The sequence below is a fragment of the Mercenaria mercenaria genome, chromosome 17 (genome assembly GCF_021730395.1).
Source record: "Mercenaria mercenaria strain notata chromosome 17, MADL_Memer_1, whole genome shotgun sequence".
NCBI lineage: Eukaryota > Metazoa > Mollusca > Bivalvia > Venerida > Veneridae > Mercenaria > Mercenaria mercenaria.
The window spans coordinates 6,532,261-6,641,986 of NC_069377.1; the positions used below are offsets into that span (position 1 = coordinate 6,532,261).

A 109,726-nucleotide genomic window follows, 5' to 3' on the forward strand; every position below is an offset into this window, starting at 1 on the left:
GTCGAAAAGGGCCATAATTCAGCCAAAATCCCTGATTGAGTTATATACTCTTGCCTATAACTGGCCATGGTGATGGTAAACAAGTGTTGAAAGTTTCAAAGCTTTATCTTAAAACACTTTGTCAAAATATGAACTGGTACGAAAAACTTAACCATGATTTCTAAGTCAAAAGGGGCCATAATTCAGCCAAAATCCTTGATGGAGTTATGTGCTCTTGCCTATAACTTGCCATGATGATGGTAAACAAGTGTTGAAAGTTTCAAAGCTTTATCTCAAAAGACTTTGTAAAAATGTGAACTGGTACGAAAAACTTAACCAAGGTGTGACGCCGACACCGACGTGAGTAGGATAGCTCTACTTATTTTTCGAATAGTCGAGCTAACAAATCACAACTCAGAGATAAGATACGCGACCAATCACAGCTCAGAGATCAATCTGTCAAATAAAGCAAAATATAAAACACAGTATATTCTCAGCATCAAAATGATGCAAATCTATTTTAATAATCATAGCTTTCAAAAATGTTGTAGTACATATAAAATTTATAGCACTTATGATTATATGAATGTACAGTATGTACAAGATGTATAAAATCTACTAATGACATAGATAACTATCAAAACATTTTTTCAGTATATAATCACAGACATTCTGGGATAAACAAACAACCACTCTTGTTGAAAACTGATAATTTTTCGACGTCTGACAATTCTTTTATACATAACAACCTTCAATATGTAAAAAAGTCACGTCAAATTTGCTGTTCTAAAATTCTGGTGATAAATCATATTTTCCAATGTATTCAAAATTTGAAATTCATAAACTTGTAGTAGTTGTAACATGGCCGCTCAAAAAAATAAAATACAACAAAAACTGTGAAATGTTTTTTTCATTACAACTTGCAACTGTTTTTCATTACAACTTGCAACCCGAGAAACATAAAAATTAAAACAAATCATTAACAAAAATCTGTACTTAGACTACCCTAAACAACAGAAACTTTAAATAAACTAAAATGTGTCATAAAACAACAATTCTGTGAAGAAGAACAATCAATTAAAAAACTAAGAAAACTTAAAGTCCCACTCAGTGATTTGTATTTCTTGAATCTTTAACATTACAACCATATATTCTTTACTTTATGCCTTCCTCCTAATGAATGCAAACGGACCCCATTTTCAATAACAATAGATATATTTGTTTAAACAATTTTGGTCATAAAGGAATACCAGCGGTATGGTAATGCTTCTTTCAGGATAAGTTGTATTATAGTGTATATTTCCTTAATTATTTATGAAGATCCCAGTTATTAGCCAATATACACCCCAATCCTTTGCAAAATGTAGTGCACAAGGGGCATTAATAAAGAGATTATTTTGTAAAACAAACAAAACAATGTGCCCTTCCTTGTTTTGCTAAATAATGAACTTATTATCTTCTAAATTTCTTCCAGTCATCTCTTAATTGAAGTATAGACAACCACTGAAGCAATGAAAGAAATATTAAATGAACTTTCAAAGTAGAGTACTCAATACATAGATCGGGCATAGTACTTTTTTGAATTGGTGGTCTCTGACCTGCAGGCACATAAATTAGGAGGATGCCAGGGTAAGATTCCTCTGGTAAAATTTGAATTATAGAACAGCTCTTAAACATTTTGTCATCTATTTGAAGACATAATCTATTTCTTTTTAAAAATAATTAACAAACCATGCTTGTGAAAATCATATACAGGTCAGCATGGGCGTTCGCGCCTAACAGGTTGCTAAGCTACTGCACAGACAACTGTAAGAAATATTTATAAACAAATATTTCAGTTTGTTAATGAAACCACATATTTACCCTTTCTCATTAAAGCTTCTTTCTTGCATAACTAGTATTTTCAGATTTTAATGACCATATGCCAGACTTAAAACTGGTAAGGTCTCACTGAAACCAAAAGTACCTTTTAAACACGAACTTATACAGTCATACAAACAACAGATCTACATGTAATATTCACACCATAGACCTCAAACAAGTCATTACAGGCAAATAATTACTTTGCAATCATACAAATACATTGTAAAACAAAATTGCAACTAAACTGCCAAATTGCTTGCATTTTAACTGCCAGAACTGCAATCAGAACAGCTGATATGTAATTTGATAGGTATAAAACTTATCCAGGATTATTTTTGTTTTCCATACACATTGTATTGCTGATTATCTTTTTTAATAATCTGAACTCTGATAAAGACGGTAATTATTTTCTTTGACAATTTACTGCAGTGGTAAAAAATACTCATTAACAATAACATGAAAAATGCCCATAACATATCAAATCATTGAAATTATTCATGTATATTAAAAACAGCTTTTATATTACAACAAAGAACGAAAGTGTGAAAAAAATACTTTCAGAATGAAAAAAATCACACTTTTATACAAAACTGCCTGGTTTACAGTAGGTAACCATAGTAACATTTTGATACAAATGCTCACACAACAACACTAGTATATCTTTGGTTTATAATAATCATATCTCCTAAATTTTGACTCAACTATCTATCTCAAATCATACATTTTGCAAGTTGCAAAGTGATTTTCTGCTTTTCGTCATAAAAATTAAACTTCAATGAACTTCACTCATTGGGTATAGCAGTGCCACCTTGTTTGTTTTGGGCTTAGCACCGATTTACAACTGCATTTCAATGATATCATGGCAGGCAAGTAGCCTTACCACTGTCCCCGGCTTCTGCACCAGTACTAACCTGTTCTCCTCTTGAATCTGTGATGCAGTAAGTTTTCATCTTATAACGATTTATACCCAGGTAGCACCAAAAGATGAACTAAACTTTGTTATAATTAAGAGTTGATGACTTTGAATGTTTTCATTACTGGCCAAGATACTGACATTTTTTAGAACGGAGATCTGATATGACAAGCAAAGCTTGTCAAAAAGAAATTGTTCCAATCAAACAGGCAATGAAAATGGAAGGCTGAATGAAATTATGCAACATGAATGCTAACCTCATTTTTTCCGGTATTAGATTTATATAAGTTCAAGACAAGAGCTACTGGCCTGTTTTGTTAGATTATCAGTCATGCTGACACAATTTAGGTCATCTGGTGACATTCCAGGTTCAATTGTGGACCAGGAACCAAAGCTCCCCAAGGAATATTATTTCAGGCACCGGCTGGTACCAGGGTTGATTTATTTATTTATTTGGATTTTACGGCACACCAACACAGTATAGGTTATATGGCGCCAAACAGGACTACAAATTTTGGTTCAACATCTCATTTACATCGAAATAAAAACATGAGGTATGGAATCAAAATTTGCATACCCGCTGGAATCACAGAGTTACAGCAAAACCAAGTATAAAGACCCTATTAGTCACCTCTTACGATCATACAAGGGTAAGGCAGTGGTTCCAATTCTTTTCACACACAGATCATCCCAGAACTACATGGGGCAACAGGGTAGAATCACCAATTCTCTATTGGCTTGGCAGAGACATTTGAATCAAAATCTAGCATTACTTATTTCTCACCAAAATATATAGTCAACTAAAAATATCTACATCTACTCTCCATACATAATTTATAAGGTATATCTGACATCACAAAAACGTTATATTATAAAAGCACATGTATGTATTTTCACCAAAAAATGGTGACAAAATAATCACGTTCTAGTACCATGAATAGTAACAAACATTGTATAAAAGTATGTACACAAATCAAATGATGAGGTAGCAAATTATTGAAAACTTTCAATTCACTACAGTCTAAATAAGCCTTGTGCAAAAGATGATTTATAAATACAATGAAAATTGCCTGAAAAATGCTTTAACACTACACACTGCAATGCAGGAGATTTTCACGTAAGCTTAATTTGTGAAATTCAAAAAAACAGTCTCTTAAAGGTTTAATTTTCAATTAAATTGTTAATGTGCCCAAGGACTTACTTTTACAAAACAATAAAAATCCTGAAATAAGTGCAAAACTTAATTTCTCCCAAATATTTTTGATTTTACATTATCAGATTAAATATCTGCTTATAAAAGCTTCGTACAAACATTTATCAAGCTATTTATTTAGTTATCCTCTAAAATTCAAGTCTGATGAGCTTAGGCACTACAATTCACTGAACTAGTGTGAAATAACACACATCGTTCTAAGGCAAAATGAAACAATCTATGCAACATATGAGATATATATAATAAATGTATCAGTAAATGAAATAAATGAAAATCAAGGTGCCCTATTACAAAAGCAAGGTCAATCTGCATGGGTTTTTCTCGTTCAAAACCTTGTTGACTATTCAATAGTGTGATTTGTGTTAATGTTTCAAACAAAAATTTGTTTATTTTTTTCCAAGCATAAATCATCTATAGAAAGATGTAATTTCAGTGGAGCACTGGAGCATTGTTGAGTGAAAGATACAACCAGAATTCATGTTAATTCATTATCCATATTTCTCCGGAATACCTCTACTTTTGACTCTTTTGCTCTCAGACTGCAAAAAATACTTTTACACCAGATATATTTTCAACTATCACAAAGACGTGTTTAACACTACTCAATAATGCCGTCCAGATTTCAAGACAGATGCATGTACATCTATATGTATAAACAAAAAAAAAACAAGTAATTAATATCAGATGTACATTGTCAGCAAAATTAAATGAAGTCTCTTTCTTTGCCAAAAGTTGCATGTTTATAACTACAGATTTATGTTCTTCAGGTATATATTTTTACTAGGGAAGGCAACAGGTACTGAATTAGGTACCCGAGTACTCACCGATTTTTCTATCAAGTACTCGGTTACTTGTTATAAGTGGCTTCCGTAAGGCGAGAATCGGCCGTATTTAGCATTTGTTCACTATTAAAAGGAGATAATTCAAAATCATTAGATGTTTCACCACGGCTCCCATAAGCAGTGGATAGATTGTTTAAAAAACTTTTTTGTCATTGGATACAGTTGTAAATAATTACTTTGTGCTTTTAAAATTTAATAGCTCATTTAATATCTCAACTAACAAAATGCTAAGCCAAACTTCTGGAGCAAATTGCGAAGTCGGCTAAAATTGGACCGGTTTATTGTTTAAATTATAAAGGATTATGTTGTTTATGATGTACCGCTAATTTTAAAGTTTGCCTACAGGTGTGGTGTGATTTTCTAATTGTTTATGATACAAGCAGTACTGCAATAAGCAGCAAAATTACAATTTACAGCAATCATGATTTTGCAAACAAATGTTACCTGTCAGGGGTCATTACTGACCATTGCGCATCAATTCACACCTATGTGTTTGTATAACCTGGGTAACTGCTCGAAAAGATGACAGGTAGACACTTTGGTGTCGTTTAAACGGCTGCATTGAAATTGATGTGTTTCTAGACTTTTTTCTTTTATTTATTTTTTTCCAAGTACTCGATTACTAAATTTCGTAATCGGTACTAGGAACACCGAATGAGTACTAGGTTAACCGTTGCCATCCCTAATTTTTACATAAACAGCAAACATTGTGATAAAAAGTATGTGAAGCTTGCCATATTCTGGTTTTTGACACCTCTGACATACACATACCAGTACACACATATCAAATCTCAACTTCTTAATTATCACACACTAAAAATGAAAATTCATAATTCAGCAGTATCTAACATTCTAATTTCGCTTCCGTTGAAAACATGTAGTAAAATCCATGTACCTTATTGACAACATGATACATACCAACTGCCAGCAAATGAGCATTGTGACTTCTAAAATGTTCAACCTTTTTGTGACATCACAGCCATGCGAGTTCTTTAGAAATTGTAAATATAAAGGTCGATATGAGCCACGCCATTAGAAAACCAACTAAGTGGCTTTGTGACCAGCATGGATCCAGACCAGCTTGCGCATCTGCGCAGTCTGATCAAAATCCATGCAGGTCGCTAACAGTTTCTCTAACTGCAATAGGTTTTGAAGGCGAACAGCATGGATCCTGATGCGCGGATGCGCAGGCTTGTCTGGATTCATGCTGGTCGCTAACGCAGTGTGTTTGTTTTCTCATGGCGCGGCTCATATATAGATGCAAAAGCAATGTAAATGCATAGTAAATTTAGATCATTATTATTACAAGCTTAAAAACAGAAAAATATTACCTGCAGCCTAACAATGAGCTAAAACATTGCAGAAGTATGTATAGATTCACAGTTAGAGAGATCACTTTATTCATCATTTAAGAAAATCTTTAAATTGCTCTCAATTTTCTTGGCATTATAAATGGAGTTTTCACTGAAAGAAGTCAAAGAAAAGCGCTGTATAGTAGTCATTTACAGATATAGGAGAACCTATCAAGAAAAAAAAAAGTTAAATAAAATCCTGTTTCAGCAGTCAAAAAAAAAAGGAAAAACAAAAAGAAAAAGAAAAAATAGTCGAAAAATTGCTTAATAATATCACAAAGTGGCACTGAAAAACATGCTCATGTAGTCGAAAGTCTCCAGATGATGGGTGACTGACGACACTTGCCAGGTACTGACAAAAGCATTGTTAAATAATGAAAATTAAGGCAGCAAGCTTCCTTATGCAGGTAAACTTTCAAAACAAATCTTTAGTAATGTTTTAGATCTATGAATAATTTGAATCCGACATCATTTCAGATGGTGTTTTTTCTATGTAAATAACAGATGAACTGCAATAACATTAAATCATAATTTAACCTATATGGTAAAAAACCTTTTCAATGCAAATTACAGCCTGCATATAATACAAATTCTCCTTAAATCTTGGGTCTGTTTTTTAAATATATTACTTATATAAGTGTATAACTTAATTTAAAAAGTGATTTAAATCTGATGACGAGCTACAGTTAGAGCTCATGGCTTAACATGTATCAGCAGTCCGAATTAGCAACTGGTGATGGGGGAGGTGGGTATGGGTTGAAATAACTCCGCTCAGTAGTAGGCGAGTCCGGACAACTCGTCACATCAATGTCTGAAAAATAATGACTGCGAGGTGTAGGGGGTGGGGGATATGGATCCGAGTCATAGTTCAACTCCACCCTTGAATTGTTAAAATATTTATTCCGGAAATATGGTTCACTGTCTTCACACACATCCGTACTGCAAGGCGTTGTGGGTGGGGGTGGTACGTGTCTTCTCCGATGTTTATGTTTAAATGAACGAATAGTTGATGGGCTATTTGTTGTATAGTCAAAGAAATTTTCCGCACACACAGACCTGTCCGTAACAGGACTTGGCGGAGGATTTAACGTTTCTTTGGGATATTGTGTAACAGCAGAGCTGCTCGATGAGGCACCAGTTACATGACTACGATCATACACATTAGCACTTTCAGATCCTAGCGATAATGTTGTCATTATCAAAGGTTTACGTTCATGCTTTTTACTTCTCTTTCCAAGAGTATTATTGGGCGTTTCACTAGAGTTAGAATGTTTCGTTAATGCTATCATAACGTGATCGTCGTAATGAGCGTCTGGAGTTTTACGTCTGCACGCAAAAACGACAGCAATAACAACAATTATAAAAAACACTCCAACTACTATGGCAACAATAACATGAGCAGAGAGAGACTGCGTAGTAGTTTCACTAACAATATCCGGACAACTCTCCTCGTCCGAATGATCCACACAATCGTATTTGCCATCACAGCGGTTACTTTTCTCATAGCACTTTGATCCATCAGCACATTTGATTTGCGACTCCTTTTCACAACAACCGTCTTCATCTTCTTTTGTTCTACACTGAAATTTCCCGTCACAAACCTGTGACTCAAGAATACATTCACGATCTTTACACATATATTTACCTATGTCACAAACAGGACAATCCGCTTCATCCGATTTATCTCCGCAGTCAGCTGACCCATCACAGTACCACTGTTTTGGAATACATTCCTTATTTCCCGTTTTACACGTGAACTGATCGGGAGAACATGTAGTTTTTTCCGCACACGAGCGTTCATCATTCCTAAGAACTAAATTACTCGGACACGAACACTGAGCTTTTTCAGACTCTTTAGTAAAACACAGATGCGAGCAGTTACCATTATCTTTCCCACATGGATGCTTCAAAACATCCACTTGATCAAGATTGATTACTGCATGAATATCACTTAAGTTTGGTACACGACCTTGAACAAATTTTAACTCTCTACCCGTTCTTTTATTGACTCGACCAATCAGTCTCTTATCATTATCCACCCAATACAAATAGTCTCTGAAAACAGCGAGTCCAACCACTGTCTGTATATTATTATCTGCCTTTCCGCTGAACAACTGTTTTCTATTTCCCCCATGGAAATCCCCACACTCGATGACCTGATCTTCAAGGTCGACCCAAAACAGCACGTTGGTTTCTGGGTCGACCGTTATTGGACCCAGCTTTGATAATTTGGACACGAAGATATCCACGTGCTCTGTGCCATCAAATAAAGTCCTTGTGATCACATCATTGTTTGTCCAGAACAAATACCTGCAATTTATCCACATACAATCAGCGTGCAAAAGTGTCATATCACAATCTAATTTTCATGGTTAGGGTTAAAACAGGTAGTTAGTGCGAATATGAGTTGTAGATTTCAAAACTCACAGCTAAATTTAATGGAAATTTATTTGTTCAAATAGAAATTTTATGAATAAATATGCAGCCATGAAATCCACATAAATGTATCCCACAAGAAGTACTGAGCATTTTTCTTACCGTGAAATCATTAATATTCATGAGGAGTAATTTTTCGTGTAATTTTGCAATTATCGCTTTAAATCGCAAAATTAAATCAAAATGAACACACACAGCTCCCATTCATTTGATCAAAAGCGGAAATTCAGAAATCTATGTGCCAATGAAACAGACATTTTTGGCAAAACCGTAAGATACTATGCCACCAATTAAATCATTTTTTATTTATTTTTGTTTTTTTTTGGATTTAACGTCACACCGACACATGATAGGTCATACGGCAACTTTCCAGCTTTAATGGTGGAGGAAGACCCCAGGTGCCCCTCCGTGCATTACTTCATCACGAGCGGGCACCTGGGTAGAACCACCGACCTTCTGTAAGCCAGCTGGATGGCTTCCTCACATGAAGAATTCAACGCCCCGAGTGAGGCTCGAACCCACATCGATGAGGGGCAAGTGATTTGATGTCAGCGACCTTAACCACTAGGCCTCTGAGGCCCCCCTCAGAGTATTTAATTTGATAAAATGTACTCTGTGTACTAATGGAACATAGAAGTACTAAATGTATGAGAGTTTCAGTTTCTTTCATTAACTGTCCATTAAGAGTCAGACACAAAATTCAGGAAATGCAAATACTGTGAAAATCATTAATATTCATGGGTGACTAATTTTCGTGGATTTCGTGGTTGCGTCAATCCACAAAATTTAATCCCAATGAACATGCAAAATTCCCATTCATTTCATGTTTAAAAGTTGAAATCCACAAATTCATATACCTTTGAAATTGCCGTTTTAACCAAAACCACAAAATTTCATGCCCATGAAATTAAATGACTTTACAGTACCTAAATGTTAAGTATATGTTTGACATGGATCAAACTTAAATCATTCAAATACTTCAGTAGATTGCAATGTTTTATTTACTATTTTTACAAAGTCAAAGCAATATAGTCTGTGTACTTGACCTGGACTACAGTACCAGTAATCATACATAATGTTTTTGTACAGGGTAGTCTTAAACAAGGGCCAAATGTCAATTTTTCTTCCCAACTTAATCCATTTCTGATAATCTTTCTTTAAGTACAGTCATGTAACATGCGATTAAATGTAAACATACCCATTTTCTAGGTTCATAACTAGTTATTTAAATAAGGTCATATTCCCCTTGACCTTGTAAAACTACCTTTTTTTCTTTTTTCTTGATTCAATGCTAGTTATCGAGGCATGAAATTTCACTTGACCTGGTTAACTTACCTTTTTTCTGGCTTCAATGCTAAGTATCTAGGCATAAAATTCAACCTGACCTTGTTAACTTACCTTTTTTCTGGCTTCAATGCTAGGTATCTAGACATAAAATTCCACTTGACCTGGTTAACTTACCCTTTTTCTGGATTCAATGCTAGGTATCTAGGCATAAAATTCCACCTGACCTTTTTCTGGATTCAATGCTAGGTATCTAGGCATGAAATTCCACTTTACTGGTTAACTTACCCTTTTTCTGGATTCAATGCTAGGTATCTAGGCATAAAATTCCACTTGACCTTTATTAACTTACCCTTTACTTGGATTCAATGCTAGGTATCTAGGCATAGAATTCAACTTGACCTGGTTAACTTACCCTTTTTCTGGATTCAATGCTAGGTATCTAGACATAAAATTCCACTGACCTGGTTAACTTACCCTTTTCCTGGATTCAATGCTAGGTATCTAGGCATAGAATTCAACTTGACCTGGTTAACTTACCCTTTTTTCTGGATTCAATGCTAGGTATCTAGGCATAAAATTCCACTTGACTGGTTAACTTACCCTTTTTCTGGATTCAATGCTAGGTATCTAGGTTCAAAATTTCCCTTGACCACTGTTCCTCTTGTCTCAGAATCAATATGTGTAAAATTTATCACATTATTCAAAGAACATGAGTAGAACAGCACACGAGAGTAGGGGTCAATGGCTAGGTCAAAAGGTCGTATCCCTGGGAGATTGATGACATTTTTTTCAGGCTGAAAAAGCACAAACATTTACATTGTTAATTGCTTACAACAATTTGTTCACAGATTCTCTGGTTAAATTTATTTCAACTTGATCAAAAAGAACAAAATAGAATTATTCTGTAGGTTGTTAAATGTGCCACGCCACGAAAAACCCAACACAGTGCATTTGCGACCAGCATGGATCCAGACCAGCCTGCGCATCCGCCCAGTCTAGTCAGGATCCATACTGTTCGCTTTCAAAGCCTCTTGCAATTAGAGAAACCGTTAGCGAACAGCATGGGTCCTGACCAGACTGAGCGGATGCGCAGGCTGGTCTGGATCCATGCTGGTCACAAATGCACTATTCATCATGGTGCGGCTCAAAAATGCATTTTAGTACAAATTTTCTACATCTTTTAATGAACTTATCATTCTACACTGTATTATCCAGAACAGCGAAAGTTTTCCCTCCTGTAATTTAATTCCTTTAAAAAACAAGAGCGCTGCCAAGTGGGGCAATATACGCCCAACGGGTTACATCAGTGGATGGGTGCAAAATTTAAAGAACTTCACTGTTGAAGCCCAAAGGACAGGAAAACAAAGGGAAGAAATTCTAAAAAAAATTCTAAGTCCACAAAAAAGTCCTTACCAGGTACAGATGGCAGATATGTCAAAAAAACACCTAAAAACTTTTCTAGGCAAGTCAAAAAGAAATACTACAGACTGTACCAGTATAAAACTACAACCAAACATGTCTGGTTTGTAATTTGCATGAATTCGCACATTTTGTGGAAGTTTACAAATGCATGTTTTTGTCCATTACTTTGGAAGAAGCTGACTGTAAGAAGATTCTGTATCTATAACATCCTAGACTCAAACTATTTTTTCTGTTTTGTTTTTGTATGGTTTAATGTCACACCGACCAAATTATAGTGACTTTCCAGCTTTTAGTGGTGAAAGAAGACCCAAAGTGCTCCTTCTTGCATTATTTCCTCACGGGCAGCACCTGGGAAGAACCATCAACCACGTGTAAGCTAGCCAGATGTTTCCCTCACAAGAAGAATTCAATACCCCTAAGCAAGGCTCGACAGCAACAGTTTTGTGTTCAACCCTCCATATAAAACATGCAAACAAATATAAACTTACTTCAGATCCATCGATCTTTGCACGCTTTATTGACTTTGACTTTCCGCTGATCCAGTACACGTGACCATTCTTTTGATCATAATCAATAGCTTTCAATCTGTTTAAACTTTGAATGGGCAGAACAACATCAGGAGCTGTGTCCGATTTTCCATCGTCTACGATTAGCCGACTTATCTCCGTCTTCTGGCTGAACAATATGAAAGACTTGGGTGGTGAACATGTTCGGTTGTTTGAATCCAGCGTGTAATGAGTGGGACAGGCACATTTATGTCTGTCAGTGTTATTGACAGCGTCTGGTAGGGCAAGACAGAGATGGGAGCACTTTCCATTGTTTCCTAGACAACTATTCCAACCTGCAATTAATCAAATATGCAATAAAATCTGATCAAATCTGTAAACGAGAACAAGTTTGAACATTATTAAAAACGGAATATATGCATACTGTCAAACCTGTATTATGCAGACAGCTGATAGAGCAACATACTCTGCTGGTGGTTGCTTCAAACAAACTGGACACAGTGCAGAAAGTCTTATTGAGAAGTCGGCTGACTGGCTGCTTGAGGCAAGAACCTGATTAATGCAGGTGGTCACTAAGGCAGGTTAAGCTGTATTCTACAGAATGTTTATCTAGTCAGATATGAACAGAAATTTCCCTCCCTGAATGACCCCCGTTTTGACCTTTCACATTCAAAAGATGCCACATCTGCCTTGTACATTAGCCCTCTATTTCCTTCTTCAACATTATACATGGCAAAATGAGGATAAATTTCTAAAAAATATTTTCGCATAACATTGAAACCTGAAATTAACTGTATAAAATCTAAGCAAAAAAGATTCTGAAGAAGAAAACATGAGCTGTCAGGGAAAACCAAACGCTCAGCTTTTTTGATGCTTGTATTTAAGAAGAAGGAAAGAGAAGATTTCCTCATTTATGTTAATAAATTGTCACTATTTTATTTCACTAAGCCTGACTTTACCTGACTGTCGAGAGCCATGAAAGATAAGTAGATCCATTACACTATCCACATATTCTAGAACTACAGTCCGATTGTTTCCTGTTGTTTTGTTTGCCTTCTCTATAGTCTTTTTCTCCAAGTTTGTCCAGTATAAGTAATCCTGATATTGGGTCAAGGCCATTGGCTTCTCGATATCTGATTGGACAATTTTTTTGCGATCCTCACCTTTGAAAATAAATAAAAATAAAAAGTTAAGTTGACTATCATGTATTATTTACTTTTATATGTACATAACAAGAGCTGTCACAGGAGACAGCGCGCTCGACTATTTCGATGCTGGATAGTGAAACTGGGCACATCTGAGGAAACTAGCGCTGTCACTGGAGTGTTTAATGACTCCAATTGTGGATGAAGATATTGCACAATAGCCTGAGTCTATGTCAAAAATATCAACTTAAAGTAATAAGAGAGGTAAAGATAAAATGTATCAAAACACTATATAAGTATATCCTAAGTAAAAGGGGCATAATTCATTAAATATTGGTGCCAGAGTTATGCACCTTGTGTCATATGGTATGGGTGATGATGTTGAACAACTATTTTAAGTTTGGATCAAATCCATTCAGTAATAACAGAGACAGAGTGGAAGTGCATCAAAACTTTAACATAAAATTCTAAGTAAGAAGTGGGAATAATTAATGAAAAATTGGTGCCAGAGTTATGCACCTTGCGTCATATGGTGTGGGTGATGATGTTGAACAACTATTTTAAGTTTGAATCAAATCCATTCAGTAATAACAGAGGTAGAATGAAAGTGCATCAAAACTTTAACCTAAAATTCTAAGTAAAAAGGGGAAATAATTCATGAAAAATTGGCCCCAGAGTTATGCACCTTGTGTCATATGATAAGGGTAATGATGTTAAACAATTGTTTAAGTTTGAATCAGATCCATTCAGTAATAACAGAGATAGAGTGCAAGTGCATAAAACTTTAACCTGAAATTCTAAGTAAAAAGGGGAATAATTCATGAAAAATTGTGCCAGAGTTATGCATCTTGTGTCATATGATGTGGGTGATGATGCTGAACAACCATTTTAAGTTTGAATCAATTCCATTCAGTAATACAGAGGTAGAGTGCAAGTGCACCAAAACTTTAACCTGGAATTCTAAGTAAAAAGGGGGAATAATTCATGAAAAAATGGTGCCAGAGTTATGCACCTTGTGTCATATGATGTGGGTGATGATGTTGAACAACTATTTTAAGTTCGAATCAAATCCATTCAGTAATAACAGAGATAGAGTGAAAGTGCATCAAAACTTTAACCTGAAAATCTATGTGATAAGGGGGGATAATTCATGAAATATTGGTGCCAGAGTTATGGCCCTTATGTCAGATGATGTGGATGATGATGAGGAATAAGTATTTCAAGTTTGAATCAAATCCATCAAGTAATTACAGAGATAAGTTGAAACAAGAAACGCGGCAATGCCACGAAACCAGGTTTTCAACACTTTTCATAAGAATAAAAAAGTATACTGAATCACAGTGCACCACTTTAAAGCACAACCCTAACCCTAACCCTAACCCCTAACCCTAACCTAACCCTAACCCTATTTTTAGTAACAATGACCTTGACCTTGATCCCAGAAACCCCAAAATCAATCCCAAGCTACAACTTTATATAAGTTTTCTATACACCAAGTTTCATCATCATAGCTCATTCCTAAGTTAAGTTATTGACCGGAAACCCTTTTTCTATTTTAAGTAACAGTGACCTTGACCTTGACCTCAGAAACCCCAAAATCAATCCCAGCCTTTGTCTTGATATAAGCTACAAACATACCAAGTTTTATTCAAATATCTTTACCGAAACAAAAGTTATTGACCGGAAACACCAGTTTGACGCCGCCGCCCGCCCGCCCACCCGACCAATGACATACCCCAATCTAATAACTGGTTAAAAAGAGAAAGTGCACCAAAACTTTAACCAAGGTGGGGACACGGAAAGACGCCGACGCCGGGGCGAGTAGGATAGCTCTCCTTATACTTCGTATAGTCGAGCTAAAAAACAAACTTTCATGTACATTTGTATTATTAACTATATGTGTACATTGAAAAACCAAAACAAATGAAAAGTGCAATGCAAAATATGCAAGTAACTGGCACCTTTTTCATAAATGAAAGACAAATGGCTTTTTCGAAAGATTTTCCAAAAACCAACTTGTGACCTCTCACTTCATAGTGCTAACTGAGACAAGCATAGCCTGCAGATGTAAGCCTTATTCTACTTGCAGCCTCTACAACCAAGGCTATTTATTTTTAATCACATGTCTATGACCTCATAATTAAGGGTTTGACTCCTACTGAGGCCATCATGTGCAGAAACCGTCCAACAAATAAATATAACTGTAACAGGCTGAAAATACTTCAGGCCTGATCGGGAATCGAACCCGGGACCTCTCACACCTAAGGCGGACACTCTACCACGTCGCTATAAAAGCTAGCTCAATAGCAAGGAAGTATAAGTGCACCCTTATACTCTACCCTACTACATACACCCCCTCCATTTTAGAATTCGTCCTCGAATTCCAGGAGTTTGAACCTCTGTGGGACGTTCCAAGGTGTCCATTCATATCTACTTGTGAGTTATTTACGTTGGGCGCCAAATGTAACAGGCTGAAAATACTTCAGCCCTGACCGGGAATCGAACCCGGGACCTCTCACACCTAAGGCGGACACTCTACCACGTCGCTATAAAAGCTAGCTCAATAGCAAGGAAGTATAAGTGCACCCTTATACTCTACCCTACTACATACACCCCCTCCATTTTAGAATTCGTCCTCGAATTCCAGGAGTTTGAACCTCTGTGGGACGTTCCAAGGTGTCCATTCATATCTACTTGTGAGTTATTTACGTTGGGCGCCAAATGTAACAGGCTGAAAATACTTCAGGCCTGATCGGGAATCGAACCCGGGACCTCTCACACCTAAGGCGGACACTCTACCACGTCGCTATAAAAGCTAGCTCAATAGCAAGGAAGTATAAGTGCACCCTTATGCTCTACCCTACTACATAACCTTACCTAACATATTAGCTGATTCTATACATTTATTGTCAATATCAGTCCAGTAAAGACGCTTCTCTGTGTAGTCTATCGTCAGACCATACACACGGCCGAACTGGACGGGCAGAATTTCCCGGTTAGTTCCATCGAGCCAGGCACGCTCTAACTTCGGAGGTTGAGACCAGTCTATCCAGTACATGTATCTGTGAAAAAAAGAAAGATCTACTCTTTCAAAAAATAGCTATAGTAGGGAAAGCACATACATATATATCCTGATGCAGAAACTTCATTCGAAACAGCACAAGTACAATGTACTGATTTTTCTTCTAAAATGACACCATAAAATTTTTTATCTCTTTTTTTTTTTTTAATAAAGTTAAACAATTACTGTTGAAAACTTTACACAAATATTCAACACCATTAGAAACTTTGTCAGTACCCTCTAAAATCACTACATAAATTAAACATACCCATTTGGTGGATCCAGCGCAATAGCTTTTGGGTGACTCAGACCTTCCCACACCAACACTCTCCTTGAAGCCCCACTAAGTCTAGCAACTTCTATACGATTTGTTTTAGAATCAGCCCAATAAATATTGCGTGCGACCCAGTCCACGGCCATTCCTTCAGGTCCTTCGATCCCAAAATCTATAATCTTCTCTATAGAACTACCATTCATGAAAGCTCGGCTTATAGACTGAAACAATAAATAACTTGTTTTTGAAAGAAAGGTCATTGGAACTCTTTTCACTTCAAATTACTATAAGTCATTAATCGGCCTTATATCTGTGGAATTTGTGGTTGTGTCAATTAATTAATGAAACACAGTCAAATGAAAAAGGAACAAAATGGCAACTACTGTAGAACCATTAATATTCGTGGGTTACTAATTTGTGTGTATTTCAAAACTGAGTCGATCCAAAAATCTAATCCAGCAGACTTAGTGAAATTCCCGTACATTTCATGTTAACATACTCATATCCGCATGAAGTACTTCTTCTGGCCATAAACCATTCCTTATTTCACCTCTTGGTTCAACCTTTAAATACTGAGTGTCAAACATGAGAATTTTACCATTATCTTTTTTTTTTCATTTTTGGCATGAAGTGAGCATTGAACAATCGCTGACCTCTCACACATCCGAGTTAAGCATACACTGACAAACTTCCTACTACCAACCTCAATTACAATCTACAGTAATGGGCAATATTTATAACGGAAATTAGTTTCTCACCGGCAAATCTCCACCATCCGTCCAGTAGATTCTATTGTCTCCGATATCAAAATCTATAGACATGGCTTTCTTGATATCTTTAAGTGGTATAGGAACAACTCTATGGGATTCCGACAGAGACACACGTTTAATATCCTGCTCCCTCGTGAAGAGAAGAAAGGCTTCCGGCACAATACACTTTTTGCCTTTACTGATGAGTTCCAGTCCCATTGGGCAGGCACACTGGGCACCTTTTGGCGTATACAGGCACAGGTGACTACACCAGCCATTACTGTTTGCACATTCATTCGTACCTGAAAAAGAACAATGTTATCATCATATCATCATCATGTTATCATCTGGATTTTTTTCGTAGTAAGTTAAGTAAATTCAACTTAGGTTTTAAAGGAGCAATTCCTCCAGACAAACTTTATCAACATTATAGGACAATATTTTCTAAGTTGTTATCTTGAGAAGGAGATAAATAACGTCAAATTTCAATTGTATAATTTAGTGATTACCAAGTAAGAGAATTTTGTAAATAAAAATGCCTAAAACATCCTGAATTGATTTGTTTTACTTTGTAAATTTTACTTACATTTTCCAATTAATTTGTTTTGCTTACATTTTCCAATTAATTTGTTTTGCTTTCTGTTTCCAACTTATTGATTTAGTATTTCCAATTAATTGGTTTACTTATCATTTCCAATTAACTGGTTTACTTTTTATTTCCAATTAACTGGTTTACTTACTATTTCCAATTAATTGGTTTACTTACTATTTCCAATTAATTGGTTTTAGTTATTAATTTGTTTTACTTATTTAGTTACTATTTCCAAAAACTATCTCGTAAAACCGTTTTCTAAATTTTGAAATAAGCGTGCCCCTTTAAAACACAAAACTATAACTGTACATGGCTTTCTTGATATCATGAAATGGTATAGGAACAACTCTATGGGATTTCTTCTCAGTTAGTGTTAACCCTTATCATGCTGGACATGACTGATTCTGCCTTTGCGACCAGTGCAGATCATGATCAGCCTGCACATACTTGTAGTCTGATCATGACCTGCACTGTTTGCCATTCAGTCAGTATCTTTTTTTGGTATGCACCTCTTTTAATAATCAGTCACATTCAGTGGTAATGTTCAAACAGAAAGATGGACAAGGGTTAATTTTTCTGTCAGTTATCTACATCCTTAAGAATTTGTTGTACTTTACAAGTTATGCTTTTGCACACATGTTGGTCAAATTTACACCTGTTTCAAATTGCTTAGTTCCCTAATAAAAGCGGAAGTAAAAATACTACAAATGAGCCGCGCCATGAGAAAACCAACATAGTGGGTTTGCGACCAGAATGTATCCAGACCTTGCAGTCTGGTCAGGATCCATGCTGTTCGCCAACGGTTTCTCTAATTGCAGTAGGCTTTAAAAGCGAACAGCATGGATCCTGACCAGACTGCGCAGATGCACAGGCTGGTCTGGATACATTCTGGTCGCAAACCCACTATGTTGGTTTTCACATGGCACGGCTCAAATATATTTCAGAGTAACTGTATGTTCTTTAAAGTTTATATCCAAGATCTTTTGTTACCCACATTTGCTATAAGTAAGGAAGTTGTAAAACTGACCAGTATTACATAACTGATATTGTGTAGAATAGTCTCTCACATTTTTTTTTTCAAATCAGATTCAAATTCTATGCAAACCCATTTGCTTTGTAGGTTTTCAAAATATTACATAAAGCTGGGATGATTTTTTCACTATGTACTGAGATACGATGGGAAGATTATTTTGCCACTTAAAAATTTGTCTAACACTCATTTTAGTAAGACTTCATTCTCCAAAGATCTGTTTCTCAGATATGACTCAATGGGTTGATTACAATTTCAAGTACTTCAATACTTCTATTAATGAACTATAATCCACTTAGAAACAGCTTAAAGATAGACATGCAGTTTTAAACAATCGACTATAGAAAACCACATAATGCACAAACACTTATAAATGGCCTGGAACGCAATTGTCATACCGGAATACATCTGACACTAATTACCTTATGTTGCTTAATTGTTCTCTTGAATTGGGCGGATCTGTTTATCGAAAATTTCAAAGTACACTTATTCAACCTTATTCTTTGCCTTGTAAAATCAGCTTTTCTTCAGAAACCTTTTTTAAGAATTATGATTTACATTTTTCGGGGTTCGGAATCAACTCGGGCACTTAGGTCATCCAAGGTCATACTGGGGATATTTCAGCTGCCTTCAGTTACAATGAAGCAGACCTAAGTTTTGTCTTATCTTTCATTATATATCTATATAAATTCAGCCATGATTTCTATTCTCAGATGATTTTAACTAAAGTATTTTCCATCAACAAGAAATCATGTTGCTGTATACATACTTCTAACTTTGACCTAAAATAATAACCTGCCCATTTGTCAAAAATTGAATACTGGAATGAAATTTATTTGCTTTAATGGCTTCATATAATTATAATATAGGTGCTGAATTTTCTTCTCTCTTTTTTTTCACATAAAATCTATCAATTTCTTACTATTTCAGATTTTCGTTAGTTATTATCTCAGGTATTCGTCCTAAGTTAGAATATTCGTTTTCTGATGTAGAAATATTATAAAATCCAGTGTTTCTGTTCTGATTACTTCCCTTTATGCATTCATTTGCAACATTGAAAGTATTCATTTTCTGACACTCATATTCTCTATTTCAATAAATGCTTTATCTGTTTTTAAAATAATAACTGAGCCGCGCCATGAGAAAATCAACATAGTGGGTCTGCGACCAGCATGGATCCAGACCAGCCTGCGCATCCGCGCAGTCTGGTCAGGATCCATGCTGTTCGCTAACAGTTTCTCTAATTAAAATAGGCTTTGAAAGCGAACAGCATGGATCCTGACCAGACTGCACGGATGCGCAGGCTGGTCTGGATCCATGCTGGTCGCAAAGCCACTATGTTGGTTTTCCCATGGCACAGCTCATATTAAAAGCTTTATAGAATTTTAATAATTACCTTTGTTACAAGTACAATATTTCACAAATTTAGGGCTTAAAATGAAATACAGTACATTACCTTCAGCTTTCTTTACTTTGACTGCTTTAAGCCCCATGAGATCTGGTAACTGATCTATAATGAGTGTCCTGTTTCCACCACTCTTCTTGTTTACTCTCTCTACTGACCGTCTCTGCCATTCCGTCCAATACAGATAATCACCTGAATAACAGCACAAATATTTATAATTATAACAACATCGTTAAGTTTTTAACACCATAGATATTCCATTTAATAACATGTTCAACATTCATCTTTATAACAAGACAGGTATTCCATTTAATAACACTGTAGACAGTTATAATTGTAACAATATAGATATTCCATTTAATAACATTTTCTACACTCATCTTTCTGAAAAAAAAAACAACAACAGATATTCAATTTAACAAGAGCTCGTCGAACACGAAATGCCCCCCTTGATGCATTTAGTAAATGCACAAGGAACAGAAATTATATGCTCACTGTAAACAAAAGTTCTACCATTCTGGTTTAATCTGACACAAAACTATGCATGTGGTCCAAATTTGAAGCCTGCACCTTCAAAAACGTGAAAGTAGGTCACTAGGTCAATGTCCAGGTCAAAATTTTTTTCGGTGCACAAAACTATGCATGTGGTCCAAATTTGAAGGCTGTAGGTACAGAAATGTGAAAGTAGGTCACTAGGTGAAGGTCAAGGTCAACTCATGTCAAGGTTCATCTTGCAACTCAAAACCATACATGTGGTCAAAATTTAAATGTTGTAGGTTATTGACAAGAAGACTTTAAAAACTTTTCCCTATATAAGTCTATATGAACCATGTGACCCCCAGGGCGGGGCCATATTTGACCCTAGGGGGATAATTTGAACAAACTTGGTAGAGAATCACTAGATGATGCTACATTACAAATATCAAAGCCCTAGTCTTTGTGATTTGAACAAGAAGATTTTCAAAGTTTATCCCTATAAAAGTCTATGTAAACCATGTGACCCCCAGGGCGGGGCCATATTTGACCCTAGGGGGATAATTTGAACAATCTTAGTAGAAGCCCACTAGATGATGTCACAAACAAATATCAAAGCCCTAGGCCCTGTGGTTTTGGACAAGAGGTTTTTCAAAGTTTTTCCCTATATAAGTCTATATAAACCATGTGACCCCCGGGGCGGGGCCATATTAGACCTCAGGGCAATAATTTGAATCAGCTTGGTAGAGCACTACTAGATGATGCTTCACACTAAATATCAAAGCCCTAGGCTCTGTGGTTTTAGACAAGAAGATCAGAAACCATTTTAACTGTTACTGGCCAATGTGACCTTGACCTTTGACCTAATGACCTCAAAATCAATAGGGGTCACCTGCTGATCATGATCAACCTAATTATCAATTTTCCTGATACTAGGCCCAAGCGTTCTTGAGTTATTGCCCGGAAACCATTTTACTGTTCCTGGTCAATGTGACCTTGACCATTGACATACTGACCTCAAAATCAATAGGGTCATCTACTGGTCATGACCAACCTCCCTATCAACTTTCGTGACCCTAGGCCTTTGCGTTCTTGAGTTATCATCCGGAAACCGTTTAACTGTTCAGGGTCACTGTGACCTTGACCTTTAACATATTGACCTCAAAATCAATAGGGGTCATCTGCTGGTCATGACCAACCTCCCTATCAACTTTCATGATCGTAGGCCCAAGCGTTCTTGAGTTATCATCTGGAAACCGTTTTATTATTCAGGGTCACTGTGACCTTGACCTTTGACATACAGACCTCAAAATCAATAGGGGTCATCTGCTGGTGATGACCAACCTCCCTATCAACTTTCATGATCCTAGGCCCAAGCATTCTTGAGTTATCATCCGGAAATGGATTGGTCTACATTCCGTCCGACCGACCGACTGACAGACCGACCGACCATCTGCAAAACAATATACCCCACTTCTTCGAAGGGGGGCATAATAACATGGTAGACAGTCATAACAGTATAGATATTCTATTTAATAACACTGTAGAACAATACAGACATTCCATTTAATAACATAGTAGATAGTTATCTTAATAACAATACAGATAGTAGGTTGACGTTCTCAAGTCCGTGTCGAGGACAGTGTGTCTATGGTCATTTATTCTCTGTTTAATAAGGGGACTTTGTCAGCTACTTTTTGTAAAAGTAAGCAATCGTGCTGGGTGATTGGAATCAAGCTGAAAAGTTTATAAATATACTTTAACAATTACAAACATACCCAGTAAACTAAATCCAAAGAGATGAGGTAGATTGTCTTTGACTAGAACACGTCGTCCTGTACCATTCATATTGGCCACTTCAATTTTGTCCAGTTTTGCATCACACCAGTAAATCTTGTTTTCAGCATAGTCGACAACAATACCATTGGGCCAGCCCAGGTCTCGATCAATCACAGTTTTACGATTGGTTCCGTCAAGGTAGGCTGTCTCTATTTTCGGAACAGCACCCCAGTCAGTCCACCACATCGTCCTGAAAATGTAAGAAATACACATGAAGTTTAAAGACAGAACAATTAAATTCTTTTACAGAAAATGACAAACTGTTACCAAAAACAAGGTCTAACAAATGCTTTCTAAATGTGACAAAGAAAATCCATAAATATCATGCATATTAATAGCACTAAAACCTAATTTATCATTTCATTTAATTCTGAAGAATATTGGAAGTGATCAAGTATTTTTCTTGACCATCATGAACTTATCTTTCCAAATCAACATCACTGACCTGAAGAAGACATTATTCCTGTAACAACTAAACTATGTGCTTATATAGTAATCATTTTTTTCTTCATTCTGTCAATTCAGGAAAAATATGTAAAATAACTATCACTTCTTTTTTATTCTTCTCATCCAATACATACCCTCTTTCCGGATCCAAACATAATGCTCTTGGCTCGTCCAAATTTTCTGAGATCAGTATTTTCCTCGATGTTCCATTTAATCGAGCAACTTCAATGCGATCGGTGCCTGTATCAGTCCAGTAAAGGTTACGTCCAATCCAGTCGACGGCAATTCCATCTGGATGATCAACTTCTGTGTCAATCAACACCATCTGACCTGCACCAAAAATACGCATCTTTCAATGTCATGAATCATATAGTACTTTTAAATCAAATCGGCTATTTACAAAATTGCAATTGGTTCATAGGCAAAATAAACATGATAAACAGAAGCTTCATTAAAGGGCCAAGGTAGTAAAGGCAGGTATTTTCCCTGTAACGGTAGTCTGAAGCCCTAAATACTTTTCTTAAGAAATAAAGTTATAAATGGAATGACCCCCCACCCCCCTTGAAAATTGTCAATAATTTTCCTATGCCGACCATGTGTTCCTTCTTTGTACAAGATTCTGACACATGAACTCTGCTCTTATATAATCATCTAGATGACTCTTGATATGATATCAACTAAATTATTATGCAATAAGCAAATATTTTATCAGTCCATATTGAATTAGTTCCCAGACAAATTACTAGTTTTAAAACATTTATCTGGAGAATCATGTACAAGTAAATTGGGTCTACTTCTTATATCAGTCAATCAGTCGATGTATCAGTCAATCAACAGACAATTTCCATTAAAAAGGATCCAGTTTTAGCTGCTGTGTGGCCACCCACAATTAAGGATACCCCAGCCATTTCACCATTTTTATGACATAAATTGCTATATCACCCTGAAATAATGTGCGGACATTCCACCTCAGAAAATAAGACTGCAAGTAACATGTTCTTTGCCACACTGTTTATCCCAATTTCTTGAAAATCTCATCTGGTACTACTCTCAATTTAACTTTAATTTGTATTATCTATAATAAGGTATATAATAAAATTTAACCAGTATTTCAATACACAGTGTTGCTGGATTTCATTCCAGTACTACCTTTTTCAATACACTTACTCATGCCAAAGCAAATGTTCGAAGGAACTGACCAAAACACCTCTCAAAGTGATTATTTTTCCACCTTTAGGAACATGGGCTAAAGTTTTCATTGACAGCTTTACAGTATGAGAATAAAATAAAACACACATGAAAGAATAGACAATCTATATAAAATTTACTGATTTTGCTATTGGAAAATAGTGATAATTGATATAAAATGAGTGTTAACTTTATAAAACTGCAAAAGCTTGGTCTGAGATTTATATTACTTAATTTGGAGACGAGTCTCACAATGGAACATTGCCATCGGTTAAATCTAAATTTGAAATTCAATATTAATCTTTCAGCTCTTGAAGATTTCAGACTGGACTCTAAATCTATAATTATTAGGATGAAATACCTGTGCCATTGAGGAAGGCCCTTCTTATAGCTCTAACTTCATCATCAGTCCAGTACACATAACCTTCCACTGGATCATAATCTATGGCAATAGAGTGTTTGATATTGTCCAGCTGTAGCACTACGTCTGTGAAATCTGGGGTGTCCAGTGAGATCCTCCTCAGGTCAGTCCTACGAGCCAGCAGCAACATCTCCTCTACACCTGTAGGAAAAGATTAAACAATAAGTTCAACAGAATAGTAAGAATTCCAGTGATTTACAGACTGTTTAAATCATAGAAACTGTCCAAATACTGTCTGAGGCATAACCTTACTAAATATTTCAAGGTGATGTGTTTGTTTTGCATTACAAGAGCTTAATATTGTGTTCTCTTAGTGACATTGTCTCTGCTCTTACACTAACCATGTGTAAAGCCGGAAAACGGGGTGGCAATGCGCCAGACCACAATGGCAAAGTGTGAGATTATGAAGAGCAAAATTAGCTGCAGTATTGCTATTATGATCTTGCACTCTGCAATCGTGGTCTGGCGCATTGTACTTAGATTATCACAATGTACTCTAATGGAACACCATACCTTGACACTCTGCAACACTAGCCACCTATATTGAGCAAAGGACTTCAACTTAAACAACTTGCCAATAACAAACAGTTCTTAGCAGCCATTGTCTATTTCAGTGCTTACATTAGACAAAGTCATGCTATATTAACCCTAACCCTGCTAAATTTCTAAAATAAACTTGTCCATATTTCAATTTTGACAGTACCATTAACTGTTAAAAGGGGTGTTTGACTGAATGGCAAACAGTGCAGATCTTGATCAGACTGCACAGATGTGCAGGCTGATCGTGATCTACACTGGACGCAAAGGCAGAATCAGTCCTGTTCAGTATGATAAGGATTAAGGGGTTAATTTATATAGATTTCCAGTGGTTGGTTCTGAAGTTGACCATTCTAAGCAGGGGCAAATTTTATACTGGTGATGTCCTAAAGGAGGTTTGACTGTATTTAAATGGTGAACTTCTCATAATTTGTGTATAACCTTCCAAAACTGAAGGATAATAAAAATTTGTAAAGTTCAAAACTGAGGTGAATTTTTCTCTTTCTGTATTTCATCAATATTTTACTGGAAAAATCTCTTAAAATTGAATTTGGAAACTTAATATAACCCCCGAGATAGGAAAATATGATATGAAATATGTTCACCCCAAATGATATGGCTTCAAAGGCAATAAAGCCAAGAATGTTTGATCTTTCCATCAATATCTACTGTCTGTTAATGACGTTTTACGACTCCCAATTACATAAACTCTGGATGTTGTCTATCAATATTTTACTAGTCGCTTGTTCCATTTTAAGTGCACATGCTTTCTTCTCCAGAAACTCTGAGACTAAATTTGTAAACAGGTTTTGATCTATTGTGTGAACAATAATGCCCGCAGACAGTGCATTTCTCCCAAATACTATATTTAAAAGACCTCTGAAGAAAATTCTGTCATAACATCTTGCAGATAAAAAAAATCGCTAATCAGCCTGCTTTATTTACATGGACGGTCCGACCCCTAAATAAATTAGCTAGAGTATGTTCTTCAACTGAAAATCTTTCAGAAGACGATGGGCTGGAAGTGATGTGGAGAAGCCGACAGTTACTTGCAGAAGAACATAGTACTGGTACAGAATCAAGGAACACTGGTCAGGTTGACTGACCACCAATGTGTAATTATTGTTTGTTTTTGTTGGGTTTGGTGGTCAACGTCACATTAACACAATTATAGGTCATATGGTGACTTCCAAGCTTTTTGGTGGTGGAGACAGTTCTCAGGTGCTCCTCCATGTATTATTTCATCACAGGCTGGCACCTGGGCAGTTAGAACCTTGACCTTCCATAGGCCAGCTGGGTGGCATATCAATGCTAAGAATGAGGCTCCAACCAACATCGTTATGGGCAAGTGATTCAAAGTCAGTGACCTTAAACACTCGGCCATGGAGACCCCTTCATGTGTTATTACATACTGTTGAAAAGCCCTGGCGATACAAAAATAAATAGTTTACAAGCATAATCAAGAGTCCCAAATGGAAACAATTAACTCTTATCATGCTTGACACGATTTATTCTGCTTTTGCGACCAGTGTAGATCATGATCAGTCTGCACATCCATGCTGTCTAATCACGATCTGCACTGTTCGCCATTCAGTTGGTATCTTTTTGGTAAGCACCCCTTCTAACAGTTAATGGTAATGTTCAAACTGAAAGATGGATAAGTTCATTATAGAAATATTTAAATGTCCCCATAGCCTACTGATACAGGTAGGCACCACTATGGCTGCACTATATTGTGTATATCAGTTTGAAATATGAAATACAAATTGTCAAAAGTGAATCTGCTTTGAAAACTTCAGATGTAACGGAATGATAAAGTCATGAATTAATGTATTTTGTCTATCAAGATTTTATCTTAACAGCAAACATTCAAAGTTTTTATTCAATTTCAACACAGCAAGATAACAGAAATACACACACACTCAAAGACACTTGTAAAATGAGTTCTTAAGTTTCTGCTGATAACTTTGAACGCATGCAAGAGACAATTGATCTCAAGCAGTGCTTCTAAATGACTAATTTTAGAAAAAATATTAATAGCTCTACATTTCCTACTTAATTTAGACTCCAGCCAACTGTTATGACAAGCCTCATCCTCCTACCCTGAAACCAAGGGATTGCATAAAACCCACTCTCTGGGCCCTATCTTGCTGGAGCAGTTCTGGTCATACATGGAAAATATCTGTGAAACCATTTTCTACAGACAGATCCATCTTTAACAGAAGTGTGTGAGATTTTATTTTGTTGAAATGTATAGTTACCGAGATCCTTACTAAATGACAATCACAAGATGTATAGTTTAGAAAAAAATGGCTAAGTACAAAAAGGGACATAATTTGATCAAAATGAAAGCAAGCACTACGGGATATATGTCATTCAGTTGGTATTACTATTGCAAAGAATTGTGTGAAGTTTATCAAGTTCTGATGCATAGTTACTGAGATACTTACTGATAATCACAAACTGTATATCAGTGGGAAAGAAAGACTAAGTCAATACTGGGCATAATTTCATCAAAATGAAAGCATGCGATATGGAAATTATCAAGAGAAAGGCATGCATGAAGTTTCATTGTGTTGAGATGAGTAATAATAGAGATATGAGCTTACTGAGAACTGTTAACTAGGTGTCTTACACAATCATGACACCGATGCTGATTTTGGGGGTATGCAATTATTCCAGTGACTTTCATCACAGCGAGATAAAAAAGTAGGAACTAAGATCAATTCTGACTGATTAAATTCTTTACCTAAAAATTTACACAAATCTTTTCTTCCATCTCTCAAGATTTTCATAAGAAAAAATGCTTCTATTTTTTTTTTTTTTTGATAACTTGCTAATGACACCATCCAAAAATACATTTTCACAAAAAGTGCAATTACATAAAAATCAAGAGCTCTTCAACCTGAAGATATGTTAAGCCCAGGTGTGTGTCAGTCTGCAAAACAGTGGATTTTATCAGGGATAAAATGTTGTAAAGTTTTGCTATTATATCATCAATCATATTTTACATTCCAAGATCAAATCTCGGCTATCATAAAATATCAATATACATATGAGAAAAATATTGTTTACGGCTTTTGTTCAATTGTATACATTTCACATTGAAAATGTTGCACTTTGTGCAAGTCTTGTGGCAAGTTCACAAATCCCGCTAAGTTTATTTCACAGTTTATTAAAATATTGAGAAACACAAAAGCAAACCTGGAATTTTAACTAAAAACCATGATCAGTAAATTCAAACTATTTATGTATTACAATCTATATATGAGCCGCGCCATGAGAAAACCAACATTGTGCGTTTGCAACCAGCATGGATTCAGATCAGCCTGCGCATCCACGCAGTCTGGTCAGGAACCTTGGTGTTCGCTTTCAAAGCCTATTGCAATTAGAGAAACTGTTAGCGAACAGAATGGATCCTGACCAGACTGCACAGATGCGCCAACTGGTCTGGATCCATGTTGATCGCAAACGCACTATGTTAGTTTTCTTATGGCGCAGCTCATATATAACAGATAGTAATAGATTACCTCTACTATCCATTACTATTCCAACAGCTGAAAAAGCTTTTGTTTGTAATTAATTAGGACCACACATTGCCTAAGTTTTCTAAGTGATCAAAACATCTCAGTACATTTTCAAAATGCAAGGAAAATTTCAAATTAAGTGATTAACCACAAAATGGTACAAAACATTAAGAACGCTAGCCTACAGTTATGAAACAGTCTAAAATTTCCTGCACCCCAGTGGCTGAATCTGAACCCAGTTTTGAAACTGATGAATGGCAAGGTAGAACATGGAACCAGGTTTGGTGAAGATAAATCAAGCGGTTTGTGAGAAGAAACGGTTTTAAAGAGTAATTCTTTAATCAACCCTTATCATGCTGGACACGACTGATTCTACCTTTGCAACCAGTGTAAATCTTGATCAGCCTGCACATCCATGATGTCTGATCAAGATTTGCACTGTTCACCATTCAGTCAGTATCTTTTTGGTATGCACCCCTTTTAACAGTTAATGGCACTGTCCAAATTGAAAGATGGCTAAGTTCATTGTAGAAATTTAGCAGAGTAAAGCTTAACAGTAGTGCTCTCTTACTGCTGTGAAGTAGAACAGACTCAGCTAGGTGGGAGTTTATCAGCCGTGCTGCAAGGATACTGAATACCAAATTTGGTAAAATTTTAAGTATCAGCTGTAACTTTAGGTGTATAAGTTTCTGGGGTGTTTCCACAGAACAAATACGAGTTACCCTTTATAATCAGATTATTTCAAAGAGAGCTGAAGACAACTTCTATTATCTTACCATCTGCACAAGTTTTCTGATCGCTGAGCAAGCGGACTCCAGTTGGACAAGCACACTTGTATCGAGGAGGGATAGGTGACATCAGACACAGATGAGAGCACCCGCCATTGTTAGAGCCGCATGGATTTTCACCTGAAATAGAACAATATTACAACTCTACACCAACTGAAATTCTTGTCTAAATTGAAACAATTTAATGTATTTATGATGACATCTTTTTTTGCAAAATCTGTCAAAGGGATTCTGTGCGACCAAGCGGAACTGTCTGAACAGCTGAGGAACATCTAGGCAAAGTTTCATCAACTTCCACCACATGGTTTCAGACGAGATGGAAGGAAGTGTGGACTGATGGACTGACGAGTGATGTACGGACGGACAGAGAGTAATCACAATACTATAGCTAACACTGAGCAGCTGCACTTTGTGCTCTGGTGAGCTAAAAATTGAGAACCAATGCCGACCAGTAGACACCTAAAAGCAGGGGAAAAGATTGAGTAAATCAAGCAATGATTTTATGAAATCTTGCATAAACATTATCTATGACACATACAAAAGATTCTGCAATCTTTCAGAAGGATATTATGCACTCTATACAATGTTATAGCAAACCGAATATTTGGCACTCACAAAACCGATATGAATAAACCATTTATCTGTCTCTAGGAGTGAAATTTAGATCTTAAGTGTCTCAACCCAAAGTACGACCATCAGAAGTCAGAAAAGTGCAAGTCAGAAAAGTGCGTAAGACCTTTGTAATGTGTTATCATTACAAAAACTGTGAATGGTTTTCAATGTCAAAAAAAAATAATAATAAGGAAACTGTGAGAATCTGTTATACTGTAAAATCATTTGATTTCGTGGGCATAAAATTTCGTGGTTTTGGTCAAAATGGCAATTTCGTGGGGATATGACTTCATTGATTTCAACTTTTGAACATAAAATGAATGGGAATTTTACTTGTTTGTTGGGATTAAATTTCAGGGATTGACCCAATCACGAAATCCAAGCAAATTAGTTCCCCACGAATATTAATGACTTCACAGTATAGAAATTATTAAAGGAGCTCATGGTCAAAATGAAACAATATCTTGAGCAGTTGTATCCTTATAAACAATATAATTTATTCAGTGTCAAGTGTTTTGTTAAAACGATACACTAACAAACAATGAAATGTTGTGGGAAAAAAGGAAGTTGTGCGCAACAAGCTACTTATCATACTTATGCACAAGGTCACATCAAATTATATTATTTTCTCATAATTACCACATAAAGTGCGAGCTGACACAAGGGCAAAGTTTAAGGACGCATGCGGCAGTTTGAGGTGAAAAAAAATCCCATTAATAGAATTTGTTCAAAGTTTGTATATAAACGCAGTGCCATGTCATGTCAGAAACAGAAGTATGAAAACAAAATCAAAGGTCACCATGCTTGTTCAGGAGTTACCTGCCCTTCAATAAAATTAATGCAAATTTGAAGAAAAATCCGGTTTTAAGGGCAAACAAATCCTAAACAAGCACAATGACCTGTTTCTAATATTAAACTGTGTTCATATACAAAGTTTGAACAAGGTCTATTACTGGGAAACTTTTGCCCTATCTCTCGTACCAACACTGCAGCAAGTGTCTATAACTATGCAGGAAACCAGGACCTTTACCTCATCACATACGTCCATAAATCATATATATTTAAGTGTAAATTTCATATCTCTCTTAAGACATGAAAATATTTTGCAAAGATAACTGCACCTTTTGAGCTCAACGTTTCTCTTCCAAACAGATTATAAAAATTTAATAATTTTCCCCAACAATAAATTTTTAACTACATTAAAAGCAATTGTTTTATTCCCACAAGATAAACAACCTTGATAGATTTATATGGCTATGCCTTGAGGTGAGTTAAGATTGAAAAGTCACCACAAGTTGAGGCCACAGTAGCAATAAATACATACGATCAGTATTTATAAAACATTTATCAATTGAAATATCAATCAGGCAAAAGCTAATGTCGTTCATTTATCAGATTTAATTCACTGGGTGGTATTTAGTTTGAGCAGTTTTTTACTGCCATAAATAACGAGAAAAATGCTCTCTAACCAGGGGCATAGCTAGAGCGGAATGCATATGCATGCCTGAATTGTCGAGGGTTGGGGGAGTGTTTTCCAGCATATCTGTAACATTTCTGGAAATTATCTGCATGCCGAGAGCCTACAATACCTAAGAGGAACAAACTATGCTAGTGCTAACTACGTAACACATTATGTTTCGTTGACTGATAGTCAGAAGTACTTTGTGGGGAGCATAGAATTCTTTTTAAATGTATACTGTAGAGGTGGTACCTAAAATTTCAATTAGTCAGGCTTTTCAGGATTAAATCGGTTTTTTTATCAATGCTAAATGATAGCTTAGTGCACCAGTTTACTGATTTAGAATATAACATAGGTACTTAACCCTTACCCTGCTAACTTTCTATAATGAGCTTGTCCATCTTTCAATTTGGACAGAACTATTAACTGTTAAAAGGGGTGCTTACCAAAAAGATAGTGACTGGATGGCGAACAGTGCAGATCTTTATCAGACTGCACAGATATGCAGGCTGGTCATGATCTACACTGGCTGCAAAGACAGAATCAATTATGTCCAACATGCTAAGGGGTAAACTAAAAGTTGGAAACTGGCATGATTTTTTACCAGAACTGTGAAAAACAATTTATTATTTTCAGAATCATCTGATGACTCCTACTTATGTACTGAAATACCCCAGTTGGTTTTTTTTGCCCCTTAATATTGCTTCAAGTCTGAAGCTGTAAACTTGAAAATTGAACATTTCAAAACTGTTACACAAACTGTATCATCAGACGAAATCTAAACATGTCCCGATTTAAGCAATAAATGATCAAAATTGCCCAACCAGTTTTCAACAACCGAAAAAACCTACCAAATATTTGTGCATTTTAATCTCCTGGAAAAATAAAGATTAAGGTCTATAAAATTTTCCGACTCAGTTAACAGTATTTTTGCACTTAGTTGACTCGGCTAGCGAAACAGTTATCTTAAAATCATTTTTAAAAACAGCTATTTTCCACATGGCTTGCCTTGTTTTACTTTTATTTCAATTCAAATCTAAACTCAGTTGTTCATGTCAGGAAGCCCCCAATGAAGGTCTAAAAACTTTTATGTCAACAGTTCATGTAACTGTAGTGACGCAGTTGTGGCATCCAGTTAGAAGTGTTAAAGGCACTGACCTCCAGATTTTGGCTAAAAATGATCTTTCTTAAAAATTGAAGTTTAGTCATATTACAAACATTAGAATATGAGTTTTTGTTTCTAAACTATCTTAAAATGCCAAATGAAGAAAAACAATATGCCCCCATTGAGGATTCAAATTGGGCCTCCAAAGCAATAAAAACTATTCCTCTGTCGTTTGAATACTGCCACAGAGGTATATGTGTATATATTGTGTTAAATATAGATTTTTAAATATAGATTTTTATAATTAAGGCAGCAGAGTAGAGTAAAGCTTTACAAATGCTTTTTGCTTTCCAGTGTACTAATAAGTGAAAACAACTAATTCTCATGTGCTTCCATAACACTTGGTTTGTTAGTGATTAAGTTTCAAAGAGTTCTTAAAAATATAGCATTACTGTCCTGATACCTAATTTTTTCCCTTTTTTGTTGTCGTATGATCTGGAGGCCAGTGAATTTAAGGGTTCAGAACAACTATCTTCCCAAATGTTTTGGCGATACAGTAGCAACAGCAATTCATCCATACACTGGATGACAAAGCAATTTTCATTTTGAGATTTTATGATTTTTTTTGTTTGACAGAATAATTACCTTCTGGCTGTCTGTTGGCATCAAACACGTGTATATCCATGGGCGAGTGTATATCCATCAGAATGATCTTGCCTTCAATCCCTGTCCTCTTGTTACACGTATGTAAAGCTTTTGTCTGCCAATCTGTCCAATAAAGGTTATCTCCATATAATGTGAGCGCGAACGGGTGCGGGAGATCTTTATCAATTATCACTTTTCGATGTGTACCATCAAAATTACAGCTATGGATGTAACTGTTTTTTGCATCTGCCCAAAATACTTTTTCATCATCGTAATCAATTGTAAGTCCATTTGGCCAATAGATGTTTTCATCAACAATTACAGTACGTGTGCTCAAACTGCCATCCATTCCTGCACGTTCGATCTTTGGTACTTCTCCCCAGTCGGTCCAATACATGTACCTGGAAATGATGAATAACATGTATTTATTATTCTAGCTAGTTACTAGGAGTTTGTACCTTAATTTAATCAATAAGCCCACTTCCTCAAAAATAGTGATGATGTAAAAAAACAAGAGGGCCATGAAGGCCCTGTATCGCTCACCTGACCTATTGACCTAAAGATCATCAAGATAGTTTCATTAAGATATGGTCATAAATGTGGCCTCTTAAGTGTTAACTAACTTTTCCTTTGACTTGACCTGGTGACCTAGTTTTTGACCCCATATGACCCAGATTCGAACTTGACCTAAAGATCAGCAAGATTAACATTCTGACTAAGTTTTATAAAGATACAGTCATAAATGTGGCCTCTACAGTGTTAACAAGCTTTTTCTTTGATTTGACCCTGTGACCTAGTTTTTGACCCCACATGACCCAGATTCGAACTTGACCTAAAGATCATCAAGATTAACATTCTGACTAAGTTTCATAAAGATATAGTCATAAATGTGGCCTCTAGAGTGTTAACAAGCTTTTCCTTTGATTTGACCTGGTGACCTAGTTTTTGACCCCACCTGACCCAGATTTGAACATGACCTAAATATCATCATGGTTAACATTCTGACCATGTTTCATTAAGATATGGTCATAAATGTGGCCTCTAGTGTTAACTAACTTTTCCTTTGATTTGATCTGGTGACCTAGTTTTTGACCCTACATGACCCAGATCCAAACTGGACTTTGACATCATCATGAGTAACATTCTGACCATGTTTCATGAAGATACAGTTATAAATGTGGCCTCTACAGTGTTTTCCTTTGATTTGACCTGGTGACCTAGTTTTTGACCCCAGATGGCCCAATATCGTACTCATCCAAGATTTTATTTAGGGTAACACTCTGATCAAGTTTCATTAAGATTGGGCCAAAACTGTGACCTCTAGAGTGTTAACAAGCTTTTCCTTTGATTTGACCTGGTGACCTAGTTTTTGACCCCAGATGACCAAATATCGCATTCATTCAAGATTTTATTAAGGGTAACATTCTGACCAAGTTTCATTAAGATTGGGCCAAAATTGTGACCTCTAGAGTGTTAACAAGCTTTTCCTTTGATTTGACCTGGTGACCTAGTTTTTTACCCAAGATGACCCAATATCAAACTCATCCGAGATTTTATTGAGGGTAACATTCTGACCAAGTTTCATTAAGATTGGGCCAAAATTGTGACCTCTAGAGTGTTAACAAGCTTTTCCTTTGGTTTGACCTGGTGACCTAGTTTTGACCCCAGATGACCCAATATCGAACTCGTCTTAGATTTTTATGAGGGTAATATTCTGCCCAAGTTTTATTAAGATTAGGCCAAAATTGTCACCTCTAGAGTGTTAACAGTCAAATTGTTGACGACGGACGGACGGACGACGACGGACAACGGACACAGGGCTATCACAAATGCTCACCTTGAGCACTTCCTGCTCAGGTGAGCTAAAAATGTGCCATTGCAACAAAAAATGGAATTTGGAACCTGCAACCTACACTGAACCTGTTCAGCAATTAAAACAGAATTTCAACGATATCCTTCCACTAGTTGTAATCAAAATAGATTTTCTCTATAAGTGGAAATTTGTTTTTTCATTAAATTTCTTCTTATTAACCTACCCTCGAAATGGATCCAGAGCAATGGCCCGAGGCTGGTCAAGATCTTCCCAGTAAAGGACTTTCCTGTAACTTCCATCTACATTGCTGACCTCGATTCGGTTGGTTTCAGCATCTGTCCAGTACAATTTCTTCCCAATCCAGTCACATGCCAAGCCATCAGGGGAGACAAGTCCGGTAGTGATAATTCCTGTCCTTGTTTGCTGTGTGCGGTTTATAACAGCTCGTTGTATCACCTCAATATTGATATCCGTCCAGAAAATGTAACCTTCGCTATACATGAAATCCACTGCAGCCGCATCGTCAAGGTTGCCCACGACGACTGTCACGTTTGGTTTTCCACCGGTGACATTGACAAGACGGATATCTTTCCGGTTGGCGAACAGAAGCTGGGGTATTCCTGAAAATACAGTTTTAAAGTTTTAAAATGTATTACTTTAATACACAATGATTCTTCATTATATAGGCCTAATTCATTATATATATATATCACATCTATGTAACATGTATTTCAAAACCTAAACTTCTTTGTTCTGATGGGACATGTGACAGTCATATTTAAAAACATACTTATCAGCATGCTTGATTACCAATAAGTAACAGAAGTACTAACCTGTTGTCTAAAAGTTAGTACTAGTCTACACGAATCAGAGGTGGGGAATTAATGTCATTTACATAAGACTTTAAGAAAACACACACCTGACCCAAGATTTATACTTAAAACCTCCTGACTGACAGTCAAGTCAGTAAATAACCTTAAATAAGCTCTTCTAAGCAGACACATTTTTGGATTGTTCTGAGTGTAAAACAAGAGGGCCAAGATGGCCCTAGGTCGCTCACCTAAGAAACACACCATAACAGTGTAAAACATGTTTGACCTTGTGACTTCATGGAAATAAATATTCTGACCAATTTTCATTAAGATTGAACCAAAAAATTGGTCTCTTGTGATAAAACAAGCATTTTCTTAGATATGACCTAGTTTTTGACCCTAGATAACCCATGTTCAAACTCGACCTAGATTTTATCAAGGCAATCATTCTGACCAAAATTCATGAAGATCAATTGAAAAATACAGCCTCTATCACATACACAAGTTTTTTCTTTGATTTGACCAAGTGACCTGTTTTTGACCTCAGATGACCCATATTCAAATTCGACCTAGATTTCATTAAGGCAATCATCCTGACCAAATTTCATAAAAATCAATTGAAAAAAAACAGTCTCTATCGCATACACAAGATTTTTCTTCGATTTGACCTAATGACCTAGTTTTTGACCCAGATGACCCATTTTCGAACTCGGCCTAGATTTTATCAAGGTTATCATTCTGGCTAAATATCATGAAGATCAGTTGAAAAATACATCCTCTATTGCATACACAATGTTTTTCTTCGATTTGACCTAATGACCTAGTTTTTGACCCAGATGACCCATTTTCGAACTCGGCCTAGATTTTATCAAGGTTATCATTCTGGCTAAATATCATGAAGATCAGTTGAAAAATACAGCCTCTATTGCATACACAAGGTTTTTCTTTGATTTGACCTAGTGACCTAGTTTTTGATCCCATATGACCCATTTTCGAACTTGGTCTAAATTTCATCAAGGTAATCATTATGACCAAAATTCATGAAGATCAATTGAAAAATACAGCCTCTATCGCATACACAAGGTTTTTCCTTGATTTGACCTAGTGACCTAGTTTTTGACCCCAGATGACCCATTTTCGAACTCGGCCTAGATTTCATCAAGGCAATCATTCTGACCAATATTCATGAAGATCAATTGAAAAATACAGCCTCTATCGCATACACAAGGTTTTTCTTTGATTTGACCTAGTGACCTAGTTTTTGACCGAGATGACCCATTTTCGAACTCGGCCTAGATTTTATAAAGGGTTATCATTCTGACCAATATTCATGAAGAATAATTGAAAAATACAGCCTCTATCGCATACACAAGGTTTTTCTTTGATTTGACCTAGTGACCTAGTTTTTGACCCGAGATGACCCATTTTCGAACTCGGCCTAGATTTCATCAAGGTTATCATTCTGACCAATATTCATGAAGATTAATTGAAAAATACCGCCTCTATCACATACACAAGGTTTTTCTTTGATTTGACCTAGTGACCTAGTTTTTGACCCGAGATGACCCATTTTCGAACTTGGCCTAGATTTCATCAAGGCAATCATTCTGACCAATATTCATGAAGATCAATTGAAAAATACAGCCTCTATCGCATACACAAGGTTTTTCTTTGATTTGACCTAGTGACCTAGTTTTTGACCCGAGATGACCCATTTTCGAACTTGGCCTAGATTTCATCAAGGCAATCATTCTGACCAATATTCATGAAGATCAATTGAAAAATACAGCCTCTATCGCATACACAAGGTTTTTCCTTGATTTGACCTAGTGACCTAGTTTTTGACCCGAGATGACCCATTTTCGAACTCGGCCTAGATTTCATCAAGGTTATCATTCTGACCAACATTCATGAAGATTAATTGAAAAATACAGCCTCTATCGCATACAAAAGGGTTTTTTCTTTGATTTAAACCTAGTGACCTATTTTTTGACCCGAGATGACCCATTTTCGAATCGCCTAGTTTCATCAAGGTTATCATTCTGACCAATATTCATAAGATTAATTGAAAAATCCCAGCCTCAAATCGCATACACAAGCTAAATGTTGACAGACGACAGACGACGGACGACAGACGCCGGACATCGAGCGATCAGAAAAACTCACCTGAGCATTGCTCAGGTGAGCTAAAAATGTGCTAAGATAATTTTTTTGATAAGGCGTAAAAAAAAAATTGTTTGTTTCCGGTATCCCGACCTACCCTAAATTTTGGCCCGACCCTAAAGGGTTTTTAAAGGGCCCTTTGGGGAGAATAATTTTTCAACTTTTTGACAAAAAGTTGCCAAACTGCACTTTTTATGCTTTAAACATGGTCGTGATGTTAAAAATCAACTTCCTGATGCTCTAAAGGCATGACCCCCTTATTTGTTTTAAATTTTTTTGGACACAAAAAAAATTTTCCAAAAAGTCTCCCTTAATAAAAAAAATTCCAAAAAAAAAATTTTTACCGACTACCTACCCTAATTTTTTTTAGCACATTACCGGAAACAAAGAATTTTTTTTTTTAGGCCTAATAAATCAAGGGCACATAACTGGACCTACTCGACCGATTTACCAGACCATCATATTTCAGTACATTATACTGTGAAGTATGAATAAAACTGAAGAAGAAATGAAGATTATATCGGTAAATATGGTAAACTCTGGCATTTTTATGGCCCTAATTAGCCGATGTTGACCAATAACATAAGAGATATACACATTTAATAATTTAACTCTATTAATTTTATTATTATATACTACTTCTGAAATTGGAACAACCGACATTCAACGTACTCAGGTGAGCTAGAAAGCAATACTGCAAAGCATCCTGATTAAATACTATAGGTTAGAACAAACAAATCCAGTTTGCCACAGATTAATTGTTTTGTAACTGGTTCTTGAAAGACAGCATCAATGAGTGATGCTGGGAGCCAGTCAAGCATGAAATTGACGGCACAGGTGCGTTGTTTGGCATCTGCCCTACCACATCTGACACATACTATTTACAATTACTGTAAAACTGGTATAGTTGTTACAATAAAACATGAAAGTACTTTGTGAAAGTGCTGCCCTAGGCTACATAACAGTATCACCGCAAAAAAACAACTTGAAAAATAAAACTCTTTCTTAACAAGAATGTCACAGCTTTGTGCATCAGTGCCAACCTGAGAAATGTTAGCAAGCAGTCTTGACAAAAAAAGACAATACAAGTTGATTACATACAAGCTTGATTTTTTCTCTACAAATGACACAGTTTCAAAAAGACATCAGAATTTGAATTTAAACTATTTTAACAACCGATTTAGTAGTCGAACAATGTTCTTCACATCTTTGGTGAAATTGTTAAAAATATCATTCACCAAATTTTCAATGAAACACAACCATTCTACAATTCCACTATCTGGTGTCTATCATGCAATATAATCTTCTTGTTTTCTGTACCAGTCTATCAAGTAAAATATCTTCTTGTTTTCGCACCAGTCTGACACCACAATAAACGACTTGGCAAAATACTTACATTATTTCTGGGACAGAAACACATTTGTCCATGTCAAGATAACTCTTAAGTTCTTGTTGTTTTTTTTTCTCAGAAAGATAAGAATTTAAAACTGCTTCTAGTGAGCATAATTTCGAGATGCCTAAATGAAGCATACAGGATACATCTATTATAGGCAAATATATTTTCATATATACATTTTTTTCGTTAGTAATAAAAGCTTTTTTCCCCGCACATTACCATTGGATTAACTCGACCAATCAAAGCATTATTTAAAAATTCCAATCGTAATAGTTTTGAAACAAAGTAAAACAGATTTTCCTAGTTTCTGGTTAGCTTGTTTTACAAGACAAGTAATCTTTAGTCAACTGTTTCTTATGTTTTAAGTCGCATCAACACTTTTACAGCTATACGACATGGTGACTTCCAGCTTTTTTAATGGTGAATGAAGAGCGAACAGGAATGTTATGGATCATTTTAGGCAACAGCATACAAGTTACAACTGAATAGAACTGCAGACCTTAAAACAAACAAGCTAATATGGTTTCCCACATTACCACCATACATGTGCATGGCATGAATGATATCATTAAATCATTCCTGACAGATCAAAAACAGAACGTCTTGTTCTCGTTTCTAACTGATTTAGTTACTGGGCAGACAACTAAGATGGCATAACTCTGCTATGTTAAATAGTCATCAAACAGCATAGAAAAAATATTTTAAAGTATTAACTTTTAGCCTGCTGCCGGCAAGTGATTATGCCTTTGCAACCCGTGCAGACCAAGATCAGCCTGCACATCTGTGCAGGCTGATCACGGTCTGCACTGTTCCCTATTCAGTCATGAACATCCCTTCGGATAATGGATAGTACTTCCCAAATTGAAAGACAGACCAGTCCATTTTAGAAATTTAGCAGGGTAAATGTTAAAGATCAGTAAAATAGGAGAATTCTAGTTTGTGGTAAATATTAAATATAATTTAACCATATCAAAACTAATCAACATTGTAAAACATATAGATTTACAGCAGGTATTTGAGTGTAGGAACAATACCGCTCCAAAAAGTTTTTGCTTTTTTTTTTATTCGAAAAAACCCCTCCAGTTTTTAAAAATCACAGAATGTTTACAATAACAAAACAAATATTTAAAATTGATTTTGGAAACCGTAAGTGATAATTTTCCAGCTATTTTCTTAATTGCTTTAAATCAATTAGTAATATATGACTTTCCTTTATATTTTTCCCAGTTACAAATCTAGCGGAAAAGCTTTCTATACAGATATAGCTTATGAAAACATAGAAAAAACCAAGCGCATTCATAGAAAAGGTGTTTCACCATCCGAGTTAATTAATTACTGTCACATGCCAGTAGCTGCCAGAAGATTTTTACCTGGCCCCCCTCCTGAGTTTATACGAGGGCGAACTATAGTCAGGTAACCTTGCGTGTCACAATTTACTACATTGAAGTGCAGACAATTTACACAGTATAAAATAGCAAGGAGGGGATATATAAATGTCAGATTGTTCTTTATTTACATTAAAATCTTGCCTTGTTAATCTTATAACAAGATAGTGACATTACTGACAAGTGTCAATACGAACATATTTACCCTAAAGACACACCATATATCATATACTGGGGGTGGTATTTTACATGTATTTGGTAGAGGTATATACTAAGATAATGGTAACTGCAAACGAAATGACATTTAACCGAATTTTGTAAATAAAAAGACCTTCACTGTTTATCGAGAGACAGAGAACCTTTCTATATTAAACTTAACCCTTACCCTGCAAAATTTCTATAATGAACTTGTCCATCTTCCAATTTGGACAGTACCATTAACTATTTAATACGGGTGCATACCAAGAAGATTCCAACTGAATGGCGGACAATGCAGGTAATAATCAGACTGCACGGATCTTTGTCTGCACTCCATTTTTTGTCATTGTTAGATTACAAATGTTGCAGCAGCACATATTCTGATGAAATTTTGCATTTGTATGTTTGCTACAAATATCTCAGCCAAAATTCATTTGCATGAATTTTCTATAAACAAACATATATAGCAACTTGAACATTTATCATTCTTAAGTCAAAGTACCAGACTTCAAATACTCAATACGGACCTAGGTTTTTGATATACATGTACTGATGTTGTATCAATACAGAACTGGTATTTTTCTCCCCCCAACCCCCCCACAAAAAAAAAAAAACATGCAGCAAAATTATATAATCTACCACAGATTTTTCTATTTAGGCCTAAAAAAAAATTTGTTTCCGGTAACATGCTGAAAAAAATTATGGTAGGTAGGTCGGAATTTTTTTTTTTGGATTTTTTTTTTTTTTTTAAGGGGATTTTCGGAAAATTTTTTTTTGCAAAAAATGATTACAAATAAGGGGTTATGCCTTTAGAGCATCAGTAAGTTGATTTCTAACATCACTGGCTATGTTTAAAGCATAAAAAGTGCAGTTTTGCATCTTTTTGTTAAAAAGTTGAAAAAAATATTCTCCAAGGCCATAAAAATATTTAGGGTCCGGCCAAAAATTTAGGGTAGGTCGGGATACCGGAAACAAACAATTTTTTTTTTACGCCTTTTTAATACTGATATTTACAATATTTTAAGTAAAATTCTAGTTTAAGTACTTGTTTCCTCATTTACAATTCCCATATAACAAATGCAATTCTTTTTTTTATTTTTCTTATAGCTTGATTTTGTTAGTTATATTTATAATATACACAGATTTTTTTTCTGCAAAGCTTAATGTACTTCTCGGGGCTTTAACAAAATGTCAAGCCATGCTTATGTTCCTTGGGCCAAATTATATCATAAGGTGACAAATTGCCACTTGACTACTTATTACTACTTATTTATATAATAAGAAAAATCTACCGCATTGAGGAAATGTGTCAAAACAGCTCTGACACTTTATTTACCAGAAAGAAGTGTATTAAACACCTTATTCATTATGTGTCAAGCTATAAGCAGAGCAATTGGAAAGAAATGAAGCAAAAATTACATTAATTTGACAATATGGAGTAACCTAATCTCATTAAGGCATGGTGGGAATATGACCAACATGTAAATAAAATTACTAATGTGCATAAAATGCCTTAAAAAACTTAAATAGTTCATATGTAATGTACCTTTGTACATATTCTGATGCCTTAAGAAAGTTGCAAGGTTATTATATCTATAACACCTCCGTTATCACAATGCCAGAATCAGTATTTTGCTAAAAAGTGATTAATGTCAGAGTGAGTGATAAAAATTATAACTGGTGTTACTTGTTAATAGAGTAAAGAAATTCTCTATTTGAGCCGCACCACGAGAAAACCAACATAGTGCATTCACGCAGTCTTGTCAGAATCCCTGCTGTTCGCTTTCAAAGCCTATTGCAATAAGAGAAACCATAAGCGAACAGAATGGATCCTGACCAGACTGTGTGGATGAGCTGGCGGGTCTGGATCCATGTTGGTCGCAAATGCATTATATTTGTTTTCTCATGGTGCAGCTCATTTTTTTTTTAATAGGAAAGGTTTTATTTTCTTTGCTTGTTAATGTCATGACTTTTTTTTTGCTTATCTAAAGAAGGAACACTAAAAGATTTCTTTCCTGGCCTAGATAATTGCTTAAAATTAAGTCTCTGTACAACAGGTTTAAACTTAAAAGCTGCTCAGATTATAAAAGTGTCCTAAAAGTACTTTTCATGGCCAAGTTTCCTACCGGTGGCAGGCTCTGTACATTAATCAGACTACCTACTGCTTTTTTATCTCTACCTACAAAATGTTGACACCTGCCAAAGGAGACGGCACATACTTACCTATTCTTACAAACAAAAACGCACCCTGACACGGTGAAATATCGGTGAAATATCGTACTTCACTTGTTTACCTCTAGCAAAAAGTAATGGAGAAAGATTAATGCCACCGTGTCAATCTCAAATGCAATTGAAATATGACACAAGTACAATAACTGGACTTTAGTACATGTATTTTCTCCTAAACTGGCAGACAAATAAAATCTGTGGGCTGAATATTCTGAAAATCAGCTAGTACCCTAAATGGATCTATTTCAATCTAGTATTTTTTTAAAAATGTAACCGTTATTAGAGAACTGAATATCCTATGCTACAGGTCCTACAGTATAGGTGCCCTTAGAAGTAACTTGTTTATTTCGATAATTATTACATACATGCATCTATTGTACAGCTGCGATTTTCACATATACATTGCACGTCTGATTCTAACCCTTACCCTGCTTAAATTTCTATAATAAACTTGACACTAATATGTTCATTTTTCAATTTGGTCAGTACCATGAACTGTTAAAATTGGTGCTAATATCAAAAAGGTACTGACTGAATGGCAAACAGTGCAGATCATGATCAGACTGCATGGATGTGCAGGCTGATCATGATCTACACTGGTCGCAAAGGCAGAATCAATGGTGTCCAGTATGATAAAGGCTAAATTTCAAGTCCCAACAGAAAATTCCAGAAGTTTTCCATGATGACTGCAATTCTTAGATTTGAGTCCACTGAGGTAGACTGATCAATCAAACACTGTATACTATTAACTTTGGTGGTAGTTTTATTTTAGCTACGTTGGGGTTTTGTTCAGGAGCACCAAAGTAAATCCATCCCCAAAATTATGTACATAAATTAAATTTATGAATAAAAATCTTAACAATTATCTTTGTGTTTAGTTTCCCCATTTTGCTTCTGTTTCTAAGGGGAACTAAGATTCAGCTACTGTAAATTAGGACTCAATCATTTCAGTTCGCTGTGACAGCTATTATTCCATGACATTCGGACCCATTAAAGACTTTTATTTTGCCGGATTTTGGTCAAGAACGCCTCAGAGCCAATAAATCAAATTTTGAAAATCTGCCACATAAAGTATCTTCCAAATTACAAAATGTAAATATGTATATTGTATGGGAAACGTAAGTACTCTTTACAATGGAAACTAGGTGTGTGTCCATAGGATTCTGGTGCCCCCATCCCCCACTCTTGTCAGTGTACATGTTTCATGACTCTAGGTGAAATATTTTCTAAGATATAATTGCAACAGGAACAATTGTTGATTGCTTTTAACATTTATTGATATAAAAAAGTATTTAATCATTTCATTTTCAAACTGGGAAAATGTGAGAAAAAAGTGTAAGAAAGTCTAATCATAAAAAAGGGAATTCTGAAGAAAATACACTAGCAATTATTTTCTGTAATTGGTTTATGATACATGAGCTTATATTAGAACATTTCACAGATTGGATAAAAAAAGATCAATGCTGAAACTACATGTATGTCCTTAAAGTGCGACTTTGAACTTTGAGCTAGGGGTCTAGCACAGCTGTCAAGGTGAGTGTGACTGGGGTTCGAAGGGGCAGTTGCCCCTCATGGGGAGTGTCGGGGGGGGGGGCAAAGCCCCCTAGAAACAAGAGATGCCCTCACATGGAAAATTTAGTTTTTTTCAACACAAAATAGACCTGGTTTTGAATCGTCTGCCTCCATGTTTACTTTTTGTGACATTTATTCATGTGGTAGAAATTACACGTTGCACCAGTGAATGTACATGTAAAACTGTATTGTGAAACGGTATGAAAACACTGCATCAATGACATCAGGCAAGTTCGATGTTTTTTCTATGAAAACAATTGTTTGTTTTACTTTTTAAAATGCGTGTGACTTGGAATAGTAGGCATGTGAGCGTGACCTAGGGCCGAAATGCGTGCGACACACTGGTAGGATCTGGGTAAATTTGTGTAAAGTAATATAACATATTAAAATACCTTAATGGTTGACAGAGTTATGGTCCAAACAGAAAAAAACAAAACCTACTGACCTCTGCCCTCCGACTGTGACCTCGACCTTTGAGTTAAGGGTAAGGGTGTAGTGCAAGACGCATTAATAATTGTTTGATTATAGAAAACATTTGTGCCAAGTAATATTAAAATCCCTTTAAAATGGATGACAGAGTTATGGACTTGACAGGAAAAAACAAACTTATTGACCTTTGATTTACAAGTGTGACCTTGACCTCTGAGACAGGCATCTTAGTGTTGCACATGACATGTTGTCTAATTTAAAGTTGTTATGGGGTACATTTGTGCAAGTAATATCAAAATCCCTTTATGGATTTTGGAGTTGCAGACCAGACAGGAAAAAAGCCCTGTTGACTTTGACCTCTAAGTCTGACCTTGACCTTTGAGCCAGGGGTCTGGGTTTTGGGTATGACACATCCTCTCATCCAGGGAAATATCTGTGCCAACTAATATAGGGAAATATCTGTGCCAACTAATACAGGGAAATATCTGTGCCAACTAATATTTAAATCCTGTTTTACATAACAAAGTTACTGACTGGACAAGAAAAAATAACCATCGACCTTGACTTTTATGAGCTAGGGTTCTGGGTGTTGCGCATGATACACCGTCTGATTATGAGGAATATTTATGCCAAGCAGCCATGTAATATTGTAATCCCTCCACAGATGACAGAGTTCTGACCTAGACATGAAACAGACCCGAGACCCCAGGTGTTTTAATATGCCAATATTAACATTCAAAAGCCAAGTGTGATCTTGACCTTAAGCTTGAAGTCTGAAAGTTGAGCATGGAACATCATCTTATTATGGGGCATTGGGGTACATTTACAAAACATGTAAGTGTCAAGTCTCTTCATGGATTGCTGAGTTACAGACTGGACAGAAAAAAGCCCTGTTGAGCTTGAGCTTTGCGCTAGGGGTCCAGGTGTTGTCTCATCATGGGGAACATTTGTGCCAAGTGATATTAAAATCTCTTGATGAATGACAAGAGTTATGGACCAGACACTAAATCGTGGACATATGGACAGACGGATGGAAAAGTGCAATCCTATAGTCCCTGAAACTAGTTTTCAACCAGTAGGGGACTAATAAAGTCATAAAGCTACAAGGAAAACAGATTGTAAAATCTATGATATTCTTCTACAATATGATCTATGACCATACATCAAACACATTTGGTGTTTCATCTGTGTAGACTTTATAGAATATAAGCATTTATCCACATCCCAGTTTGTCATAAATTTTCAACATGGCACTTCTAAATAAATTTTTCTTATCATGTGTGTGAAGCTGTAAAATGATACGAATGTAATGTACATTAAGTATGTCCAGGGGTTTGAAGTTTTTCTATGTGAATGTAGCTAAAACTGCTGTTTTAGTTTTTTAATTTAGTACGTACACACTCAAGTCCGCTAACAAACAGAAATTAAGACGAGTCCATATCATTATGAATGTATAAATCCTGCTATATCAGACATGTACAGGTGGTGTGTATGTCATAACATGCATGAATTGTCTGCAAAAATTGGCAGTCAGAAAAAAATCATGTTCGTTTACAAACAAAAGAAATGTTAATATACAAATTCCCATTTCAAGTGTGCGTGTACTTCTGCTGCATATCAAATTTTCAACACTTTAGTTTTATGGCAGTCTTTAGGGGAATTTCTAGTCAACAGTAGATCTACTGACACATGCTTTTCAGGGCTTGACAAATTATTTGAAAACAACTTGTCACATAGGACAAGCTGCCTAGAATGTTTACTTGATCTTGCAACAATTTATACTTGTCCTGCAATTCCCAAAGCAAAAACAAATTTAACAGAGTCTTTTTAAAGTCCTATAAAAATGGTACATACTGTAATCATGCATGTTTTAAGCTATCAAGTGTCCAGCAAATGCGATCATGATGCAATACCTTAACAGAGCAGGACAGATTTAAGAGTTGCGAACAACAATTTTTACTTCCGTTTTAGATCATTTAGCATGTTTCCTTGTGGTCTTACCATATTGTTTTAATCAACTGGTTTTAATGTTATAATATGCCTTTTCGGCCTTAATTAACACCATTTAAATATTATCACCCCGATAAATACTTATGTTTTACAGGACTGAGGTACAAAATTGTTGATTTTAAGCTTATAAAGTTTATTATTATTAAACCGGGAAATAGTGCTGAGCTAATGTTTACTTGTTTTTTACAAACTGGCGATAAAGTTTCAAAATAAAGTTTCTTGCATCTTGTATCTAGTAATATCTACCTTAATTGCGTATACTAGTACCCTCATGTTTCTGATTTCTGTTGCAGGAAATGCTAGTAAAAATAAATAGCCAATGAAGTATAACCACAGGCATAATTCACATAAAGCTATATACTGGATATGTGTTTTGTTGGCTCGTTGCTGCGAAATCGGCTGACCAAAATAAAGAAATTCCTTGGTTTATTTCTGTGCAAATTATGAACAATAATTATACAAGTTACGTAATTCTGTGAAATTGTTCCTTGAATCAAGGATACTTATAATTATTCATATTCGGCATGCACATCACCAGCTTCAAATTTTGCATCAAATGTACATACTGTAATAATGCAATACATATAATTATTAAATAAAATAATTTCTTATAGATTGATATAAGTTTTTGAATTTTGACTATATATATTTCTGACTGTGTTTTTGGGTTCAAACTTGTCAACAATGAATCATTTTTAAATTTGTGGATAATCAGGCCAGTGATCATTTAGGATCTGTTGACATGGTTAATGTGCCTAGTCTGTAACATAAATTTTACAGCAGTTTTAATAGGGATGCTGCAAAATATATAATTTTCATAACAGCCCCTTAAAAGAACACTAGTTACTCAAGTAAAAAGATAAGACACTGCCCTTATTTAACTATTTTTGGCCCTATTTTTAATGAAACTACATTGGTCACACATCTTATACCATTTTTTAAAGCATAATACAGGACTAAAGCAACAAATGCAATTATTTGCCACGAAAACTGTTTTGTCAATTTTTGCACAAAAAAAAATAAAAATATTAAAGATGACAAGCAAACATACTTTTACTAAAATTCCTGACTCTAAAATGTGCATATAATTTATAGATTACAGTAACAGGTAGGTTTTAAACAGAAGCTATATGCATCAATTAGACAAGCACCTTGGTCGGCAAACATCAAAGGGTACAAATCAAAACAATCGGAAGTGGATAAAAGAAATACAAACCTTGAGCAAATGACACTATTCCTGCAAAATATAGGGATAAGATTAATATTCCCATCCTTAGGGATAATTAACAATTCTCTTTACACAAGTCATACTAGTACACTGATCACTAACGCCGCAAATTTAATTTAATTTCACACCGATCATTCTTGCTCATGTAGGCGGCCATTACTATTTTTTTGTGTATTGAGGACAAGGTACTACTTTCAAAATTAATTCGCCGTTTTAACACCATGCCTTGAGGGAAGATAAGCTAACGCAATGTTCGCAATTAATTGGCCAGTAATGAAAGAAGATTATAAGATTGGCGTTTTTGGCACCAGAAACAATCGATATAACCGTATCTGTGTAACAGAACTACTTTTTTAAAAGACATAGGATGATACGGCATCCAACCGTAGGGTACGACCTACTGATTCATAGGTATTCGCATACGTTTGATAATATTGACGGGATGAGGGGTTTGGTCAAAGAACTAAAAATACATTTATTTTTATAGCTCTTTGGTTTGGTTTAGTTATGTCTCCCACATGTACCACATGTAATGGGGGAGACATATTGATTTAGTGCTGTCAGTCTGCCCGTTTATATCTGTTTGTCTCTCTCTCTCAAAGTTTGTCCACGGAGCACCACTCGAGGGTATGCGGGGCGAGGACCGGGTTCCTCTCTCCAGAAAATTTTGAAAGAGGTCGAGATATGATTAACAAAAAAAAAAACAAAAAAAACTTTATTTTATGTCAGATATATTGTCAGTTACTCCAGGTCTAAGATAAATAATGACAATTAAGCCTTGAAAAAAATAATTGGAACATTAAGGAAGCGGTACACTCACAATGGATAATTTTGAATATCTAAGCGAATTGCTGAAAACTTTATAATGTGTTCTTATATTTTTATAGTATTTAGAGTCACACCGACACAATTTAGAACACATGGTAACTTTTCCAGCTTTTGATGGTGAAAGAAGACCCAATGTGTCCAGCAGTTTATGGTATGGATGGGCACAGAGTACAAAATGTACAAAAGAGATTTGGGGTGTGAATGGGTGGGGGGGGGGGGGGGGGGGGGGGTTACCACTATGGTTTTAGTGATTTGAAAAAAAAAAGATATTAAATATTAGTCTTCAAAAGATAGATGAAAGGCATATGTTTCCTCGATTTTTTGGACGTTGGGGGCGGAGATGGCTGTCCCCATCCCCCTCATGCTCGAATGCTTAGATGCATCTTGCAAAAAGATAAGGCAAACAGAAACAATAGATCTGTAGCTTTCGTCAGATTTAATAGCCACACATAAACCTAATTAAGGCATCTTCTTCCGCCCCATTATATATTTAGTAACCTTTGTATCGAAAAAAAATTGCTCAGTACGCGAAGAAATGCCGAAGTTAGCTACGGCTTACGGACAAACTACGTACCAGCTATTGGTATAGCATAAAAACTATGGGTTAATTCATTTCATGACATTTAATTTTCAAGAAGACTGTCACAGTTTCTGTCGGAATATTAAACACATCCAGACATGATGCTTTTTTTTTTCAATGAAAAAGAGAGTAGAAAGTAGATAAATGAAAAAAAGGTCAAAGGTTTTGTTTTAACATCTGCCGTCAGTTCGAGTTTGCTGAAAGTCAAATAAAAGGTAGTTTTGTCGCGATTCAACGGTCTATAATAAGCGTATCGTGTCCACTATGCATGGCATTAGAGTCACGATTTTTCGGATAATCATTAGCAATATTCCAATGTTCAATCAGTCTCAGCACAACTTTTTAGTCATTTATCATTTCATTTGGTTTAAACATACTTCTTTGTTATGTATCACCATTTGCAAAACGAGATATTGCTCACATGACTTTGTAATTGCCATTAACTTAATAAATGCGCTGATGCTGGTTCGTTGGTCGGATCATAGCGGCACCGAGAACTTCAAATTTTGATTCCTACTTTCAAGATTTGACATAACGAGTTAGGATATGGTATGTTGGCAGGTTCTCATTCCTATTTAACTTGTATTTTGTACATACGGTATGACATTTTGTGGAATTTTCTCTTTGACGCTCCAGGGTGTATGTTGTATGTAATAAAATGCCCTTGTTTATTGGTGGGAATGTCTGTTGTTGTTCTGCTATTTTTTGCCATTGCTGGTTTCCTGGGAATGGTCACATTATAATCAAAACTGTACTGTCTATGCGTGACCCGTCGAAGTCCTCGGTTAATGATGACACTGCAGATGTGGTTCGAGTCCTAGCTGTAACTGTACTGCGTCTCGCGTTGACCCTCGGAACTCTCCCCCCCCCCCCCCCCCCCCCCCGCAGAATAGCTCTTTTATAGGATCATATATTATATCAAAAATCGGATTGCAAGCATTTCTTTACTACATATTTACCTCATTGTGCTTTGAGCTTACTAAATAGGCTTATCGGGATGGCTTATTTTATGATCTGACATACTGCTCTTCCAAACATGCGGTCATTCGTTTCAAAATTCAAATGGTATTTAAAGAAAACAAAAGTGGAAATTTTGACGCGTACTTCATGTACCTTGACGGCTCGATAATTTTATTTAGAGGAAACGCCTTGTTTACTAGTACGCTTTGCACTTGACTTTCTGGGAAATTTTAAGGTCCGATGATATACATGTCCAGGCGCAGCGACCAGTGATGGTCCACTGTTGTATACGATTTTTAAAAGATTGTATGTAAAAAGATACTTTGTTTAATAAATTTTATCATTGTTTAATTCAAATCATTACTACTTTAGTCCCCAACCAACTTTTATGTCTGTCATGACCGGATATGTATTCATGGGAGACTTATAGCTGAGAAAACTGTTGAGGCACGTGCAGGGAACAACACAGATTAGAACATTTTTTTGAGCCAACTGAATTGGGTTTTTTCCATACACAATTTTCATTTTCAGCAGTAACTGGGGCTCAGACTTCTAGTCTCACTGATACTAAGGTGTCTTCTGTTTCAACAACAGCTGTAGTCTATTTTTATGTGCTGCAAACGAAATAAACTCTCGATTTCAACAGACATTTCCATCCAATCCAGAAAGTACTGTATAGTAGGTTGGTTTTATTTTATAAAATGGTTCATTATCATGTTGATGTCGATCCTAAACAACATCTCGCTCCAATTACTAGACAATCTAGACATTACCATCACGTAGCTTTGCAAATACCTTCTACCACAGTCGACTACTACAAGTACTCGTTCTTCCCCAGAACTGTGGTAGAGTGGAACTTCTTACCATCTCATGTGGTCAGTGCTGAAACAATCTTTGGATTCAAATCAGCACTGGCTGCACCGATGTTCCAACCATAATTATTACATATACTTGTTTTTATCCTGTTTTAACCCTACCAATTTTACTTGTTTTTATCCTGTTTTAACCCTACCAATATTTCTCTTTTCCTGCACAACAGCTTATGTATGTACATGTCTTACACTTTGACTTAGGGCTATAAGGTGTTAGGTTTTTGCACCTTTTTTACCACCAACTGTCAGCGAGTACTACGTGGACTGAGTAGCTTGGGAAATCGGATAGTCTTTCACTTTTTTTAAACCCCCGCCCCCATGCATGGCCAAAATGTATCAGTATTGAACGAGGCCATTATCATAAAAGAAGAAGACATACAGTGGTTAATGAAAACAAACGCTATTCGCAAAACACATAAGCTCGCATGATGGCATATAGATAATCATGCAATGAAGTTGGATGGTCATATACTCTTTCATTCTCCAGTTGACAAAATATTCTATTCTCGACGTCAGCGACTACCAACGACAGGCAATCAGCTTACTGAATTCGACTACTGTAATTAACAGGGGTATCTACCCACAGGCAATCATCCTTAACATGAAGCTTGACCACTTTAAGACAGCAAATACCCAAATTGTTGCTCAGAAACGAGGTCGTCTATCAATCCTTGAACAGTCTATCTGACACGAGCAGAACAATATACCCCGTTTTTCGACTGTATTCATTCAACAGTATTTTAGTTACATAATGGCATACAGTTAACCAGTGTTACTGGATCCTGTTCCAACACCAATCTGTTCTCCACAAGTAACTGGCAATTTCCACACTTGAAACATTTGTGGGAACAATTGATTTTCAGATGCAATGTTTGATCAATCATCAGGGAGAACATATGCCTCGCCAAGGGACCGAACTCAACTCCATAGATTCCCACTCTTCCTATTGAGATAAGTTGACGGACCCCTTTTCCTTGAAAAGTATGTAACTGATCATAGAGACATCCAAACAGATGCTCTTTTTTCAAAGGAGGCAGACCAAGGAAAACAAAATTGAAAAATATCTGTTTTTATTCAGGTTGCTGCAATGGTGTTGTGTATAACAGTACAAAAACAAAATAATGTAACAAGACTTCTATTTTCTTCAAAAATATATACACAGCATGAATTACTCTTCTAAATGACTGGTATGTCTGAGGATATAAAACTGAATTTGGAGACCAGTCTTGAAACTCCAGCATTTGATTGGTTGTTGCTGAACACGAATTTGAAATTGACCAATGACAAGGCTGCATTCAGAGACTGGTTACAAAAAACAAAACTCAGATTTTATAACACTGGAGACAGGAAATAAGATAATTGGGTGCTATTCTGAACTACAGGCCATATTCCCCTAAATACATGTATTGCAAAAGTCTCTGAATTTTGATAATCTGTCCACCATACCTTTGAAATAGCTATTTAGAATAAAATCAATGAAGCCAATTGTTTGTCTATGTAGAAAATTTTCGTATTTTTTTTAAATTTTCATTTCTCTACCAACACGAATAAGTTATGAAACCAAATTAAAGTGACCCATGCACTGGTGCCACCAATTACTGTCACTCTACATGATTGTACTGTCTTATGTTATATGAGCCGTGCCATGAGAAAACCAACATAGTGCGCTTGCGACCAGCATGGATCCAGACCAGCCTGCGGATCTGCACAGTCGGGTCAGGATCCATGCTGTTCGCAAACAGTTTCTCTAATTACAACAGGCTTTGAAAGCGAACAGCATGGATCCTGACCAGACTGCGTGGAAGCACAGGCTGGTCTGGATCCATGCTGGTCGCAAAGCCACTATGTTGGTTTTCTCACGGCGCGGCTCATGTATTAGTAAACTGATGGCAGATGGGCAGCAAGGAGGGGTATATCCCAAGTAAACCTATTGCACAACTTCACAACTTTTCCAATAGTTTCATGATTCTAGGTCAAATACTTTTTGAGATACCTGTGACACAAACTTTTAGGCACTTTATGCATCTTTTTTTACTAAGTCAAGGACCATAACTCTGGTCAAGCCAAGAGAAACCCAAACAAAACCTCTGTTGCAAAACTTCATATGCTGAAAAAAAGAGTTCCTATAAGGTTTTATGAAGTAAAATACTTTTTGAGATACATGCAACACAAACTTTTGAGTTCTTTATACAAGTTTTTGATTTAAGGGCAATAACTTCCATTATTTATATAGAGGTCCCAGTTGCACAACTTCACATGCTGATTAACAAGATCATATAACCTTCAATGACTGCTGGTAAAATATAGCTTTCTAGATATACATAACACAAATTCAGATAGACAAGCAAACCTAACTGGCTCCCTCATCCCAAAATAAGTTGGGTTTTGAGGAGGTTGGGGCAAAAGAACACAGTTGATCTTAATCATAAGGATGTATCACCTCGGTTTTAAGCCTTCTGAAACTTGCATAGGTATGTCATCTTGGATCATTTAAAAATAATTTTGATGTTTACATGATCATACTACAGGTAACTTTAATAACATCAGATTTTTCTTTCAAATTTTTTTAACATAATTTCACTTTTACAAAGAAAATCTGTGTTTAGCTTTGTATGCAGATCTATCTATATTTGCATATATTTTGAGACAGTATACAAAGATCATGCCACCAAACAATGATGTAAAGATTTCTCTCCCTTGAAATTATGTTACATATGGATGGAAATTCCCAAGTTGGATAAAAATTTAAAGAATTTTTGGCAAAGACAGATAGACTGACCAAGTAGTTATTGACTGCATTTCTTTTTCTTCTGAAATTTTTTACTATGAATTTACATTTGGTTAGCTGTTTAATTTTTTATTAGAAATGCTTCTCATCAAATTACTGTTACAGGGTAAGAACTAAATGTGGTGTAGTATTCTTCAAAGTACATCAATGTAACAAACAGTAAATCTTGCATGCATTTTGCATTTTTACTATACAAAGAAGTCTTTTTTTCTTTTTTTTATTACAGGCTAAACTCTCGCCTAGTTTTTATCAGAGCAGGGAAACCAGTAATCAAAACGAAAATGACAAAGCTCCTGAATTCCATCACATTTTAAATTCATTTTGGTCTGAACTGGTATTTTAAGTCATAATCTACTTTCCTCAAACTGACCATGACTCTTCTGGTAACAATGACAACAGATTACATAATGTAGTACCAGTTTTCTACAACACTTAAAAAATTCTGTTAGACTTTGATTTTCTCATTTTTTGTCCCTGAAAATTTCATTGAAAAATGTCATTTTAATGTAACACAAAAATCTGCTACACTCAATTGTTTGATCATGTGACATAAAATGGCTGCCCGGTCGGTTGACACACCTGGTCTGAGGACTCTTTCAGTCTTCGCATATATAAACGTAGTTTATCCTCTAATGTTTGATGTAACTGAAAAAGGAAAACATAAAAAATTGTTAATAATCTTTTTCTTAAATTTTACATCTAATGAGTAAATGATTTGTTTTGTTGAGTTTCACGTCACACACAATTTTGGTCATATGCCAATTGTGTTGTCAAACTTTTATGGTGGAGAAGAACCCCATGTGAGGTGGAGAAGAACAAAGATGGCACCGAGGAGAACCAAAGATGATAACAAAATAACACAAGAGTTGAACTGCTTAAGTTGTTAAGCAGACATTGTCATTTTTTTTGCAATTTGGAGCAGATCATGGGCCTTAGCTCCAGCATCACTGGGACAATCTAGACAGCTATCAAACTTGGTTCCCATAAACACTGGGATCAAGTTTGGTGAACAATGGATAAGAACTGCTAGTTCAAAAGCAGACACTGTCAAAAATTTAAGGGCCATAATAAAGACTGCTACTATGTCTGTACAACACTGGGGAAAAACTGCTTAAGAAAGCTGAAAACTTCAGTGGATGCCGCCTTTAGTCCATCGGTGAGTGTAATTCTTCAATATCTCCCATTTGCAGGTATAAAATAAAACTGTATGAGGTGAGGAGTAAGTGATTCAGAGCCAGCAACCCACTGGGCCTATGAGGTCCTTGCCGAAAAATGAAAGAAACCTACCCCTCCTAGATGTATATCCTGTCTATGTTCCTGTAAAGCTTTTCTCAAGAGATCTATACTGGTGTAAGGTAACCATACAGTCTGTGCTTGATATTGTAAACAACCCTGAAAAATAAATTTTTTAGATGGGAGGCTAATAACTTGCTGCTGCACCAATCTGGCTAAAATGGTGCAAATGTCTTATATTCAAAAGCAGTTTTTAAAATCAAGACTGCCATTTGGTACAGACATCACATCAATTATCTGTTGTGCAATAAACTTTCATTGTACCATTTTTCATTGTACCATTTTTAGTCAAACTTGAAATACAGACTACCAATGTATTTTGCTAGAAACAACCCTCAAAGTTGACTAGAAATTTTCAAAATTTTAACATTAACAAGAGCTCGTCGAACACGAAATGCCCCCCTTGATGCAATTAGTAATTGCACAAGGAACAGAAATTATATGCTCACTGTAAACAAAAGTACTATCATTCTGGTTTAATCTGACCTTGACCTTTAACCTATTAACCTAACAAGAGATTACAGATTGATCTTGGCGCCATCCACTGAGCCATTTTTGAATGTTCCAAATTTCAAGACTAGCTCAAGGTCAAAATCAAGGTCAAATTTCATTTAGGTACAAAACAATGTGTATGTGGTCCAAATTTGAAAGCGGTGGCTTGAGAAATGTGAAAGCAGGTCACTAGATCAATTTCAAGGTAAAGTTCATTTCGGTAAACAGAACTATGCATGTGCTTCAAATCTGGAGGCTGTAGCTTGAGAAATGTGATAGCAGGTAATAGATAAAAATCAATGTAAAATTTCAATTCAGAACACAAAAATATGCATGCAGTCCGAATTTGAAGCCTGTACCTTCAAAAATGTGAAAGTAGGTCATTAGGTCAATCTTAAGATCAAAGTTCATTTCAGTACACAAAAGTACGCTTGTGGTTCAAATTTGAAGGCTGTAGCTTGAGAAATGTGAAACTAGGTCACTAGGTCAAAATCAAGGTCAAATTTTATTTTGGAACAAAAAACTATGCATGTGGTCCAAATTTGAAACCTGTACCTTCAAAAATGTGAAAGTAGGTCACTAGGTCAATAACAAGGTCAAAGTTTTTTTCAGTACACAAACCTATGCATGTGGTCCAAATTTGAAGGCTGTAGGTACAGAAATGTGAAAGTAGGTCACTAGGTCAAGATCAAGGTCAACTCATGTCAAGGTTCATCTTGCCACTCAAAACTATACATGTGGTCCAAATTTGAATGATGTAAGTTATGGACATGAAGATTCTAAGTTTTTCCCTATATAAGTCTATATGAACCATTTGACCTCTGAGGCAGGGCCATATTTGACCCGAGAGGGATAACGTGAACAAACTTGGTAGAGAACCACTAAATGACGCTACATTACAAAATACCAAAGCCATAGACTTTGCGGTTTGGACAAGAAGATTTTCAAAGTTTTTCCCTATAGACGAATATGTAAACCATGTGACCCCCAGGGCGGAGCCATATTTGACCCTAGGGGAATAATTTGAATAATCTTAGTAGAAGATCACTAGATGATGTCATATACAAAATATCAAAGCCCTAGGCCCTGTGGTTTTGGACAAGAGGTTTTTCAAAGTTTTTTCCTATATAAGTCTATATAAACCATGTGACCCTAGGGGTGGGGCCATATTTGACCCCAGGGAAATAATCTGAACAATCCTGGTAGAGGACCACTAGATTTTGCTACATACCAAATATCAAAGCCCTAGGCCCTATGGTTTTGGACAAGAAGATCAGAAACCATTTAACTGTTCCTGGCCAATGTGACCTTGACCTTTGACCTAATGACCTCAAAATCAATAGGGGTCATTTGCTGGTCATGGCCAACCTAACTATCAATTTTCCTGACACTAGGCCAAAGCGTTCTTGAGTTATTGCCTGGAAACCATTTTACTGTTCCTGGTCACTGTGACCTTGACCTTTGACATACTGACCTCAAAATCAATAGGGGTCACCTGCTGGTCATGACCAACCTCCCTATCAACTTTCGTGACCCTAGGCCTAAGCGTTCTTGAGTTATCATCCGGAAACTGTTTTACTGTTCAGGGTCACTGTGGCTTTGACCTTTAACATACTGACGTCAAAATCAATAGGGGTCATCTGCTGGTCATTACCAACCTCCCTATCAACTTTCATGATCCTAGGCCCAAGTGTTCTTGAGTTATCATCCGGAAACCATTTTACTGTTCAGGGTCACTGTGACCTTGACCTTTAACATACTGACCTCAAAATCAATAGGGGTCATCTGCTGGTCATTATCAACCTCCCTATCAACTTTCATGAGCCTAGGCCCAAGTGTTCTTGAGTTATCATCCGGAAACCGTTTTACTATTCAGGGTCACTGTGACCTTGACCTTTGACATACAGACCTCAAAATCAATAGGGGTCATCTACTGGTGATGACCAACCTCCCTATCAACTTTCATGATCATAGGCCCAAGCGTTCTTGAGTTATCATCCGGAAACGGATAGGTCTACATTCCGACCGACCGACAGACCGACCGACCGACCGACCGACCTACCGACCGACATCTGCAAAACAATATACCCCTCCTTTTTCAAAGGGGGGCATAACTAATGTTAGAAATTGTTTAAGAACAATAAGCTTAATAAACTATATGAAAGATAAAGGACTGAAATCAAAATTGTCAAACATAATTCTAAAGTGAACCTCAAAAGATAGCAAAAAAGTACTATGCAAGCAGTCTGAAAGCCCGATACTTTGAAATTATTAATTTTTCTGTTGATTTCCTGACTAAGTCAATCAACCAAATCTAATCCAAATGAATTAGTTCCCATTCATTTTATGTGTCACGGTACGGACTTGGTCACATTAGGGGAGAAGATGTGACAGGCAGCCGGTTAGCTCAGTCGGTAGAGCACTCGCCCTGTAAGCGAGGGGTCCCGGGTTCGAGCCCCGGACTGACTGCACATTTTTCTCACCCTGTGACATTTGACGCCCAACATGGGACCATGGCATGCTTGCTTGGTCAGTCTTACGACGCTTGCAATATTATATACCTCCGGAACTCGAGGACGAGTTTCCAATTTGTGGGGGTGTATGTCACGGTATGGACTTGGTCACGTTAGGGGAGAAGATGTGACAGGCAGCCGTTTAGCTCAGTCGGTAGAGCACTTGCCCTGTAAGCGAGGGGTCCCGGGTTCGAGCCCCGGACTGACTGCACATTTTTCTCACCCTGTGACATATGTTCAGTATATCAAAATCCAAGAATCTATATCCCTAAGTAATAGCCGTTGTAGCCAAAGCCATGAAATTTCATGCCACAAAGTGATTTCACAGTAATTAGATTTTTTAAGTAGTTTGCATCAACCTAAAACAAATAAAAATTACTCTCTTCATATCATGGTGTTCCGTGTTGTTATTTTTAAATAGGTTACCATACTGTCTATTAAGATCATGCAGTTATTCTATACTGATCTATTAATCAAACAAATTTGCCTGGATTTTGCACTATTACTACTTTGTTCTTAGTATCCGGTTATTTTATGCAGGTCTGTTAACTTAACTCATTTTCCTGCATCTTGTACCAATACTATCTTGTTCTCTGCAAGTAACAAGCAACTTCTCCACATGGATCAGAGGTGGAGGGCAAGTCAGTTAAGATACACCATCTTTTGCCACATTGTCATTGAATTGAGAGCGTCCATCTTGCCCGGAGTTCCAACGTGCACCATCCCTATTCTTGTTCTATACCTACTAACTTAACAGATGTTGTTGCTGCCTTTTTAAAGCATGTCATACAAATGACCACCCTTGCATGAAAGCATTGTTCTTTTTCCTATTTATGAAGATGAATATATACATGTACCTACCTTTATTTGAAACAATTTACTGTCATGACCACTGAAGGTATCTACGACAGCATCTATATACTCTACACACAGACTGACAGCTTCCTCTAGTAGATCATACTCTATATATAAACGTAACAGCTCTGCTGAATTTAGACCCTGAAATATAGTGGTTTTCCATTTTTAAACCTAGGTAATGAACAGATTCATCATTTTTATGTACCAATATAACGAAGCACCAATATTATTCGAATCTTATGAGAAATGAACCACTTTGAAAGTCTCTAATTTTTCTCTTACTAATTCTATGTAAAATAAAATTCCGAAAACATAATCATATGATTAAGACTTCAGGTAAAAGATAAAACCATTCAAAAAATCATGACCCTCCACTGGCTTTGAGCATTAATATAAATTATATCGTCAAACCAGATACATTTTATTTAATGTTATCCTTGGAAAATGTATGCTGTGATGAAATATCAGAATGTCTGATGTAAAAGCAGAAAGTGAAACTTTAAATTTAGATAGAAACTTCCTTCTGGGTTACAACACATCGTTCTGTTTAAAGTATGCCAATATAATCAATGCCCAAATGGAAATTAGTAATCTGTTATTTTATTTCTCAGGAAGTACAGCCACAAGAAACAACTGCACACAGACCAAGTTTGGTGAAGATCCTTCATATACTTCAGGAGAAGTTATTTAAAGGATTTTCTATTTTTAGCTCTAGCATCCCCTTAACTTCCTTGGATATGCTTACCTTGTAAGAGTTGATGAACCATGCAGGTAGAGAGAAGCCATGTGCTAGTAACTTTCCTGCCGTACAGCGGTGGTACTGTGCCGTTCGGTCCTCATACCTGTCTAAATACTGCTGTAACAGTCGCCATGCCTCGTCTGCTGAACTGTAAATATTTGAACACACAACAGATGGATTTTCAATATCGACGAATTTTGCAAAATAATTAGCAATGTGTAATATTCATTTCTACAAATAAGTATATTATATATGTAGCTAACCTTAAATTGTCCATTCTTCATTGTAATGTATGTAAGGCATAATGTTATAATAAAATCTTAACCAACCCAAACAATCAGTGCAAAATCATTCAGCATATAGCACTTTACTTCACAATTCAAGAGCTGTGAAAAATCTGTATCCGATTATTCAAAACTAGATGCCCACGGGCAACATGTTGAGCCCACCCTTTGACCCCTAACTGTAACCTCGACCTTTGAGATAGGAACCTGAGGTTTGCATATTACACTCAGTCTCATTAAGTTAAACATTCATGCTAAATTATAAACAAGATTCCTCAATGCCTTTGACCTCCAACTGTGACCTTGACCTTTAAGATAGGAACCTGGGGCTTCATCTCACTGAGGTTAACATTCATGCCAAATATAAACAGGATTGCTCCATGCATGTCACAGTTATGGTACGGACAAACAAATCCAGACACACAGACTCATGCACAGACACACGCACACACATACACCAAACCGCCATTGTGACAACAATGTCTAGCTCACCGCCAGCGGGCTCGGCAAATAGAACATAATCAGGTCAAATTACAACAGATGATACAAAATTTATTTTAACAAAGCCTTGCAATACTCCTCTGTACAACTGACCTGTTTTCCTTGGCAATGTGAGTTAGTGTGAGATTATTTGTCTTCAGCCATTCCCAGGCTTGAGAAGTGTAATCATTGTCCCCTCTCATATAGTAGGAGCTGTTCTTTGTCAAGTTGATGCATCTAGTATAAAATATATATATATATATATACAGTTGAAACTCGATATTGCAAACTTGCTTATCTCAAAATTCCAGCAATCTTGAAAACATTTTCAAGTCCAGTCGCAAAAACATGTTCATAAAATATAATTTTAAGTCAGTTTCAGTAATCCAGAAGGAAAATGCTTCATCGCCTGGAATTTGAGATACCAAGTTTCAATCGTACATCGAAGGAAGAATTTATGTGAAATGAATGACAAGATGTGATCAGCAAAGCCATTAACGGTGAATACGCAGATTATATGCTGTGACCTAACATGGAAAATTAATAAGACTTGACTTGAAAGAAGTTGTTCTCTCTGAACTAGGTGGGGATTTTTCTTGAGTACTCAAATGAAGAGACCTTTACCTTATATTACTCTGGAGACAGTACCGTAGAACGAAACTTTCCTAGGTGGATCTCTGCTTTTATAGTATCATGAGGTATTCATCCTTATGCTTTTATGGATGTTATAGCAAAAGGTATTGTCTATACTGTAGGTTTTTCTCTCTGTTCAAAACGTTGACCATCCTAGATATTTGTGTAATATATAGACTAACCTGAGGGTTAAACTTTCAAATACAGGGTTGAGTGGCAAGTCAAAAGCTCTTGAGACAATTACAGCCCTGTCGTACATCCCTGCTTTGACCAGCAATCCAACCATCTCATCTGCCCCTGGTGTACTGCCTGAAAAAGACAGAACTTTGATTTTGCTGAGTCTATCTTTGATATTTCATATATCTCTAAATTAGACAATTGCCAATACTTTAAAACTTTCATGGCAATTGCTAACACTTTGAAACCCTTACCGGAAACAATGTAAAACTAACTGCAAATTGCTAACACTTCAGATACCTCATTGGCAATTGCAAAATTTTTAACAAGAGGGTCATGATGACCCTGGATCGCTCACCCGAGTAATATGAGCTACATGTTTCTAATGTCAAACTGATGATTTTTGGACATTTTTTCGAAGATTTTCCAATGTACAATCAAGTAATCCCTGGGGTGGGGCCAATTTTACCCCGGGGGCATGATTTGAGCAAAGTTTGTAAAAGTCTACTAGGCAATGTTACATATCTAAGATCTAGGCCTTCTGGTTTATTTTTAGCAAATTTATGAAGATTTCCCTATGTACAATCAAGTAACCCCTGGGGGTCAAGATTTGAATAAATTTTGTAGAGGTCCACTAGGCAATGCTACACATCAAATATCTAAGCTCTAGGCCTTCTGGTCTATTTTTAAAAAAATTTGAAGATTTTTCTATGTACAATTAAGTAACCCCATGGGGCGGGGTCAATTTGACCCCAGGGTCATGATTTGAACAAATTTTGTAGAAGTCTACTAGGCAATGCTACATATCAAATATCTAAGATCTAGGCCTTCTGGTTTATTTTTAGAAATTTTTTGAAGAATTTCCTATACAAAATCAAGTGACCCCTGGGGCGGGGTCAATTTTTCACCCCGGGGGTCATGATTTGAACAAATTTTGTAGAGGTCCACTAGGCAATGCTACATGTCAAATATCTAAGCTCTAGGCCTTCTGGTTTATTTTTTAAAAAAATTTTGAAGATTTTCCTATAGAAATCTATGTTAAATCAAGTGACCCCTGGGGCGGGGTCAATTTTGACCCCGGGGTCATGATTTCAACAATTTTAGTAGAGGTCCACTAGGCAACGCTACATGTCAAATAACTAAGCTCTAGGGCTTCTGGTTTCTGAGAAGAAGATTTTTTAAGATTTTCCTATGTAAAATCAAGTGACCCCTGGGGCGGGGTCAATTTTGATCCCGGGGTCATGATTTGAACAAAATTGGTAGAGGTCCACTAGGCAATGCTTCACACCAAATATCTAAGCTCTAGGGCTTCTGCTTTTTGAGAAGAAGATTTTTAAAGTTTTTCCTTTCGGTTGCCATGGCAACCAGTTCTGCATGGAATTCAATTCTTTGAACATTTTTTGTAGAGCTTCACCCAAGGAACATTCCTGTGAAGTTTGGATGAAATTGGCCTAATGGTTTATGAGGAGATGTCGTTTAAAGTAAAAGTTTACGGACGGACAACGGACGATGGACGCCGGACGGTGAACGATCAGAATAGCTCACCCTGAGCCTTTGGCTCTGGTGAGCTAAAAACCTCACTGGCAATTGCTTTTTTCAAAATACCTTCCTTTTTTTAAAATTCTTGTTTGAATTTATTCTTTCACAAAGGAAGTTGCTGACACAAAGTTTTTCAAGGAACTATGGGTGAAATTAAAGCATTTTTCTTAAAATTTCATTTTCTTTTTTCAGTTTCTTTAAAGGTTTTAGTCACTTTCAAGGACTACCATCAAATTAAGGACTTTTCAAGGTCTATGTAAACCCTGTAACTGTCAAAATTCACACCAGCTACTAAAAGGGGTTTTGATATATCTATGAAAACAGCACGCAGGACTACATCTACTTCATCAAACTAATCACTTTACACGCAATATCCTAGGTTTTGGCAACTGGTTACATAAATATCATAACCCCTTGTTTCCTACCTGCTGAAAGTGTAGGATCACTTTCTTTAGCAAGGAGACGTAAACGTGCATCAACCAACATGAATTCCTTCTCTATGTCGTGTAATTCCAGGATCTCAAAGTTTGATGCTGAAATATATATGTGCATCAACGAACTTAAATTCCACCTCAGTCTAAGTCATTTAATTCTTGGATCTCAGAATCTGATGCTGTAATACATTCTGTAAAATTGTATATATGTTTCTTTTTCAAACTGTGTGTTTATTCATTTTGTGGGGTCATAAGTCATATCATCATAATTCAGGTCATATGATCTTTCCTTTCTTTAATGGTAGAAAAAAGACATATAGTGTCTGTCCAGAGACTACCGCAAGCACATCTCGGCATCTGGGTAGAAGCACCAACTTTCCAAAAGCCAGCTGGATGGCCGACCCAAGCATAAATGTAACCTACATATCTGTAGTGTGTGACAAGTGCTTAGATCTAAGCAAACCTAATCATTTTGGCCATGAAGAGGTATTAAAACTGTGTAGGTAGCCATATAATTTGCGATGACAGATGCTTCAAATTATTTTGAGATATTCACAATTTGCCATTGTTAATTAATTAAATACACGAAAATTTAATAGCTATCCCATTTTTTTTTTTTTACCGGTACCGTAAATTCAGAATGTGTTCACACTGAAATGTTAAGAAAGCAAAACAAACTATATATAAAACTGTCACTATAAACAAGACACAATCACTATATACAAGACACAATCACTATATACAAGAGGTGTACCTGTGTTAATCAGTTCTTCTCCTTCAAGATCATGTTTAGGTGACCTCATATAATCTCCTGCAGCGAGCTGCAAGTAAAGCAAACAACCATGCTCAAAATAAACAGATACTTCAAATTAGCACTTCAGTGAAAATTTTGTAAATTTTCTGGACATAGATGTTGTGCATCTCAATATCACATGGAACACAGGGATACAAAACCCATCCTTGGTGTACAATGGTAAAATTGGTATGGCGATATTGTTCTAAAAAGGATAGTGTTTCCTTTCAACATATTAAATAGCTCTTCTAACTACAAAATTACATTATAATTAAAACTTTGTTTAAAGTGCCATCTTGTTTGGTTAAAAATTTAAGACAAACCATAGGTTGATCCATAGTAGCCAATTTGACTAGCCTTGGACTTTTTTTCCAGTGTCAATGTCAGAACATATAAGTTACTAATTTAACACTCACATTTGGTCTAGTTGCCAGCATAGGTTTGATAATCCAAGAGTACTGTGGTCCAACAAGTCTTAGTGCATTTAGGGCAGCAAGGTAGCACTGCGCCTGCCTCTGGAGCCCAGATTTTCCCGGTACCTCACGCCCCAGTCTCATACCATGCTCATACATCACACTTCCAGCTGTGAAAGAAAATTAAGTCATTAATAAATGAGATAGTTCTGTATGTTTAACTGGTGAATGAAATTGAATTATCTAAATCAAATACACTATAAGGTGGCTTCATAAAATGACATTTTTACCAAACATTTCCTGGATTTCCTTTATTGTACGGGACAGACTTTAGCAGTTCAAAGGCTACTGTGTATAGTTTCTTTTACAGACTGAAATGTAATTATTTAAAAGTACAAATTTCAGTTGCAGTTTCATATAATAATGCATTGACTAAAATCAGCAATTGTTCAAACTGAAGGCGAAGGTGTTTTTTATCATCTTGTATAGTATCAAGAATTTCATGGAAAGTAAGAAGTAACAAACTAGAGTAGACATTGGTATCTACATACAAGGACAATCTGCTACATTTGACTTTGTGGCTATCATTTACTGGACAAAGTCATCAGCAGTATGAAAGTCACTGTTAACTCTTACCCTGCTAAATTTCTACAATGAAATTTTCCATCTTTCAATTTGGACAGTACCATTAACTTTTAAAAGGGGTGCTTACCAAAAAGATACTGACTGAAATGGCAAACAGTGCAGATCATGATCAGACTGCATGCAAGTGTTTCAAATTCAGCGATCTTAACCACTAATCAGGGATGCCCTTAGCAGGATAAGAACCTCTCAGTAAAGAGTCAAGGCGTACCTTTGTACTGGTATGTTGACAATATTTTAATACTGTGAATGTTGTATACCATCTACAATAATTTTTTTTGTATAGAATATATAATTTGAAAAAAAGTCAAATTTTACCTTTTCTGTAGTTGTTCCTGAAGATATGAAAGGCGTAGAGCAGATCATAGTAGTTATGTGTAGTGAGATCCATACAACGGGCACGGCTCTCCAGAATGTTTTCTACCTATATTATACAGGAAGGAAAACATACAAATACTTTCATCGCATAGTTAGTTCATTACTGATGTATTCATAGGAAAATGGATTCATAAAACAAACACAAAGTTTTAGAATGACAACTGCAAATATTTTTTTTTTTCATTAAAGATTTACTTCCAATACTCAAAAGTTTAAGGTTCTGAAAATATATCTCAATATATCTAAACATTATAACAATAAATATTCTATTTTTCGATAGAGACCACTTTATTTTTTTTACAATGACAGTAGTAGAATACTGTTAAATCACTGATAGTAATAGAGGACACAATGTCCTGGATTTTGTGGTTGTGTCAATTTATTATATCAAATACCAAGAAACAATATTCCAATTCATTCATCTTTAAAATCCACAAAATGCAGACGTGTCAAAAAAATTTTGCACCGAGGCAACAAAATATAATGATTTCAAAGTTTCAAAACATACCTCTTCTTCAAGGTCTGTGTATGGGAAATCTACAAGTGACTGAAGATCTCCGCGGTCACAGAGGCTGATCAACAACTGACGTAGACAGTCCTTGCGTCTACTCGGGTCTGGATTCTCTATCATTGAATTGTATGCTTCAGTGTTGTGGCCAAGTTCTAGCTGGTATTTGAACACCTTTGACCACAAGGTAGGCTAAAATAACAAAAAATTTAAATTCAATAATTGGCTTTTGAAATGTTGAACACTTTAAGCAAATTTCATGAATATGTGTTTCTATTTTTTACATAAAAAAACCCTCATAGCCACACTCTTTAATCTGCTTCTGTTTTTATTTTACCCTGCTAAACTTCTATAATGAACTTGTCAATCTTGCGAATTGGACAGTACCATTAACTGTTAAAAGGGGTGCATACCAAAAAAATACTGACTCAATGGCGAACAGTTTAGATCATGATCAGACATCACAATGTGCAGGCTGATCATGATCTACCACAGTCGCAAAGGCAGAATCAGTCATGTCCAGCATGATAAGGGTTAAGAATTAATGAAACAAGAAGTCTTGGTGTTTAAGGACATAATGTTACTTTTGTACTTTAATATTCTCAAATATTTTGAATTCACAAGTGGCATAATCCCCTGTATGATTCACAAATATTAGCAAAAAATTAAACCACACCTAGATTATATAGCTATTAACTTCTAACAAGAGATCACAGAGTGATCTTGGCACCCACCAATGTGCCATTTTTGAGTGTTCCAAATTTCAAGACTTATTGACTAGCTCAAGGTCAAATTTCATTTCCGTACACAAAACTGTGCATGTGGTCCAAATTCAAAAGCTGTAGCTTGAGAAATGTGAAAGTAGGTCACTAGATCAATCTTAAGGACAAAGTTCTTTGTACATAAAACTATGCATGTGCATCAAGTTTGAAGGCTGTAGTCTGAGAAATCTGGAACTAAGTCACTAGGTCAATCTTAAGGTCAAAGTTTTTTTCGGTACACAAAACTATGCAAGTGGTCCAAATTTGAAGCCTGTAGCTACAGAAATGTGAAAGTAGGTCACTTGGTCAATCTTAAGGTCAAAGTTCATTTCGGTATACAAAACTATGCAAGTGGTCCAAATTTCAAGGCTGTAGCTTGGGAAATGTGAAAGTAGGTCACTAGGTCAAAATCAAGGTCAAATTTTATTTCGGAATACAAAACTATGCATGTGGTCCAAATTTGAAGCCTGTACCTCCAAAAATGTGAAAGTAGGTCACTAGGTCAATGTAAAGGTCAAACTTTGTATCGGTACACAAAACCATGCATGTGGTCCAAATTTGAAGGCTGTAGCTTGAGAAATGTAAAAGTAGGTCACTAGGTCAAAATCAAGGTCAAATTTTATTTCAGAATACAGAACTATGCAGGTGGTCCAAATCTGAAGCCTGTACCTTCAAAAATGTGAAAGTAGGTCACTAGGCCAATGTAAAGGTCAAAGTTTGTTTCGGTACATAAAACCATGCATGTGGTCCAAATTTGAAGGCTGTAGCTTGAGAAATGTGAAAGTAGGTCACTGGGTCAAAATCAAGGTCAAATTTCATTTCGGAACACGAAACTATGCATGTGGTCCAAATTTGAAGCCTGTACCTTCAAAAATATGAAAGTAGGTCACTAGGTCAATATCAAGGTCAAAGTTTTTTTCAGTGCACAAAACTATGCATGTGGTCCAAATTTGAAGGTTGTAGCTACAGAAATGTGAAAGTAGGTCACTAGGTCAAAATCTAGGTCAACTCATGTCAAGGTTCATCTTGCCACTCAAAACCATACATGTGGTCCAAATTTGAATGTTGTAGGTTATTGACAAGAAGTTTTTAAAAGCTTTTCCCTATATAAGTCTATATGAACCATGTGACCCCCAGGGCGGGGCCATATTTGACCTTAGGGGGATAATTTTAACAAACTTGGTAGAGAACCACTAGATGATGCTACATTACAAATATCAAAGCCATAGGCTTTGTGGTTTGGACAAGAAGATTTTCAAAGTTTTTCCCTATATAAGTCTATATGTAAACCATGTGACCCCCGGGGCGGGGTCATATTTGACCCTAGGGGGATAATTTGAAAAATCTTAGTAGAAGACCACTAGATGATGTCACATACAAAATATCAAAGCACTAGGCCCTGTGGTTTTGGACAAGAGGTTTTTCAAAGTTTTTCCCTATATATGTCTATATAAACCATGTGACCCCTCGGGGCGGGGCCATATTAGACCCCAGGGAAATAATTTGAATCATCTTGTTAGAGGACCACTAGATGATGCTTTATACCAAATATCAAAGCCCTAGGCTCTGTGGTTTTGGACAAGAAGATTTTCAAAGTTTTTCCCTATATAAATCTATGTAAATTATAGAAATAAACAAAGGGCCATAACTCACTCAAAAATTGTTGAACCTGTCTGATTTTCAGGGGGACACAACTAGGGTACCAAAACATCATTCTGACAAAGTTTGGTCAAAATCCCCCTGGTAGTTTCTGAGGAGATGCGATAACGAGAAATTGTTAACGGAAGGAAGGACGGAATGACGGACGGACAGACGGACGGACGGACGGAAGGACGACGGACCACGGACGCAGAGTGATTTGAATAGCCCACCATCTGATGATGGTGGGCTAAAAATAACCGTGATGCAGAATTTATTCCATCAAACAAGAGGACCATGATGGTCCTGAATCGCTCACCTGTTCCCACATGACCCAGTTTTGAGTATGACGCTGTTTTTTCTATTATTTGACATAGTGACCTAGTTTTTGAGCTCATGTGACCCAGTTTTGAACTTGACCTAGATATCATCAAGATAAAAATTCTGACCAATTTTCATGAAGATCCATTGAAAAATATGGCCTCTAGAGAGGTCACAAGGTTTTTCTATTATTTGACCTATTGACCTAGTTTTCGAAGGTACGTGACCCTGTTTTGAACTTGACCTAGATATCATCAAGATGAACATTCTCACTAATTTTCATGAAGATCTCATGAAAAATATGGCCTCTAGAGAGGTCACAAGGTTTTTCTATTTTTATACCTACTGGCCTAGTTTTTGACCGCACGTGACCCAGTTTCGAAACTGACCTAGATATCATCAAGATGAACAATCAGACCAATTTTCATGAAGATCTATTGAAAAATATGGCCTCTAATGAGGTCAAAAGATTTTTCTAATTTTAGACCTACTGACCTAGTTTTTGACCGCAGCTGACCCAGTTTCAAACTTCACCTAGATATCATCAAGATGAACATTCAGACCAATTTTCATACAGATCCCATGAAAAGTATGGCCTCTAGAGAGGTCACAAGGTTTTTTTATTATTTGACCTACTGACCTAGTTTTTGATGGAACGTGACCCTGTTTCAAACTTGACCTAGATGTCATCAAGGTGAACATTCTGACCAATTTTCATGAAGATCCATTCAAGGGTATGGCCTCTAGAGAGGTCACAAGGTTTTTCTATTTTAAGACCTACTGACCTAGTTTTTGACCGCAGCTGACCCAGTTTCAAACCTGACCTATATATCATCAAGATAAACATTCAGACCAACTTTCATACAGATCCCATGAAAAATATGGCCTCTAGAGAGGTCACAAGGTATTTTCATTATTTGACCTACTCACCTACTTTTTGAAGGCACGTGACCCACTTTCGAATTTGACCAAGATATCATCAAGATGAACAATCTGACCAATTTTTATGAAGATCCATTCACAAGCATGGCCTCTAGAGAGGTCACAAGGTTTTTCTATTTTTAGACCTACTGACCTAGTTTTTGATCGAACGTGACCCAGTTTTGAACTTGATCTAGATATCATCAAGATGAACAATCAGACCAATTTTCATACAGATCCCATGAAAAATATGGCCTTTAGAGAGGTCATAAGGTTTTTCTATTATTTGACCTACTGACCTAGTTTTTGAAGGCACGTGACCCAGTTTCGAACTTGATCTAGATATCATCAAGGTGAACATTCTGACTAATTTTCATGAAGATCTTGTGAAAAATATGGCCTCTAGAGAGGTCACAAGGTTTTTCTATTTTTAGACCTACTGACCTAGTTTTTGACCGCACGTGACCCAGTTTCGAACTTGACCTAGATATCATCAAGATGAACATTCTGACCAATTTTCATAAAGACCCCATGAAAAATGTGACCTTTAGAGTGGTCACAAGCAAAAGTTTACGCACTGACGCATGCACGGACGGACGACGGACGCTGCGCGATCACAAAAGCTCACCTTGTCACTTTGTGACAGGTGAGCTAAAAAAAGTTGCAAACATACTAAGTTCTGGTCATCTTCATCAGCTACTGCTATTGCTGTCCTTGCAAGGGAGATCACCACATCAGGGGCAGAAAACTCTTCAAATTGACGAATGACCTGCATACAAATAAAGAAACCCTTGTGAAATTTACACCATGCATAATATTAAATGCACTTGTTTAGAACTGATTAACACAAACCATAAATATTCCACATATTTAACAATTACTGTCAGAGTCTAAATGAGCATTAAGTATTAAGTAGAAACTTGTTTCAAAGAGAAAATATTTTACCACAGCAGATGAAGCCATTCAGCTGGCTTGCATGGAACTGGTTCTACTGGGATGCCCATCAATATCTACAATAATGCCTAGTGGGGCACAAGTGTTCCTTTGGGCTTCACAGACACACAGAAATGAGGACTGGCCAGCTTCACAGACACACAGAAATGAGGACTGGCCAGCTTCACAGACACACAGAAATGAGGACTGGCCAGCTTCACAGACACACAGAAATGAGGACTGGCCAGCTTCACAGACACACAGAAATGAGGTCTGACCAGCTTCAAAGACACACAGAAATGAGGACTGACCAGCTTCAGACACACAGAAATGAGGACCAGCCAGCTTCACAGACACACAGAAATGAGGACTGACCAGCTTCACAGACACACAGAAATGAGGAATGGTCAACTTCACAGACAAACAGAAATGAGGACCAGACAGCTTTACAGACACACAAAAATGAGGACTGGCCAGCTTCAAAAACACACAGAAATGAGGACTGGCCAGCTTCACACACACAGAAATGAGGACTGGCCAGCTTCAAAGACACAGAAATGAGGACTGGCCAGCTTCACAGACAAACAGAAATGAGGACTGGCCAGCTTCACAGACACACAGAAATGAGGACTGGGCAGCTTAATCAACAAAGGGCTATAATTATTTTCTCTAAAAGCGAAAGCAGATTTTTGCAAGGAATGAAACTTGCAACCAATTCAAATACTGTGAAAGCCTTACCCTTGTGATAAAACTTACCTTGAGGTAAAACAAGACCTCCAGTTTTCTCACTTGTGTTTCCTGAGATTGTAACAGTCTATCTCGTAGAAAACTTTCGTTTGCCACGCCCTCCCTAGCTGTATTGAAACAATGGGCTGCTTTAACTGGCTCACTGAAATCGTTATAAATTATGTTATGTTCTTTTTTCATTTGAATTCTGGTGTATCTGTGCTCTCATCTCCCTTTTTACAAGAAGGATCTCAGATATCTTGAAAGAAAATGTGATGCCACTGCTAAAGCATGAACTGCTTGTTGGCATTGCAAGACTAAACTTTCAAATGAACAAAAAATCCTACAATGTTTGATGTCTATATCTAATGCATGACGCAAATTTTGTGGGAAGGACAACCTTAGGGACCATATCAGTAGCCCTAAAATGAACAAAGGACCAAATCTGTACAAGAGGCCATGACCACATCTATTGCTTTAAATAATTCTAAAGTGCTCAATGGAGATAACGGAATATATTGCAGAAATGGCCCTATATGTTTCAGTCCACGTCATATGAAATTCTTGACATGGCCTTCTACTCTGAAGTAGCCTTTTTGGACAGTAAAAAGCCATTTAACAGCCTAATGCCCCTCTATTTAGAAACACTGGCCTTATTTTCAAGGCCCCTTAATGCGAGTGAACCATAATAATTTTGTCCACAAAGGCAGATTGTTAACTGCATATTAAGTGCCCCCCTTCACAACTCCCTCAAATCCCCCACCCCACTCCTCCACTAAAAATGGACTTCATTTAAAAAGTACTTACTCAAAGTGTAGATAACAAAGTCCCTGCATGAAGCACCTTGAGGCTGGGTTAAACTCACACCAATGTTGCAGCAAGTTATTGTAGTCCTGTAGAGGTAGATATTGACAGTGGCTTGCCAAAAATTCCGGAAACACAAACTGTTCACTCAGTGGCCAGCTAGTACAGAGTTAAGAACGAGCAATTTGTAAAACAGGTCATGCCCACCTATCCAAACCCCCTTTTTTCATTCTTGAGATCACTATGACCATGATTTTTGAAACACAAACTGTTCACTCAGTGGCCAGCTAATACAGAGTTAAGAACGAGCAATTTGTAAAACAGGTCATGCCCACCTATCCAAACCCCCTTTTTTCATTCTTGAGATCACTATGACCATGATTTTTGACCTACTGACCACCAAACCATTTACTGACCACAGACAATCATCCTATAAAGGTTTCGGACTGTAGCATAAAGCATACCTTAGTGACCTACTCTCTCAAGGCCACTGTGATCTGCAAAATTAAATGCCCACAAACAGGTATCTAACATTTGTATATATATTTGTTTCTATATAATTCGAAATCTAAATAGCCATTGCTCCAAGAAACAAGCATTTTTCCCAAAAACCACAACATTTTATGACAGCAAATTTAAATGATTCCATAGCATTTCAGGTTATCTTAAAAGAAAATTTCATACCACAACTCAAACATGAACTAAACGTGTGTGCATAAGCATATAACAATTCTTTGGTCTTTCACGAAAATAAGATTAAAAGTTAATCCTTCTTGAATACAGAACTTCTTGATATGAATTTTATACAGTAATCTAAAGGATACATTAATGACGCTAGAGACTTGACAATTTTCAGTAGTCCCGAGGACCATGTAGCACCCGGATCATCGTCGAGAAATGTTGTCACCGATAGATCTGTTCTTATCTTTTCCCCGCCAGGTCCCTGAATAAACAGCTCCATCAGACTGGCGCCACAGTGATCTAAGATAGAAAACAACATGCAGTTAATAATTAAACCTATCATTCTTCTTTAATCTAAAAATCATAAAAAAAGGATTTATGCCAGCATAAACATTTCGTTCTGAACTACTCAGCATACACAAAACAATTTTTTCAAAGTTACTTATACAATTTTATCACAGTTTTGATTCTATTAACAATAGATTAATACGAAAGCACACACCGATCTTCTGTATAAGAACTGGTCCCACATTCTGTCCACTGAGCATTGACTCTGAGATGTCTAATGATGAAAGCTGCCTAATGTTTGATTCCCTGAAATTTGTTTTGAGATATATATATATATATATCAAATAAATAAAATGACTTCACATGCCTTTCCAACAATATTTAATTATAAAACTACAAACTAGTTTCGCCTATCGGTTCATCAGTTTATATACAATGTAACGTGACGTTACTATGGTTCTATATATATAAACCACAAAAATGTTATAATAGTTAACAGTTCGCAAACTCTACAACAAATTCTTTATCAAATGTATAATGTGATAGCTGAAACACATTCATCTGATTGATTGAAAGCATTTTACACAACATTAACTTCACCAGAAAATTAAATGCTTTCATAGTAATGACCCAATACGTTGATACTGACTACCTACTCTAATTTTCACCATGCAAAAAGGGGTATAATGATGTTCAAAGGGACAAAACTGCATGGGCATATAATATACCAATTTATAGGCTTATGTATTGGTAAATATACAGTTTTGTTGACCTCAACATAATTCTATATTTACATAATAACCACCACTTTCCTCTTTTTTTAAACTGATATACCATGAAATTTGGGTTAATACAAGCATTAATGGCTACAGACTTTCCCTACTGCATTTAAATATCTTACAGTTTTTTTTCCTAGTGAAATCAGCTTGTGATCTCTATTGTATATGTTAACTGAATTCAATAACTTGCAAGCATTTTTGTGATAGATTCCCATTTCCCAAAATGGTAAAAGATTGTACTCGAAATTTTCTGTACATTTACAATGAGGGACTTTAGTCAAATTGTCTCCCTTATTGGATTATGTCCAAGATAATAAAATTGTAAGTTGGTCCCATCATTTGGAATTCTCTGACTTTATCGCTGTTTTGTCTGTGAGATGTTAGTTCTAAGTTGTGAGATACCTTGCATATATTTATTAAATTAAATGTCTGAAATGTCAAAATTAAGATACATATGTGATAAGATGTGTGTTTATAGAATATGTAGCTAAAGGCATTATTAAATCAATAGACATGATGATCAATATCATAGCTTCATTTATACCAGATTGTTACAAATATCACAGCAATAACAACAGAGTAATCCAAATGAAAGGACTTACTTAGAGTATGAAAGGGAGATAACTGACCAAAGTCTCCCATTTGTCTTGTAAATTTTGAACAGAATTAACTACTTACAAAGAATTTGCCTGAGTTGATACAGCTAGGGTCTGCGATGCCCATTTTACCACAAGGTAAGATCGCAACAAGTTTGCAGTGTACGGCAGTAGGTCATTCTGTATTGCTCCAACAGATCTATTATCTAAACCAACCTTTAACACAAACATATATCTTACAGAAAATTCTGCTCACCTTCAAGCAGGATAGTGTTAACAGGAAATAAAAAGTTTATTCTGGTAAATGTTCTGACTGTCTTGGTGCACCGCTTATTGGATATTTAATACCACTTTATTTTTACTTATAGGTTAAAGCAGAAATTTTTGCGAGAGTTTAATTTTTGCTTATCCGTGAGGCCCTACATGTTGCGAAAATTAATCCTTGCGTAAATATTCACAATTAGTATAACTGAAATTAAAGTATGACAACATTTTTACAATTTTGCAAATAAACCTCGCCAACATACTGTGAAATCATTATTATTCGTGGGGGATTAATTTTCGTGGATTTCGTGGTTGAGCTCAACCACGAATTTAAGTCCCAACGAACAAATTATGCCCACGATAATTTTTAATTGTACGCAAAGTCGCCAAAAAAGACACCATAGCCGTTCGATCTGATCCGTAGTTGTATGCATGCGGCAGTACTAACCTGCAGCTTTCGTGTAGTTTATGGAGACTCCATCAACAATAAAAAGTATTAAAGTATGCGTGGGAACAAAACCGACTATTTCATTTAGAAATGTACCCATGGTTTGTTTATGACAAGTTTGTCAAAGTGGAAGTAGATACTAAGTATAGAAGTTTGACGTAGCATCACGTGCCACCTGCACTATAATACGGCTGTTATACGATTTTTTCGGCCCCGCTATGCAATGTTTATACACTAGCCTTTATTTTACTGACATGTAGTAAAATACTACGACTTTGGAACTATTAAATATTACAAATTAATTGTAAGATTCGTATCCGATGCATTCATACCTAATTCACATTACACGTTTCTCGGCAGGAAATAACACATGCACAAGTTCAGCAGCTTGTAATTTTAGATGCAGACACGCATTCATTTTGAAAAAAAAGTCGCACCAGTTTATAATAGTCTATGTAAGAATTATTATGGTTATACTAGCACTATTTAAATGTATAATAGTGTGTTTTAATTTGCAGTACAATAAGTAGTTCTTGTTTTAAACACGATCAAGTGATCAACTTTATATTTGTTTCGATACTGAATGCTAATTGTGCAAGATGCTACAGTTTAGACAGTTTTTAATTGGCGCCGACTTTTCTCATTGAATATTTCACAGTTTTAAAAAGTTTTGCAAATTAGGGGTCGTATAATTATAGATAATGCAGTCGTTAATTGGCACATGATCACTCGCTAATCTCCCGCGGCATTGATTGCAAATTCGTTAACCATGGTAGCGCTGTTTGACACGTGTAGGTTTCACATGTAAGGACAGAAGTACTAGTAGATTCATTCCTGTGGAAATAATGATTTTTTTATTATTATTTTTTTTTTTTTCTTTCAAAAATTGAAAATCCACGAATTTACGTCCCCACGAAACAGCTGTTTTGGTCAAAACCACGAAATTTCGTGCTGACGAAATTAAATGATTTCACAGTACTCAAAATGTCAAATTCGCGAAATTTTGACCCATCAAAAATATGTGCTTTTACAGCATGCAGCATGATCTTCCAATCGCTGACAATCACAGGCACAAACACTTTAGAATACTAATAAGACTTCTGACAACAAGATCACAAAAAAGTTATGCAAAATCATGCAAAATCTCAAAAGGAAGTGTGATGCCAAAGGTCCTAATCTAAAATACTGAAATAGTCAATTTCAAAAGGAATTTATGACTATGTGGTTAAAACAGTAAGAAACAAGGCATAATGGAAGCCAGAGCTCTCATTTTCCTAAGTAAAACTACTACCAACTTGTACAGACTCTTACAGTAAAGAATCCTCTTTTATCACTTCTTATTCTCTAAAGATATAAAGCAATAAAACCTTTCTTGAAATCACCATTTAAATGTATTAACAAATGACCAAAAACTAAACTGCACAATGTCTTTTACTTGAAGAGAGAAATCCTTTAGATACAGGCCTGTCTGGCTAACTTAGCCTAGCTCTTTGCCAATAGACAGTCTGGTTCGTTAACATGCCCCGTGTATAGCCGCATTTCCTAGAACAAACCAGTACTGGTCTCTAAGTTAGGTGGGAGGCACTCTCATCTAAGAAATTTCCAATGCCTGGACCAGGATTTGAACCCCTTACCTCTTAATGGACACTAGAACATCAGGCAGCCTATAATATGCAAGTAATCCATTTACCTGATTTCCAAGTCTCAAAGCTGCCAGTTGAAGGAGGTAGAGATCTCGTAACAGCTGAAATCTTGTCATGGAGAACTGCTCCACACAGAGTGTCAGAATGTCACATCCAACCTTGCTTGTAAATAACTTATTCAAGTTCATGTGCCGTGCCATATTCACATCTGAAATATACCAAACAGATCAAACATGAGGATTGCAAAACATTCTCATTCTGTAGAATTTTTGAAAGACTTTGGCTCTTTGTATTGTCCTGCTAAATTTCTAAAACAGACTGGCCCATCATTCAGTTTGGACAGTACCAATTATTATTTAAAGGGGTGTTCACTGACAATTTACTGACCGAACAGCTAACAGTGCAAACCATGATGGCGCAAAGGCAAAATCACTTGCCACCAGCAGTCTTAAGGTTAAAGTAAAGAAGACAATACAAATCTTATTTCAGAAAAATAAGAAAGTAACAGTATATTGGTAATAAAATACACGACAATGCTGAAGAGTGGAAGAAGAATTCTATTCTTGTGAACAGCTTAATTGTGCATAAAATACACAAATGATAACATTCTTGTAATAGCTCAATCAATAACAAAAAAGATATTGTCCATTTTTTTTCTTTTATTATCAAAACATAAAAACACTATCACACACAGTTATAGGCTGAAAGGTTGTTTCAATTGTTGATGGTTAAAAGTCACAGCCTTTGAACAAGTGCCTTTTGCTAATGTTGGCTTAACCCACTGTTTGAAACCATGCTGCTAGAGATGAATGGTGATACTATATTGGAGCAACCTTAAATGGGCACACAAATTTCAGCTTTTGCAATCTAGGAAGTTCATTTGTGTACGTCCATTTGTAAGCAATTTTGAACAAAAAGCAAAAACAAATTGATTTCTTAAGTACCAGGCAGTATTTATTTATAAATACATTCAAGAAATGTTTACAGTATGTACAGAAAAGACATCTATAGTAAGATTTAATGATATTATAGAAGGCATTAAGCCATACTTAATATCATAGTCAGAAAGAATAAACTTAAACACTACTGGCCTACAATAGTTAATAGGAACTGCTGTCTGAAAACTTCTGGAACTGTCATATACATTTGAAATCATGCCCCTTTAAACCCAACAAAATCAAACTGATACTGAAAAGATCTTACCTATTCCCTCCATTTCCTGCTCATCTTCCATACTTGGTGTGAGATCCAAGAATTTCAATATCATGTTTACAGCAGCTGTGAAATCATGGATCAGTCTCAAATTATTTGGAACTGATGCACCTTCTGCTAAAGCACTCTCCAAACTACAACATCAAATCATACATTTATCACTCCATTGACTATGCTTCCTTTATCACAATGTCATTACAGTGTATTTCTTTTTGGCAATTTATTTATTTTGTTGGGTTTAACATTGCATCGACAAAATTATAGGTCATATGGCGACTTTCCAGCTTTGATGGCGGAGGAAGACCCCAGGTGCCCCTCCGTGCATTATTTCATCACGAGTGGGCACCTGGGTAGAACCACCGACCTTCCGAAAGCCAGCTGGACGGCTTACTCACATGAAGAATTCAATGCCCCAAGTGAGGCTCAAACCCACATCGATGAAGGACAAGTGATTTGAAGTCAGCGATCTTAACTACTCGGCCACAGAGGCCCCTATTTTTATTTTGGCAAGGGAAAAGTGCCTTAAGGTAATATAATTATGTATTCTAAGCTACAGTGAACAACATTCTTGTATTTTTAAAGTCTTAAATACATCCAAATGAATCAAAAGCCCTTTTGCATTAAGGATACACCAACTTGCCTTAACAATCTGTTAGCAACAACAAACAAAAAAATGAAAAACCTATATTTTTAAATGCCCTTTACAAAACAGTAGTATTGTAATTTCATGATAAACTACTTTTCTCTTTTAACTTCACACAAACATACAAATACTTACTCATGATTTAAGATCACATGATCAACTAGTTGCCCAGCAACCATTTCAAGATTCTGATTGGTCGATAGTTCCTGTTCAAACTGCATCCCAAGATCTTCAGAAATCTCTAGACTTATTGAGCGTATGGTTTCAAACAGAAGGCTTAAATCCCTCTTTGTCTGGTTGTCTGTAATAATAGATTTCATATAACTTTTAAGTCAAGATCAAAATGCTATTAAACAATTCATTCAAACATACAAAATTCGCAATTTTTCCCTTCAGTTAAAGAAACTTCACCTTTCAAAACTATCATAAATTCATGATTTAATGAGACTTAGTATCTAAAGTCTAGTGAGTTCAAAAAAATATAGATTAGAAAAACGGTTTTTTTTACACTTCCAAGTCACTTCATTTCTTGGGCATAAATTTTCGTGGTTTTGTACAGATATAAATTCATGGATTTCAACTTTACAAGATATTATGAGAATTATAGGTGTTCACTGGGATTTAATTCTGCGGATTTAATTTAATGCAAGATCGAAATCAAAGGAAATTAGTTCCCTCTGACTCAATGATTTCGCAGTAATACTGCTTAAAATTTTGACTTGGTGTTCAGAGTTTTGGTAAGTTTCACTTATTTCCAGAGTGTATGTTTCTTAAACAAAATGTGAATGTTACCTATCTTTATAAGACATCAGTTGCTGCAACCCTTTATTTCTTTCATTACCAACTTTAAGCACTTTAAAAATTAACCTTGAAAGGCTCACAGCCCCCAAAAAGTCAGTAACATAGTAAATTTGTTGTTTTTTTTTTCCAGTCAAACAGATACAATTCATGCTATAAGAAGACCTTCCAGCTTTACTGGTGGAACAAAACCCATATATGTCTCTCTACACATGATTTCATGCACAGCCAGGTAGAACCACCAACCATCTGCAAGTCTGCTGGATGGCTTCTTCAGATTATGACTAAAGCAGGCCTCTAACCCACAACATTGACCATCTAGCGATTCATAGCCAGCGTCCAAAACAACTCTCCCACAGAGGCTTCCAATAACTTAATACAGTGTAAATGCAGAATACCATCAGTTTTGCCGATTTCAGCCAGAAGTTCCGAGGATTCTGCGTCTTCACTAGAACAGTACAGCTCTTCCACCTGATCACACGGTCGTAGGTACGTTACACATCCCTGAAGTCAGCAATATACTGATATTAATAACTTACTTTATATTTCAAATTAGCAATGCAGATGAAAAATCATACAAAGATACATGAAAATATAAACCTAAAGCTATATGTATACGTGCTTCATACATGCATTTAAACTTGTTCATACAGTAAAACACAGGTCGCTCAAAGTAGCAAAACAATCAAAATGCTTCAAGCAACCCAAAGAAAATATAAAGAAAATGACCACCTGTATCATCAAGTCAGCCCTGGTGCTTTAGTGAGTGGTGTTTCATTGTAGTATTTTTTTTTAGTATGTCAGTTCATATCCTTCTTGGATTTATGTCAGGAATAGAAAAGCACCTGAGCAGAAATTACAACCTTTAACCTCCCTACCCTACACCCTGGCAAGGGCTCAACTCTATAGCAGGGCATTGCGGAGCATGTAATCCACACCCCGAAGCAATGGAGGCCAGTACTTAACAGATGCCCACTTCTGAAATAAACTAAGCACAAACAGTGACTACTGAAATTGCTCTAATACATTGTGAAATAATACAAACAAATACCTTTCTCACAAGCCCAACTAGTCCAGTAACACCGTCAGCAAATAATCCTTTCAGTTTACCACCAACCTGGTAAATATAAGATTAAATACATTCTTGCATAATACTACCAGCATGTTATACTATATTATATTGATACAGAAATACATCTAAACATGTTCACTTTTGGCAAATTTGTTATGTTGGATAATGGACATTTTATCATAATAACAGAATGTGTGTTTTTCTTCAAGTAATGTACAAAGCTTACTAATGCCAATATTATAAGTGAGCAACAAATAAAGTTCTGTGATCTAAAACTTTAAAGAAAGTAAATGTAAATGTCATTTTGTTGGCATACAATCAAGAGGTTTAAGTAATTAACACAGAGACATGAGTTTGGAATTTTTTTTAAAATAGACTATTACATGAACATGGCCATTTTATCTGTTAATTTCAACATTTTCCAGGAGTTGATACCACCACAGAATTCATGAATGTTTGTCACTATGGATATTTATGATTTTGCAGTATAGTCAAACTTGTATTAAGAAGCCAGCTAAAGCAGCTTAAGACATGTAAAAAGTAGAACAAAGAGTGAATTTTGGAATTCAGCTCAATGACTACTTAAAGCAAGTGACTGCTTAAGGCAAGTCAAAATTAGAACAAAGAGTGAATTTGGGAAGTCAGTTGATCGGCTATTTATGGCAAGTGACTGCTTAAGATAAGTTAAAATTAGAACAAAAAGTGAATTAGTGTAGTCAGCTGGCTGGCTACTTAAAGCAAGTGACTGCTTAAAACAAGTTAAAATTAGAACAAATAGTGAATTTGGGTAGTCAGATGATCAGCTATTTATGGCAAGCAACTGCTTAATACAATAATACAGGTGACGCTTAAGGCAGGTTTAATACATGTGGCTGCTTAGGCAAGTTGAACTGTATTAACATACTGGTAGGTCATTAATCACAACACAAACCTCATGGTACTGTATACAGCAGGAATAAAATTTGGACCACTGTTCCAACTGTAGCTGATAATAATCATCCTCTTCCATCTCATAGTCAACCGCTGCACTACGGATCTGTAATCAAAATAAAATACTTCATCTCATAGTCAACCGCTGCACTACGGATCTGTAATCAAAATAAAATACTTCATCTCATAGTCAACCGCTGCACTACGGATCTGTAATCAAAATAAAATACTTCATCTCATAGTCAACCGCTGCACTACGGATCTGTAATCAAAATGAAATACTTCATCTCTATACTGACAGCAGAAATTGTTATAAAAGGTACAATTCTATCAGATGCTGAAGATTTTTTAGATATTCAATGTTGATGTATGATGCTTGCTGCATTTTTTCCCACAAATAATGCACCTACATATATAAATAAATAGTTACATGACTTGTGCATGTATCATGCAAAAGGACTGACCCATTAAGTTCTCACAACTGGCAACAAGCACTTGTTCTATTTACTGTCAAATCATTAATATTGGTGGATTGACTTAACCACAAAATCCACAAAAATTTAATCTGAGCGAACAAGTAAAATTCCCATTCATTTCATGTTCAAAAGTTGAAATCCACAAATTCATATCCCCATGAAATTGCTGTTTTGACCAAAACCATGAAATTTCGTGCCCACAAAATTAAATGATTTTACAGTACTTAAAATTGTATTTGAGGCTGCTTTCAAAGGTTTGATATAAAAAGCTTCTACCTAATCATACAATAACTTTTTTTTAGACAAAGACATTTTAACCTAACAAAAATACTAAAAATCTCTCTGTACCCACCTCTGTCTCCACAGCAATAGTGACATCTTGTTTCAATGTGTTAACATTCAGTGCCATTTCCCCTGTAACAGACTGGTCCAGTGCCTGACTGTATACCTGCAACTGTATCAGGAATATACACCTAAAATACTTTAGTGTTTTCATACTAAAATATAGCATAGTAGTTATTTTAGATATAGAGGATATTTGTTTGTTTCAGTGTATGATCAATATATATATCACCAAGTGAACACCATATGCCACATTTTTACAATTGTCGAAGGAAGCCACAAGTGAAAACGTAAATTATGGTGTTCACTAATGAAATATATATCGGTCTAACATGTAAAACAAAAAAAATTTCTTTTCATTTCATGTTTTAACTAAATTTACCAATATTTTAGTTTCTTACCAGTGAAATATATATGTGATATTTTTCACAGTGAAAATGTTTCACACTAATATTTCGATAATTCACTGAAAAGCATGTAATAAAAGTTACTATCTCCTTTAAAAATCCAGTATATATCTGAAATCAAGTTAAGAAATAAGCATTAACCTAGTTTAAATTAAAAATCTGAGACATCCAAGACTAAAACTTTTTTTTTTTAATTCTGCCTAATTCACCTATTTCCACAACTACTGGGCGTGTTCAAGTTCTTAAGACTTTCTACTGCAATGAGTGAAGCTTATACTACTTGTCAAAGTCTAAAGTGTGTAACAACACAAAACCACCGGTACTTTAATACCAACAGTACAATTAGAACTTTAAACTAGAATGTGTCTGTAGGACACAGGGTGTGCCCCCACTGGTACATTTGTCACAAATAAGGGGCAATAATTCAAATGTTTGCAGTCTTAAGAGGATAATATAGCCTCAACAAACATTTTATGGAAAGGATTCATTATTCTTGGCCATATACTTTTTGAGCTATGAGCATCACAAACAAAAAATCCATGCTATTTCAAGGGCCGTAACTCTGAAATAAGCACTAAAACTCTCAAGAAGAATGCCAAGTGTGCAAGGTCACATCAGGATAAAGACTCAAGCAAGGTTTCATGAATTTACATCAAATACTTTTTGAGCTAGGCACATTATTAGGTGAAAACGTGCATTTTTGACTTTTTTCAGGGGCCATAACTTTAAAAATAGGGGGTGGAGCCAGCCAGAAAAAAAAAGGTGCGCAATTTTATATCACCATAAAGACTCATGCAAGTTTTCATCCATTTATATCATATACCTTTTGAGCTAGGTGCGTCACAAGGTGAAAATGTGCATTTTCAACTATTTCAGGGGCAGTAACTCTGGAAATAGAGGGCAAAGGCAGACAAAAAATAAGAGGTTCACAAGTTCATATCATGATAAAGACTCATGCAAGGTTTCATCCATTTATATGAAATACTTTTTGACTTAGACGCGTCACAAGGTGAAAATGTGCATTTTTAACTATTTCAGGGGCCTTAACTCTGGAAAAAGGGGGTGGACTCAGATGAAAAATAGGAGGTGCGCTATTTCGTATCATGATAAAGATTCATGCAAGGTTTAATTCATTTATATTAAATACTTCTTGAGTTAGGCGTGTCACAAGGTGAAAATGTGCATTTTTAACTATTTCAGGGGCCATAACTATAAAAATAGAGGGCGGAGCCAGACGAAAAATAGGAGGTGCTTAAGTTTATATCATGATAAAGACTCTTGCAAGGTTTCATCAATTTATATCAAATACTTTTTGAGCTAGGCACATCACCAACTTCGGACGGACGGATGCACAGACAAAACAATAACTGCAATAATATTTATGAATGACTTAAAGACCATGAAGTTTGTTTTATGTGGTTTTAAAATTTTCACTTCCTAAATGTATCATTCAGAAAGCTAAGTGTACTTTTACAGATTTACATCACAAACTTACACTGAGAGCCCTTCTGATGTCCTGTTTACTGAACCTGCCTGGTTGGAACAACCTCTCAAGGTACACCTCCCTCGGGTCTCTGTGGGGTGGTATGTTTAAATCTGCAACCTCAGCTGGCTGTAACAACACCTCCATCCATCCGCCAGGACCTTCATCTCTTAAAACAATATGGTAATAGACCATGGAAATAAATTCTTGTAAATAAGATATATTTACAGACAAGAGGGCATGAAGGCCCTGTATCGCTCACCTGACCTACTGACCTAAAGATCATCAAGATTAACATTCTGACCAAGTTTCATGAAGATATGGTCAAAAATGTGTCCTCTAAGAGTGTTAACTACTTTTTCCTTTAATTTGACCTAGTGACCCTAGTTTTTGCACCCACATGACCCAGATTTGAACTTGACCTAAAGATCATCAAGATTTAACAGTCTGACCAAGTTTCATGAAGATACAGTCATAAATGTGGCTTCTAGATTGTTAACAAGCATTACTTTTGATTTGACCTGGTGATCTAGTTTTTGACCCAACCTGACCCAGATTGGAACTTAATCTTAAGATCATTAAGATTTACATTCTGACCAAGTTTCATAAAGATATGGTCATAGGTGTGTTCTCTAGAGTGCTCACTAGCTTTTCCTTTGGTTTGACCTAGTGACCTATTTTTTGATCCCACCTATCCCAGATTCGAACTTAATCTTAAGATCATTAAAATTAACATTCTGACCAAGTTTCATGAAGATAGAGTCATAAATTTGACCTCCAGATTGTTAACAAGCTTTACCTTTGATTTGACCTGGTGACCTATTTTTTGACCCCATATGACCCAGATTCGAACCTGACCTAGAGGTCATCAAGACAAACATTTTGATCAATTCCCATGAGTTTCAAACTTAAAATTAGGTCTCTAGAGTGTTAACAAGCTTAACCTTTGATTTGACCTGGTGACCTAGTTTTTGACCCCACCTGACCCAGATTGAAACTTAACCTAAAGACCTTCAAGATTAACATTCTGACCAAGTTTCATTAAGATATGGTCATAAATGTGGCCTCTAGTGTGTTAATTAGCTTTTCCTTTGATTTGACCTGGTGACCTATTTTTTACCCCACCTGACTCAAATTAGAACTTGACCTAAAGATCATCAAGATTAATATTCTGACCAAGTTTCATTAAGATATGGTCATAAATGTGGCCTCCAAAGTGTTAACTAGCTTTTCCTTTGATTTGACCTGGTGACCTAGTTTTTGACCCCACATGACCCAGATTCGAACTTGACCTAAAGATCATTGAAATTAACATTCTGATTAAGTTTCATGAAGATACAGTCACAAATGTGGCGTCTAGTGTTAATAAGCTTTTCCTTTGATTCGTTGATCCGACATGATCCAGATTCAAACTTGACCTAAAGATCATCAAGATCAACATTCTGACCAAGTTTCATGAAGATAGTCATAAATGTGGCCTCTAGAGTGTTAATAAGCTTTTCCTTAGATTTGACCTGGTGACCTAGTTTTTGACCCCAGATGACCCAACATCGAACTCGTCCAAGATTTTATTGAGAGTAACATTCTGACCAAGTTTCATTAAGATTGGACCAAAATTGTGACCTCTAGAGTGTTAACAAGCTTTTCCTTTGATTTGACCTGGTGACCTAGTTTCTGACCCAAATGACCCAATATCAAACTCGTCCAAGATTTTTTGAGGGTAACATCCTGACCAAGTTTCATTAAGATTGGGCCAAAATTGTGACCTCTAGAGTGTCTCCATGTTCCCCTTCATGCATTATTTCATCACAGGCGGATACCTGGGTAGAACCATGGACCTTCCCCAAGCCAGCTGGATGGCTTCCTCACATAAACAATTCAATGCCAAATGTAAGGCTCCAACCAACATCACTGAGGGGCAAGTGATTCGAAGTCAGTGACCTTAACCACTCTGCCGTGGAGGCCCCTACCCTGACCTTTTTGCCATCTAGCTAACCAAGATTGGTGAAAATAGATCAATTTGTTCATAAGAAGTTGTTTAAAGTAAGAAGTAATGCCAAAAGACATACGCACACAGTAAAATCAGAAATAGTCCAGCTATGTCTTGTACAATTTTCATGTATGTAAATATGTCCGGAATCCTTAAACACACACTACAGTTGACATCAAATTTTTCATTTTAGTAACTTATACTATATCAAAGCAATATTTTCAAGGAAATTGAAATTTTTCTTATAAAACTGTTTACCCAAACGTCAGAGTCCTGATTACAGGTGTCCCCTCTGAACTCGTCCACAGCGACACTAGTGTTGTACTCCTCATACAGAAGTCAATCAAATCTTCCTGTAAGCATTATTTTCCATAATCTATATAATTTCTGAAATATCTTTGCTAATAATTAAGATTTATTTTTTCATTTTTGTTGGGTTTAACATCACACTGAAAAAACTATAGGTCTTATGGCAACTTTCCAGCTTTGACGGTGGATGAAGACCATTACGAGCAGGCACCTGGGTAAAACCATCGACCTTCCGTAAGTCAACTGGATGGCTCCCTCACATGAAGAATTCAACGCCCCAAGTGAGGCTCAAACCCACATCGATGAGGGGCAAGTGATTTGCAGTCAGCGACCTTAACTACTCAGTCACTGAGGCCCTCTAATTATGATGAACTAATTGTGATGGATTTCATGGTTATATCAATCTTGATTTCAAACCCCATGGGGGAAAAACTACTGGACGGATAGCGAGATATTCGGTCAAACTTGCAAGTTTTGTACAAACAAAACAAAATTTGTCTGACAAATATTTTCACAATTTGTAACAAGAACTGTCTTATGGCAGCATGCCAACAATTTCAAGCCATTCCATCTAATACTAGCTTACATACAAAAGCTTTTTACAAATTTTTTAAGTTCATCCAAAACTTTTGTGATTCTATCCCCAACCAAAGGGTAACAACAAAAGCTGTACTATTTGAAAATTTTTCAATAGTCAAGCTATGAAAGACTAAACAAACAAAAAATACAAAAACGGTTCCTATGTCTGGCAGTCTGGCAACTTCAGCGAAGCCTGCTTTTGTTACATCACTGGTGTTACACCTTTCTGATAAAAATCCTTTGTATCAAAACTCAAATGATGATTTTCATCAATGACAAAAATACTACAAATGTATTTGGAATTGAATATTCATTAATTGACACAGAAATGCTAAATGTTATCTACTAACTTGCGTTATTTTCAACACATGTAAAATTAATGCAACTTTTCATTTTTTTTGTTTTTGGTATTTCAACTTTTGAGAGAAAGAAAAATTTGAAAGTGAACAGAATTCTAAGATTTAAGATTTAAATCCTACAGAAAACAAGGAACTGTTTCTTTATACCTGAGGTCCAAATACACTTGCAAGGTGGCTAATCTGTAACCTACTCGAGGCAATTTGTGGCTGCAGGATACAAAACTGAAAATATTGAAGTGAAAATGTGCTGATTAACCACATTGTCAAACAAGAGGACCATGAAGGCCCTGTATCACTCACCTGACCAACTGACCTAAAGATCATCAAGATAGTTTCATTAAGATATGGTCATAAATGCGGCCTCTAAAGTGTTAACTAACCATATTACTCAGATTCGAACTTGACCTAAAGATCATCAAGATTAACATTCTGACTAAGTTTCATGAAGATACAGTCATAAATGTGGTCTTTAGAGTGTTAACAAGCTTTTCCTTTGATTTGACCCGGTGACCTAGTTTTTGACCCCACATGACCCAGATTCGAACTTGACCTAAAGATCATCAAGATTACCATTCTGACTAAGATTCATGAAGATACAGTCATAAATGTGGCCTCTAGAGTGTTAACAAGCTTTTCCTTTGATTTGACCCAGTAACCTAGTTTTTAACCCCTTCCTGACTCAGATTTGAAAATGACCTATAGATCATCAAGATAAACATTCTGACCAGGTCAGGATCCATGCTGTTTGTTTTCAAAGCCTATTGCAATTAGAGAAACCGTTAGCAAACAGCATGGACCCTGACCTGGCTGCGCAGATGTGTAGGCTGGTCTGGATCCATGCTGGTCGCATATGTTGGTTTTCTCATGGTGTGGCTCAAATCATGAGTAAATGTGTTACAACATGATCATCAACAAGAATCTGAATTTGTTGACGAATTCAAAAATCATTAAAATCTTCCCAAAAGAGTAATTCAGACAGGCGTAACCACTTACAGAAAAAAGTTGCCATTCTTAATTACAAATTAAACACATTTCTGATTGGCTTCATCTGTGATATAGACCAAACAATGGATACAATACACAACATCAATGATGTAAGGGACAAATCGGAAGCAAAAGTAATAATCAGCCATTTGAATTAAGTTTGAATCCAGACAGATTTTCAAGGTGTTGGCAATAAAAGCAAACACTGATGCAGTGAGGACAATGCCCAACTTTATAGTGCTGCCTCATTCGAATATCACGCCCTAGACACAGGACATGATACCCCACCCAGTCACATTATACCAGGCTGACCAGTCCTAGTAATATCCTCTTAATGCTAAGCGCCAAGCAAGGAAGCTACTAGAACCATTTTTCACGTCTTTGGTATCACGCGGCCAGGGATCAAACCTACATTTCGTACACAAAGCGGGCCCTCTACCACTAGGCTACAGAGGCGGTACTCTTTTGCGCAGAGTAATCGATTCACTACAAAGCATGTTAAAACTACATTTAAACAAAGAAAATGATTTCAATTCAAACAATTTTACACAAAACTGCAGAAACAGTTGACTTTGTTTTCTATTTAGTTTTACATATCAATGGATTATATCTGTAATGCAATATGTATATTTTCTACCTGAATTTATCAGACCGGGGTTTAAGGTCTTTTCATATAAACATGCTTCATCAACAAGATTTGATTCTATTTCAGTTTAACTAGATACTGTCCTATTCGAGTATCATCTCCAACCGAGATCAAACTGTGAACAACAAAACTGACACCTCACTAAAATCATAACTAAAAATAGTTTAACTCAAAATATGGTGGCAATTGAAAGAAAAGTTTGAAATTAATTAAAAATGTCGGATAACTATCTCAATTACTGTTAATATTATCTGATTACGTTAATCTCGTAAAAAGAACCGGAAAAATTGTCGGGAAAACAGCTTGGAAAACAGCCATTTAAAATAAATGGGTCCCACTCGCTGATCAACAAAATTAGTTGGGTCATCGATAATTGGATCAATTAAAACTGATATCAGCGGATACTTAAAAAAAATTCCATAAAAACGTGCTTTCTTTAATAATTGTCTCCTCCACTCCAATTCACTCACAACATTATGTAATATTCACACCTGTCAAAACATGCGTCATCGCATCAGCTGATTTCTTGCTATCGTTTTTTTTTCTACGCAGGAGAATATCCAAGAAGCACGAAACTGGAACCACGCTTCCAGATCAAATACACAATAACTCCGTGGGAAAAAAATGAAAATATATGTGGAGGCATAATGTTTCGCCACTCGAGATTTTTTTGAGCCACTTTAGTCAGTTTGAGCCACTGGCTCCAAATGCGATAGGCAGCAGACGCCCTGCTATTCATAAAAATTCGACTACATATCTATGTTTTGCCACTACTCATTATAACACATTACCTGGTTGGAATTTGTGAAGTTAAGGTGAACTCCGAGTTTCACATCAGCCATGTTTGTACTAACAAGCTTTCGTATGATATGCCCAGAACCTGTAGGACAGAAATAATGAATGTAACACTATTTGATTTAACATTGCTGCAATAAAATTCTTTGAAAAAGAGAACAAAACAAACAAATAATGCGAGTGCAACTAATTCTCAACACGTCTCACGGTATAGTAATAAAGACACTTTGAATTACCTTTTTAACCATAAAAATTTTTGTTGCTACTATTTCTGGTACAGAATCAGAGGTATAGCGGTAACCAGGCTGGAACACAGTACTAGCAACCCAGGTTATGATTCCCAGACGCAACTGTTCAGTACTCGGTGTTTATTTAAATTGGTACAGTTTCTAGCAGTATCAGCAGCAAGGTACATGTCAACTGAGGTGTCCTAGCCTCACCTAGAAATACGTTGCTAATTACATTCAAGGAGTGGGCATTCATTGACTATTCACTTTAATAAGAAGCAATTTACTTTTACTGTATTCAGCATCACCTTTTCATGAGTATTCTAGTAAGTTAAAGCAGTCAGTGTCCATGGATGCCTAAACAGAACTTTTCTTGGCAAGTAAATAAAACAAGAGATCACAGAGTGATCTTGGCGCCCACAACTGAGCCATTTTTGCGGGTTCCAATTTCAAGACTAGCTGAATGTCAAAATCAAGGTCAAATTTCATTTCAGTACACAACACTGTGCATGTGGTCCATGCATGTGGTCCGAATTTGAAAGCTGTAGCTTGAGAAATGTGAAAGTAGGTCACAAGATCAATTTCAAGGTCAAAGTTCATTTCAGTATACAAAACTATGCATGTGGTCCAAATTTGAAGGCTGTAGCTTGAAGATGTGAAAGTAGGTCACTAGGTCAAAATCAAGGTCAAATTTCATTTCGAAACACAAAACTTTGCATGTGGTCCAAATTTGAAGGCTGTAGCTTGAGAAATGTAAAAGTAGGTCACTAGGTCAAAATCAAGGTCAAATTTTATTTTGGAATACAAAACTATGCACGTGGTCCAAATTTGAAGCCTGTACCTTCAAAAATGTGAAAGTAGGTCACTAGGTCAATGTGAAGGTCAAAGTTTTTTTCGGTACATAAAACTATGCACGTGGTCCAAATTTGAAGGCTGTAGCTTGAGAAATGTGAAAGTAGGTCACTAGGTCAAAATCAATGTCAAATTTCATTTTGAAACACAAAACTTTGCATGTGGTCCAAATCTGAAGCCTGTACCTTCAAAAATGTGAAAGTAGGTCACTAGGTCAATGTAAAGGTCAAAGTTCTTTACGGTACACAAAACTGTGCATGTGGTCCGAATTTGAAGGCTGTAGCTTGAGAAATGTGAAAGTAGGTAACTAGGTCAAAATCAATGTCAAATTTCATTTCGGAACACGAAACTATGCATGTGGTCCAAATTTGAAGCCTGTACCTTCAAAAATGTGAAAGTAGGTCACTAGGTCAATGTCAAGGTCAAAGTTTTTTCTAGTGCACAAAACTATGCATGTGGTCCAAATTTGAAGGCTGTAGCTACAGAAATGTGAAAGTAGGTCACTATGTCAAAATCAAGGTCAAGTCAAGTTGAGGTTCATCTTGCCACTCAAAACTATACATGTGGTCCAAATTTGAATATTGTAAGTTATTGACAATTTTAAAAGCTTTTCCCTATATAAGTCTATATGAACCATGTGACTCCCGGGGCAGGGCCATATTTGACCCTAGGGGATAATTTGAACAAACTTGGAAGAGAACCACTAGATGATGCTACATTACAAATATCAAAGCCCTAGGCTTTGTGGTTTGGACAAGAAGATTTTCAAAGTTTTTCCCTATATAAGTCTATGTAAACCATATGACCCCCCTGGGCAGGGCTATATTTGACCCTAGGTGGGTAATTTAAACAATCTTAGTAGAAGACCACCAGAGGATGTCACATACAAAACATCAAAGCCCTAGGCCCTGTGGTTTTGGCCAAAAAGTTATTCAAAGTTTTTCCCTAAACAAGTCTATATAAACCATGTGACCCCCGGGGTGGGGCCATATTTGACCCCAGGGAAATAATTTGAATCATCTTGGTAGAGAACCACTAGATGATGCTTCATACCAAATATCAAAGCCCTAGGCTCTGTGGTTTTGGACAAGAAGATTTTCAAAGTTTTTCCCTATATAAATCTATGTAAATTATAGAAATAAACAAAGGGCCATAACTCCTTCAAAAATTGTTGAACCAGTCTGATTTTCAGGGGGACACAACTAAGGTACCAATACATCATTCTGACAAAGTTTGGTCAAAATCCCCCCAGTAGTTTCTGAGGAGATGCGATAACGAGAAATTGTTAACGGACGGACGTTCCTACATATGGATACTTATGTGGCTACTCTTCTGTTCTCTCTCTTGTTCTTTTAGCCACCTAAGAGAAAAATAGCCACATAAAAGCCTTACGGAATGAATGACATCAAAGAACAAGAGCTGTCTCCATAGGATGACACATGCCCCCGATGGCACTTTGAATGAATAGTTATGGCTGATGTTAGAGTTTAGGACCTTTGACCTACGGACCTGGGTCTTGCGCTAGACACGTCGTCTTACTGTGGTACACATTCATGCCCAATAATTTTAAAATCCATGCATGAATGACAAAGATATGGACCGGACACGCCCATCAATGCACTATCATGAAATATGACCATTAACGTCTAAGTGTGACCTTGACCTTTGAGCTACAGACCTGGGTCTTGCGCGCAACACGTCGTCTTAATGTGATACACATTCATGCCAAGTTATTTGAAAATCCATCCATGGATGACAAAGATATGGACCGGACACAAATGCACTATCATGAAAAATGACCTTTAAAGTCTAAGTGTGACCTTGACCTTTGAGCTACGGACCTGGGTCTTGCGCGCGACACGTCGTCTTACTGTGGTACACATTCATGCCAAGTTATTTGAAAATCCATCCATCGATGACAAAGATATGGACCGGACAAGAAAATTGCGGACAGACTGACAGACCGACAGACGGTTCAAAAACTATATGCCTCCCTTCGGGGGCATAAAAAGTACAGTTACCTATTGTTCCTATAGCCACCTAAGTATGCAAATGTGAGCTCGGACGGACGGAATGACGGACGGACGGACCACGGATGCAGAGTGATTTCAACAGCCCACCATCTGATGATGGTGGGCTAAAAAAACCTTTTCCAAGCAAAATATTAAAGGGGAGTAACTTTATCATGTTACTTATCCCAGAGTAAAGCTGGAGGATAGTAGTCTTACCTGCCAGAGACATAGACTGGACATGTACACCATCAGGCGAGAAATCCAGTAAATTTGTAACAACCATACATTCATGTGTCTGCAATAAAATTAATATTATTGTAGAAATACATACTGAGATTTTCACAAAGATTATTTTACCTCATTTGACAGAAATATAAAATAACTCGGATAAAGTTTTGGACAGTTAACCCTTAGCCTGCTGGCGGCAAGTGATTCTCTCTTTGCGACCAGTGCAGACTAACATCAGCCTGCACGCATGGTATGCTACATCATCTTCCACTAAACAGGATGTAATAAATGCTAAATCCACCCTGTCTGAAGCTTCAGTATATTCAATAGTTATATCTTTGGGATAAAGTAACATTGTGAAATAAATTCAACACATTATACTGTGTTGTAAACATACATGACCATTTAGCTATAAAGAGATTATTCTTATCAATACATAAATGTACGAAGTCCTGAAAAGCAAACTCTAATAGAAAATAACATGAACAGTTATCATGTGTAATAGATTTTTTTAGTCAGGTTGGAAAAACAAGAGGACCATGATGGTCCTGAATCGCTCACCTCTTCCCACATGACCCAGTTTTGAGTATTATGTCATTATTTGACATAGTGACCTAGTTTTTGAGCTCATGTGACCCAGTTTTGAACTTGACCTAGATATTATCAAAATAAAAATTCTGATCAATTTTCATGAAGATCCATTGAAAAATATGGTCTCTACAAAGGTCACAAGGTTTTTCTATTATTTGACCTATTGACCTAGTTTTCGAAGGTAGGTGACCCTGTTTTAAACTTTACCTAGATATCATCAAGGTGAACATTCTCACTAATTTTCATGAAGATCTCATGAAACATATGGCCTCTAGAGAGATCACAAGGTTTTTCTATTTTTATACCTACTGGCCTAGTTTTTGACCGCACGTGACCCAGTTTCAAAACTAACCTAGATATCATCAAGGTGAACATTCAGATCAATTTTCATGAAGATCCATTGAAAAATATGGCCTCTAGAGTGGTCAAAAGATTTAAATAATTTTAGACCTACTGACCTAGTTTTTGACCGCAGTTGACCCGGTTTCAAACTTGACCTAGATATCATCAAGATGAATATTCAGACCAACTTTCATACAGATCCCATGAAAAGTATGGCCTCTAGAGAGGTCACAAGGTTTTTTTATTATTTGACCTACTGACCTAGTTTTTTAAGGCATGTGACCCAGTTTCAAAATTGATCTAGATATCATCAAGGTGAACATTCTGACCAATTTTAATGGAAATCAATTCACAAGTATGGCCTCTAGAGAAGTCACAAGGTTTTTCTATTTTTAGACCTGCTGACCTAGTTTTTGTCCGCACATGACCCTATTTCAAACTTGACTTAGATATCAACAAGATGAACATTCAGACCAATTTTCATACAGATCCCATGAAAAATATGGCCTTTAGAGAGGTCACAAGGTTTTTCTATTATTTGACCTACTGACCTAGTTTTTGATGGCACGTGATCCACTTTCGAACTTGACCTAGATATCATCAAGATGAACATTCAGACCAACTTTCATACAGATCCCATGAAAAATATGGCCTTTAGAGAGGTCACAAAGTTTTTCTATTATTTGACCTACTGACCTAGTTTTTGAAGGCACGTGACCCACTTTCGAACTTGACCTAGATATCATCAAGGTGAACATTCTGACCAATTTTTATGAAGATCTCATGAAATATATGGCCTCTAGAGAGGTCACAAGGTTTTTCTATTTTTAGACCTACTGACCTAGTTTTTGACCGCATGTGACCCAGTTTCGAACTTGACCTAGATAACATCAAGATGAACATTCAGACCAACTTTCATACAGATCCCATGAAAAATATGGCCTTTAGAGAGGTCACAAGGTTTTTCTATTATTTGACCTACTGACCTAGTTTTTGTCGGCACGTGACCCAGTTTCGAACTTGACCTAGATATCATCAAGGTGAACATTCAGACTAATTTTCATCAAGATCTTGTGAAATATATGGTCTCTAGAGAGGTCACAAGGTTTTTCTATTTTTAGACCTACTGACCTAGTTTTTGATGGCAAGTGACCCAGTTTCGAACTTGACCTAGATATCATCAAGGTGAACATTCTGACCAATTTTCATGAAGATCTTGTGAAATATATGGCCTCTAGAGAGGTCACAAGGTTTTTCTATTTTTAGACCTACTGACCTAGTTTTTGAAGGCATGTGACCAAGTTTCGAACTTGACCTAGATATCATCAAGATGAACACTCTGACCAACTTTCATAAAGATCCAATGAAAAAGGTGACCTCTAGAGTGGTCACAAGCAAAAGTTTACGGACGCATGCACGGACGATGGACACCGCGCGATCACAAAAGCTCACCTTGTCACTTTGTGACAGGTGAGCTAAAAAACAAGAGGACCATGATGGTCCTGAATCGCTCACCTCTTCCCACATGACCCAGTTTTGAGTATGACATCGTTTTTTCTATTATTTGACATAGTGACCTAGTTTTGAACTTGACTTAGGTATTATCAAGATAAAAATTCTGACCAATTTTCATGAAGATCCATTGAAAAATATGGTCTCTAGAGAGGTAACAAAGTTTTTCTATTATTTGACCTATTGACCTAGTTTTCGAAGGTACGTGACCCTGTTTTGAACTTTATCTAGATATCATCAAGGTGAACATTCTCACTAATTTTCATGAAGATCTCATGAAAAATATGGCCTCTAGAGAGGTCACAAGGTTTTTCTATTTTCATACCTGCTGGCCTAGTTTTTGACCGCACGTGACCCAGTTTCAAAACTGACCTAGATATCATCAAGGTGAATATTCAGATCAATTTTCATGAAGATCCATTGAAAAATATGGCCTCTAGAGAGGTCAAAAGATTTTAACAGTTTTAGACCTACTGACCTAGTTTTTTAACGCAGTTGACCCAGTTTCAAACTTGACCTAGATATCATCAAGATGAACATTCAAACCAACTTTCATACAAATCCCATGGAAAGTATGGCCTCTAGAGAGGTCACAAGGTTTTTTTTATTATTTGACATACTGACCTAGTTTTTTAAGGCACGTGACCCAGTTTCAAACTTGACCTAGATATCATCAAGGTGAACATTCTGACCAATTTTCATGAAGATCCATTCACAAGTATGACCTCTAGAGAGGTCACAAGGTTTTTCTATTTTTAGACCTACTGACCAAGTTTTTGACCGCAGCTGACCCAGTTTCGAAAGTGACCTAGATATCATCAAGATGAACATTCAGACCAATTTTCATACAGATCCCATGAAAAATATTGCCTTTAGAGAGGTCACAAGGTTTTTCTATTATTTGACCTACTGACCTAGTTTTTGAAGGCACGTGGCCCACTTTCGTATTTGACCTAGATATCATCAAGATGAACACTCAGACCAACTTTCATACAGATCCCATGAAAAATATGGCCTCTAGAGAGGTCATAAGGTTTTTCTATTATTTGACCTACTGACCTAGTTTTTGACGGCACAAGACGCACTTTCGAACCTGACCTAGATATCATCAAGATGAACATTCTGACCAATTTTCATGAAGATCTCATAAAATATATGGCCTCTAGAGAGGTCACAAGGTTTTTCTATTTTTAGACCTACTGACCTAGTTTTTGACCGCACGTGACCCAGTTTCGAACTTGACCTAGATATCATCAAAATGAACACTCAGACCAACTTTCATACAGATCCCATGAAAAATATGGCCTTTAGAGAGGTCACAAGGTTTTTCTATTATTTGACCTACTGACCTAGTTTTTGATGGCACGTGACCCAGTTTCGAACTTGACCTAGATATCATCAAGATGAACGTTCTGACCAATTTTCATGAAGATCTTGTGAAATATATGGCCTCTAGAGAGGTCACAAGGTTTTTCTATTTTTAGACCTACTGACCTAGTTTTTGACGGCACGTGAGACAGTTTTGAACTTGACCTAGATATCATCAAGGTGAACATTCAGATCAATTTTCATGAAGATCTTGTGAAATATATGGCCTCTAGAGAGGTCACAAGGTTTTTCTATTTTTAGACCTACTGACCTAGTTTTTGATGGCGCGTGACCCAGTTTCGAACTTGACCTAGATATTATCAAGATGAACATTCTGACCAACTTTCATAAAGATCCCATGAACAATGTGACCTCTAGAGTGGTCACAAGCAAAAGTTTACGGACGCACGCACGGACGCACTGACAGACGCACGGACGACGGACACCGCGCGATCACAAAAGCTCACCTTGTCACTTTGTGACAGGTGAGCTAAAAAGGATCTAAATTGAAAAGAATATTTTTTACTTTACAAACCTTGCATGACCAGACTCTGAGGCGGTGATCTTTGCACACAGCAAATATACATGCTTCGTTCCTTACAGCCTGTATCACTAGACTACATACTGTATGCGCAGGCTCCTGTCCACTTCTGAAACATATAGAACCAGAATGATGTCAATAATATATGACAAACATTCCCCCTGACAAAATAATAAATGAAGTCCACAACAGTTCTGTAACTCCAGATAAATTAAGGGGGAAAACTCTCCTGGGTCAAGGGGATAATACTGAGCAAATGTCATATGCTAATTTATAATTACATGTACTAGTATGTAAGGTTTCATGATTCTAGCTAAAGTACTTCTTCAATTATAAGCGTTTTCAATTTCAGCAGATGCATGCAAGTCAGATGGACAAACAGCCAGACAGACAACACCAGAACAATACCTCTCCCTCTTCAGTGGGGGAAAATAATCAGACACTAAAGACCAAGTAATATATGCATGTCTCCATCATATTGATGACATATACTTAGTTTCATTTCAGTTGGATTGGAAATGTAGCAATAAATCAGTACAATATGCTCTGATGTAGTCCAGAAAAGGGTGATAACTTCAGAAAAAATATAACTGGACATGAAAATCCCAAAAATATGTACATGTGGATGTACCGTATATTTTCGCTCATAAGACACATTATTAAGAGTCATATTTCCAGTTCAAAGAGTGGGGAGCATCTTATAAGCGAGTACTGCAAGAGAATTAAAAGAAAAAGAAACCGCAGATTGCACGCTGATGTCGGGGTGTGTCTAATAAGCGAGTGTGTCTTATAAGTGAAAATATATGGTATACCAAGTTTCAATTCAGCTGGATGAAAACTGTATGTGCTGAGTAGTTATTTTATTTTATTTTTTTAGTCCATCCTCGACTAAAGCAGACAAATTTCATCTAAAACTGAAGTTATTCACAGTAACAAACAAAATCTACTGTTACCCAGCTTACCTCATCATAGAGGGAACCAGCCCAGTCCATAGTTTCTGCATCACTGACGTCTGGCACAGCTCAAACTGCTGTACAATACCTAAATAGAATTTATTTGATATACTTCGAAATCATTAATATTCGTGGGGGACTAATTTTCGTGGATTTCATGGTTGAGTCAATCCATAAAATTTAATCCCAACAAAGAAGTAAAATTCCCATTCATTTTATGTTCAAAATTTGAAATCCATGAATTCATATCCCCATGAAATTGCCGTTTTGACCAAAACCACGAAATTTCATGCCTGCGAAATTAAATGATTTCACAGTATACTATGGAGAAAAATGTTTCATATGTATTGAAGGATGAAAGTAAACTGACCGGATATTAGTATACACATTTGTATAAATTTAATGTTTTCAGAGAGTTATTGAAATATTGAGTGGAAAATAACTGGTAATTTCACGCAGGAAAAGATCAATATCAAAAGCACTTTTCATCAGTACTGATCTACTAGGTTGGTAAAAACCTGTTTAAAATGTCTGAACATCAATTTATTTGTTCAACATGTGAAATCAAAATGAAAGATACAGACAGTATTTTCCTTTTCAGTTTAGGATCTAAATGTTTCACTGAATTAACACTAGATGCAATATTTTCACAGAAAATATTTTCTCCCCATTTGTTTCACTAAAAATTATGACATTCGTTTTGTTAGAACTGTGTTAGGAAAGGCTCTGAAGTTGGGAAAATGCTGCTAAGTGAAGACATGATACTGTTTTCACAACGCACGCCTTTAGTCAGGAAGAACGTTACTAATTGTTTTGTCTGGTGACCAGGAGGCTGAATCTAAGGTTAAATATAATTATTTGTGCAATTTTTAAAAAAAAATCTTTTCAACACATAGAAAAGAAATATAATGAAATTGTTTTGCCAATCATATTCTGTCATTCATTTCATATGAATTCAGAAAAAAAATCAAATAACAAATATAGTACCTGATGCTAACAGATTTAAGACAATTTTATGTTACATGTAAAACATTTTTTTTTTTCAATTTCATGTCTTTTCAAAGTTTTTTGACAAACTTTACTCATTTCTTATCATTTCAGAATTACCATTTGTCTTTTTCATGATTTTTTCCTTCAATTCTGTCCATCCTACTTGCAATAAATATTAATGTCACAATATTTGTTGGGAAAACTGGGCTAAAAGGGCCAGCAACATAATGGAACTTTAAATTCACAGACAATTTTAACAACCACATTTTTTAAAAAAAAATTGGCAAGTGAAAAAAAAAATTTGATAATATCAGATTCACATGGAACAAAAAATGAGCTGCGCCATGAGAAAACCAAAATAGTGGCTTTGTGACCAGCATGAATCCAGACCAGCCTGCGCATCCGCGCAGTCTGGTCAGGACCAATGCTGTTCGCTTTCAAACCCTATTGCAATTAGAGAAACCACTAGCGAACTGCATGGATCCTGACCAGTCTGCGCAGATCTGGATCCATGCTGGTCGCAAAGCCACTATGTTGGTTTTCTCATGGCGCGGCTAAAATCTGGTTTCCAGACAAGCAGAATCTCAGAGCAACTTGTCCTATTAAAGAAGGCTTACCATAAGAACTATATAATGATTTTCTACATCTTGCCCTACAAGATGGACAAGTAAAATGTCATTATTCATTTACCTTGTATATCAAGTGGTGGCATCTTTACAAGAATAATATTTCCTGAACTGTTGGCGAGAGCAAACAATGCTTCTCCTTCTTGAGTGTAAAATGACGCAGCTGCCGTAAAATGGGAGGTTATCGTTCCACCAGCATTTAACATGTGAGAGTTTCTTGCATCCATACATTTTGCTATCGAAGCATCATAAAATATTGAGGGCAGTGGATGATCTGTAGGAACATATCCGAGATCCTGAAAGGTAAGTCTGGTGCATTATCTAAAGAACAAAAACCGCTGCAACAAGGAGCTGCGTTCAATAAGCGTTCAATAAACGCTTGATGCCCCCGGTGACATTCTTGTCGATACAAAGCAACCTAAGTCCAAAACGTGTCCAAGGTCAAACTGAGGTCAGGTGATGTTTGAAGATGAGGAATGGTCACAGGTTACATCTGTATCAGTATCAATTCATTCTTGTAAGCAGTATTGAGGTCAAGGTCAAAGTGAGGTCAGGTGATGTTTGAAGATGAGGAATGGTCACAGGTTACATCTGCATTAGTATCAAGTCATTCTAGTAAGGGGCATTGATGCTAGACGAAACGGTCCCATTTGGTTAACCTCGTACGGACGGACGTACAAACGAACTGACAGGACAATCACTATATGCCTCCCGCATCAGTAGATGCCGGGGGCATAAAAATTATCAAAAGTTTTTTCTGCAAAGGGTGTTTCTAATTTCAGCTTAATTTTGATAATTAGTTATCTGTCCCAACGGAAACAGAATAGTACAGCATTTGTCAACCTTATGGGAATGGATATGGTGCCAGTCACATGAGAACTTTTGAGTAGAAGGAGCATCTTAAACTGGTAGATATTAGCACTGAAAACATGCAATTTTAGTAAATTTTACAGAGACATTAAGAAAGTCAGGAAAGACAAACACATTAAGAACTTCAGTAGTTTCTGGCAATCGAGGATGGGTTGTTTCACCGAACTCGTCCAAAGGCAGTAAACAAAAGCACTATACTTACAGCTTTATGAAGCTTGTTTGGATGTGGAAAGATAAGCCTGTGTACACTAGCTACTGTAGGTACTAGAACAACCACATAGCCCTGGGCCTCGTGTATTGATACACCACCAAGTATTGCTGTGTCCTGGAAGTGGAACTTGACCTTTGATCCATAGAGATCAAGGTCAAGACTCTCCTCTTCAAGTTCAAGTACATCATTACATGCTTTCCTAATAAATACAAACATAAAACAAGTGTATTTTCCCATGTTTCTCAGGCTTCAGGAGTGATTAAGTATTTGGAGGAAGGGGCGTTCTTTTTCCCTGTCCAAAAATACTGCTTCCCCATCCCCCCCTTCGCCTTTTGGCAAAACTTTCTCTCAGAAAAATGCATATAAAACATATTACACAGGGATCGAATTTAACTTTTTTTTCCACTAGCAAATTTTTACTAGTGCCATATTTTTCCACTAGCAAAATGATGGGTTCCACTAGCAATTATTCAAAAGCTATTTACGTGCTAAATTTATTAAGTTGATTTGTTGTTGTTTGGTTTCATATAAAAGTTCACGGTCCGGAGAGGCCAGGGACTTTCTGGTTTTGAAAGTATCGATACATGTACGAACCAATAAAGTACTCAATGATTCTTTGAACTTTTGGCCGGACGTTGAACTTTTAAGTTTTTCTCAGGTCACTGCCCCTAGTTTTGCTAGCATTTTAGATTTCCGCGGGCCTTTTTGCACCAAGAAACATGTTATTTTCCTCTCCATTTTGCAGAACTTTGCAAATTACAGACCATATGAAAACAAATATTGCCTAGACGCTTACTTAGATTTCCGATAATTACTGTAGTATAAAGCGACAAGCTTCTACAAGCAGTCACGTGATTATCGGTAAATAAACTGCCCCAAAGGAGTTTTAAAAGAGAAAAGGCCAGTTTGAGTGAATTCCCCAATTTTCGAACGTGATCGCGAAAATATTCGAGTGCCATGATTTTCTACTTGCATTTTTTTAATCTTACTTGAATTTTGCGAGTTAGCGACCGCTAAATTCGATACCTGTTACAAATTCTAACTAAAACTCCTGGTACATAATTTTTAAACCATACCATAAAAAATAAATATTTATAGAGCAACCAGCTCTACTGTTTTTATTAGAATGTAGGAAAAATATATAATTTTCTTTTTTTAAAGATACTAATAATCGAGACATTTATCTTCAGATGAAAAACAATGCATTGTACATATTGTTTTAGAACCTCGTTATTTATAAAGCATCTGCAAAAGTTAATGAATCTTACCAGTGAATAAATCTGTTACGGACAACTGAGAGAGGCAGTCCACTATCTCTGTATGTAAATCCACCACAACTTTCAGCAACTTTGATATCCTGCAAGGTGCTGGCTGAGGCTCCTTTAAAAAAAACACACATGCAAGACATTCTAAAAACAAAAGGAAGTACTGTATGCAATGAAAAGTCTATGTAATTAACTTGATTCGAATCTATAATCTTTAGAAATATGAACAAGAGAGATTTTTATCATTTCTCATTACTTTTTCTGCACCAAATATTCTGATGCAACACTTTATCTCTACATTATCATTGAAATGTCCATTTGTCAAATATTTCTCGGGGGAGAATGAGAACAAGACTGAAACATTTTAAAACAACAAACAAATCTTTATTTATAAGCAGTATTTTTAACACAAATGAGCCATGCCATGAGAAAACCAACATAGTGCATTTGCGACCAGCATGGATCCAGACCAGCCTGCGCATCTGTACAGTCTGGTCTGGTCAGGATCAATGCTGTTCGCTAACTACACTGGGACCCCGTTATAACGATGTCGTCGGGGTCCAAGGTTCGAGACCCGCGGATCTAGCGGGGTTAAATTTATAAGGCGGGTTGATCGTATCAGCAGTATATGCAATACTCCCACCCACCAGTAATGTTTTAGACGTATTTTGGATGCTGCTTTATGTAAATAAGAAATAAGAATCGTATAGACGGGACATTTATTTAACTATGTTACTGAAAAATACATTAAAAGAATTATAACGCTGTGTCATCTTCTCATTTTGTCGTGATTCTAAAAGAAAGTTGGAATTGTGTATCCCGGAAATAAACATATTTAACGCTGTGTGAGGAGTGCGCGGTCGTGAGAATTACATATGCAATGCAATTGCACTGGGGGTTTATGTAACTAAAAGAAGAATGCGGACAGTCTTAAAAGAATTTATTTTGAATACATGAAGAAAATCGATAAATAAGACAGAAAATTGTTAAATCACCGTCGTTTATATATGATAATAAAAAGGGAGAACATTCTCAATATGGCTTTCAGTGCGTCGAATCTTCGTTAATTCCGATGAACTGAGTGTGATGATTACGAAAAACGGCTGCATTTTACTACAAAACTGGGCCTGTTGTTCGATTTTTATTCACTCAAGTGTTCATGTCATCTGCTTAATTGGTGCAAACTTAATGGTTTGATAGCTGACTGACCGCTTACACGCTTGTTACGCAAACAATCTAATTTTGACATGGTACTGATTGCCTAATTGTCACATGTCTACATGTATTCAAACTTTAACAAAGGCGATACGCAAACAAGTAAGCTAGCAGACAATTACTGGTTTCTGTCAAGGTTGTCATGGCAAAGGTGTTAATGTACAAAGGTACATGTAGTTTTAAAGCTGGTTATGATCAAATTAAATAACATCCGCAGACTCGTTTTTTTACCCCCGAAAATTCCGGGTCCAAGTGGCTACTGCGTTATAACGAGGACCGCGGTATATCGAGTAGCTTTATAACAGGTTTCAAGTGTATTCTTCTAATTGCAACAAGCACTGAAAGCGAACAGCATGGAATCTGACACGACTGCGCGGAAGCGCAGGCTGGTCTGGATCCATGTTGATCACAAACGCACTATGTTGGTTTTTTCATGGTGCGGCTCAAATGGTTTAATAGCAACTTACTAATAACTATATCTATCTAAAGTACAATAGTTGAACAGAAAAATACATAATTCAGATCTAAATTGATTACTGGACAGCTAGAAAAGCCCTAGCGGAACACTAACAGAAAGGTAGGCGTCAAGGTTACAGGATGCCTAGAACGCAGGTGAGGCATTCTGTTACAGGATGGCTATAGACACTTCCTACTTTAGTTCGGTTTATTTACATTGACAGGATTTATGTCATATGGGAACTTTCCAGCTTTTGACCACGAAGGAAGACTCCTGGTGCCCTTCTTAGCATTATTTCATCAAGGACTGACACTTGGGTAGAACCAACAACCTTCCATATTCCAGTTGGAGGCTTCTCAAATGATTTCTATACTGGTACTGATGATAAACCCGGACAGATGATAAAGTTGACCACCTTGGAATTATTCGATTGCAATCGGTTATTTATAAAAGTGAACACACCATCTAATAGTTTTTACTTACAACACCAACTGGTGTAAACAAAAACAAAATTGGTAAATATTCTGTATAAATAAATGACTTACATTTATCTGTATAAAAAATATTTATCCAAAATTTCTGGGGAAGAGTGTGTTTTTTGCGCATGCTCACTGTTGACACATGAAGGTCAGACATTGATAGGTCACTTTTCATTACTTGATCAGGAATGACTGTTGCAGCCTTTTGGGGAAAGTTTCAATATAATACTACGAAGAAAATTTTGCAAATGACAAAGTAGTCGAATTTATCATCAGTCAATGTTCATACAGTCCCTATTTTACAAACCCCTTTCTGGGCCTCATTTTGTGCGAGTTTGCTTACTAAATATAAATTTGAATTATGTAAAGTTTTCAGTCAATGTTAAGCTTTATTTTGATACCGACCATTGATTACACTTTGCAGAAATAAAAAAGTTACGGGTAAAAAACCTCATTTTCTGTTCGGGTTTATCATCAGTACCAGTATGCCCTATTCCTACGAATTTGCGGCTCTTAACTGTTAAATTTGCGCATGCGCGTTGCACATCTCATCAGTCAAGTTTATTTTTTTGTAATAGTGAAGCAAAACAATTAACTCAGAACGTTGAACATTGAAAACAAACAAAAACATTGTTTTTTATCAGGGTTACTGACCTTTTACACCGTGACCTCCATTATCAGAATCACACAGATGCTTTCCTATCGATTTCGTGGCTGCGATTGGCACGTCTATAAATAGCATCACGGATTTCTCCATCCAAAAATATACTGCGCAATAAAAAGTTTGTGGTCCCTACTATTAATGGCGCAAATTTGGTAAATTCTAGGTTTGTTTATTTCAGATAAATGATTTATTCAAATAGGTACTGTTATTTTCTTAAGCAGAAGGAAAACGATTTTTAAAGTTGCTTTAAATGTTTATAGATTCTAAACAAGCTTTAACAGTTTCAAGTAAGTATGAAACCAACACATTTACACTGTAGTACTTTATTGTATATAATATTATATGCATTTATTCTACACAGTAAAGGCACGGAAAAGTGCTGTGTCTCCTTACAATATGCACGTCAGTGCAGAGAGTCAGATGCACCCAGATGACCACATTTGAGCTAATTGAGTTTTAATTGGTTTCCATATTTTAAGTGTCGCTCAACTTTTTTCGTGAATTATCAGGGGTTTTTTTTACTAAGAAAGTGACACCGATAGTCGGCGTCTTCCCCTCGGAAAATTTTTCCCCAAAAGATCAATTTTCCCCAAAAAAAGAATTTTCCCCAATCTATCTCCAATTCTTATGTTTCAGGGATCGAATTTAGCGGTCACTAACTCGCGAAATTTGAGTGAGAATAAAAAAATCCGAGTAGGAAATCATGGCACTCGAATATTTCGCGATCACGTCTGATTATCGACGAATTCGCTCAAACTGTCCTTTGCTCTTTGAAAACTCCTTTGGGGTAGTTATTTTACCGATAAACACGTGACCACTTGTAGAGATGCTTGTCACTATTAACCTAAATGAAATTACTGGATATCTAAGTAAGCGTCTAGACAAAATTTACTTTTGTTTTGGTCGGTGATTCGAAAATGCGAAAACGGAGAGGAAAAACACAAGTTTCTTTAGGCGAAAAAGGAAAGGGATACATAAAATTCTAGCGACACCATGGGCAGTGACCTGAAAGAACTTAAAACTTTTGCGTCCATCCAAAAGTCCAAAGAATCATCGAGTACTTTGGTTTGTTCTTCCGAAACTAGAAAGTCCCGGCCTGTCCGAACCTTCAAAATGTTGGAAATGGAGCTGAACATTTATTATGAAACCAAATAACCAAGTGGAACCAACCATGTTGCTAGTGGAAAGAATGGCACTGCATTGTTAGTGGGGGAAAAATTAAATTTGATCCCTGAAATAGGATAACTTAAAATCTGAATTGCTGTAAAAAATCTAATGGCTAATGTTATATTCTGTAGAAGCAGTATCACATGACGGTTGTAATATTGTGAATTTTCCCCAAATTGGCCTCTTTCACGTGATTTTTCCCCATTTGACCAGCGCCCAGCGTCTTCCCCAACTCCTAAAAAAAAGCCCTGATTATATATGATGCCAAAATTTAGTATCTGATTACCTTTCGTGACGTCATAAGATGGATGCTGTGTAGGATTTCTGTCAAACATATCAGCAAATATTGAAGATATTACTTATTATTGGGCATATTTTTCACTGTATTTCAATGAAAATGGCAGCAACTTTACATGTATTAAATAATAAATACGTTAAATTACCTGTTTTTCTCGCATATTTTGCACTCGTAGTTACTGTATGCGCGTTTCCGGAAAACTTGCATGGACTTCGGAGACGCGGATTGCTCGCATGAGCGATGTTTCTATAACCACGAAATCGATAGGAACCAAGAAATCAATAGGAATAATGCATAATTAGAAATTTCACTAATATTCATTCAACAAATGAAAACGAAATTCATGTTTCACTAAACTCTCCGCAAAGCGCAATTGCGAGCGCGTAGCTCGACTTACGGCAATGTGTAGGCGAATATAACAAAGGTGTGCCGAATGGGGCAAAGTGATGTAGCTGAAAAATTTTCCTCTCGTCTGGGCGCCGCCATTTTGTTCTACTTCCGTCAAAGTCGGAAAAATTGTTTTTGTTTTTTTTTTAATTTTATATTTGAGTTACAATCTCTATGTTCATTAGGTGTCTTTATTTTTTAAAAAAGTTATGTTATGGAAATAATTTCAATTTTGCTTTTATTTACAAAGTGCGAGTTCCTAGATGGCAGGTGCTCACAGGAAATGCTTTGTTGGCAGTGAATACAGAACTTGATATGACTGCTGAATATTATCCATCACTCAAAAATAATGCAAGAAAGATTTCCATTTGGTAGAAAAAAATATGATTTTCTTTTAAAAGATTAAGCATTGGCCAGAAAATGGGATAAAATGTCAAATAAGCATAAAGCCATAAGAACGCCACAAACAGGTTATGACGTCACTGCGACACCGGCTTTCCATAAATTTTGCAACGTATGATATTCGCTGTTACAGGTATAATGACACTAAATTTTTGTTTCTTTTCAGGTGAATAGGTTCTCGGAATTGTTTTAAGCAGTGAATAGTTTCTTTGCCGTTTAAGCTACGCTCGCTCAGAGGCTTTGCCTTTTTCATATTAAACGTCTCATACAGCAATTTACATTAAGCTGCTTATGACATACATGGGATCACTGATTAATCTAAATTTTTCTATCGGTCAACTTTCTCTTTGGGTTTGGGGGCTTCCAGTTCTCAAAAAAATGTTGGTCTCATAAAAAAAAATGCCCACTCATATTTTACATCAGAAATTTAGTTCTGTAAAACATATATATGGCACCTGTGTTCAGAGAGATTTCTTTCCATTTAGATCCAGTCGAGTTTGGCACGTAAATTTCCCGGTACAAAAATGAATTCGCGCTGTCCGCCATTCTGCCGGTAAATGCCAAGAGTGTCCTCCCTTGAGCGGTAGTGATATTACCTGGTTGTTGCCGTTAGTATTCCGTACTTACCGCTGCTGACCTAGACTACCGCGCGTTTATACTATTGCTGGACAGATCTGTGTAACAGACTACTGCTGACCTACAATAGAAATTCTACATCCATTATAATGATAATAAGAAGGTGAAGCAGAACAAGAAGAAGAAGAAACAGACTGTGATGACCCAAGATTGAAAGTATGAATTTAACGGCTAAAACGATAGAGTCTCTGCATGTCTTAGTAGCGCTATACTCCAACAGTCATACCTTTTTGAGATTCAAGACATCACCAACAATTTTAAGTTAGGGTCATCCAAGGAACATTCATATAAAACTTTTTCAAAATCGGACTAGTGTATCTGAAGATGGTGTTTGAAGATTTTTCTATTCTTAGCTCTGGTTCCCAGTTTTATTTTATTTTTTATTTTTTTTTACAAATCTGACTTTTGAACCAATATTGGTAGATAGTTAACCATGACGCTTGTAAAAAAACGCTGTTTAAAAATATCATTACAGGTTTTGCCACTACATTTTAATAAGTCCCCATTACTTAACAGACAATGAGTGTATCACTATTAGTTCCAACAGCTTCTTCTCATGGCCATAATATCAGTTTCTACCACGTCACAAATATGGAAACTGCCTATTATCAAATCTAGCAGTTTTTAATCGATTGAAAGCGCCTCTGAATCTGAATTTGATAAAAGCAGCCCTGTTTTGTGGTGTTAGAATGCATTACAATCTACGGTAAAACACAATAACGTTATGTCAGATAAATACTTTGTATATAGCGATTTGTTTGTGCATCTGGGACATTTTGAGCAAAAGTACTGAAAGCGGTGTCTTTATTATTCATACCAAAACTAAAGTGCAACATTTACTGTTTTAATGTTGTCATTCAAATGTCATTTGCCAATTAAAGAAACATCTAAAATGAACGCAACTATTCAAGTTGTCATTTTGTTGTATAGACTTTGTATTGCTAAAACAGTGCATATAAGATATATGTTACAAAAGATAATTGACTGCAATTTTGTTTCTTTGTTGTTCTATTTTTGCCAAACTAAATTTGTGGCTTAATTAAATAACTCTTGAT

At 36.3% G+C, this 109,726-nt stretch overlaps 2 protein-coding genes and 1 non-coding gene across 4 annotated transcripts; 1 reads left to right on the top strand and 2 right to left on the bottom strand.

Annotated features, from left to right (window-relative positions):
- Positions 1-465: 465 nt before the first annotated feature.
- LOC123536116 (low-density lipoprotein receptor-related protein 6-like) lies at positions 466-48,508 on the bottom strand. Its single transcript, XM_045318940.2, has 15 exons — positions 48,335-48,508; positions 35,148-35,544; positions 33,112-33,512; positions 29,279-29,410; positions 24,379-24,579; positions 22,964-23,159; positions 22,322-22,572; positions 20,121-20,261; positions 17,052-17,344; positions 16,288-16,514; positions 15,836-16,020; positions 12,773-12,976; positions 11,796-12,148; positions 10,486-10,679; positions 466-8,472 (listed from the first exon to the last, which is right to left on the bottom strand). The coding sequence occupies exons 1-15, from the start codon at positions 48,387-48,389 to the stop codon at positions 6,873-6,875; spliced, it is 4,830 nt and encodes a 1,609-aa protein (XP_045174875.2). The 5' UTR covers positions 48,390-48,508; the 3' UTR covers positions 466-6,872.
- A 4,131-nt stretch (positions 48,509-52,639) lies between these two features.
- Positions 52,640-108,630, bottom strand: LOC123536085 (nuclear pore complex protein Nup160-like). Of its 2 annotated transcripts, none has more exons than XM_053528887.1 (35): positions 108,491-108,630; positions 102,970-103,081; positions 101,693-101,900; positions 100,685-100,916; positions 99,014-99,092; positions 98,046-98,160; positions 93,686-93,764; positions 90,375-90,463; positions 88,101-88,175; positions 86,965-87,059; positions 84,729-84,885; positions 82,837-82,938; positions 82,010-82,114; positions 81,058-81,123; positions 80,405-80,510; positions 79,344-79,509; positions 78,557-78,699; positions 77,401-77,561; positions 75,081-75,214; positions 73,838-73,929; positions 73,479-73,635; positions 72,658-72,813; positions 71,881-72,013; positions 70,865-70,960; positions 66,551-66,742; positions 65,983-66,088; positions 65,026-65,192; positions 64,571-64,637; positions 63,808-63,915; positions 61,849-61,975; positions 61,148-61,270; positions 60,276-60,417; positions 59,534-59,671; positions 55,662-55,766; positions 52,640-55,019 (listed from the first exon to the last, which is right to left on the bottom strand). In XM_053528887.1, the coding sequence occupies exons 1-35, from the start codon at positions 108,579-108,581 to the stop codon at positions 54,915-54,917; spliced, it is 4,329 nt and encodes a 1,442-aa protein (XP_053384862.1). In that variant the 5' UTR covers positions 108,582-108,630; the 3' UTR covers positions 52,640-54,914. The 2 variants fall into 2 exon arrangements, with proteins under 2 accessions (XP_053384862.1, XP_053384860.1); XM_053528885.1 differs by lacking the exon at positions 108,491-108,630 and adding an exon at positions 105,772-105,907.
- Positions 58,556-58,628, top strand: Trnat-ugu (transfer RNA threonine (anticodon UGU)). Its single transcript has one exon. It is a non-coding gene; the product is annotated as a tRNA-Thr (tRNA).
- Positions 108,631-109,726: the final 1,096 nt, after the last annotated feature.

Excerpts from the sequence above, each read along its gene's own strand:
- LOC123536116 (XM_045318940.2), bottom strand. The coding sequence starts at position 48,389 with ATGGGAATATTAATCTTATCCCTATATTTTGCAGGAATAGTGTCATTT. Across the intron at positions 20,262-22,321 it reads CTTTGGATTTAGTTTACTGG|GTGATTATCTGTATTGGACG; the intron begins GTATGTTTGTAA and ends GCTGTTATTCAG. Across the intron at positions 16,515-17,051 it reads CGGATGGTGGAGATTTGCCG|TCTATAAGCCGAGCTTTCAT; the intron begins GTGAGAAACTAA and ends TTATTGTTTCAG.
- LOC123536085 (XM_053528885.1), bottom strand. The coding sequence starts at position 105,874 with ATGGAGAAATCCGTGATGCTATTTATAGACGTGCCAATCGCAGCCACG. Across the intron at positions 79,510-80,404 it reads TGAAATCGGCAAAACTGATG|ACAACCAGACAAAGAGGGAT; the intron begins GTATTCTGCATT and ends CTATTATTACAG. Across the intron at positions 77,562-78,556 it reads GCAGGAAATGGAGGGAATAG|ATGTGAATATGGCACGGCAC; the intron begins GTAAGATCTTTT and ends GGTATATTTCAG.